General features: G+C 46.9%; 1 protein-coding gene across 1 annotated transcript; it reads left to right on the forward strand.

Moving 5' to 3' along the window:
- The first annotated feature begins 4281 nt into the window (after positions 1–4281).
- ELP5 (elongator acetyltransferase complex subunit 5) lies at positions 4282–82746 on the forward strand. The gene is made up of 9 exons (XM_086945714.1): positions 4282–4431; positions 13467–13614; positions 26965–27025; positions 43521–43601; positions 46403–46632; positions 49968–50167; positions 53989–54081; positions 59102–59202; positions 81514–82746. Exons 1-9 carry the CDS (start codon positions 4282–4284, stop codon positions 81620–81622), a joined length of 1173 nt encoding a protein of 390 aa, XP_086801840.1. The 3' UTR covers positions 81623–82746.
- Positions 82747–107798: the final 25052 nt, after the last annotated feature.

The following is a 107798-nucleotide window of genomic DNA, read 5'->3' on the forward strand; positions in this document are numbered from 1 at the left end:
TGTGGCATGTAATTATGTGGCACTGAGGGGTATTGTTTGGAGTGTATGTTGCATTGAGTGCAGTGTAGTTATGAAGCATAATTATGTGGCACTGAGTGGTATTGTGTGGAGTGTGTTGCATTCAGTAGAGTGTAATTATGTGGCGTGTAATTATGTGGCACTGAGTGGTATTTGGAGTGTATTTTGCATTGAGTGCAATGTAATTATGTGGCGTGTAATTATGTGACACAGTGGTATTTGGAGTGTATGTTGCGTTGAGTGCAGTGTAATTATGTGGCGTGTAATTATGTGGCACTGATTGGTATTTGGAGTGTATGTTGCATTGAGTGTAGTGTAATTATGTGGCTTGTAATGTGGCACAGAGTGGTATTTGGAGTGTACGTTGCATTGAGTGCAGTGTAATTATGTGGCGTGTAATTATGTGGCACTGAGTGGTATTTGGAGTGTATGTTGCGTTGAGCGCAGTGTAATTATGTAGCATATAATTATGTGGAGTGTATGTTGTATTTAGTAGAGTGTAATTGTGTGGCGTGCAATTATGTGGCACTGAGTGGTATTGTTTGGAGTGTATGTTGCATTGAGTGCAGTGTAATTATGTAGCATATAATTGTGGCACTAAGTGGTATTGTGTGGAGTGTGTGTTGCATTCAGTAGAGTGTAATTATGTGGCGTGTAATTATGTGGCACAGAGTGGTATTTGGAATGTATGTTGCATTGAGTGCAGTGTAATTATGTGACGTGTAATTATGTGGTGCGGAGTGGTATTTGGAGTGTATGTTACGTTGAGCGCAGTGGAATTACGTAGCATATAATTATGTGGAGTGTATGTTGTATTCAGTAGAGTGTAATTGTGTGGCGTGTAATTATGTGTTGGTCTGACTTGTTACAACCATGGCAAATCTAACCAGTCTTGTCTTTGGGAACTATTAGTTTTGCTACTGGGTTTTAGCCATGCTGCACAGTATGCATGGTGCTGTGTAGCATGGCTAAAGAATTTATTAAAAAAATATGATACGAATGGCAGTGTTATTTTAAAGGCACGCACACGTGCCTACAAAATTATGCCAGTGTTTTTTGTTTTTTTTAGTTACTAAAAAGGAACAAGGTATTACGCTATATTTTCAAATTCGCACTCCTTTTTGAGAAGCCTACGTTTTATTATTTAACATAAAGTGTCAAGAACGAAATATGCGCTTTTAAAAACACTAAGGGCGCCGGTGATCAAGTGCTATGTTAAATAATAAAAACAATCCAACTACTAAAGCGAATGTGTTTATAGGAAAAATCAGATTATTGGTAATCGACTGTAGCCGAGTACTCACGGCAGCGATTGTTGGCCTGCGAGGTCCATTGGATGCGGGAATCTTAGGCCGCAGGAAATGTAATGATGTAGGGTGATAATTAATGATTAATTATCAGAGGGGAATTGTACATGAGTTTTAATTTGCTAGGAAATTATTAATTTAGGTGTGCTTCAGTTAGCATAACCAGGCCGTATCGACAATCATTCATAAAATGCTGCAGAAAAGTGCATGCTTATTTTAGGTGTACAAGCTTTCCACATGCATGTGTCTTTATTTCAGAAAAGTATTTTAACTGTGCTGCAAACCATGGTTTCTGCCTCGTTGCAACAAAATAACGTTTCATTATCTTCAACAGGAGTTAATGAAATGGAACTAACTCTTTAAGGCCACTCAGCTGAGCCTCCGTTAATGTGTCAATTATGTGCAAAAGCAGCCTATTGTTTTTTCATTAACAAAATGCATGCTTTTCTCTCTCCCACAAGATGCGTGTGCACCGTTAGCCAATGTGAGTACGTTATTTTAAAATAATGTGATTGGTGCTGTGAAGGTAACATTCAGTACTGCACATTTACGTAATGTCAAGCTATGAAAAATTGAATCCTTTCTTTGTCTAAAACATTTTAAAGGATGTGCTTTTAGTGAGACAACCAACTTATACTAATTTTACTTTTAGCTACATAACAATGTACAGTTATCGATCAAGCTTTTCTTTAGAGACGGACTTGTCACTTTTTGCAGCTCTATTTACATATGTTGATTAACTATTTGTTGCTTTCTTCAAGCTCCCGAACTCAGAATACCATGTGAATGTTTGCCTTTAGAAACGGGCTCCACTTAGCCACTAATGCCGCAAAGGTTTATCATGCCGGGTGGAGGGCCGTGGGCACAACTATTGCAGAAACAGAGTGCAGATCTAACCACTGCCACTTACACCCAAGGTCAGTAAATGCTACACAGATACCTAGTAAGCGTTAGAGAACGCCACCGCGTGCCCGGGCTACCCAAATTGCGTCCCATATGACAGCTAACTAACGGGCCTGTTGTCTAAAGGAAACAGTTAACTCCAACCACACGCGGAGGCCTTGACGGGTCCAACCAGCGTTCCCTCCACGGATCCTTCATTCTGTCACGGTGTCACCCCCAAACCCCGGGTTAGCTTCCAAATTCGAAGGCGGGCAGCCCTATTCGGCTGAGACGGGCTATCATCACTCGCTTCCTGACCATACGCCTGAGGGTGCGCTCCAACTAGGAGCACCAGTTACCAGATGATAGGCGTGAACCAGATGGCGGCTCGACCAATACACGTGCAGACACCACAGCGAATCAGTACTAAGAAATTATGGGCAGCGCACTAGGATTGGCTGCAGTGATACATCCCTTGGCCCGCCCTCTCTCAGACGACTCTCCAATTACGTTTTACCTAGAGGTCGGTTGTTTGGTGACCCGGAAATTGTGTTGCTTCAGTGACCTGCTAGAGCAGGGGGTTTTGGCTGTCTATGTATCCTTACGACGCTGGAGTTAGACTGTGAAACGTTTGAACCTCTGAGCTAGTTCGTTAACCCCGCAGCTTGCAGCGTTAGTGTGAGCACCGGGGCAGGGCCACGAACTTGGTGCCACGTCAGGGCTAAAGCTGGGGCGGCGGAACACCGACATGAACCCGGCACACCACGAGCATCCGTGAGAGCAGCACAGCTGCCACAGCCGCAGCCGCAGCCATGGAAGCCCCCTACAATCTGAAAAGCCCCGGTAAGGATAAGCAAAGCCCCTCCGTCTCGCTCATTGTGAGCCTGGCAGAGGGCAGCAGCCCGTGTCACCCAACCACAGTGTGCGTGTGTGTGTGTGGGAGGGGGGGGAGGGCAGAGGGCGGCGGCGGCGTGTGTGTGCGTGTCTTTGTGTGTGCAGGGGGGTGGGGGGCGGCAGCGTGTGTATGTGTGCGCGCGCCTGTGTGTGTGTGTGTGCGCGTGCATGCAGAGGGGTGGGGGCTGGCTGTGTCTGTGTGTGTGCGCCGTTAATGCATGCGAGCGAAGCGAAAGCAGGGGCTGTGAGTTCGCCTGCGCAAGCGCGGCTCAGACGCGCGCTCCCGCGGTCAAAACTGAGACTGCAAAAGCGCGCGTCTGAGTCGTGTCCACATTCCCAAATACGGATGACAATAGTTGTCGAAGGTGACAGCAATCAATGCTTCGCATTGAATGCAGGTCGTGCTTCGACCTAATAACTGACCGCAATCTAAAGGTCACAGGTTAAATTCCTGGCAATGCCTACTCCGTCTTTCATATATAGTATCTTTCATATATAGTGTCATTGTGCTAGGCATGGTCGAGTCCACAGCTAGGATTGTCACCTTTTCCAGAGAAAAATACCAGCCATCTGTTCATGTTTTAAAGGTCTGCCGAGGCCCGGACATGATTCCTATTAACACCCAGTGCCCCTTTCCCCAGCACGCCTCCACCAATGCCGATGGGTGGGAGGGGGACAAGGGCGGCAAGGATTTGGGAAGGGGTATTAAAAAAAAAAATATATATATATATATATAGCGCGCACTAGGATGGTACAACAGTTATGTACAGGTGGTGCGAAGAGGAAAACGAACATGTGGTTTCTGTTATAGAATTGAGCAAGGACGGAATACATTTGAACGGTGAAGGGCTGAGTGAACGAGCAAAGAGGTGTCAGTAGTGGCGGAGGTCACGGACTGGGCAAAGGGGCAGGAACGAGCCTATGGGGTTGGGACTTGACAGACGGTAAGTTTACAAAAGACAGGGGGCGGAACGGCACAAGGATATGGAACTCCGCGGGAGGAGGCGGGAGGGCGCCGTAGCAAGCCTGGGCACCACTTGGGTCAGGGCTCTGGCACTAGTTTGGGTTCAATAGATACCCCACTCGGAAAAGGTACTGACAACGACCGCTTGCAAGGTTAACACCATTTCCAATTTTTTGGTCAGCCATAAAGAGGGGATTGCTCTGGACGCGTCTGAGCATGATTGGAGATGAGGGACTGTTTCACAGTGGTACACTGGAGCTAGCAGCAATCGAAGAAGGTGGACCAAGCGGGGTGGCCCCAGGACTGGAGTACCGTGGCGGCCACGATGCGCAGCAGCTGTGGGCCAGCTTTGCAGCAACAGCAAAGGCAAAGAATTGGGAAGGTTGGGAGCTGGCAATGGCTCAAATGCAATTGACCGCCCGAAGGTGTTGGACAATGCAAGGACGTGGGAGAGTGGCAAGAGGACGGTTTTCCTATTCCTTGGTCCCCAGCACACTGGCCCCTCTCTTTTGGTCCCCCTCCCACACCTTCCCCTTCTGTTTGCACCCTCGGCATCAAAGTTAGTTCTGACTTAACAATGCACAGTCAGATTAGCTCTGTTGTGTCCTCCTGCTTCTTATCCCTCCGCCTCATCCGGAAAATCTCGCGTTTTTTCACCATTGACGCACTTAAAACCATAGTCCTGGCTTTAGTCATCTCTCGACTTGACTATGGGAATGGCCTGTACGTGGGCATCCCTGCCTACGAGTCTCGACGTTTACAGGCCATTCAAAACCAAGCTGCTCGCCTCATCCTTTCCCTTCCCAAATCCTCCCACATCACTCCTGTCCTTAAATCCCTTCACTGGCTCCCCATCCGCCTCAGATCTCTCTTTAAATTAGCCTGCTTTGCCTTTCGAGCTCAATCCCGTTCTGCCCCTGCTTACATTTCCTCCCTAATCTCATCCCACGCCCCCAGCCGCACCCTCCGCTCTTCTTCTCTCTCTCTTTTGCACATTCCCCGTTTCCGTAAATCCAGAACTGGTGGTACTCGTCTCTCTGTTCTAGCCCCCCAATTCTGGAACAGTCTTCCACTTCACATCCGCTCCATTCCCATCTACACCCATTTCTGAAAGGCCCTCAAAACCTTCCTTTTCACCCAGGCTTTTCCTTCTTAGGTTCTCCAGATCCCCTCTGTGAGCCCTGACCAGGTCCCCAGCGCCAGGAAGCCGCTCGGTCTCAGTGCGCTTTATTAAATATCTTTTTCATTTCATTTCATTTCAATGGCCATACGTATGCAGCGACACGTGGGGAAAAGCGGGGTATGGAAAAGAAGGCGAGGGGGCGGGGGCGGATCTGTTTCAGGAGCCAAAAGGGCAAGGATGCCTACAGAAGACGTAACAACAAAGGCAATAATAGGGGAGGACTCACAGGCAGCAGCAATTTTGCGGGCGTTTGCGCCAAGTAGGAAAATGGGAGAGGACAAAGACCAGTCAAGTAAAGAAGGGGCAATAACAATGGAAAATGGTTCCTTAGGTGAGTTGTCGGAAGTCATTAGAAAAGTGGTCAATAATTGGCATAAGCACATTGGAAAAAACAATGGGGAGGTGGTGGTGGTTGATGAAGGGACACAGCAGGTGGGGCACGGGATGGGTCCCTAGTACAAGTCTGGGAGGGGGGAGTAGGGAACAGCCGGGCGACGTGGGGGCGGGTAGGAAAGGGTCGGCTGAGTCTATTAAAAGTAGCACTATTACACTGTGAAAAGTTTCCTTGTCAAAGGCATCCCAAGATAGTGACAAAAACACCACATCGTCGAGTAAGGTAGGGTTAGGGGGGCTGAACAGGACACGGTCAGCAGCATGGCATATCCCACTGGAGGGCAAAGAGAGAGTTTGAAAGAGGGAATTCATTGATATTTTCACTCGACTGGAGCATGTGCGGAGGGGGGTAGACACGTTACGGGTATCTGGGCCCAGCAGAGAAAGCAAGGATAGGAAGAGTATCAGGCCAGAGGAGAATATTAACAACTGGTTGGACGCCTTTGCATTATTGGCAGCCATAATATTAGAGAAGTTCCCAGAGCAAGGTCCAGCATTGAGTAGATACAACAAAGTTATCCTGGACCGGTTTAGGCGCCATGGAGGCATGGAGTGGCTGCAATACGATCTGAACTTCCGCCAACGCATGGAGGAGTCACCCTTGATGTCGTGGGATCAAAGAGAGGCGAATGAATGGATGGAACAGATGGGGTCCAAAGGGGGTTACAGGTTAGGGTTAGCGGGGGCAGGGAGTGGAGTACAGTAGTGGGTCCCACCACCATCAGCACAGGGTTGGCAGGCAAACACCATACAGGCACATTCTTTGGCGAACGCTCAACATTTACATTTACATTTACGTGGATAGGTCCCATGCAGCATCAGGCAAGTGGAGGACAAATGCTGCAACAGCAATTGGGATCAGCGGGATCACAGTTCAGACAGGTGGTGCCTAGCCAGCAGGCGGGAACGGGTTTTCAAATTTCCACCTCGCAGGTTGGGGGGCAGCGACCACAGGGCAACAATGGGCTGTCGAATGGGCAATTCAACGGGGGCAGTGATCAACAGTCCTTGACGGCGGTGGGGTTCCCAGCTGGCATGGGGCAGACAACAGCAGGGCAGCAAGGGGAACAAAGTCAGATCAGCATGGCGACAACACAATATTCCCCAGGATCAGTGCTAGGCCAGGGACAGATCATGGGGAGGCAACAGCAGCCGCTCCAGGAGCAGCAGCAGGCATTTTGAGGGCTAAAGGTGGCAGACTAATTCAAGCAGCCGCTGCAGCGTAAAACGAGGGATAATACCTGTCAACTGTTCAATGCCGGTAATTGCACCTGGGGGGTGCAATGCAGATTTCGCCAGGTGTGCTCCAAGTGTAGCGGAGACCATCCCGCTTTGGCATGCAAAGCCCTCGTTAGAATTGCACCTGGCGCCACGTTCATGGGTCAGCCATAGTCTGGGCCGGTTAACAAAAGGCCCATCCCCAATAAATTTGAATTGCTAGCAACACTTTTGAATGATTACCCAAAGGAGGAGGAGAGGGAACTACAGTTTTGGGGTTTCAAAGAAGGGTTCAAAATACCTTACTGTGGTCCTTTAACAGGCAGGACAGCTAGGAATATTCGCTCAGCGGAGGAACTTCCGGAAATAGTTGCAGAAAAGATACAAAAGGAGCTGCAGCTAGGAAGAATAGCAGGCCCATTTAACACCGCTCCTTTAAGAAACGTCATTATTTCCCCGCGAGGTATTGTTCCAAAAAAGGAGGCAGGCTAATACCGAATGATCCACCACCTCTCTTATCCCAAAGGCAACTCAGTAAATGACTGGCTACGACAGGACATTTGCAGTCTCCTATGCAACATTTGATGAGGCCATCGAGTTAGTCAGGCAGACGGGGACAGGAGCCCTCATGGCGAAAGCTGATATTGAATCAGCTTTCGGGCTGTTACTAGTGCATCCCGACAGCTTTCATTGGCTGAGGTTTCAGTTCAGAGACAAGATGTACTATGACACCTGTATGCCCACGGGTAATTCCGTTTCCTGTGCTTATTTTGAGGCATTCAGGGGTTCAGAACAAGGCAGCTGATGCTCTTTCTCGCTTGCAGTGGGAAAGATTCCAGGCAGAATGGCCAGAGGCGCAGCAAGAAATGACACCCTTCAAAGAAGAATATTGGAGACTAATGCAGTAGAAAGTCAACTCCAGAATATGGCTGAAGAGGCTTTAGCGGGTCAAAAAGTTTGTGGTGTGGGCCAGGGGAGCCACCAAATCTAGGTCATGGGTTGAAGAGCACCTATCAGCAATAGCATACCATTCAAGGTTAAAGGGTTTTGACTATCCTACTAAAGGTTTTGTTCTAAGGGCAGCCTTGAAAGGGTGGGCCAAGGGGGGGGGGGGGGGCAAAAAGCAGGATTGCAGGTCCCCAATTGATTTTAACACACAAAAAATTCTAATGGACCACCTCCCTTTGGTGTGTTACTCGGAATTTGAAAGTACGCTGTTTCGAGTAACGTTTTTCCTGGCCTTCTTGGGGGCCTTTCGCAGTAGTATAACTAGTAACCAGGGCAAAAGGGGATAAAAGCAGCAGGGCCCTGTTGGTTAAGGACATATTCCTAGGCACACACCAGGTATCCCTACGGGTGCAACACTCTAGGACAGATCAGGTGGGAAGGGGACAGTACATTACACTAAATAGGATGGAAGGGCACAGCTTGTATTGCCCAGTGACGCTTTTGGCGGGGTACATCCAGGAACGGGAAGGTGTCAGTAGTGACAACTACCTTCTCACCCACAAGGATGGGACCCTGTTAACACGTTATCAGTTTAAAAGGGTGTTAGCAGCAACGGTACAAATAGCTGGGCTCCAAGGGTGTCACTACACTACACATTCCTTCCGCATTGGGGCAGCCACCACAGCCTTTCAGGAGGGTATGTCGGCAGAGGCAATAAAACAGATAGGAAGATGGGAATTAGACAGGTTTCGGGTGTACATTCGCCCAACATTCCGACAGATAAAGGATTGGAAAAGACTGGGTTGCAGCGATTCAGTTGTAGGGGTCTTGACTACACGATGTACAGCAATTTACACGTATAAGAAAAAGCTGATGGAAGACCTATACTCAACATTTCTGTGCTTCTGTTCTACTCCACAGAATACAAAACAGTGTGGGTCATCGGGCACTCTTACGTGTCCAAGGCGGCTAACAGAGCCCACAGCATTGGGTGGAATGCAACGTTCCCGTTTCAACGGACAAGGGTGCGATGGTTTGGAAAGACAGGGTTGTACTGGAGAGAATTGGGGAGCGTCATTGAAGAATTCCGCACCTGTTCGAAGGACCAGAGTGTTTTAGTCATTCATCTAGGGGGAAATGACCTTCCAGGGATGGGGCGGGGGTACTACTTCACATGATTATTATTATTATTATCATATTCTTATATAGCGCCAGATTCGACCCCCGAAGGGGTATCTCCGCGCTTGCCTTGGGAACCCGTCCTGGCTTTTCCCTGTGAGATAGCCCCTACAGGGCATCCCCAAGGTGAAAGCCAGGCATCCCGCCGCGGGGGGCCGTTGTGGAGATTAAGCAAGCTTAATGCCCAGAGTTGCAGAGTGTGAACCCATGATTATGTCAGGCACCGAAGCGAGAATTATCGAGTCCATGGACATTTGAGCTCAAGACCCTGCCGCGTCGGGAATTGAACCCTGGTCCCGGGTCTGACCTCTGCTTAAGGGTCTGCCTGCTCTAACCAGTGAGCCACACTTCTCCATGATAAAGAAGGATCTCACCAATTTAGCCAGGAACATGGTCACCACAGAAGTTGTATGGTCCAAGATCATTCCTAGAAGGGTATGGGTTGGTGCGCGCTCCCAAAACGGCATGGAGTTGTCAAGGAAGAGGCTAAATAGCCTAATGGCAAAATTTCTGAGGGGGGCAGGTTCAATCAATCAATCAATCAGACAGATTTGTATAGCGCGCTACTCACCGTTAGGGTCTCGAGGCCCTGGGACAGGGAGGGGGGGGTTGCATCAGGCACACCCTGATTAATTTTCGGCAGCCTCACTATTACAGAGTAGCTGGGGTATACTTATCGGACACTGGGACGGATGTCCTGCTACGGAATATGCTAGCAGCATTGAATGCAAGGGGCTGTTGGTAGTTCGTAAGAATGAGGTCGCAGTAATGGCATGGTGGGCCTCACGGGCAGCGATAGCTTCCAGTGAGGCATGGCGGTACTTACAAAGCGATCCAAGAATAGTACAAACAGCAGTTTGCGAATTGGGCACGAACCGCAAACGGGGCAGTCAGGACCCAGGGGGTCACTGGCAAGCTCCCCGAACCCTCTGTGTTCAGGTGAACCGGAAGTAAACAATTACACAACAGAGGGCAGAGCCTGTGACATGGAGAAAGCTGGGGTACCGGTTACCGGGGCACCTCGCAGAGATGGGTGGGGGAACAGTCAACCAGGTTTGGCGGGCGGGAAGCGCATAGGCTTGCCCAGATAACAAGAGGGTACGCACCGGAAGGGAAGAGCCCCTTTGTTGGGGTGGGAACGAACGCTTACCTGGAAGGAAATGTATGGACCCCGGAAGTGAAAGGTCACCCGACCCGGTGGGAACTGGCTGGTTACCAGGGAGTGAGTGGGCACCGGAAGCGAAAAGGGTTATCCGGTTGGGTTGAAGCGGACGCTTACCCAAGGAGTGCGTGGCAACCGGAGGTAAAAGGTTACCCGGTCGGGCTGGAAGCAGAAGCTTGCCCGGGGGGAGAAAGGAAAAGGTGCGTCCCCAGGTGATGGATTTACCATGGCAAAGATTGCTGCACTGAATGTAGGGCACAGTGAAGAGCAAATGGGGTTAAGGACGGTGATAGGTCACCTTGGCAAAGATAGCTGCACTGAATGTAGGGCACAGTGCAGAGCGCATGGTGTAAGGACACAGGCTTGCCGGACAAAAATAATGGTGTGTAAAGGATCGCTTGTAAGTTGGAAATACCTAATAAACTGCAGCCTCAATTCTTCCATAAACAGAAACTTGTGTGGTCTGAATTTATTGGGTTTCGGGTGGTGCAACCATGTGGGGGGTGCCTCTGCTGAGTTGCCTGTATTCGTTTAACATGGCCTTTCTCTAGAGGTGGGCAAGCCACTGATAGCTGAAGCCAGAGTCGAGCCTGAAGCCTGTCCTTGGCTCAGCTGGCTCAGCTCAAGGTCATGTCGGAACCTTGAGCCCATGATGAGCCAGGCTTTCATGCGGCTTCCACAAGACGCCCTCCCTCTACCCAGGATGTAGTGTTCAGTCGCGGGTGGAAGGGTCGTGCGGGGTTCACGCGGGGAATTAATTTAAAAATAACAAAAAAAACTTACCTCACTGGGTCCCGCACCACCTCCGCTAATGGCCAGGTCCCACGTTTTCTTGCTGCTTCAGGAGAACAGGAAGCAGGCATCCTCCCTCCCCTCCCCTAAGCCAATCACAACGCTGCAGTGGCAGCATTGTGATTGGTGCGGACGGCGCTGAGCCGGGCGTCTGTAGGGAGGCCATTTTCTCCATGTAGGCTGCATGCAGCCTACATAGAGGAAATGTAGAGTGCGTATGACTGGTTTGGTCGACCCCAGAGGGCCGACCAAAAAGTCACGGCACACAACAGTGGGCAAGCCACTCCTCCCCAATCCGCCCACCCGCTCGCCCCCAACCAGGCATACCCTCCCACCTGCCCCCAACCAGGCATACCGTTCTGCCTTCTCACAGCGCAAGGAGGAGAAACATAAAAAGCAGTGGGGCGACGCTCCTCCGCCCTAATGGAGAAGCAGCCCCTGCTAGTGTTATACCCACTTTGTAACTGGAGAACAAGGTACAAATCATTGCGTTGGCTCAACATCCTGTGATTCTGGGCAAATCACCTAATCTCCCAAGCCTATAAACAACCAATGGACCTTGTGTAATGTAATTGGTGCTCATGTAAAGCGGTCCAATATCTTCGGGTCACGTTCAGGCTATATAAAAAGTGCAAAAGATTGCACAAAGAGATCAAAACAAAGCCTTAACATAAGGAAAGACACATTGATATCTATTTACTGGCTAATTTGTACAAAGTGAAACCAGAAAATCTGGATAATTTGCAGCTACCTTGCTTAAATTGCCTGATTTTAGACAATTTTATTTTACCTACAAATACTCTTTTTTTCTTCATTGTCGTGTATGCAAGCACTGTCAAATATGTGACTTCAGAATCCCAGTTGCACAAAAACCTATTGTGGTTGATTTAATTGACTATAATGTTGCTCTGTTATGATCTGGGCCATATATAGCATTTACATGGCAATTGTCTTACCTCATAGTTCACTAATGGTTTAAGTTTAAAAACTACCACTTTAAATAGGTACTTCTCAGTGCAGCACTATAGTCTGACATATTATTGTCAAAGGTTCCACATGTTAAAGAAATACACTTTTTGGAATTTTGAAGAGACTTTATCATATATTTTGTGGTTTGTTGTATGATTTACACAGCAACTATTTTAAGGGTTCAGCTTGTGCATACGCTCTCAGATCCAAGCCAGACCTTTGGCTTGGCTCAGGCTCAACTCTCCCTGGTAATTTGTTGTCTCTCCCCACCCCACCCCTACCTTTCTTTCTTTGTTTACTTTAATTATCAGTCCGGGGTCATTGGGAGGTACTTAATTTGAGCCAGTAGTTTTCGGTGCTCGGCACCAGCATTGGCACTTATGACAGTCTGGCACATGGTGGCATGGTTTGGCTAATTTACAAATGAGCAAAACACACAAGGTGATGGACGGAATGTTGCGCATTGGCAAAACATTAAAACTGACTCATAACTGCATCCTGAGCTATTCCTTATGTGGAGGGCTATGGAACTTATATGTTTTATACAAATTAAGCAGTGTAATTAAGGCAGCTGTAGAACACGTTTTAAAGTGTTTTCTTCTAACATTTACTGTTTAAAGTATATACTGATAAGGACATTTTTTGCTATTGTTGATTTTTCTACTTTTTGAACATGAAGAGCATTAAAATACCGGACATGCCAGCATTTATTCAGCCAGGTAGCAATCTATCCACAGCAGTTATTTCAAAACTTATTGTATTCTGAGAATAGTACCGTTTGTTCACATCTATTGACCTTGCAGGTTATAGAAGTTTTCTGGATGATTAATTGACGTTTACATGTTCTACATTTTGCAAAAAACAAAAATTGAACAATTACCAATATTTAAATTTTTCTTTTTTTAAGTGAAAATAATGGCAACTTTTATTGGTGAAATCACAAGTTTAAAAAGGGGAGCAAAGTTAAATGTTTACAGAAATAAAGCAAGTACACAAACGCCTGGGGAGGGTAATTTTTCTGTGTTTGTGTGTGTGCACGTGTAGAGGGCATATTGTAGAAGTGACAAGCCCTTGAAATATCTGCAAACTGTCCCATGTCTTAGATAACTGAAGACCATCTCTCACGTTTTACCCAGCATCGCTTTGCAAACGTTACTACTTCGTTATTGCACAACGTAGGTAAATGCTGCAGGGTTGCCCCCTCCCCCACTCACGACGCCTTTTGCCAGCCCGGGAAGAACAGGCTTAGCAGGTTGCTGGTATGAATGAAATACAGAATCCACAGAAGAACGTTGCCGTCCTCTGGTGGGCCTGTGGGGTATTGCACGTGCTCCAGAACCCAAGATGGCGGTTAGAGACAAAAGAAGAACGCAGAGCCCATCAAACTAAAAAGAGGAGGGGTGGTCCCTGTTTTAGAATGGAACACGTATTTGTATTCTAGTAAATGCAGTTATGGTCTATGGCTATCTTACAACCATGTGCTGTCATGTTGTAGGAGCGTCGGAACGAGTAGCTTGGGGATTTTTTTAAAGGCATAATTGCCCGTTCTCTACATAGAATCTGGCATCAGTAAGGGCGGAAGTGGTCATTGAGTGGGCGGAAGTGGTCATTGAGTGGGCGGAAGTTGTGCCTCAGTGCGAGAGCAAAGCTGAAATGGTGCTAGAGGAGCTGCTACGGGAAGGGACCGGTGTCCTGATCATATTAGGTAATAAAGTGTTGTGGTTGGGCTGGGCTGTGCTCTTTTTTTCCTTTTCATGGCTGATAGAGAGTCAGCATCGCCAAAGGAGTTTGTGAATTGCAGCTGCTGGTGTCTGCAGGAATCCTTATGAGAATAAGTGTTTGAGCAGGGACAAAGTGAGACAAATGAAGGTGCAGGGCATCACCCGCAGTCTCAAGCAATCAGAACTAGCAAAGGGCTGTATTCCCTGCTTTATTAACTCTGAAGTGCAATATGTGTCCTAGGGATTCTGGCGATTTTATTCCTGAACATCTAATGGAGTACCTAAGGCTAGAAGTACCAAACTGCTTAGAAAAGCTGTGTGTACTTGTGCACGAGCCTTGGAAACCTGAGAGCTCTGCACTTTTAGCTGCAGACGTAGATATACAGAAGCCCAGGGAGTTGTAGAGACTAAAGGGAACGTGACAGGTCACTGCCAGGTGAAGTTTGCAAGAAACTGGAGGTAAAAAGACCCAGTCATGAGTCATGCAGAGTTCATGGATGAGCTGAAAGTGTACTAAGATGCACTTACTTATTTAGATGCTAACACAAATTGTAATTTTGGGTTGAACTGTTTCAGTTGTGACATTTCAATACGTATACGAGAGGCACTTGGTCACCTTAAAGCAACTAGAACAATGCAGTTGTGTTTAAGTAACGTGATGGATATCAGAAATTACCTTTTTAGTGGACAATCATGACTTAGGCACCATCCTAAAACTCTACTAAGCTCCTGAAGTCCTCAATGCAAGGTCCTTAACCTTTCTATTTTCTAATACATGGCCCATATGTTGGTGGAATAATTTTGACCTGGACTGACTACGTATGACAGTCCCAGTCTGTCTAAAATTATCTGAACAACATCAGTCATTGACTCTGTGTTGCAGTTAGGGTTGCCACTTGGCCAATTTTTCTACCACCATGATTATTTTAATGCCCTGTCTGGTAGAAAAATTTGGAGAATCACCTAAAGCCGGTATTTTCCCCTTATCTCTTTATAATTCAATCTCTAAATATAAAAAGAAAACACTTTAGAAGATACTGTAGAGCTGCATTAATGATACCTGACTGAGAAGTAAACAAAAACAGAAAAGGCTTGTTAATAATTAAATAAAGTGAGTTTATATGTAAGTATCACGTCTGGTCCTTTGCAGACTCTTAAAACATGAAGGAATGGCTGGTAGTTTTCTTTTGGAAAGGTGGCAACCCTAGTTGCAGTTTGACAAGTGATGGCAACCAACCCTTCCCACTCTTTCAGTAGTTCATTGTCCTTGTGTTGGGAGTTCCTGTAGCTCACCAGACTTCCATAGGTGGCAAGAAAAGCGAAGGCGGTGTCTTTGTCCGTTGTTGGCAGGGAGGCTTAGTGTCTGATTTACTGTTCAGTGCTTATGAAAAATTCTCCTCTTTCTAGAGGAAGTGCTAAAAGGGGAGGAGAGTCTACTGTTGGTGTTCACTTTGCTATACTTTGCTTGTGACGGAAATTGCACCAGTGTATTAAGCTCTGTATGTTAAGTTTTGCTGAGGGATAGATCTTCTATCAACCCCATTAAAGTGTTCAACAGAGTCAGCTGAACAGAATAAAGTGACAAGTCGACGCTCAGCTGGGAGGACCAGCAAGCTGGCTTCCGCAAAGAAAGATCCTGCATAGAACGGATTGCGCCACTGCGCATCATCACAGATCAGTCAATGGAATGGAACCCTCACCGACCACCACCTTTCACCCCATGTCCACTTCACCGACTATGAGAAGGCATTCAACAACGTGGACAAAAATACCCTTAGGAAACTCCTCTGTAATTACGGTGTGCCAGATAAACTAATTAGAATCATCAGAAACTCTTACTAGGGAATAATCTGCAAGATAGTCCATGGAGGACAACTGAAGGAAGCCTTCCAAGTAGAAGAGGAGTTGGCCTAACGGCTAAGGTGCTTGACCTTGGGCCTGGGTTTCTGGGATTCTGGGTTTGAGTCTCGGTAACGACACTAAACATCCTGTGATTCTAGGCAAATCACTTAATCTCCCCTTGCCTAACAAAAAATGAATGTGTGTCCTCATGTAACGTACCTGGTGCTATGTAAAGCGCTCTGATACCCGATTCGGGTCAAGTTCGCGCTATATAAAACTCTGCAAAAAAAAAAAAATTCTGAGTCTGCCAGAGATGTTTGCTCTCAACTTTTCCCTTCCTGCTGGCCACAGACTGGATCATGAAGACATTCAGAGCAAGAAGAAATGGGTTACAGTCGACACCATGGCTGTAACCTAACAACCTGGACTTTGCAGACGACCTGGTCCTACTCTCCCATAACTATCTGCTGATGAAGACCTACTATCTGGAAGCCACATCAGCACAACTTAGCCTGGACTTGGGCGGGTCCAGTCTTTTGAGTACAGGTGTTTGTGAAATAGAGAGAAAGTTCTACATTCCATGTCACAAGGGCATCACTGTGACGATGCAGGTCGCCCTTACCACCCCTACAGCTCTTTTCCATCACACAGGGTCCCAGAGCAGCAAACGCATTGTTCACACAGAACAGGATATGTCACTGTTCTAACTCCAGTCCTAGACTAAGAGAAAGTTTAACATTCTCCAAATAGTGTAAACATGCATTTAGATGTAAACTAGCATCTTTGCGCACCCCGAGTTGCATCTGCAGCACAGCAAAAACAAACTAGGCCCTTTTGTATGCACATCCAATTATGTTGCAATGAATTTATGTTAATGATCAATCATTTCAAGTTAGTTGCCAAAGGGTTAATATGTAACAGGTTTTATTACCTTCCTCCAGTAACGGTGAACACCATAGAATAAATTATATCTGGCTGCATGAAGCAACGCCTTGGTGGTTGTCGGGAGGCTCACAATTGGATCTGTTTTTGTAAATCGCATATATTATTTTAGAGTTTCATGTGGCGTTGGCAATAGGATTTAACAGACAAGAACTACATGACGGAGAAAAAGGAAACATGTAATTGGCGGGTTCTGTGGGCAAACTTGTGCTTTTTCTTCTTGAAGCAAAAATTTGTTTTAAAAAGAGAATGAGCGAAGATGTCCACAATTGAATTGCTTCGCTGGACTGTCGCAAACATTTGCAAAATGTGGTGTGTAAATTGAATATTTGATAGATAATTGTTGTCTCTGCAGCTTTCACACAAGGGTTTTTATCTGGCTTAACCCCTTCCGTGCGGGGCTGTTTCCCCCGCTGTGCGGGGGGGAGGCTCTTACAGCACCCCGGGGCTCATGACGAGGTCAGCTCGTCATGAGCTACGGCGCTCCGGTGCTCATGATGAGCTGAGCTTGTCATGGCCACACCCGTTCCAATGGAACGCTCAGCACTGCAGGGAATCAGCCCAGCATGCAAGCGGTCATGACGACGAGCTGACCTCGTCATGAGCACTCAATGGGTTAATAATATATTTCTAAAGTCCATAGTCTCAGTACCTGACATTTTCTCTAGAAAACAAGATATGAAAATGTTTTATTTTTGCAATTGCTGTCTGAAGATTTACTTTTGAGGGTCTGTCATCAATCACAAGTTCTTACCTTGTGTCTGAATTCAGCTGCAGCAGTAGAAAACAAGATGTCCGGTGCTCCTTTGAGACACATAATGGAAAATCAATATAATTGTGCATTCCAAAGGAGTGACACCCATCTTATATACTGATCTTGAGGGGGAGCAGCCTGTGCACAAAGCAAACAACACTGGAAACCATTTAGTTTCTAAATGAGTACACTATCATTCACGACCGCAAAGCTGTGTGTAACGTCAAGTATCCGTGTATTATCACTATGGCAATACTTCCTAAACTGCTGCTGTGTGAACGCATTGTGATGCCCAAAATGCAGGGAGGTGGACGGGTCAAATTGCAAATCGGAGTGGGTTGGGCGACAGCTCACAATACTGAAAAGCAATCACTTCAGAACATTCGGTGGGGGCGGGTCAAACTGAATCAAGAGCGGGTTGGGTGACAGCTTGCAACTCAGAAAGCAAGCGTTTCAGAACCTCCGGAAAGGAGGACCAGAGATTTAAAAAAGTGTGTTGAGCGTAATAGAAAAGGACAGACGCAAACACCCGCATGTAATAGAGCCGGTCGTCATGGGAGGGAACCAAGCACCCAAAGGAGGAACAAATACAACCAATACACCACTAGAAAGCCAGCATTTATGAATGGTACATAACATAACTAATGGAAATCGATGGGCGTGAAGCCCACAGAGTAGATGCAGCATGTATCGAAGAGACAATGCATGCGCTGGCGAGGTTAAACCTACAAATTTATTTTTATTTATTTGTAAAGTTTTATATAGTGCTAGCTAGACCCTTGGGTATCAGAGCGCTTTACACAAAGGAAAAAGTTGCACTATATCGCAGAGCATGAGGATGCATAAACATATAAGCAAAGATATCACACTTATGTATACAGTGAAGGAGAGAAAAGCACAGGTGGTTGAAACAGTCAGATAACCACCATCCTTGAGAGTCGGAGTGAGAGGGGAGTTCATTAGGCTATTGATGCCTAGGTTGGTTGAATTTGTCCGAAAATTATTTGTTAAGGAGTAGGAGTTTCAGGTCCTTTTTGAAGCAAGAGAAGGAGGGGTTGCATCTGAGGTCAGTAGGGAGTGCATTTTCCTTTTCAGTTTCGGGGGTAGGAGAAGAAGTGAGTCAGTGCTTCTCAGAGTTCTTGATTTTACTGCTTTTACTAGTTTGCTGTTTAGGTAGTTGGGGGATTGGGTGTGAATGGTCTTTTGAGTGATGCAGGCCAGTTTGTAAATACATCTGCCTTCCATGGGAAGCCGTTTGAGTGCGTTGAGGGTAGGTGTGATGTGTTCAAATCTTTTTACACCAGTTATGAGCCGAGCTGCCATGTTAAGGACTGACCTTAGTGGGGCTAGGTGAGCTTTTGGTGAACCTGTTAGGATGGCGTTCCCGTAGTCCAGTTTAGAAAGGACTAGGGATTGTACAATTGTCTTGAGATCATCCTGGGGAATGAAAGGTTTAATTTTCTTGAGGTGTTTTAAAGAGTAAAGCGCACCTATTAGTATATTTAAGTGTCATCTTCGTAAAGGTGGTATTGAACCCCTGCTTGCTTCAAAATAATTGCAAGGGGTTCCATGAAGAGATTGAAGAGGGGTGGTGGGAGGATTGATCCTAGCGGGACTCCAAGTTTGACTCATGTTGGTACCGAGAGGCAGGAGTTAATTTAAATTTTTTGCGAACTGTGCAGTAGGAAGGAAGTGAACCATTCTAGTACTGTGCCATTAATGCCAGAGCGCCTCTTCAGAGTCTCAAGTAGAGCTGGATGGTTTATTGTGTCGAATGCCGCTGATAAGTCAATAAGGATGAGGAGACAGGCCTCTCCTTCATCTAAGGCTCTGTGGATATCATCTGGATATCATCTGAGCATTGCTGTTTCAGTGCTACAACCTTTCCTGAAACCCGATTGAAAGGTGTCAAGCAGGTTGAAGTCATCAATATGTTTGTTGAGTTGTTGGAGAACCCAAATGTAACTTTCATGGGATGTGATAGTCAAGCTTTCACTTTGAAGTTCCTTAGCCCCTCAATATCCTGTATGCTTATATTTTTGTTGTGAACAAGAGCGAATTCCATCTCTGAGTTTCACATTAGAAAATATGCATTCGTCTAAACTTGAACGTTTTCCAGACCTGCACAAAGCAGATTGCCTCTTATTTATACTGTTCGGAAATACAGTTGTCTGTCATTTGCATATTGATGGGTTGTGACAAACAATTTCTTCTGAGTGGCTCCATGTAGGGCCAGGATTGGACTCTGGTGTTGGCTTTCCCGCCATCTTAACCAATTGCCTGTTCTCAGGAAAGAAGTTAACCGCTTCAGTTCATACCAAACCAGAGTGTGCATTTGTCATTTAATATGCAGTTCTCTGGCTTTCTATTACGAAGGGAAAAATGGGCAACAAGGTAATAATTTGGGAGGACTTACTGACAGTTGCGCCCGCATGACTTGCGGAGGGGGGGTGCTGGGTTTCGGGGGGTCGCACTGCGGTTCGGGGGGTCCCACTGGGGTTGGGTTGTTAATTAAAAAAAACAATAAACTTACTGTCCCGTGCTGTCTCAGCTTCCGGGTGGGTCCCGTGTTTTGCTGAACAGTAGGCAGGCAGCCTCGCTCTCCTAAGCCAATCACAACGCTGCAATGGCAGCGTTGTGATTGGCTGGGACACCGATCCCACATGTGTCTATGGGGAGGCCATTTTCTCTATGTAGGCTGCATGCTGCCTACATGGAGCAAATGCAGAGTGCGTATGACTGGTTTGGACGGCCCTGGGGCCAACCAAACAGTCAGCGCACTCAGTGGGCAAGCCTCTCCTCCACTGAACTCCGGCAGACCCGCCTGCCCCCAACCAGGTATACCCTTCTGCTTTCTCACAGTGCGAGAAGCAGAAACATAAAATGGTAGTTTTACCATTTACTGAACCGGAAGCAGGCAGCCTTCCTCCCCTCACAGCCAATCACAATGGCAGCGTTGAGATTGGCTGGGCTGCCGACCCCAAAGGCGTCTAGGAGGGAAACAACCTTTACACAGCGGTTGTTACATCACGTTCCATAACAACACAGTTGTTACAATGAGCGCGTTGTTACAATGCAATGCCATTACATCGCAAATCATTAGATCAACTTGCTCTAGATGGCGCTTCAACCTAAGGAATAGTATGATTTACTATTCCAGCACCTTCCCTACTGTTGCGCAAGGTGGAGTTGGAATAGTAAATGATACTATTCTTAGTGTTGGAGCACCATCTAGTGCAAGTTGATCTAATGACTTGCGTTGTAAAGGTATCACGTTGTAACAACGTAGTCCTTGTAATGACCACGTTGTTATGGAACTCGATGTAAAAGCATGCGTTTAAGCATGCTATATTCGTCTACGGGGTGGCCATTTTCTCCATGTAGGTTGCGTGCAGCCTACATGGAGAAAATGCAGAGTGCGTATGACTGGTTTGGTCGGCCCTGGGGCCGACCAATCAATCAGCGCACTCAGAGTGGGCAAGCCACTCCTCCCCTGAAATTCAGCAGACTCGCCCACCCCCAACCAGGCATACCCTTCTTCTGCTTTCTCGCAGTGCAAGAAGCAGAAACATAAAATTGTAGTTTAACCATTTTATGTTTCTGCTTTTCGCACTGCGAGAAAGCAGTGGGACTACGCTCCTCCGCCCTAATGGGGGAGCCATCCCTGTGTTTCTGAGATACTATCCTGGTAGGGGTGCAAACTGAGAGCACTTATGGGGTGTTCAGGTGAAATAGCACCCTCTTCCGCCTGTGTTCTTAGGTATGAATATTTATTCTTTTGTGCCTCTGTGATGCCTCTGATTTTAAAGATCATTCTAGATCGGTTTAGTTCTGAATTTAGCTTTGCATAAGCAATGCTTTGGTGCTTAAGATGTTGTGCTTGTGTTATTTCCCTGTTGCTTGTGTTGTGCTTGGAAATCCGGGTGATGTTGGTGGACACTGGAGACTCCTTCTAGCCTCTTACTGTCTCTGATTTGTGCCTTAAGTGCTTCACAGCACCCGGGGTGTCACGCAACCCATGCTGTGCTTTTTAATTTATTTTTATTTGTTTACCTTCTAAGGATTTCATTGTAGTGTTGGACCCCCTACATTTACATCCATGTGTTTTAGGAGTTTTCCAAGGCCATATGTGATAGGTCAGGGTTTCAATAGTAATTTTGCTGATCGGCCTTCTGTGTGTTTTTGGGCGAAGACGTGAATTACGGTTATCTTTATTTTTGCCAGAGGGTGTACATTGAAAGAAACTAGGAAGTGATCGCACCCGCCACTGGCTGGTCACTCACAAGTGAGATTTAATGTTCTTTGATTGCCCTTGATATGACTGGAGTAAAGCAGGAAATTACAAAAGATCATTTCACTTCATGAAGGCTGTCCTCTGTTTCCCCGGTTAATATTAAAATCGCAAACGCATTTGGGACCAGATGTACAAAGCCATTTAAGTGATCGCAAACCCTGCAATTTGTAAAATCAAAGGGTTTGAGATGGCAGAATGGCTTTTAAATATGTATTAAACCCATTTTGCGAGTTGAAAAAGCCATTCCATCTTGCATATTGGGTTTAGTAACCAATGCACAATCGCACTTAGGACAGGGCATAAAAAAGGTGTTAACTCTTAATTGTGATTCGGAATAGCAAGTATCAATGGTTTGCAACCGCCGTTGCAGTAGGCAACTCTTATTCATTTACTGACACCTTAAAGAAAGTTGTAACTGATTTGCAAAGGGGAAGATGTGACTGCTGCCAGGTGATCTCTGGAGTGGGAGGGTAAAAGCTGGCTATGGTCCCGGTGAGGACTGCCTGCTCCCCTGAAGAGGTTCCCAAATCGGAAACCTTATTTAAGCAGCACCGGTTTCTTTAAAGAACACGAGCTACTTTTTTAATTAAATTTTCCAGTTGTGAATGCAAACACATGGATGCTGGCCTATAGTCCCTTGCAGGCCTTCATCTTTCATTATTAGCCAATCACAGTCGGTCGCAAATTATAGCGGTATTCCCAATTAATATTCATAAGGCAGGCCATTCTGTGACTGGAGATTTTGCTATGCGACGTATTAATTACGTAGAAAATCAGAAACGGGTTGCAAAAAGTTGGTGCGTAGTGCGCGATCACGTTTTACAACCTGTCTGTACATCTGACCCTGGGTGCGTCCTGGTTCACTGAGTGACCGCGTCAAGAGTTTTACTTTTTCTGTTGATGGACAGTAGGTAAAGCGGATGAGTAGGCAATTGTTTTGGACCAGGAGTGTATCGATTTTTCTTGAATTTTAGGTTGTTTTCATTTAAAAGTGCTAAACTGCTTTCGAGTTTATTTTGCCTGTCTGGTTAAATTATGTGTAAGCCGGAAGAAGTAGGCTATTCCGTATAAAAAACTTTGTAGTAGCACAAATGTCCAGAGGGTGGCGATGTTGCAACATGACAAACAGCGTGTCTCACTTGAAACTAATTATTGAAGAGTTTAGTTGTACCTGTGGGAGACTTGCACTGCTTTGGGTCAATATTCCTGCTGTTTATTTAACGAAATTCTACTATATTTGCTATATTTTATTTATAAATTGTTAATTCATATTCTTCATTGTATATTCTTCACACCATTTTTGTTATGTTTCCTTAAATCGCTCGCCCACTCCATGGGTCTGCGTCTACTGTTGTCTCATAAGTGTCAAATAGGAAACTTGTAAATCTGGGGCCTCTTATTACTGTTTACAATTGAAGCACTTTATAAAGTGCTCTTGTCCCGGAGTCTTGTCTGCGCTGTACAAAACAGAGAAACAAATAACTAACGAATTGTTGTGATTGAGCCAAGAGGTGGCTCATTCTGGATATCCGGCTAACCTTTCAAAATGAACTAGTCTGCCGCAAACTGTTCCCTGTCTTGAGTAGGATCAAATGTTCGGTTAACCTTCCTTAGTTCACAGATAGAATGTTGATCACTTTAAATGTGGTGAGAGAATGTGATTGGGCACACTAGCCCTTCAGTATAAAGCAACTTGCATGCGATGGGGTTCACTTTGTGGTACCAGACTAGTGCCACATGAAAAAGGGGGCACACATAATGTTGCTCAGTTTCTAGTAAGCGGTAAATTCAGTCCATTTAGGAGCGGTGGCTTTGCTGTACTTGTGGTACAAAAGGGGGTGGTGATGGACGGAGCATCTGAATCAATCAAACACTCACACCCAGTCAAAAGATCTGGGTTTAATCCATCACCGTTCTTTAGCCCATCACCACCCCCTTTTGTACCGGATTCAAAGGGCTGCATGAAAGACTGTGGCATGGTTTTGGGGGAGGAGCTACTGGAATATTTAAGTCACCAAGATAAAGGTATAGACGGGTAATAGTGGATACAGCGCCAGGGAAGATGTCAGCTAGCCCTTTGAGTAGCCAGGTGGACAGTCATTTAGATTAAAGGTGCTGTGTTGCTTGGTGAGAGTGTGGGTACGGCTTTCAAAGTTTGCAGGATTCTGGGTTATGCAGAACTGAAGACGGCATGAAGAATGTGATTGATGATCCTAAAGCTGGACAACCTACTCCAAGGATTTTGAAAAGATTTAATAAAGCCATTTCACCTGTCTTACCCTGCTAATGGCGACTTGATGCTAAAATAAAAGAAGGCATGACCTTAATTCATAAACTGTAGATATGTATATGGCTGCATGAAGTACATGTCTCATATCTGTCATGCTTTTAAGTCACAGACTTGATTACAAGACTATCTGCATGTGATACCAAAAAGGTACTGATGAAAGCCCCCATATTTCATATTAGAGGTGCTGAAACATGTCGACTCCTTTCATCAGAAGGGTGTTTTTTTCCTTCCTTTTGTCTTTAATTTGTGGTGAAGCTATATAGTGTAACTAAAGTGGATTGTAACCATATTCCAGGCGCAGTTTTAAATGAAGTGCATCTTTGGACACGAACCCGGGTTAAAAACATACTTGTTGAGACACGACTACAGAGGGCTAGCATAACTTAGAATTATTAGTATATGGCTGCATCTGTGATTTGGGGGCACCAGTTGCTGGAACAATCACAAAGGACATTGTTTGTTGGTGTACTCTTTATACCTGGACGCCATGGACTAAAATTACACCACCTGTAGGAAAACATCATAATAATTTGAATGTATTTAACCTTTCAAGGCACTGCGGATCTCCACCAGAAATCCAACTTGTATAAGCATTCAATCAAAAAGGAAAGGGGTTTACTTCGGGGAGAAACAAATGCTCGTTTTCACACAGAATATGAAAAATTCATTCTCATATTACAAAAGTATAAAACCGTTTTATGATACAAAATTCATTAAAACACTACTTAATATTAATGTTTTTCATCGGCTCCAAATGGCTTTACATAGTTTCACTTTCCAGAGTATAACTGGTTTTAAAATTGCATCACTTGTGTGTCCTTCAATTACCTCCATATTTAGTGTCCTCTATTTAAGTCCTTGAATAAACCTATAGGCGATTGGATCACAATTATTATCGCAGCCAACCACTTATACTGTTTATTTGTAGGTCATTAGATCGCAATTGATGTCACAGCCATCCAACACGTTTTGCAAAATCATTCGTTGCTTCAGAGAAATTGGATGGAAAACTTATCTCTACCCGGGAGCTAAGTGCACAAAATTGTAATTATAAATGGTCACATTATCTTTAAACTTCCATCGCACAAAGTATAAAGCTACATACTTTTGTGGTACTTTTCAGACTTATATGATATGGCGTCTAACTTCTACCCCAGTTAAAGTGAACATATTAATGATTATTGTATCATAAAACTGTTTTGTACTTTTGTAATGGGAGAATAAAATACGTGTATCTTTCATATACAATCTGAAAACTAGCAATTTTCGCTCCCAGTACTAAACCCCTTTTTTCTTTTTAGGTCGAGCCTGTAACAGCGCGCATGCGCTGTTCTGGCGAAGACTCATGTAGGGGCTTTCAGAAATCGCTTCAGATGCTCGTACACGCTGCCTGTGTGCTTTTACTTTTGCCCCAGGCTTTTGGCCTTTGCCTGCGTCTTTTTAACAAAGACAGCACGCAATTGGCCAAAGGCGGGCGCATTGCTCCACCCATAGCCTATTGGTGTCGGTTACCCGCAGGCCCGACATCTGTTTGCAATTATCGTGCACAGAGGCATGTGCGATAATAGGAAACAGATGTCTCGGTGTGGCGTGCGCGCACCACTCATTTAAAAAGTTATCTCCTACTTACTTATTTAATTCTAGATCTATGATTAAGATTTAATACAATTTTGAAATGAGTGTCGAATCACTTTAAAATGCTTTAGCATGCATGGCACTGAATTAAATATGGTGGGGGCACTTTAATGTGGCTTGAACGTGCGCAACACTTATATAATAGTCGAAAAAGAGGTGTGTGCATCGTAGGTTGATATACAGTATTTTCCAGTTCTTTCTGCCTGTAGGCCCCCAATTAAGGATGGTGGCGGCATGTTCTGCGTACAACATTGTGACGTGAAGCACAATGTCACAATTCTAGGCTGAATGTGAGGAGCTCGCATTGAATGCCATAAATACCTTGCTCAAGAGTTCAGTTCACGAGGAATGCCGCGAACCTTCGTTAGAGAGAAGTGCTTTAATTACAGTACCTTTTTCTGGCATATTTGAACACCGTTGAGAGCCCCAGGATCTTGGCAGCAATAGATGAACACTGCCTTAGGAACTCTAATAAGAACAGACCTGCAGGGAATTCTCTGACTGGTACTGGCATTAATAAAACCGGGTAAAGGAATCATACGTGGATCTCTCGCTCATCCTGCTGTGTTAACAACTTGTTGCCAATATAAATTCGGAGATCACCAGGCAAGAGTTTATTTAAGTTACAGCATACAGTAAACAGCGGGACTTATCAATACATGCTGCAACCACCACATCCCAGTGCAACAGCCTTTCTTAAGCTTCTTTATTCCCTTAACATTCCTTAACTATGTTAACATGTTCTGTTATGTTTATACTGTTTCCATTTTAAAAGCAAAAATATTGCAAATACTAGTAAACAAATAAATAAAACAGTTTCTTTTAAAGCCGCCCAGAGATGTTCTATAACGTTTCTATCTACAGTGAAGAAAGCATCATAGGGGGCCAGATCGTTATTCTCCTATATATTTTAAGTATTCTCCTGCGAGGCTGAACATCTGTAAAACTCGTTCTTTAATGAGTTTCTCCTACTGCAGGCACGACGCGCTTTCCTGCAACATTCAGTGCGTCATGCCCGCTTTCACTTTCGCATTTTACAAGAGTTTGAGCTATTGGCATTGTAAATGACAATGCCTTTTATTTATGTGTTAATTATAAAAACATAAACAAAAGGTATTATCATCTACAATGCCAATAGCTTAAACTCTGGCAAATGCGAGACCTATTGCATTGCAAATGCTTGTTAACAATGACATTTAGTTTGGTGCATAAGTTTCAGAGAGGTCTACTATTTGGATGTGAAATTATGTTTGTATTTACTAATGACCAAAGTGTTCACCTGTTAGGAGATATTGTGGGTATCGTACACATCTGTGCTGCCCCTCAGAGTTTTTTTCAGATGCGCAGGCTTTCAGTTCAACCTGTAGGGGTGGATGTGACAGTGCTGAATGTCCTGGTCTGTTCCTGGTGGATGGATAGCCTGTCATGATTTTGTGCTTGTTTGGTGTAGAGTTTTGTAGCTATCTATCCACAACGACGGTTGGGGTGGATGTAAGCCAAGTTTGAGTAATCGGTTCAGAGTGCTTTGCTTCTCCAACCCTTCTTTGATGCTCTTGTCTTTCTCTTCTGTCTTTCAGATAGCTCAGAATGCAGTGGGCGCAGTTTGCTTAAAAGCTGTGCAGTGGTCGCTGTGGAGCGGTAGGTACATCTATGCTACTCCTTAGTGTCAGGTGGATCCCTTTACACTGGTTGGTGTTTACTGGAAGAGTGCTTGCAGTGGTGCTCCATTAATACTGATTGGGTGACTCTGTCTGGAAATTTGGGACAGTGAATAATTATTTTATCCTGGAACGGTCTCCGTGGGGTTAGGTATGTCTAGATTGTGCTCATTGCTGTCACAGTGAACGTCATGTGGGGTGGACTGTAAATGTCAGGTGGCTGCAGAGATTGATGGAGAGAATACTGAATGGCATCAACTAGGGGTCAGTGGACAGTGACTGCGGGTGGAATTGCACGTGGTGCATAACTGAGGTGGACAGTGGCTGCTGATATCATCATGGGGTGGGCGTTTGGGATATACCAAGCGTTTTTGGTGAATGCCAAATAACTACATTTGAGGTGGATAATGTATTCTGTTGGGTGTCTGGGGGTGTAAGACCTGTCAGCTTTTGCCACGGTTTCCCCTTACTTTTTGCTTTTTGACCCCTCTTTTGACTCTGTGCTTAACTTCGTTTTGCTTGCTTTGGGACTTCATGCACTTTATTTTTACTGCTGACCAGTGCTAATGTGCATGTGCTCTCTGTCTAAAATGTATTGGCATTCGGTTTCTCAATGATTGGCATATTTGATTTACTTGTAAGTCCCTAGTACTGTGCCTAACGTGTGCCCAGGGACTGTAAATCAAATGTTACTAGTGGACCTGCAGCACTGATTGTGCCACCCTCATGAGTAGCCCTTCTGACATTTCTCAGGCCTGTCACTGCATAGCCTGTGTGCGCAGATTTATACTGTCATTTCGACCTGACAAAATAACCTTCTTGTCAGGCCTAAACCTTCCTTTTCATTACACATAGGTCACCCTAGAATAGGTTCTGGACAGCCCATGGGCAGGGTTCAGTCTACTTAAACGGTAGGACATGTAATTTTGAGTTTTACATGTTCAGGTAGTGAAATACTCTCACATTCATATTCGCACTACTGAAATGCCTATCTTTCCCATAAGTTAACATAGGAGCTGCCTTGTAATATTTTACAAGTGTAACTTCCAGTTGGGAAAAGGTAGAAAAAGTTAGTTTGGTGTCTCTAAACTCACAATTTAAAAATACATCTTTTAGTGAGGTTGGTTTTTAAATTGCAGGTCTGAAAATTCTACTTTTAGAAAATTGGCCTTCTCTTACTTTAACCATTCTGTGCCTTCTGCCTGTCTCGGGAATACACATCTGGGTTGGGTGACAGGTGGACTTAGTGCATTCCCTCAAGACAGTCGCATACAAAGGGAGCTGAGTTGTGCCACTCACAGCATGATGGCCCATCACCAGGCTGAGGGGTCTTCCTGAGCAAGAGTGAGAGGAGGGAGCTAACACTTGCACCTGAAAAGGGCTCTGCCTGTCCCTACACAAAGGTTTGCATACCCCCATAGTGAGTCTGGAGCCAAAGCAGGGAAGGGCAGTGTGTTGTGCACTACAAAGCCTTTCTTTCAAGTCTCCCTACTTCAAAGGCTAAAATGGGTAGGAGTACTGGACTTCTGACACTATATACTCTGAACACTTCTGGAACTGAGGACATTCTACCATGAAGAAGAGCTCTTGTGCTGCCAGGAGGTACTGCCACTTTGCTGCTAGCTTTGCTATGTTGGCCTGCTGCTTCCTGCCTGGAAGTGAGAGGGCTGTGCTTGACTCTGCATCTTGAATCTGTAAAAGGTTCTCCAAGGACTTGTTCAGTTTGAATCATGTTTCTAAACTCTCAGGGATATCAAAGACTTCACCTGCATGTTGCTGCCAGCACTTCAGCTCTTCTACTGTGAGTCTTGCTCTGCCATCTGGTGCCAAATCCAATTCTGGCCCTTGGAAGTGAGTGTTTGGTGCTGCAACCCAAGAAACCAACGCATCTACACCGAAGCGTCAATGGGAACCGGGGCATTGCTCTGTGATATAGACTCCGCGGCTGCTGCCCACACCGAAGCCATGGACACCGCTCACGACTGCATGAAGCAACGACCACGATTTACAACTCAGCACCAACTTTGCTAACGCATTGCCTCTGCGTTACAGCTGTTGCATGAGTCTTTGGCACTGCATCGCCAATGTCTGCAACACCCGTCCCTGGTTTCTGACGCATCCCCGGTCCAACGCATAACCCAGCAGTTTGAAATCGGTGCATCAAGCCGATGAACATAGCTTCTTGACATCAATGCATCTACGATGTTTCCCGACTTCAACAGCAACGCATCCCCTCCTTTGCTCAACACATTGTCCCTGAGCTTCAACACAACCAAGGTGCTGTCAGCGGGTCTGCGCGATTCCTGACATCTGGCCCGTACTCCCATCGTGGTCGGACTGAACTTTTGGATTTGCCCCAATCGAGTGCGACCAGATTTCTAAGCACTGCATTTTTGTTTAATCTTGCAAAAGTCATAACTTGGTTTGTGTATGTTGGATTTGTATAATTTTGGTCTTGTGTTACTCAGATAAATATTGGCTATTGTTAAGTCTCACCTGGGCAGCACATGCGCTGTCTCTTCGAGACATGCTGTATCAACTCTATGGACTTTCATCAGGTCCATCACTTCACCTGCGTCCGTTCGTGTTCCTTAATAAATTCCTTCCTTTTCATTGATGAAACATTGCCATTTTTCCTGCCTTTAGGTATGTTTTTCAGTTTCAGGCTACTGCCCCTGTTACATGACCCCCTACTCTCTTGCTTTTTTAATGGATTGGTCGGCGCACTCTTATTTTCTTTGAATTGCTCCTGCGCTATTTGTTCACCCATGTTCACGAAAGGAGTTCAACCATTGTCCTAGTAGGATCGAGATTTGTAATTTTGTTTCCCTTCTTATTTTGTTTTGATTGCCATGGTTTAATTGTATTTGTTACAAGTTTATTTTTATATGTTGCGATCTGCATGTTTTCTTGTAGAGCCGGCGCTGAGACTCAAACCCGGTTCCCCAGTCACAAAGTTGGCAGCTTTGTATGTTACGACACATCAAACCAACAATATACAGAGTATTTGGAGGGTCCGAGGGGAAATAGTTTATAGACAGAATAGGTACCTAGTCCCCCAACTTATATAGCGAAAAAACACAGGAGGTACTCTCAGTCTGGGTAAGAAAAATGGACCCAAGTGGTGTCCAAAGATGCATGCAGACCACACAGTTGATCTTAATAGAAGACACTATTATGTCAGAGAGATGAAATAGAGAAGATACAGAGTCTTTGAGACTAGAAAACAGTACCCATCAGCCCACTCAAAAGCGGAGTATCGTCATCTGGGTAGTGGGAGAGAAGGTGTCCTATAGGCTTACCCAGACTGAGAGTACCTCCTGTGTTTTTTTGTTACGACACATCAACTTGTTATTTACAGCGAGCACTTTTTAGATGTGCCTGCGCCTTTAACATAGACACAGGGCCCTACTCTCTGGTCCCAGAAAACCTTCCATATTAAGTCCCTGCTTTTGAACACCGAGTGGGAGATTGTACAATATAAATATTGTATCGCAAGCCCAAGATGTGTCCATGTTAAAAGTTCACCTGTCAATCACTGTATGTAATGTGACGTATTAACAGAAAGGAAAGAGAGACTCTGGACTGTCATTGGCATGCACTTCAATGCTCCCGGCTCATAGGTCAAGGCCAGAGCACACTTGTGTGTTGCCAGCAGTGTTTGAATCTGTCGGTGGTAAACTGTGCAGTGTTGGGTCACCTCATATTGTGTATAATTCATCCCTTTCCCCATGGGTCACATTACATTCAAGCTGGTAACACTGTGTACTGCTGATTAGTTTCTAAAGTGAATGTGATGACTTTTCACATTCTCTTGTGTTAATTGCACCGTAAAGATTTGTAGGCTGCATCAGTGAACTGTGAAGATTTTCTTCATTGTGAATTGTTGATGGTGTACTGTTCTTTTATTTCTTAGTTTTTAGGTGTTTGTAGCATGCAGGTGATCAGATTTTTTGAAAAACAAGTTTTGTCATTTTTGTGGTTCAATCATACTTGATTTTGTTCGTAGTCATTTTCTCTCGGCGCTATATATCAGATAATATCTTGACATACCAGAGAATAAATTGGAAGGGGTTAAAACAAAGTGTATTAAACAGGTAAACCTGGACTCCCATCTCAATGTTTTTTTGTAGAACCGAAGCCAAGACTTTAACCCGGTTCCCCAGTCCCAAAGTCGGTAGGTCTCTGTGTTACGCCACATCCCTAACTTTTTATTCCCAACAAACACTTCTTAGCAGTGCCTGCGCCTTTACCATAGACGCAGGGCCGCTCTCTCTGGTTCCAGAAAACCTTCCACATACGGTCCCTGCTTCCGGATTCAGCGTGCGAGCTGGGCCCCTCCCAGTGGTTCGTACACACGACTATCCTTAAGTTGAGTGTCTTCACAATAAACGGAACTCTGTTATTAAAATGTGTGAACAAATAAATAGTCATACTTTAAATAGTTATAAAATACCTCTCTTTATTACATTTTAAACTCCATAGAATCATTATCAATTAATACAGTACTAAACAATATTACATGTCATTACATGCAAAGAGAAACTGTTTTTTAAAAACATTATTACCAATACAAACCATGATGGTGCTTTTGTTGTTGTATTTAGCCAGAGGTCTGTGTGCTCAGACGCTGCACAATTTGAACCCTGCACACAGAGAATACAAAAGGAACATGACCTTCACGTATCCTTCTAAACTGTGAGCATGCCTGGGTATCCCTGTCTGTGCGTATATCCCAATATACCGCTGTGTGGTCTATACCCCGTGTACCGGTATATGTTCCTCTCTGGGTGTACCCCATGCCTTTGTGTGCCTCCCCTGCATTGTCTCGCCACACTGTGAATACAAATGGATGACGACCTTCAGATACCCTTGTGTACATGCCTGTGGACTTATCCCACATAGTCTTCTCAGGCATCTCTATGTCTGTCATCTGCATGTGTCTGTACTAACAATGTGTGACTCCCATCTACACGTATCACCAAAGTATACCCATGTTTGTAACTCTTTGTGTTTTTACCCGAATTAGTGTCTACACACTTCTTGCATGTATCTTGCATGTATTCAGTCTTTGCTTATCCTTCCTGTCTGCACGTCTTATCTAGCTCAGTGTGAGTGTACCCTACTTTGTGTATTCTCACCCCGGTTGTCGTTCTCTGGGACTGGGGGCAGCGTTTAGTAGTAGACACATGTTGTATGGGTGGGGGAGGAGCTTGGTTCTTGTTTACAGCAGTTGTGTGTGATGGAAATGAAAGGACATGGTTCACCTTGACATTCTCACGCTTTTGGGCATTAACCGCCCGGTACAAAGTTCAGGGTACTCCTCTCTAGTAAACATAGCTGAGCAACTGTGGACATGAGCAGACGGTTGTATACATACATTGCTCGGTACAGTCTGCCGATAACAACTCTGCTAGGTACACACTGCTTGTACGCTTTTCTGGGTACACTTTGCTTCTTAACGTTTCTGGGTGCATGTTTCCAGCTACAAACTGCTGGTACAAATAGCTGGACAAACGCCACCAGCAGCGAGTGCACTGCTTATGAGTGATTAATTTGATTTATTTCTTGTAAAGCACTGCGTTCATGCCAATGGGCATGTGCGTGTAGATTGAAAGAGTTAAATTAAACCAGGAAATAGAGATTAGTAAAATATAATGAACTTGAGTAAAAGCTCCCAAGAGAATTAACGTTCTCACCGGTTCCTAAACGCAAAAAGATGTTATTCGCAAGAGTAAGACCTAGGGAGCTGAGCTTAGTGGTTGAACTCTGCTGATTCCCCCTGGTTATGAATAAATGTTGGAAGTACCTATATAACAAGCATTTGCAATGCAATAGGTCTCGCATTAGGAAAGTTTGAGCTATTGGTCTTGTAAATTAATTTTTTTTAAATTTATGTGTTGGTTTTGAAAATAGCTAAATTAATAGCTTTGTCATTTACAAAGTCCAATAGTTATAACTTTAGCAAATGTGACACCTATAGCATTTGTAATGCAACATGTTTTGTATTTACGTGAATCTTTGGCATTCCTGGGAGCTAAAACGGTGTGATAACACCCCCCCTCTTCCACATTTCAAGTATATGCTATGAGATTAGAAACCTTCAGTCTGAAGGACTACAAGAGTTCCCTCCTGAGTGTCCCCATTGGACGCAAGCCTTTAATTGGTTGCATGTCCCCCTCCCCAAGTGCACTTTCCATGTCAAGTTGCACAATGAACAGCGCTAAACATAGCGTGCCACATGTGGCAAAGTGGCTATTAGTCCGATGAACTGGTGCTTTACTGCTTGATTTGAATGGCCTTCTTTGCTGCTCATCCTAAGTCTGTGTGTTGACCCCATAAACGTTAATGTTGAAGGGAGCCCAATCGCCTACTGTTGATGGGAGCACTGAAAGACTTCTTGAATGCAAGAAAGTTACCATAAGGGATGCATCTTTAAAACCATCCTTTTCTTCATGGCCTAAACGCTATCCGACTGCCACATCAGGGGTTAATGTGCAAAAAATGTTTATTTAACAAACTTGGTGCTAAGTGTTGGCACTTAGAGAGGTTACATGTCCACAATTGTCCATAAAGATGTTCAGAGATCCATTAGCTGCTGAAACCGATCCTTCAGATGGGATGTCAAAGGCAGAAAGCTATGCCGAAAACGACCCTTATCCAAGAACATGGTTCACAGCCTCACCTAATAGATTTTTACAATGCACATCATGCAAATGTAGTCAATTAGCTACAGCAACAGTTAGTGGCCACTTAGTTGGAGGCTCCGAGGTTTACACATTTATAAGTGAAAACTGACAGTCACGACTGCGGAACTGTAGGCACATTACCAACCTTATGCTCCATCAGGTGTATTCTCTCATTCTTAACATGAACAGAAAAAAAAAACACGAGGCCATCGTTTTTCCAGGTAGCGAGTACGTAGATTATTTTGCTACAATGCTACCACATTTACATTAAAATACTAATAGAAACCTGGGACAAGCTGTTCGTGCAAATAAGACTAGGCGTCTGAAAGCGTGGTGAAAAATACTAATGGAGCAAATAATGGAGCTACCCCGTGTCAATCTTCCAAGGGGGCAATTGTCCATGCATACCCTGAAACGGTTTTAACTTAAACTAATGTCCCCCATTTGCTATCATACGCATTTAAGACCAACATTTGGAGCCGTGTATATACACACACAGCCTTTAGAAGAAACAAATGGAATAAAAAGGCACCAACTCGCAGTGAGGTGGAGCAAGTTACGATGGGGGCAGGTGGAGTCGATTTGAGCTTAAAAAATCAAAAAAGTGCTGTTCTTACCAACACTCTTGCAAACAAGGCGGAAGAGACGCGAGACGCTAGCGGCCAGTCGCGTGCACATCTCCTGTTGTGTTGATCGCGAGAGTGCCGCCGCGCTGCCCGCGGCGACCCGGAAGCTCTTGGCCGGCCGGCCAATCCGCTCGCGGCCGACCGGAAGTCCCGCCTCCTGAGGTCCGTGAGACGGCCTGCCGGCGCATGGAGCGCCCTGCCGGTCCTGAGTAGCCCGGGTCCCCAAGAGGGGGCCGGGGAGAAGGAGGAGTGTGGCGCCTGTTGCGGGGCTCCTCTGACCTGAGGGAGCCCCGATTGAGAAGAGGAGACGCGCCGTGAGGAGCCCCGCCGGAAGAGCGCAGTCGGTGAGTGGGGCCCAGGGCTGATGTGAAGTCTGTGTATGCCTGTGGGGGAGTGGAGGGGGGGGGGGAGTGTGCGCGCGTGTGTGCGCGAGGGAATGTGTGTGCGCATGCGTGACTGTGATTGAGAGAATGCGAGGCAGGGGATAGTGTGCCGTGTGCCTGTATGTGTGCCGTGTGCCTGCGTGTGCATGCGCGCGCCTGTGTGTGTGTGTGCGTACGTGCATGCAGAGGGGTGGGGGCTGCCTGTGTCTGTGTGTGAGCAAGGGCTTTGCTCCGCGCAAGCGCAGCTCAGACGCGCGCTCCCGAGGTGAATTCTGACAATGTGGAAGCGCGCGTCTGATTGCTGTCCACTTTCCTAAATACGGGCAACATAAGTTGTCGAGCTGATGCATTCATGCTTCGCATGAATACCACATCAGCTCGACCTAAAAATATATGCCGGTAGCACATATGGGAGAGCATGCCACATAATTCCACTACACAAATCCACTCAACCCCACACAATTCCACCCCACACAATTCCACAACTAACAATTCTAATCCAACACACATAATTCTACTCCACACCACATACATCCACTCCAAACCAAAAACACATGGGTAAAACCCATAATTTAAAACGTCAGTAGCACTAACTCTAGCAAATGCGAAACCTATTGAATTGCCCATTCTTGTTCTGTCTGTGTGTGTGTGTTTGTTTGTTTGTTGTTTGTTTTGTACGCCTTGCCTCTTTAGTTCAGCCGGACTGCTCTGTGCCAAGCTACCAGAGGGTGAGCACTGGTTAATTTATGGTGTGTATCTGACTTACCCCGACTAGAGTTGTGGTTCCTGCTTGGACAGAGTGCATACCTCTGCCAACCAGAAAAACGTTTTCCAACAGTGGGCGAATGCATGTATGGATGAGAAGGACACTGAATGATGGGCGTCGAGGAACAGCATGTAGGGTCATGGTGTGTCCAGTGAATTGGTATATGAGTGAGGGACTTCATTTTTTTGGGGAAAATATGTTTTATTGGTTTTTCTTCACAAACACAACACCCATATGTATAGCACATTATTGCCAGGGACACAGTTCTTGATACATTTGCATTGGGTCTTATTCATCTTCTAGATTTTTGTTATCAGTATAGTCCCCATCACGCTATGCTTTCAGAATCTTCTACTATTAGACACCAACCTCAATAAACAGTTGTACCATAACGTCATGTATCTCCGTGTTAGCTAAGATCTGTGCCCCCCAATGTACTTGCCACTCCCCTCCCTCTGCCCGCCCTAACCCCGACCACCAGTGTGTTCCAATTTACATGAACAAAGAATTATCAGTTGCCATAAGTTTCGAGGTTTGTGTGACTCTCTTACTTTCCCAGTATGGCAGCCGGGTTTAGGACATTCGTTAATCTGCAAAACTATCCTCCAGATCAGCAAGAGCGCTGTCCATTCGGGGAGTTCCCAGAGGTACGTCCAATGACTCATTATCCAATTCTGGTTCTGGCAGCATCAGCAACGCGACCAGTGCTCCCCAAGCTTTTGCAGTTTCCAGTGCCTTTTCATTGCTTGCTCTCCTAGCTTGCTGGAGCCGAACCATACTCTCACTAGCCGCCCAAGCAGTGAACTCCACCCCCAGCGCTCTTCCTTGGGTCCCTACCTGGCTTTCCATTGTCTTGTCAGTTCCCTCTTAGCTAGCAGTAACCCTAGGTCTATAAACTTACTTGTGACCTTAGTTCGCGCCGTGTGGGGAAACCAGTGTAAAATGCATGCTCCCATATCGGGTTCTATCTGCCTATCCATCACTCCACATACTACCTCAACCACCTCCTCCCAGTACGTTCCTAACTGCGGGCAACTCCACATCATATGAAGAAAGTCTGCTGCGTCCAATTGGCATCTGGGGCACCTGGCTGTATCCACATTGAAATACTTATTTATCCGTTCTGGAGTCAAATACGCCCTATGCAATAAGTAGAGATTAATAAGTTGGAATCTAACATTATGTGTGCCCTTCCACACTCTTTCCACTATCTTAGCCCATGTCGTATCCGGGATTACTTTACCCAGGTCTGCCTCCCACCTCTCCTGTAAGTGACTCAGCGGCTGCAGTCTTTCCTCCACCATTCGCCTATATAGGTACGTTATAGCTTTAACTGTCCCTGCTGCCAGCACAACATATTGACACGTCAAAGACGTCTGTGGTTCCGATAACCCTCCTCCCCAATGCCGTTGGATCGCCGACACTAGGGCAGTATGTAGTAAGAAATCACCCCTGGGCAGGTCATACCTATCTTGCAGAACCTGGAAAGGCAAAAGGGCTCCCTCCTCGTACAGGTCCCCAACCATTTGCAAACCCCGCTCTTCCCATACTGCTAGCGTGGACCAGTCCCCCCGTGCAGAAGGACCGTGCACATGGCCAAAGAGATCTCCGGGGCATATGGGCGAGAAACTCCTCCTCTGTGCCGGCTTCAGTTCCAGCACAATCTTAGCGCCCTCTCCTCATAGGTCAACGAGCTGATATGCATGCGCTGGCAAATGGTCACAAAGGATAACACATGACGTGGGATCCGCCGGGCCGTCCGGACCCCTGAATTCCCTAGCTACCGCTTGGGTGAGCCACTGCAATTGAGCGGCCAGGTAGTACAATTCAAAGTCTGAAACCGCCCATCCCCCCGCGGCCTGGGCCGCATCATCGTGGTCCATGCTACGCGCCGTCTACCGTTCCCCCATAAAAACCCTCCCATCATGGACCGGAGCGTCCCGAACACCGAGCTTGGAATCCAGATCGGGAGCGTCCTGAAATAATACAGCAATCTAGGCAGTGCTACCATCTTCAAAAAAGCCACTCGGCCCACCACCAACAACGGCAGTGTACCCCAGAATGCCATGCTCCCTTTGATCCCTCGCACCGCTCTGCCCACATTACCCTCCAAGAGGTCCTCCTGCCCAAGATAGATACTGGTTCCCAAATAAGGCAAGCAGTGAGGTTCCCATCGTATTCCCTCCAATTGAGCAGGACTCTCCATCGCCCGATGTACCAGGAACATGCAAGTCTTCGTCCAGTTCACTCAGAGCCCTGAAACCATCCCAAACTGTTGCAGGAGCTGATAAGGTCTCTCCTGGGGCAACCAGAAACATGAGCAGATCATCAGCATAAAGCGATATATACTGCGTGTCTCCGCGCAAATCCAGGCTGACATAAGGCCTCCAAGTTCTGGCTCGTGTGGTCAATGGCTCCATCGCAAGCGCAAACAGCAGTGGAGACAGTGAGCAACCCTGCCGTGTCCCTCGCCATACAAAACAGGGTGATGATTTCACCGCCGCCATCCGCACTCGGGCCATCGCTGAGCTGTATAGGATTTTGGTCCACCCCACGAATGCCTCTCCCAGGTCTATCGTTCGCATGACCTGGAAGAGAAACGGCCATTCCAGACTATCGAATGCCTTCTCAATGTCGACCGAGACAACCATTGCAGTAGATGGCAAACCACGGTCCTCCCCCATAATACAAAGTAGTTGCCGCACATTAAGAGATGTATTTCTGTTGGGGATAAAACCTGCCTGGTCCCGATGGACCAGCTGCGACATGTAGGGTAAGAGCCGAGACGTAAGGATCCTGCTCAGTATTTTGTAGTCGGTTGTCAACATTGAGAGTGGGCGATATGCTGCCATGTCAGAGGGTTCCCTCCCCAGTTTCAGGAGAGGGACAATAATAGCCTCCTGAGTGGTCACCGGTAACTGCCCCGCCTTACGTGCTTCCCGATACACCACTTGTAGGCGTGGCGCCAAGTGATCCACATACTTGGAATAGAATTCTATTGGTAGTCCATCCACCCCAGGCGTTTTATTGCACGCCTTATGCTTAATTGCACTCCTTATTTCTCCTATCGTGATCTCCCGCCCTAGCATATCCTCCTGCTCTTAGAAGTGAGGGACTTCATGTGCAGAATGGGTTTAGTCCAGCTAATTTGAATGAAGTTGCGGCGAACAGTGTAAGATTATGGGATGCAGCAGGATGACTGTACATGGTACAAAGGAAGAGCAAATGAGAGATGGCAGTGGGGGCGGCTGCACGTGGGGTTATGAGTGTTGAGTTAAAAGCAGCGGGGGTGATTGCTGAAGGACTTTGCTCGAGCATTACATGTTCGTTAGCAGGGAATGATATGCATGCGTTATTTAATAAATATTTAGTTTATGTAGATAAAAATCTATGAAACATCCACATAAATTATGAAAGCCTTTGCAAAAAACGAATTAGTAAACTACTCATATATGAATATTTTTTGATAATTTTTTTAAAGCTGCCGCAAAGCCAAAGAACTGTCTTGAGATTTTATGCAAAGAACTAATCTCAGTGCATCATTACCAAGTTACTCTCCCATGTTTTTAAAAATGAATGTTTCAACTTGATTCACAATGATGGGCGGTGGTGAGTTGATGATTTACAAATCATGCTCCACAATAGGCGGTAGTGGGCAGTGAGATGAAGCCATGCACAACAATGGGCATTAGTGGGTCAGTGAGTTGAAGCCATGCACAACAGTGGACGGTAGTGGGTCAGTGAGTTGAAGCTATGCACAACAATGGGTGTTAAGGGGCAGTGAGTTGAAGCCATGCACAACAATGGGCGTTAAGGGGGCAGTGAGTTGAAGCCATGCACAACAATGGGTGTTAAGGGGCAGTGAGTTGAAGCCATGCACAACAATGGGCGTTAAGGGGGCAGTGAGTTGAAGCCATGCACAACAATGGGTGTTAAGGGGCAGTGAGTTGAAGCCATGCACAACAATGGGCATTAGTGGGTCAGTGAGTTGAAGCCATGCACAACAGTGGACGGTAGTGGGTCAGTGAGTTGAAGCTATGCACAACAATGGGCATTAGTGAGTCAGTGAGTAGAAGCCATGCACAACAATGGGTGTTAAGGGGCAGTGAGTTGAAGCCATGCACAACAATGGGCGTTAAGGGGGCAGTGAGTTGAAGCCATGCACAACAATGGGTGTTAAGGGGCAGTGAGTTGAAGCCATGCACAACAATGGGCGTTAAGGGGGCAGTGAGTTGAAGCCATGCACAACAATGGGCGTTAAGGGGGCAGTGAGTTGAAGCCATGCACAACAATGGGCGTTAAGGGGGCAGTGAGTTGAAGCCATGCACAACAATGGGTGTTAAGGGGCAGTGAGTTGAAGCCATGCACAACAATGGGCGTTAAGGGGGCAGTGAGTTGAAGCCATGCACAACAATGGGTGTTAAGGGGCAGTGAGTTGAAGCCATGCACAACAATGGGCGTTAAGGGGCAGTGAGTTGACGCCATGCACAACAATGGATGTTATGTAGCAATGAGTTGAAGCAATGCACTACAATGGACGTTAAGGGGGCAGTGAGTCGAAGCCATGAACAACAATGGGCGTTAGTGTGTTAGTGTGTCAGTGAGTTGAAGCCATACACAATAAGAGGCATTAGTGTGTCAGTGAGTTGAAGCCATGCATAACAATGGGTGTTTTAGGGTCAGTGAGTTGAGGCCATGCACAACAATAGGCCTTAGTGGGTCAGTGACTTGAAGCCATGCATAATAATGGGCTTTAGTGGGTCAATGAGTTAAAACCATTCACAGTGATGGGTGTTGTTTAGTCGATGAACTAAAAACAATACGACATAATGACCATTTGTAGGTCGATACGTTAAAAAAAATACAGTGATGGGTGTTGGTGGTTCAGTGGGTGAAAAACAATACAGTGATGGGTGTTGGTGGTTCAGTGGGTGAAAAACAATACAGTGATGGGTGTTGGTGGTTCAGTGGGTGAAAAACAATACAGTGATGGGTGTTGGTGGTTCAGTGGGTGAAAAACAATACAGTGATGGGTGTTGGTGGTTCAGTGGGTGAAAAACAATACAGTGAGGGGTGTTGGTGGTTCATTGGGTGAAAAACAATACAGTGATGGGTGTTGGTGGTTCAGTGGGTGAAAAACAATACAGTGATTGGTGTTGGTGGTTCAGTGGGTGAAAAACAATACAGTGATGGGTGTTGGTGGTTCAGTGGGTGAAAAACAATACAGTGATTGGTGTTGGTGGTTCAGTGGGTGAAAAACAATACAGTGATGGGTGTTGGTGGTTCAGTGGGTGAAAAACAATACAGTGATGGGTGTTGGTGGTTCAGTGGGTGAAAAACAATACAGTGATGGGTGTTGGTGGTTCAGTGGGTGAAAAACAATACAGTGATTGCTGTTGGTGGTTCAGTGGGTGAAAAACAATACAGTGATGGGTGTTGGTGGTTCAGTGGGTTAAAAACAATACAGTGATGGGTGTTGGTGGTTCAGTGGGTAAAAAACAATACAGTGATGGGTGTTGGTGGTTCAGTGGGTTAAAAACAATACAGTGATGGGTGTTGGTGGTTCAGTGGGTGAAAAACAATACAGGGATGGGTGTTGGTGGTTCACTGGGTTAAAAACAATACAGTGATGGGTGTTGGTGGTTCACTGGGATAGAAACAATACAGTGATGGGTGTTGGTGATTCAGTGGGTTAAAAACAATACAGTGATGGGTGTTGGTGGTTCAGTGGGTTAAAAACAATACAGTGGTGGGTGTTGGTGGTGCAGTGGGTTAAAAAAAATACAATGATGGGTGTTGGTGATTCAGTGGGTTAAAAACAATACAGTGACCGGTGTTGGTAGTTCAGTGGGTTTAAAACAATACAGTGATGGGTGTTGGTGGTTCAGTGGGTTAAAACAATACAGTGATGGGTGTTGGTGGTTCAGTGGGTTTAAAACAATACAGTGATGGGTGTTGGTGGTTCAGTGGGTTAAAAACAATACAGTGATTGGTGTTGGTGGTTCAGTGGGTTAAAAACAATACAGTGATGGACGTTGGTGGTTCACTGGGATAGAAACAATACAGTGATGGGTGTTGGTGGTTCAGTGGGTTAAAAACAATACAGTGATGGGTGTTGGTGGTCCAGTGGGTTAAAATCAATACAGTGATGGGTGTTGGTGATTCAGTGGGTTAAAAACAATACAGTGATGGGTGTTGGTGGTCCAGTGGGTTAAAATCAATACAGTGATGGGTGTTGGTGATTCAGTGGGTTAAAAACAATACAGTGATGGGTGTTGGTGGTTCACTGGGTTAAAAACAATACAGTGACAGGTGTTGGTGGTTCAGTTGGTTTAAAACAATACAGTGATGGGTGTTGGTGGTCCAGTGGGTTAAAAACAATACAGTGACAGGTGTTGGTGGTCCAGTGGGTTAAAATCAATACAGTGATGGGTGTTGGTGATTCAGTGGGTTAAAAACAATACAGTGATGGGTGTTGGTGGTCCAGTGGGTTAAAATCAATACAGTGATGGGTGTTGGTGATTCAGTGGGTTAAAAACAATACAGTGATGGGTGTTGGTGGTTCACTGGGTTAAAAACAATACAGTGACAGGTGTTGGTGGTTCAGTTGGTTTAAAACAATACAGTGATGGGTGTTGGTGGTTCAGTGGGTTAAAAACAATACAGTGATGGGTGTTGGTGGTCCAGTGGGTTAAAATCAATACAGTGATGGGTGTTGGTGATTCAGTGGGTTAAAAACAATACAGTGATGGGTGTTGGTGGTTCACTGGGTTAAAAACAATACAGTGACAGGTGTTGGTGATTCAGTGGGTTAAAAACAATACAGTGATGGGTGTTGGTGGTTCAGTGGATTAAAAACAATACAGTGATGGGTGTTGGTGGTGCAGTGGGTTAAAAAAAATACAATGATGGGTGTTGGTGATTCAGTGGGTTAAAAACAATACAGTGACCGGTGTTGGTAGTTCAGTGGGTTTAAAACAATACAGTGATGGGTGTTGGTGGTTCAGTGGGTTAAAACAATACAGTGATGGGTGTTGGTGGATCAGTGGGTTTAAAACAATACAGTGATGGGTGTTGGTGGTTCAGTGGGTTAAAAACAATACAGTGATTGGTGTTGGTGGTTCAGTGGGTTAAAAACAATACAGTGATGGGCGTTGGTGGTTCACTGGGATAGAAACAATACAGTGATGGGTGTTGGTGGTTCAGTGGGTTAAAAACAATACAGTGATGGGTGTTGGTGGTCCAGTGGGTCAAAATCAATACAGTGATGGGTGTTGGTGATTCAGTGGGTTAAAAACAATACAGTGATGGGTGTTGGTGGTCCAGTGGGGTAAAATCAATACAGTGATGGGTGTTGGTGATTCAGTGGGTTAAAAACAATACAGTGATGGGTGTTGGTGGTTCACTGGGTTAAAAACAATACAGTGACAGGTGTTGGTGGTTCAGTTGGTTTAAAACAATACAGTGATGGGTGTTGGTGGTTCAGTGGGTTAAAAACAATACAGTGACAGGTGTTGGTGGTTCAGTTGGTTTAAAACAATACAGTGATGGGTGTTGGTGGTTCAGTGGGTTTCTAACAATACAGTGTGGGTGTTGGTGGTTCAGTGGGTTTAAAACAATACAGTGATGGGTGTTGGTGGTGCAGTGGCTTAAAAACAATAGAGTGATAGGTGTTAGTAGGTCGACTGGTTAAAAACAATGCAGTAATGAGCGTTAGTGGGTTGATCGGTTAAAAACAATGTGGTGATATGCGTTAATACGTAGATATGTTAAAAACAATACAGTGATGGGCGTTAGTGGTTTGGTGGGTTATAAAGAATGCAATGATGGGCGTTAGTGGTTCGCTGGGTTAAAAACAATGCAGGGATGGGTGTTAGTGCGTCGATGGGCTAAGAACGATGCACAACCATGAGCGTTAATGGGTCGGTGAGTTAAAAACAATATAGTAATGGGCGTTAGTAGGTCGATACTGTCTTACATTGTTCTCAACTCTTTGTTTTCTTCCATTTAGGGGAGATTCCGTCCATGTCTTGGGTTTTGACAGCTCAGAGGAGGATTTTCGAGCTGGTTTCGCACCTGGCATTTCTTCCCGGTGAGTTTAACCTCATGGACTTGTAGAAAGTCCCTCTGTTTCATGGATCACACAGGTCCCATTCCATCTTTAAGATCAGTGTTGGGTAATCCTAGACTATGCTGACATTGGCTAGAGATGCGAAAACTAAGTAGCGTGGCGCACAGCAATTGTTTAGGTCGAGTTTCTTGTGTTAATTGTGATTTTACAAGTAGTTTTAAGGTGCTCCGGCAAGAGACGTAACCGTCCGTGTACGTCGTGGGTAAGAATTGGTTGGGTGCGTTACATGGGGAGTAAACGCATCCTTGCATATGGGCACACAATGTGGTTCGTCGGATGAAGACAGACTCCAATGTTGCTTTTAGCAGTTGATTATTTATTCATCAATCTCGCAAAAAGTTGTTTGTTCATTAATTCACAAAATTTCAAAGTTTGTATATCCCATCGCTATGATGGTATGTAGACAGGCATTTCCAAAGAGATACTCCGATGCATTTCGGGCTTGTGTTGCCCTTTGTCAAGGAGTTCTGAAAACAAAAACACGCTTTTACCTTCCGAATTATAACTGGTAAAACATATACATTTACATTGCATGAAAAAAATATAATGGCATAGTCAATAACAACAAACAGGTAGTGTACCCATTGAGTAAACCCATGTGATGGCGTGAGCGAAGTGGAAAAACAGTGGGAGTTTAAGGGGATGTAGGAAGTTTGGCGTAGTGCACTTACGTGTCACGGTCGTGTATACGCTTGGCTCTCTGGGGAGACAAGAGGTACAAGGTTAAGCGGAATGAATGACCGACGTTAAACATGGTAACGCGGGTCTCTGTTGGAGCTCCAACTTACTTGGGACTGGATGAAAAACGACAACGTCTGGTCGATTCTCGGATCGAGGGCTGAAGGGTTCGCGGAGTGGTGGCGGCGGCCGCCGGAATATGACACTACGCGGAGTTTGGTGATGAACATAAAAAAAGGACTGGGCGGATGCGAAAGTGGCGGCCATCTTAAGGTGGAGGGTGGGTGAAGGGTGGGTAACAATGTAACAATGATGAATGTGTATAATGATGGTATGTAAACAGCAGACACAAAAGTTAAATCGTGAAACACATGTACCACAAAAGGGTATTCATAGAAAGCAGCTCAGTTCTATTCGGTCGTTAAGACCGTGCTGCTTCATTGCCTGTAATCTGTATATCCAAGCGCTGAAGAAGAATTTTGTTGTTGTCTTTTCCTTCATGCTTTTGGATCATCTCAAGTACCAAGAACTTGAGTTGGGCCACGTTGTGGTGGAATTCATTGAAATGGATGGCAATGTTTGATTTTTGGTTTTTAGTACGAATGTTCGACTTGTGCTCATTTAAGCGTGTCTTTATGATCGTGATGTTACCAAAAATACATAAGAACTTGATCGACCCCCCGTTCCGACCCATTGTGTCCACACGGGGTTCTATACACGAACCAACAGGAAAATTCCTGGATCGTCATCTACAACGATGGCCGCCACTTTCGCATCCGCCCAGTCCTTTTTTTATGTTCATCACCAAACTCCGCGTAGTGTCATATTCCGGCGGCGGCCGCCGCCACTCCGCGAACCCTTCAGCCCTCGATCCGAGAATCGACCAGACGTTGTCGTTTTTCATCCAGTCCCAAGTAAGTTGGAGCTCCAACAGAGACCTGCGTTACCATGTTTAACGTCGGTCATTCATTCCGCTTAACCTTGTACCTCTTGTCTCCCCAGAGAGCCAAGCGTATACACGACCGTGACACGTAAGTGCACTACGCCAAACTTCCTACATCCCCTTAAACTCCCACTGTTTTTCCACTTAGCTCACGCCATCACATGGGTTTACTCAATGGGTACACTACCTGTTTGTTGTTATTGACTATGCCATTATGTTTTTTTCATGCAATGTAAATGTATATGTTTTACCAGTTATAATTCGGAAGGTAAAAGCGTGTTTTTGTTTTCAGAACTCCTTGACAAAGGGCAACACAAGCCCGAAATGCATCGGATTATCTCTTTGGAAATGCCTGTCTACATACCATCATAGCGATGGGATATACAAACTTTGAAATTTTGTGAATTAATGAACAAACAACTTTTTGCGAGATTGATGAATAAATAATCAACTGCTAAAAGCAACATTGGAGTCTGTCTTCATCCGACGAACCACATTGTGTGCCCATATGCAAGGATGCGTTTACTCCCCATGTAACGCACACAACCAATTCTTACCCACGACATTGGCTAGAGAACATCCACTACCTCGAGGTCTGCTAACCCCTCCTGCATTGCCGCTTTCCTTCCCTCCTCTTCAATCGCTGTTACTTCTAGTTCCTTCTCTCTACCTCTAGCACCACTTTCCAAGGTCTCTTGTTTCTTCCCTCCCAGTGATTACAAAAAGGGTTTGTTCTGTTGCTTCTTGGCCCTCTGCTTAACAAAGGTACGCTTTTTAGTAGTATTTCAGCTTTTCAGAGCTTTCATTCTTGAGGCAGAGCTCAGAAGACCATGTGTACTTTAAGTCTGTAGTGTTGCTGTTTCCTAATTATCTTCTGTCGGGGAATACTCTTCAGTTGGGCTGCCCAAAGGGTACTTCCTTCAGATAAGGGTTCGGTTGTGGTATTTACAACCTCAGACTGTTAGGATACATGTCTGGAGATCTGGGATGAGTGGTGCGATGGAAATATTGCAGGGCATTCTCAAATGGAGTCTGTGTCTGGGAAGCTCTAGTGTGTGGCTGTGAGGGAACAAGATGGCTTCAAACCCTTAGAGCATTTCCTGGCTTCTGGTTTATTTGACCTTTTCTGCTTTCCTCCTAGGTTGACCTTCCATGATGGCTTCCATGACCCCCTGGACTGGAATGGGAAAGCAGACTTGACAGCAGAGTCTTTCAGCTCCCAGCAGGTCCTGGCTCGAGTTCTCGGCTCCCCGTCAGCCGGTGGGCCAGTATCTGTGATCGTGGACTCGCTCAGCTGGGTTCTCCTCCACAGTCCCACAACACTAGTCGTGCAGGCGTTGCATCAGTTGCAGAGAGCAGCCGGCAGTGCAGGTGTGTGGTCTGTGACTGCGTCCACCAGTGCCATCTTTCAGAATGTGCCCTTTACTGATATTCAGGAGCGGGACGTAGACGTCCCTCGATCCATGATTTAATTTGGCTTCACTTCTCGGTCAGACTTTTGAGTAGAAAGGGCAGCTGTTTGTCTGGTTCTAGATGGCATTTAAAGTATTTATCGCTGTGATCCTGTTGAGCATTACTCTTGGCAACAGTTTAAAATTATGATCATGTGCAGGGATCTTTCAGCGTAGCTAGGGGCTTGCGATTACCTACAGTCCTGCAAAAACACCAGAGGAAGGGATGCACTTTAGAGTGCTTGGGTGAGTGAGTAGGGGGTTGAGTGAGCCCTGGGAATTTGCATAGAGAACCAAGGGCAGACTGGTAGTGTGAGAGACACAGAAGCTAGCTGCTGCCAGACTCATGCATTCAGCAGCTCCTCTAATCAATGCTTGCTCTTCCATTTGGTGGGGACCCCCTCAATAAAGAGGTGCAGCCGAGCTGGGCAATAGGTACATGTTCTAGTGCAATGATCATGTCTATTGCATGTTACTTAAAACTGGCCCCTACCTGCCTCAGCCCCAGGATGAGAGCAGCAGTGCAGGCTTCCCTCAGGACAGACCTGGTACAGCAGCATTAGTAGCTGTGCAAGCTTCCCTCAGGACAGACCTGGCACAGCAGCATTAGTAGCTGTGCAAGCTTCCCCCGGGACAGACCTGGTACAGAACCGTTAGTAGCTGTGCAAGCTTCCCTCGGGACAGACCTGGCACAGCAGCATTAGTAGTTGTGCAAACTTCCCTTGGGACAGACCTGGTACAGCAGCATTAGTAGCTGTGCAAGCTTCCCTCGGGACAGACCAGGTACAGAAGCATTAGTAGCTGTGCAAGCTTCCCTTGGGACAGACCTGGTACAGCAGCATTAGTAGTTGTGCAAGCTTCTCTCAGGACAGACCTGGTACAGCAGTATTAGTAGTTGTGCAAGTTTCTCTCAGGACAGACCTGGTACAGCAGCATAAGTAGCTGTGCAAGCTTCCCTTGGGACAGACCTGGTACAGCAGCATTAGTAGTTGTGCAAGCTTCCCTTGGGGCAGACCTGGTACAGCAGCATTAGTAGCTGTGCGCAAGCTTCCCTTGGGACAGACCTGGTACAGCAGCATTAGTAGTTGTGCAAGCTTCTCTCAGGACAGACCTGGTATAGCAGCATTAGTAGTTGTGCAAGCTTCTCTCAGGACAGACCTGGTACAGCAGCATTAGTAGCTGTGCAAGCTTCCCTCGGGACAGACCTGGTACAGAAGCATTAGTAGCTGTGCAAGCTTCCCCCGGGACAGACCTGGTACAGAACCGTTAGTAGCTGTGCAAGCTTCCCTCGCGACAGACCTGGCACAGCAGCATTAGTAGTTGTGCAAGCTTCCCTTGGTACAGACCTGGTACAGCAGCATTAGTAGCTGTGCAAGCTTCCCTCGGGACAGACCAGGTACAGAAGCATTAGTAGCTGTGCAAGCTTCCCTTGGGACAGACCAGGTACAGCAGCATTAGTAGTTGTGCAAGCTTCTCTCAGGACAGACCTGGTACAGCAGCATTAGTAGCTGTGCAAGCTTCCCTCGGGATAGACCTGGTACAGCAGCATAAGTAGCTGTGCAAGCTTCCCTCGGGGCAGACCTGGTACAGCAGCATTAGCAGCTGTGCAAGCTTCCCTCGGGACAGACCTGGTACAGCAGCATTAGTAGCTGTGCAAGCGTCCCTCAGGACAGACCTGGTACAGAAGCATTAGCAGCTGTGCAAGCTACTCTCAGGACAGACCTGGTACAGAAGCATTAGTAGCTGTGCAAGCTTCCCTCGGGACAGACCTGGTACCGCAGCATTAGTAGCTGTGCAAGCGTCCCTCAGGACAGACCTGGTACAGAAGCATTAGTAGCTGTGCAAGCTTCTCTCAGGACAGACCTGGTACAGAAGCATTAGTAGCTGTGCAAGCTTCCCCCGGGACATACCTGGTACAGCAGCATTAGTAGCTGTGCAAGCTTCTCTCAGGACAGACCTGATCCAGCAGCATTAGTAGATATGCAAGCTTACCTCACACACAACCAGGAAAGGTGCGAGCATCCGAGACCCATACGCACACAAGCATATGGGTTTATTTGTGCCTTTGTTATACAATGTCATTTCTAGCCTCAACATTCATAACCTTTTCATTGGAAGCACAAACCTTTTGGCTTGGTCAGTGCTTGTCATGTGATCATACTTTTTTGTGTTGTTGCAGTGAAATGATTCACAGCTCTCCCAGTGCCTCCTCAGTCAGTGAACAGATGCTGCCATCTTGTTTCTAGTATCTAGTGCAGTATTCATCTTGGCAGCAGTTGCCTGGCCGTCAGTGTGTTTACGCTGCTTTGTCGCCAACAGGGCTTGCTTTGCGATCGGTGTAAGTTGCGCATTGTGCAGTCATTGTCTGTGGGCGTTTGTTGTTCTGCCACTGGGGCGGGTTTTTAGTTCTGTCTTCTTGAAATGGGCTGTCTAATATTGGGATTATGTAGTGCTATAAACACTACAATGACATGGATTGTACTTGGACTGCACAGGGTTTGATAAACTTGCAGCATTTCTAATCTTCAATAAATGAGCGTCTCGAAGTGCACATGCTCAAGTATTTTATTTCTGTGTGCCCTAGATGTTTAATCGTCCGTGTAATTTCTCACATATTAAATCAATTTAAACTTGTTCCAATAAAACCAGCACTGGCAAAGCCAGTAGGTTTGACGCTCTCTGTAACTGGAGCATGGTCCGACTCAATCCAAATACCTGCTGCAAAACATAAAAAATGATTGCTTTGTGCAAATGATGCATGGATGAGATCAAGAAATAACTATGTTACGAAAGAGTTTACTTTTCGTATGTAAATTAGTCCCTCATGCTGTCAAGTGGAGGTGAAAGGATACACCCAAACAGCCACTCGAGCGATAATGGGACTAAAAAACCTGATCCAAGATGTGATTAACAGGGGCAGAAAGTAGCTGAACAAAAGCCCCCTAGAGGATGTCAGCTTACAATATGTATGTCATGAAAGGCACAAGCATCATTATAAAGAAAACTATAAGAATGTATTCAAAAGCAGAACTTCTAATGTCTTTCAAAATGCAGTACTGCTCCTCTCATAAAGCCTATCTTACTGTTGTAATATCTAATGTGCCCTGCAATTCTTTAGAGTTACCAGCGTCTCCGTCTTTGTCTAACATGGTCCCTTCCAGATCTCGGCCTCGCCTAAACCCCAGCACAACTCTAGACTTACCTGCTGCCTCCTTCACCTCAGTCTCTTTCAACATCTGCTTTGTCTTCCATCAGGTTCAAAATTCAGTCAAGTCATTGCCCTCGTGCACCAAGACCTTCACGAGCCTGGGACTGTGGCTAGCGCATGCCACGTGGCCAGCACAGTGGTGACAGTGATGCCTTGTCCGAGCAGCACCAGCCCAGCATGTGAGAGTGAAGCTCTAGCAACAGCAACTGTTCGGCACCGGAAGAAAACAGGAAAGGTCATCAAAAAGGTACTAGATTAATTTAGGGGTTGGGCGTGAGCATCGAGATACTGGAGGCGAGTCCAGTGTATGTCGAGGAGCTCCTGATCCATGCCAGATTTTGCGATTAAACTCTAGGTAGATTCATCCCCTTCATATTCACTGTACTCTCTTTTATTTTAAGAGGGTAGTGTGGCAGTCTGGCATTAATCTGACCCTGCAGAACACCCCTTTCATGCTGGCTTAGTTTGGTGGTGCAAGTACAGTAACATCTCTGGGAAGGGTTAGTCAAGCTCTCCACACGCAGTGTCCCTTCCCTACCAGGGTGAGAAATGCACTTGGAGCACCAAAGGCTCTGGTTAGAAGAGGTTAGGCCTGCTCCTACAGTAGCACCTGTCGGCTCGGGCTTGGCCTGCTCGTGCAGTGGCTCTTGCTGGCTCGGGCTTGGCCTGCTCCTACAGTGGCTCCTGCCGGCTCGGGCTTGGCCTGCTCCAACAATATCACCTGCCGGCTCGGGCTTGGCCTGCTCCTACAGTAGCACCTGCCGGCTCAGGCTTGGCCTGCTCCTACAGTGGCTCCTGCCGGCTCGGGCTTGGCCTGCTCCAACAGTGGCTCCTGCGGGCTCGGGCTTGGCCTGCTCCTACAGTAGCACCAGGTGGCTCGGGCTTGGCCTGCTCCTACAGTAGCACCAGCCGGCTCGGGCTTGGCCTGCTTCTACAGTAACACCTGCCGGCTCGGGCTTGGCCTGCTCCTACAGTGGCTCCTGCCGGCTCTAGCTTGGCCTGCTCCAACAATATCACCTGCCGGCTCGGGCTTGGCCTGCTCCTACAGCAGCACCTGCCGTCTCGGGCTTGGCCTGCTCCTACAGTAGCACCTGCCGGCTCGGGCTTTGCCTGCTCCTACCGTAGCAGCTGCCGGCTCGGGCTTTGCCTGCTCCTACCGTAGCACCTGCCGGCTCGGGCTTGGCCTGCTCCTACCGTAGCACCTGCCGGCTCTGGCTTGGCCTGCTCCTACCGTAGCACCTGCCGGCTCTGGCTTGGCCTGCTCCTACCGTAGCACCTGCCGGCTCGGGCTTGGCCTGCTCCTACAGTAACACCTGCCGGCTCTGGCTTGGCCTGCTTCTACAGTAGCACATATCGGCTCTGGCTTGGCCTGCTCCTACAGTAGCACCTGCCGACTCGGGCTTGCCCTGCTCCCAAAAAGCTCCTGCTGGCTCGGGCTTTGCCTGCTCCTACCGTAGCACCTGCCGACTCGGGCTTGGCCTGCTCCTACAGTAGCACCTGCTGGCTCGGGCTTGGCCTGCTCCTACAGTAGCTCCTGCTGCGTAGGGCTTGGCCTGCTCCTACAGTAACACCTGCCGGCTCTGGCTTGGCCTGCTCCTACAGTAGAACCTGCCGGCTCGGGCTTGGCCTGCTCCTACAGTAACACCTGCCGGCTCTGGCTTGGCCTGCTCCTACAGTAGCACCTATCGGCTCGGGCTTGGCCTGCTCCTACAGTAGCACCAGCCGGCTCGGTCTTGCCTGCTCCTACAGTAGCACCTGCCGGCTCGGGCTTGCCTGCTCCTACATCAGCACCTGCCGGCTCGGGCTTGGCCTGCTCCTACAGTGGCTCTTGCTGGCTCGGGCTTGGCCTGCTCCTACAGTAGCACCAGCCGGCTCGGTCTTGCCTGCTCCTACATCAGCACCTGCCGGCTCGGGCTTGGCCTGCTCCTACAGTGGCTCTTGCTGGCTCGGGCTTGGCCTGCTCCTAGAGTGCCTCCTGCCGGCTCGGGCTTGGCCTGCTCCTACAGTAGCACCTGCCGGCTTGGGCTTGGCCTGCTCCTAGAGTGCCTCCTGCCGGCTCGGGCTTGGCCTGCTCCTACAGTAGCACCTGCCGGCTCGGACTTGGCCTGCTCCTACAGTAGCACCTGCCGGCTCGGGCTTGGCCTGCTCCTACAGTAGCACCTGCCGGCTCGGGCTTGGCCTGCTCCTACAGTAACACCTGCCGGCTCGGGCTTGGTCTGTTCTTACAGTAGCACCTGCCGGCTTGGGCTTGGCCTGCTCCTAGAGTGCCTCTTGTCGGCTCCTGCTTGGCCTGCTCCTACAGTGGCTCCTGCCGGCTCGGGCGTGGCCTGCTCCTACAGTAGCTCCTGCCGGCTCGGGCTTGGCCTGCTCCTACCGTAGCACCTGTTGGCTCGGGCTTAGCCTGCTCCTACCGTAGCACCTGCCGTCTCAGGCTTGGCCTGCTCCTACAGTAACACCTGCCGGCTCGGGCTTGGTCTGTTCTTACAGTAGCACCTGTCGGCTCAGGCATGGCCTGCTCCCAAAAAGCTCCTGCCGGCTCGGGCGTGGCCTGCTCCTACAGTAGCTCCTGCCGGCTCGGGCTTGGCCTGCTCCTACAGTAGCTCCTGCTGCGTAGGGCTTGGCCTGCTCCTACAGTAACACCTGCCGACTCGGGCTTGCCCTGCTCCCAAAAAGCTCCTGCCGGCTCGGGCTTGGCCTGCTCCTACCATAGCACCTGCCGGCTCGGGCTTGCCCTGCTCCTACAGTAGCACCTGCCGACTCGGGCTTGCCTTGCTACCAAAAAGCTCCTGCCGGCTCGGGCTTGGCCTGCTCCTACAGTAGCACCTGCCGGCTCTGGCTTAGCCTGCTCCTACCGTAGCACCTGTTGGCTCGGGCTTAGCCTGCTCCTACCGTAGCACCTGCCGTCTCAGGCTTGGCCTGCTCCTGCAGTAACACCTGCCGACTTGGGCTTGGCCTGCTCCTACAGTAGCACCTGCCGACTCGGGCTTGCCCTGCTCCCAAAAAGCTCCTGCCGGCTCGGGCTTGGCCTGCTCCTACCGTAGCACCTGCCGGCTTGGGCTTGGCCTACTCCTACAGTAGCACCTGCCGGCTCGGGCTTGGCCTGCTCCTACAGTAGCTCCTGCTGGCTCGGGCTTGGCCTGCTCCTAGAGTGCCTCCTGCCGGCTCGGGCTTGGCCTGCTCCTACCGTAGCACCTGCCGGCTCTGGCTTGGCCTGCTCCTACAGTGGCTCCTGCCGGCTCAGGCTTGGCCTGCTCCTACAGTGGCTCCTGCCGGCTCGGGCTTGGCCTGCTCCAACAGTGGCTCCTGCCGGCTCGGGCTGGCCTGCTCCTACAGTAGCTCCTGCTGCGTAGGGCTTGGTCTGCTCCTACAGTAGCACCTGCCGGCTCGGGCTTGGCATGCTCCTACAGTAACACCTGCAGGCTCGGGCTTGGTCTGTTCTTACAGTAGCACATGTCGGCTCGGGCATGGCCTGCTCCCAAAAAGCTCCTGCCGGCTCGGGCTTGGCCTGCTCCTACCGTAGCACCTGCCGGCTCTGGCTTGGCCTGCTCCTACAGTAGCACCTGCCGGCTCGGGCTTGCCCTGCTCCTACAGTAGCACCTGCCGACTCGGGCTTGCCCTGCCCCCCAAAAAGCTCCTGCCGGCTCAGGCTTGGCCTGCTCCCAAAAAGCTGCCGGCTCGGGCTTGGCCTGCTCCCAAAAAGCTGCCGGCTCGGGCTTGGCCTGCCCCTACAGAAATACCTGCCAGCTCTGGCTTGGCCTGCTCCTAGAGTGCCTCTTGTCGGCTCGGGCTTGGCCTGCTCGTGAAGTGGCTCTTGCCGGCTCGGGCTTGGCCTGCTCCTGCAGTAGCTCCTGCCGGCTCGGGCTTGGCCTGCTGCTACAGTAGCACCTCCCGGCTCGGGCTTGGACGGCTGCCTGACATGTGGAACACCCTATAGTATTGGCGACTTAAGGGAACAGTTTATGTGGATGAATTGCATGGGCATTTGATGGAGAGTATGGCAGCTGAGAATACTGACAATCTATCTAAAGATGGTGAAATCATATTTTTCTTTCATTCTCTTTCTTCTAGGATCTCTCATTTGCCGTCTTGGAGGGATTCACCCTGAAAACCGAGCACTCATCGGCACCCAAACCAGCGGTAGCAGAAGACACTGACTCCAGGGTATGGCACTAAATGCATGTGAAGGAGAGTCTGTGAAAGAGGAGAGAACAAGGGTCTGAGTGCACAGGACGTCACTTCCTGTCAATGCTAGGCGTGGATTGGCACCGGAGTATAGTGGATTACCCCTAGGGTTGTGGCTGAGCTCCAGGTTTGGATTGGCACAGGCAGTGAGTGAATTACCTCTAGAGTTGGAATGGAATTCGCACAGTGCAGAAGGGTTCATTTTTGATGATAAACTGATATTCAAAAATCAAACCAGTACACTCACTTCACCCATTTTTATCATCTTAAAAATGATCAGGAAAATCTGGCCTTTCATCCCGCCCGATTCCCTGAAAACACTTGACAAAAAACATTTGCCCTGTCCAGTTTGGACTACGGATATGCTTTACACATGGGCATCCAAACGCAGTCCCTACAGAGGGTACAGCAGCTCCAAAATGGGGCAGTTAGACTACTGCTGGATAGCCCCAGGTCCCAGCCAGTCTCCCACTCTCTGAGAACCCTGCACTGGCTTCCAGTCGATAAGAGGATCACATTTAAATCCCAATGCCTAGCTTTTAAGGCATTGCACGGTGCTGGCCTTCAATTTCTGAAGAAACATCTGAACTGATATGTGCCTTCTAGGAATCTGAGATCTGCACATAGCAAACTTCTACCAACTCCCAGGTTCAACGAAGGCTGATGGGGCGAAAGAAGCTTTTTTAGGGACGGTTAAAATGTGGAACTCGGTCCCAGTCTGTATAAAGAGCAGCCCTTTGCTGTTATCCTTCAGGAAATCTCTAAAAACCTGGCTCTTCTCTAACTAACATATTCATTTGCAGCTTCGATGGTAACCGTCTCGGATTCGCTGGTGTCAGCGCCCAGACGCCCTAGGTATTAGCGAGCTATATAAATATACAAATCAAATCGGGAGAAGAGTGAATTACCTCTAGGGTGGTGGTTGAGCTCCAGGAATGGGATTGGCACAGAGTTGTGACTTAATTGTGGGGGTTTGGGTCAGGCGCAGGTCTTCGGAATCTGTCACATCTGAGTGTATGTGCTGAGGAGATTGTTGCAGGGATCTCGGACATTTCACCTCTTAGAATTGCTAAAAGGATATAAAACCTGTCACCTTTAATACAGTATTAAGCTCAAAATTGGCACAGAAACCTAGAGCCCCCTTCATCTGCAGGGCTCAGGCGATTGACACAGTGGTGCACAGCTTCCACCTTTATAGATGGAATGTATCAGAAAATTGTCCAAAGAATGCAGAGAATGTAATAGTTTGCCCTGGAAATGACAATGGGGTTCAGCCAAGGAATACAGAGCATATCACCCCATGAGCCTGGATCAGACTGGGCGGATTGGCACAGGAATAGAGCAGATCAGGCATCTCGGACTGGAAATGCTCATGGGATCGGCCCAACTTTGGTGGTAGATGGGCTCAGGGTATTAGCTCAGGAATGCAGGAGTTGGCTTCTCCATGGCTGCATGGGCTTGGGGTGAACTGGTAGAAGCAGACCAAGTCTTCCAACTCTTGTGTAGCGCCTGTCACTGATGAGGATGCCCGAGTTCGGGTCATTAGCACAGGGATGTAGTGCATGGCATCATGAGGGCTGCTTGAACTCAGGGATTTGGCACTGAGATTCAGAACCTATCCCCTGTGTGCCTTGGTAAGCTCGGGATTGCTCAGATCCTTTCACCCCAAAGGCTGCAAGGGCTCAGAGATATATATGATCTCAGTTGTAGAGCTGCATGAGCTTGGGACTGGCCCAGGCATTCGGAGTGTCTCACTTCTAGTGCAGCAATTGCTCTGGGATTGGCTCCGAGATGCAGATTATGTCCTTTACAGGGCTACAAGGGCTTGCACCTAGCACAGGCAGCTTTTCATCTCTATGGGTGGATTGGTTTAGGGTTACTCTGAGTGAATGGTCTAAAGACTTGTGAAGCAAAAGCGGTGGGGCTGGAATGCCCGAGAGCTTTTCTTTTATAGGCTTGACTGAGATCACTCCACGGGCTCAGAAATGCAGAGCCTGGTACCTCTAGGGCCACAACGCTGTGGGAACTGGTGCACACACAGCTGTTGGCTGTAGAACTGTATGATATTGAGGACAGAGCCTGGTACCTTTAGTGTAACGACAAATCAAACTAGGCAGCAAGAAGGCATCCTGGTTCAACGATGATCTTAAGAAATCCAAGAAACTCTGCCGCTCCCTTGAGAAGGCCTGGAAAAAAGACCCAACCACCAGCACCAAGGACACCTTTAAAAACGCCACCCGCATACACCACCAACTGATCCGGACCGCCAAAAAAGCCGCTTTCAAGGACAGACTAGATAACAACGCCCACAACAGTAAGGAATTATTCAACATCGTCAAGGAATTTACCAACCCCTCGGCCAACTCCAACGACATCACCCCCTCTCAAGCCCTCTGCGACTCCCTAGCCTCATTCTTCCACAACAAAATTGCAGACATCCACAACAGCTTCGACAACCGACCCGAAGACCAACCTTCCCAACCCCCTTCAGGACCCCCTCCCCCCCTGAACATCCTCAACGACTGGAAGCCTATCTCCACTGAGGACACCATCAGTCTGATGAACTCTATCCACTCAGGATCCCCCACAGACCCTTGCCCTCACCACATCTTCAACAAAGCAGACTCCATCATAGCACCGCACCTCCGAGACGTCATCAACTGCTCCTTCAACTCTGCAACCTTCCCGGAAAGCTGGAAACATGCCGAACTCAGCGCCCTCCTGAAGAAACCCACAGCTGACCCCACCGAACTCAAAAACTACCGCCCTATCTCACTCCTTCCATTCCCGGCCAAAGTCATCGAGAAAGCGGTCAACAACCAGCTCGCTGCATTCCTCGAAACCAACAAATCCCTCGACTCCTCACAATCCAGCTTCCGAGCCAAGCACAGCACTGAAACCGCCCTCATCGCAGCAACAGACGACATTCGAACTCTACTGGACAATGGAGACACAGTCGCCCTCATCCTCCTCGACCTCTCCGCAGCCTTCGACACGGTCTGTCATAGCACCCTTTTACAGCGCCTCAGAGACATCGGAATCCAAGGAAAAGCACTGGAATGGATCACCGGAAGAACCCAGAGAGTCCGCCTCCCACCATTCAAGTCAGATTCCACTGAAGTCATTTGTGGCGTGCCACAAGGATCATTTCTCAGCCCCACCCTCTTCAACGTATACATGAGCCCCCTTGCGACCATCGTTCGCCAACACAACCTCAACATCATCTCCTACGCTGATGACACTCAACTGATCCTCTCACTCACAAAAGACCCCAACACCGCCAAAACCAATTTACACGAAGGAATGAAAGAAGTAGCCGAGTGGATGAAGCACAGCCGCCTGAAACTGAACTCCAACAAAACAGAAGTCCTCATCTTAGGCACCTCCCCCTCCGCCTGGGATGACTCTTGGTGGCCAGAGGCCCTTGGAAAAGCACCCATCCCGACGGACCACGCACGGAACCTGGGAATCATCCTGGACTCCTCACTCTCAATGACCAGACAAGTCAACGCCGTTTCATCATCTTGTTTCAACATTCTTCGCATGCTCAAAAAAACATTTCGCTGGATCCCCACCGAAACTCGTAAAACGGTCACCCACGCACTGGTCACTAGCCGCCTGGACTACGGAAACACCCTCTACGCCGGTACCACCGTAAAACTCCAGAAAAAACTCCAACGCATCCAGAACGCCTCTGCCAGGCTCATACTTGACATCCCACGTAAAGAACACATCTCTGGGCACCTGAAAACCCTCCACTGGCTCCCCGTCAATAAGAGGATTACTTTCCGCCTCCTAACCCACGCACACAAAGCACTCTACGAACTTGGACCTGAATGCCTCAACACACGACTGTCCTTCTACACCCCCTCCCCGTCAGCTACGATCCTCCAACCAAGCTCTTGCCACTGTACCCCGCATCAACAAAACAACCATGGGAGGCAGATCCTTCTCCTACCTGGCAGCTAAAACTTGGAACTCACCTTCGCCTTACTCAGAACCACCTAGCATTCAGAAAGCAACTTAAAACTTGGATATTCGACAAGTAATTCCCCACCCCTCCGTAAGCGCCTTGAGACCCTATGGGTATGTAGCGCGCTATATAAATTTTGACTTGACTTGACTTGACTTGATAGCTTTGGGAACTCGTACAGACACACATTTGTTAACTGCAGGATTGTATGGTCCCAGAGACCGAGCCTGGTGCCTCTAGGGCTGCATGGCTTTGGTACACACACACACACACACGCAGTTGTTAGCTGTATGACTGCATGGTCTCAGAGACAGAGCCTGGTGCCTCTAAGGCTGCATAGCTTTTGGGATCTTGTAAGGACACACCGTTGCTAGCTGTAGAACTCTATGGTCTCAGAGACAGAGCCTGGTACCTCTAGTGGGGAATAACTTTGGTACACACACACACAGTTGTTAGCTGTAATACTGTATGTCTCCAGAAATGCAGAGCCTGGTACCTCTAGGTCCGCGTGGCTTTGGTCACTGATTCAGACACACCGTTGCTAGCTGTAGAACTCTATGGTCTCAGAGACAGAGCCTGGTACCTCTAGTGGGGAATAACTTTGGTACACACACACACACAGTTGTTAGCTGTAATACTGTATGTCTCCAGAAATGCAGAGCCTGGTACCTCTAGGTCCGCGTGGCTTTGGTCACTGATTCAGACACACAGTTGCTAGCTGTAGAACTCTATGGTCTCAGAAATACAGAACTTGTCATTTCTAGCACCTCATGGGATTGATCCAGGTCCGCAGTATTTTACCTCAGGATGGCCTTGCACTTCTATGTGGGCTGTGCAGATGTGCCTTGACTTAGGCTTCTTGATCCATTCTGATTTAAAGAGAGGTGTCTGAGCATGATTAATAGAGCCTGGCCATATGCCAAGCATCGAACAGTGCCCTGCAGCCCCCATCTCTCTGCATTCTTCCATTGCATCACCTCAAGATCTCGCTTCCGGTATACCAATATCTCTTACTTTTTCTCACAGGTGGACCCAGCGGCCAACCTGACTTTTAACCTCAACTTGTCAGACTCGGAACGCCAAGCCAAGGAAAACCTGTCATTGCCGTACATCTTCAGCGCAGAGAAGTAAGTGAAACAGGTTCCCTCTGTCCCCGTTACATCCACCATGTACATCTCCTTAGCACTCCTAATCAGTCATAGACTTTTCCTGTATTCTGAGCCTTCTCTGCTGTACAAAAGTTGCACTCCCAAGTAGTTCAAAATGTTAACTTTGTTGCAAGAGAACTGCAATGTTTGCACAGCCATCCTCGCCCATCGTTTGTTTTTCTCCGCCGCCGCTCCCTTTCCGGCGAATGCCTGACCTGAGAGCTGTGCTTAGCTGGGAAGCCTGAGCTCATACGTGGCAAAGCTTGTATCCAGGTACTTCTGACCCCCTCCCCCTGTCCATTCTTTTCATTAGCCTCCTACTCCGCTTTCCCTTTCACACTCTTTAGAAACACCACTGGTGCAGAAGCAGGCCTTCTCTTTTCCAACTAACAGTCATCCTCGCTCCTGCCTTAAACAGCCCCACACCTCTCCCACCCTTTGTCCCTTCTCCCATGCCCTACCCCACTTCATCACCAAGTCGCTTCCCCCACCACTCCACAGTACTCTTCCCCGGTATAATTTTTCCCGCCCTCAGTCCCCTAAAAAGACTGAACCTCTTCTTCTAACTCTCTCCTTTCCAGCACTTTCCCTTCTCTATCCATCTTCCATCATCAGTCCTCCCTTCTTTACATGACTAGTATGACGTCCTCAATTTTTACATATTCTGTACATACAACTCTCTCAATACCATATACCTACCTGAGCCCAACCCCCTCCACATCATCACACTACACCACAATCCATTGTGGGTCAATGCAGCCCACAACATACTGTTCGTGCCAAGCACATCACCAGGAACCTCGCCCATCCACCGAGTACCTGCCGGCCCCAGTGCCTCCATTCTTCCCACTTGCATATAGCACAGTCAACTAAAGTATCAACACCACAGGGCTCTCCATTATACGTTTTGCTTTCCTTTTTAATACCCACCACACCCTCTCTGGAGTTTACCCTCTCTTCAGTTTGGAAAGAAGGGGATCCCTATATATAAAAAATCGATACACTTGCTATACATAGGGAAACTAAACAGTTTGATAAAGGTCTATAGTCAAGTGACAACATAAATGTAATAAACCACAAAAAAAATTATAATTATCAACGTATACTGACATATAAACTCACCACTCACCAAGATATAAACCTTCTTTTGTATGTATTTATTTTATCCTAAGAATTTCTATTTTCATTTTTTTTGATTTTTTTGAAAAAATTCATTGTATACAAATGTCTTTTACATTAAATTACTAATAGTGCATAAACATTAAAAACCATTACAGACAAACATATAACAAGACTAGTAATATATGCAATATGGCAAGGTAGGTCACAACGCCCGTTTCGGCTGGCTAGCCTTCTTCAGGTGGCCTTTTATTGCACTAAATTTGATTACAGGAAAAACTACACGTCCTTTTGGGCTTGAGTATAAGATAAATGTCTTATAGAGATATTGTTCCGTCCGTACGACTTTACATGATTAATTAAGTTGATAAAATATCCTTGAAGATTGTTCTTCTTCTTTTATAAAATTCAAGCTGAATGACAGGCTTTGTTGTGGTCCCGTTTAATAGCGTATTCACTTTGATAAGTGTTCAAAAAAGGTGATCACAAAGGGCTTGGTCGGCTAGGGGGCTCGTGGGTCGTACTTCCGAGAGGCAGAGATCTTTGAACGGTAAATGGGTCTTGTGGTCGTTGCTTCGGATCTATGCGGCTGGCTATGACTCTCGTAGGCGTGGTGGGCGGAGTATCTCTCACCAAGGGAAGACGTGTGGGTTTACCCTCTCTTCACCCACTGCGCACTCTAAAGAAAGGAAACCTGAACAGATCTACAGCAATATCACAAAACTGGACCCATTTGAAAGCCAATACTTTGCGCTCTTTAAGAACAACATATCGGACCGCAGCTCTCTTCATCAAACATACACCCAAGCAAATGCCATATCCAGCCATACCCCAACACACAAGACTAGTAGGCCCCTCAACGCATCCCATATTGACATATGCTGCAGTCTCCTACTACCCTACACAACACAATTTCTTGCTAATTATATATAACTATATATAATCTCCCTAATCTGATAAACCCTCAACCAATAAGTGACCAACTTACAAATCATACAGTTCAAAATAGATGGAATTTTGAGCTGGGCTGGAATCCTTAAGCACCTCTTGTTCATTGCCTGTTGTTTCACTGTTCTACATATGACCACTTGTACTTCAGAATGACAAACCTATGAAATATAGCTCCAAACCTGAACATTGTGATGCAGAATCTGTATAAACCATAAAATACCAACTATTCTACCCAGAATATAGGGGTTGCCTGCACATGTAATTGGGCAGTGGTAAATCATAAACTGCGTAAAGAGGGGAACCGGGGGGCAAAGGATAGAACCAACCGCATTATAATCTGCTGGTGCAAACACAGGACACCAGCCTGCCTGACTAGACACCAACCCGCATGTCTGGATCCTTGCCTCCTGGACTGGAACAGGTATTGTTGCCATCACAGTACAGTAACTTGCTCCAGCACCATACAACCATTTGAAGAGTACAACACGATCTCGGTCAGGCTCGCCGCAGGAGGTCCACCTAAACCGAACATGCATCATGGTAACATTGGCTGACACAGACTTGGTGTAAGGGATGTGAGACCCAAACCACCTCTTTGAAACAAACCACAACACACGGGTTAAGTTGAAAGGCAAAAAGACCCACCCCTCCTTAAAGGACACTTATATGGGCATAACCCACACCTTCGAAACGTCCTACCTACACAAAATGAGATTCCGTACAGAATTTCTCTGAGTGGTAAACCTCTGCTGGATGAATCACACCCACTGACCAAGGTCTACATAAAGCACTAAAAGGCCACATAAATCGCCAATTCTGTGCGGTACATGTTTCCAATGGACCTGATGGGTCTGAAAAGCTCAGATCATTGTGCATGGGTGGAGCCACGTCCTCTGCACAAGCAACTAAAAGACAGTCCACAGGCTCCTCTCAGTACAAGGAAAAGCGAGGCCGCTACATTTCTAGAGTCCGACCAACCACTTGAGTGGTCCAGCAGAGTCATATCATCCTGGAATGCAGTCACAGGGGGCTAAAAGCTTTGTGGTGTTGATCTCACCAAATAATGTACAAAAGACACTACCCTTCACCAGAGGGCAACGCGGTGATCTAATTTTGTCTAAAACTAAGGTTCAAGTGGTGTATCAACCAGATTCAGTTGCACACGAGGCTCCATGACAACCGTGCCGATGCGGGGAAAGCGACCGAGCCAGCAGTGATAATGTCATTAGATGCTAGCAAAGCATTTGATTCACTTGAGTGGGCTTTGATGTTCCTAGCAGTGACGTGAAATGGGATTTGGACCGTATAAAATGTCATGGATCAAATTTCTGTGCAACGCCGGATTGGCTACATTGGGAGTAAATGACAATCCAGACTGTTCCTAGTAAATGGACGACTAGACAGGGATGACCCCTGTCTACACTGTTGTTTGCACTTCCATTAGAGCCGCTGGCAGCGTTGATCCGGGGGTGAAACTGGTGGATGAGCGAATATCACTCTGTGCCGAAGACATTCGGATGAACCTCGCTAACCTGCCAGGTCATTGTTGAGGCTAAAAAGCCTATTTGAAACTTATGGATGATACTTTGGATTCCATGTTAAAGAGGCAAAATCCCTCGTACTCCCCCTTGTGTGAGGCCCCTCCACTGAAGAGATTCCGTGGCCCATGAGAATAGAAAGAGAAAATGTTAACAATCTTGACAGAGTCCAAAACAGCGAGGGAGTATAACTCCAGCTCGGAAGGCGGGGCTCAGAGTACAGAAATCTCTCACAAGAGAAAACTCCCACGATTGATACACATACTTCAAAATTCACCACATCACCAAAGGACGTTTCTTTAAGAACCCATACACGCAAGTTAAATCGGTACTCGAGGATCACAATATCCGCTCTATAGAGGAGACCATATGATGGGGCATCACACTGCCCAACATTGAAAGGAACCACGCGACATTCCAACTGTTGGTGGTAAATGAGTGGGCCTTTGCTGTGCACGGGCAACTCGGCAATACAAATAGATCAACATGTTCTTCGAGAAAAGGGCTACATATGTGCATGACACAGAAGCAAGACAAAGGACAGTCTCCCACCAGCAACTGGACTGGTGAAAAAATGTGGCAAAATATTTTCAGAGAAAATAGGATGGGAAGGGAAGTGGACTATCTAAGCTGTTTAAACTGAAGGGTTTTTTAAAAATGAGAAGACATTGGTATATCGAAGTTAGGAGAAATTTACTTCAAGCAAAGATTAAACAATACGACAACATGCAAGACTAATACTCACTGGATGGGTCACAAACATATAAATATATATAGAGATCAGGCATACACTCAAAACCTTCATTATAAAAGAGATAGTCCTTAAATGGATTCACATTGGTACATCAGCAAGGTTGCTTTTTCTGATAATCTCCTCTCCAACTGTCATCCTGCCCAGGGTGCTGAAAAAGGTACAGAAAGACCAGGCACATGTCATCCTAGTGGCTTCGTACTGGGCGAGGTGAGTGAAGTACCCAGAACGTCTGGCCATGAGTACATGATCTCTGTCAGAAATGGGGGTCTCTAGTTGGCAGTGGTATGCACCCTGTCCAAGTAGCAACCCTTACTTCTAGTCAGGGTAAGGGAGTTACGCACTCAAGATAACCCCTGCTCACCCCCTTGGTAGCTTGGCACGAGCAGTCGGGCTTATCTCAGAGGCAGTGTGTAAAGCATTTGTACGTAAACACACAGCAACACAGTGAAAACACTACAAACGGACACCACACCAGTTTAGAAAAATAAACAATCTTTATCTAAACCAAACAAGACAAAAACGACAAAAATCCAATATACAGAACTCAACATATAACTTTATAAAGGTTTAAGCAATTCTGTCCATAGAACTCTCTGGTTGTCTTGATTTTAGCACAAAGTACCTTTGCGTCAAAATCCTAGACGAAAAACAGCCGCTAAGGAGAGAAGCGTCGTAAAACACAGCGATGCGTCGATTCTTGAGTCCTAGGGGAATGGAGGCATCGTTCTGCTGCACGCAGGGGAAGTGTTGCATCGATTCCTTACTACGAGGAGAAGCAAAGCATCAAAATTGGAAAGCGGGTCATTTCTGCAGGGCGATGGGCTCGAAACTTGGCACACGGGTTAAATGTGTGGAAATCCAGACACACTAGGGGTCGGTACAGCAGCAGCAAAAAGGTGCAGCGTCAATTCTTCCAGTTGTGGAACAGTGATGTGTTGATTCCTTCAGCCGCAGAGCAGGGCCTTGCGTTGGAGTCAGAGCAGGGTCTCAGACATCAAAGAAATGGTGCTCTGGACTCGAGCAGCTATGCCGATTTTTCAGCCGCACTGAGGTTATGCATTGCTTTTTCGACCACACGGCCAGCTTGCGGTGGGAAAAACTGCGCTGGGTGGGCGATGTGTGGATCTTAAATCTTTAAAGCAGCCAAACCACCTCCAAGAGTCCAGAACTGGAATTGGCAGCTCTTGGCAGGCCAGAACTCCCAGAAGAGGAGTTCAGGGGGGTGCAGATGACGTCTTTGATGGCCTTGAGACTTCTTAACAGGAGACAAGCACACACCAGCCCTTGGAGAATCTTCTCTAGGAGGATACCAAAGAAAAAGTCCAGTCCTTTTAGTCTCTGCAAGACAGAAGCAACCACTGCAGGCCAACCCAGTAAAGCAACACAGCAAAGGGACACTACTCCTCCTAAAAGTTATTCAGCTCTTCTCCTTAGCAAAGTCTCCTCTTGATCCAGAAGCATTCTGAAAATCTGGGGCTACAGGTCCAATCCCCCTTTCTGCCTTTGAAGTAGGCATACTTCAAAGGATAGTTTTTGTAGTGCTTTGATCCTGCCTTGACTTGTCTTGGCTCCAGACACACCACAGGGGTGTGGAGATTGCTTTGTGAGAAGACCAGCACAGCCCCATTCAGGTGTCATTGACAACTCCTCCCACCACTCTAGCTTAGGAAGGCCCATCAGCCAGGTGATGGGCAATCAGGATTTGCAGTGCACACCTCGGCTTCCTTTGTGTGACTGTCTAGAGTGAATGCACAAACAGCCCAACTGTAAGTCTAAACCAGATGCAGATTCCACAGGCAGGCAGAGTCACAGAATGGTAAAGCAAGAAAATGCCCACTTTCTAAAAGTTTTTTTTTTTTTTTATGTAACGACAGGAGTATAACCCATAAACCATGTTGAGATGTGGGTAGGTATGTGAGGAAAAGCAACAGTATCTCAACTGGTAAGATTATTGAGGACAATTAGAAATGCATGAACAACACATTGCATGAAGGGAAAAAGCGTAAGCGTGCACGATTGTGGCGGACAGACGCTGATCCCAGCGTCCCGAGACATCCCGGATTCATTCCACACCAGTAGACCTCCCCCATCGGTACCGATTCGCGTTACATAGAGGAGCACCCACAACATCTTTTATTCCCAGCCGCCGATGTTCCCTCCGTGATACGGCACAAACTTCTTACACGCTCATCCGACGTGTTAAGCTGCCAGGTTTTCTCCCCGGGAATCCGAACAGCTTCGCTCTGCTTCCGAAACCCTGCCCTCCTGGGACACGGGACCATGTCCCTATCAGCACCGGTTTTACGCAGCAACCCGGTTCTGAGGATGATCCCGAGTCATAGGTTCGAAACGTTGTCGACCCCTCAGCACAACTGATGGCGCATCACTCTCTGTGGTTCAACCAATTACTGTTTCCATCTAAAAAAAAATTGAAAATTACTGCAGTGAGCCACAAATACTCACTGTATATATCTGTTCACCAATTGCACTTTGCGCCGTTTTAGCTGTTTACACATTGTCACTTGCGTCGCCACTTTTTGTGTCACAATTGAGCACCAAGGTCAATTTGGGTTGCTTTCGCATTTTTTGCCTACTGTACCAACCTTTATTGTGTTCTTTAAATATATGATGCCAAGTGCACTTTCCCAAAAATGTACTCAGTCTCTCTTTTTCCCTTCATGCAATGTGTTGTACATGCATTTCTAATTGTCCTCAATAATCTTACCAGTTGAGATACTGTTGTTTTTCCTCACTTTATAAAAGTGGCATTTTCAAACACACAATTTAAAAACCACCTTGACCAAAATAAGTGTTTTTAAAAAAATCCTGAGTTCAGGGAACTCAAACTCCAAATTTCTATCTCTTCCCAATTGAAACGTACACGTGTAAAGTGTTACAAGGCAGCAGCTCTAATGATAACCTATGGAAGAGATAGCCCTTGCAATAGTGAAAAACAAAATTGGCAGTATTTCACTATCAGGACATGTAAACCATACCAGTACATGCCCTACCTTTCACATACTCTGCTCCCACCCGCGGGGCTACCTTGGGCCTACCTTAAGGGTGCCTTACATGTAGAAAAAGGAAAGATTTGGGCCTTGGAAGTGGGTGCACTTGACAGGTCGACATGGCAGCTTAAAACTACACTTGCAGACACTGCATTGGCAGGAATGAGACCGGTTTAAAGGCTACTCATGTGGGTGGCACAATCAGTGCTGCAGGCCCACTAGTAGCATTTGATTTACAGGCCCTGAGCACAGACAGTGCACTTGACTAGGGACCCGCCAGGAAATCAAATATGCCAATCATGGACAACCAATCATAACTACAATTTACACAGGGAACACTTGCACTTTTACATTGATCAGCAGTGGTAAAGTGCCCAGAGTTCAAACACCAGTAAAAACGAAGTCCAGCATACAGTTAAAAATACAGTAGATAGAGGCAAAAAGACAGGGGACACCACACCAAGAATGCCAGGTCTAACACTCAAATTCAGCTGCCCCTTTGGGAGGACCTCCTGTTGCTGCAGCAGGGCCACGTTTTGCACCCACGCCTGCACAACCTGTGCTTCCATGTGTGGAGATTGAGCAACTGCAATTTAGGGATTTAATTCTCCCTCCCAAAGTGGTAAGAGTCATCCTGGCAGCCAAGTGTCCAGCTACCAAATCGATTTATGCAGGACACTGGGAGATGTTTGTCATCTGGTGTTCTTCCAGTGACGTTCCACCCCTGAATGCACAGTTTAGAGGTGTTCCGTTTTGTTTGTCTTTAGCCCAGTAGAGTCATGCTGCGACTACAACTAAAGGTTACCTTTAGTCCCTTTCGTCCGAAGCTTAGTGGATCATCTATCCCTCATCAAGTCACTTGTGTTGATGCATCTTTTGAAGGGACTGACCCCTTGTTACTGCCTACAACTTTTGTGATGCCGCAGTGGAAACTTAATTTGGTTCCCACCTATCTAATATGCACACCATTTAAACTGAGGTAAATTTGTTCCTTGTCTACTACCCATCTAGACTGCATTCCTCATCACTATGGTATCAGTCAGACAAGTGAATGAACTGAGGTAATATAAATTTTATGGTCATGTTGTGTTCCCTAGCGAGTACCCCACCGACTCCATGTACGAGTTAAAAGTGCATGTAACTTCCCTCCTGTATCAGCTATGAAGACGCAAATACATTTGCGTCCAACGTCAACTTGTCCTCTTTCAGACCCACCATGAATGGGTTTGATGGTCCGTTCCTAAGTATGCTATGCCAACGTCTTTTTGAAGTGTACTCCTACGTTTTCAGCCTGGCTGAAAGTAGGCCCTGAATCTCTGCCACCGAGCCTCTTTTCTGGCTTCTGACTGCGAGGGCCCCTGCCCAAGCAGCCCCCGTACCCGTGAACTCTGACTTACTCTAGCGCGGCCCTCCGTGCTCAGCTCAGCCTGCTGCCTGCCAAGATTGACTATAACCTTCGAGTTATCTGTTTTCCTCCCCGAAGATACATTCCAGCCTGCTAGTTTCAGTAAACATCCTTCCTCAGCTGCAGGGCTAAAGGGCCGACCTGTCTCTATGCAAGTAATTCATAGCCTCTGTTGCCATGCTTCCATGGAAGGCCCCATGCCCCGACGCTTCTCATACAGACACTCAGGCGCTTATACACGCACTCACAGCAAGTATAGAATAGCTTCTGCTCTAGAGACCTTTCTGCCCAGATAGCTTAGTTCCTAAACATCAGATATCAGATATGATAGAAGCACAAGTTGATCTGACATGCCAGACTTCTGTCTCTTTCCGTCAGTGTAAATGTCAAGTCCCCTGCACCCCGTCTATTACACGTCATGCAGCTGCGCGCGCATCCAAGCTTCCGATTTCTGCTGACATTGCAACATTCTGTTAGCACCGCCCCTTGGTGCCACCCACTTGTGTCACCTATCAGTGACGTTTCTAGCACACACCTATAGTTCACGCCTAGTTTACGCCTCTTGATGATGTATTAGTACCACGTGTATACTGTTATCTTGTTTTCTCTCAGCTGTTACGCCTCTTACATTGAACATTATGATGTAAATCAAGTATATAAGCTCTGTATTGTCAATAAACGACAGCGCGCTCATCTATCCCTTCTGACACCCTGTGTGGTGGTCAGAACACGATATCCTGATTCCTTTATGAGGAATAAAACCCTTAGAAACTCTTACACCACGGACTCTGTTTTCCTTCATTTCGATTGAGTTATTATTGATTAAGTACTTACCTGCATAGAAATTAAGAGAGTAAATTAATTATTTACGTCATTTGGCGCCCGAATAGGGACCCCTCCCCCACCTCACGCGCCGGAAGGTGCGTTGCAATCCGTGTCCCCTGCCATCAGTTAGACGGACTACACGTGTACTGGCAGGATTTCCTGCATCCCCCTCTGACACACGGAGGTGACGAAGACTGCAATCAGTGCCCAGACGAGGCGGTGAGGAGTGCGGAGGATCCCGACCAGAGCCCAGCCGAAAGAAGCAAGGTCCGAGGTGTGAAGAGGCCCACCAGTTTTCCGAAGTTTTCCGAAGTTTTCCGAAGTTCCGAGTCGAGTCCAGTCGAGTTTTCCGAGGCCTTCTGTTTTCCGTGCTTCCCGGTGAGTACCATTGCTGGGTCGTATCTAGACGGGTTTGGGTACGCAAGTCCGGTCTGCACTGTTTTTAGGCAGTGTATCTATACTGTTTAGCAGTATATAAAGTATTCCGAATTTCTGCACTGGAGGCAGTGTATCTGTATCGTTGAGCGGTACATTCAGAGTAGGGGGAAGTTAGCTATGTCTTTAAATGTTTCATGTGATTAATGTCGTGGTATGAATGTGATTGTTTTTGTGCATTATTGTGTTTCCTTGTATAAATAGTTACAGTCGACATTAAGTACCAAGGATCAAGCATTTCAGTATCAAGTAGGCACAATGCCGTTTTTCAACAAGTTAAGGCAGATAGGGACTAGGAAAGGGATGTTAGAGGAAGAGATTCCAATCCCCCCTAGGGACACTCCAGGTAATTTTATGTACAATAAACATGGCATAGACGCCATCCTGTATCTAGAGTTATGGACCGATTATACCAAGCACCTAGAGGAAAGATACCGATGGCCAGTTAACGGAACATGGGATGCCGAGTGCATCATAAAGGTAGAAGAAATATTACGGAAAAAGAAAGCTAGACAGTCTCAGAAAGACGCCATAGAATTTTGGCGTAAGGAATCACGTAAGCGTGCTGATAGAGCACTCCGTAGAGAAGACAGGCTTAAAGAATCAGAAAAGGCCCAAGAAAACGAATTAGTTACTGAGGGAATTCGAGTAAAAGTAGAACAAATAGATCGTATCCAAAATGGCAAAGTGAACAACATGTATCTTTTGGCCGATGGTACCCCTGACGCCATTTCAGAAATACCGAAAAATTTGCCGTCACCATTGGTTCCAACTAAAGTAATGCACAAGACTACTAAAGACATATTCCTAAATTCATACCTCGAAGATGTAGCGCCAGCTTACACCAATCTGCCTGTTCGTGCCCTGCCTACTGACAGGGCCGGGGGTGGTACTGCTCCCCAAGATCACGCTCAGCCGACACCGAAAAAGACTAGTTCCGTTCCGCCAGCTCCGCCACTTCCCTCACCTAAAACTGATTTACCGAAACCACTTCAATCAGATCCTACTAAAAGACAAATTCAGATACTGACTACACACAGAGATAATGCCCAAGCTTCCGCTTCAGGAGGTGCGACCGCGGGTCTCCAGACCCCGCCACCGACTCACAGATTAAATCTCAGAAGTATGCAGAGTCCTCTTACGCACAGATCCCCCCGTTCTTCTAATTCATCCCGCCTTGATGCATTAAAAGAAAATATGTCAGTTTGTAGATATGATCCAGAACCTGGACAGGACGACTTAATGATATTAGCGTCATTACGGTTAAGATCTGCTACTGATAGTTTGTTATGTTATGCAGGAATGAAGGAGCGCCTAGATAGAATATATGAGTTCGTTCAAACGGGAAAGGACCCCGACAGTATTAAGGATGCCCTGGAGAAACAGAAGGTTAACATGCAAGCACTGATACTACGATTTTTCATAAATTGTCTAATAAGAGAACGAGACAGGCCCGGAACAGATCAGAGTGAATTAGATGCATTGAACAAGTGGGGTCAAAATATAGCTGATGGAAAACATGACAGACAAAATTGCATAGAGGCCATGTATAAAAAGATTAAGAAAGCAGTGATAGCCGTACACGAGAAAGAGAAAGAAAAGGCTCCCTCCGAGGAGGAAGAAGAATATGAAGAACCAGAACCGACTACAAGCACTATAGCATATGTAGGTAAGGGAACTTATCTTAGGAAGGGTATCCGTCCAGAAAGCAAGAGAGTTTTCTTCTCTGCCTTAACGAATCCGAATTCTGCTGAGCATCAGTTCCAGGAGACTGATAAAAGGCTTCGAGATCGAGTTGGGTACCATGTACTCAATTCCATGGATGAACAAGAACTAGCCCGATCAGCTGTATCATGGGCCGAGAATGCCGACATATATAATGATGATACCGTAGCACAGACATTTTTGAACCTCTCCCCCGACGAACAGAAATTAGCAGGTGTATACATGATTCAGCACCTTCTCATCAAATACAGAAAACATTATTCCGATCCAGGTCCCTTACACGAGACACTGGAAGCACTATTGATGGATAGATGGAGAGGCTTAAGCACCAAATTAGTTCAAATAATTCTAGAACAACGACGCAGATATGATACCTTTGTAAGTTCTGAATATGTTCCCGCCCCACCTCCAGAGAGGAAAATGTACCATATGCAGTGCGGGGGTGGTATTGAAAGTCAGAACCCCTTACGGGAAGTACACCCTGTTATGGGTGAGGACAAGGTTTTGAAACGCGTGTATGTACACACGCCTCTGACTAAGTTAGAACTGTTAGAAATGAAGAAATTAGTCCCGTGCCATGATAAAGACCCTGCAGGTTTTCATAGAGAACTCAAAGATATGTTACTGATGGGAGACTACACGTATGATGATATCATGAAAATGTTGAAAGTATTACTGCCTACGGGGATATTCGAGAAACTGAAAGAAAAGGAATGGGAGGTGGGAGACACAAAGATTGCCTGGGCAGAAATAGAAGATGAAGAGAAAAAACGGATTCCAGGGTTAGGCCTTGGGGACAAAACTAAAGCATTACCAGGTTTAATAGTACAGGTCCTGCCCAGATTATTGACAACTAGAAAAGAAGATTGGGACGCAATCTCGTCCTGTAAACAGAAACAAGATGAAGATACTAGCGACTTTTATTCAAGATTCGAGAAATGTTTTATTATCAATAGTGGCCTCCAGCCAAGTAGCGAGTCGTACCCACATCTTTTTGTATCAAAGTTAGTCGAGAATTCCCTACCGTTAGTTAAAAATAGAGTGTATAAGGTCGAGAGTACATGGCAAGCAAATACGCCATCCCAGATGTTACAAATGTTACAATATCACCAGAATAGAATTAGGGAAGAACAAGATCAGGAACAGAAACGTATGAAAGACACGAAAATGAAAATGTTAGTAGCTCAGACGGTCCCATCCGATAGTCACAGAAAAGGTACGACCCAGACAAGTCACACTGCAGCTCCTGTTAAAGGGACATGCAATTATTGCAAACAGCCAGGTCACTACGTACACGAATGTGCAGTTCTGAAACATAACATAGCGACAGGTAAAACTAAAGAAAGACCGCATCCGCCTAGACAAGACCATAACCAGCATCAGTCTACACAGAATACACAGCCTATGCATGCATCTGCACAGACCGCACAGACTGTAGCAGTACCACAGCCACAGCCCATTGCTGCAACTCAGCAAGTCTCACAACAGATGTACCAGTATGCCCAGTCTGCTTACCCCGAATATTCCCGATATACATGAAACAGCCTAGAGAGGGAAGGTGGCTTGCCTCTTATCGAGATTCCTGTAGATCAAGAAGGTCCTTATGTACACAGTCAAGTATTGGGGAAAGATAGAAAGTTTTTAATAGACACAGGGGCAAGTCGCACTACAATAAGTCATGACGAAGTTCCAGGGGCACCCCTCTCAGGCTCACAAAATGTTTCCCTTGGTTTTTCAGGACAGCCTATTGTAAATGAAGTATCAGAACCAGTTCCCCTGGCTGTGGGTCCATTATCACGCGTTACAGACCTGTTACTAACAAAATCATGTCCGGAAAATCTGTTAGGAATTAAAACACTGAAGGCTCTAGGAGCTATAATCTGCTGCTCCCCGGAGGGGGTTAGACTCTTTCTGCGGGATTTCAAGGGTCATTACGTCCTTCGTGAGTTTGATGTCAGATTGAAAAATGTACCTGATTACTTGTGGGCAAAAGGCCCAACTGATGTAGGATGTATGCACATTACGCCATACCGCGTTACACTCAAGGCAGGTGTTGTATTACCCAGAATCAGACAATACAAGTTACCACCCGATGCTGTAGCGGCTTTACTGAAAATCATTGAAGAGCTCATTGCCCAAGGAGTGGTCGTCGAGACCGACTCCAATATCTGTAACTCACCCATCATTCCGATTCTTAAACGTACTGATCCCAATGCACCGCCAGTATATCGGCTGGTGATTGATCTTCGAGAATTGAATAAATGCATTATCCCACAGTATCCTGTGGTCCCCGATATATCATCTCTCTTGACTGCTATTGATTCAGAAGCAACGTTCTTTACTGTAATTGATCTCAAGAACGCCTTCTTCAGCGTGCCTATTGATCCAGAGAGCCAATATCTCTTCGGATTCTGTTTAAATGGACGCAGTTTCAAATTTTCGCGCGCACCTCAAGGATTCACAGAAAGCCCCAGCATCTATAGTCAAGCACTGAAAAGACAACTAGATTGTATTCAAATGCCAGTTAACACCGCTTTACTACAATACGTCGATGATCTGCTGATCACCGCACGAAGTGAGCCCGAATGCGAAAAAGCATCACTGACAGTTTTACATTTCCTGGCTGACAAGGGACACAAGGTGTCTCCTTCGAAGCTACAATTCTGTGTTCAGCAAGTTGTGTACTTGGGTCACTTGCTGTCCAAAGTGGGGAGACAGCTCACTCCCGATCGCATTCAGTTAATTGTGAACATGCCGCAACCCAAGACACAAAAGGAAGTGCGGGCCTTCATAGGCCTCACCTCGTACTGCAGACAATGGATTCCCCAGTATGCATTTCTAGCTAAACCACTCATCCAGTTAACGACACAGGAGGCAGCGACTTCGACTGCCCTCCCTTGGACTCAGGAACATACACAAGCTTTTGAAGAATTAAAGAAAGTTTTATGCCAAGCACCAGTTTTAGCGACACCATGTTACAGCAAACCGTTTACACTTTTTGTTACAGAACGTGATGGCACAGCGTTGTCTGTCCTCACTCAAGATCAAGCAGGTTCACATAAGCCTTGTGCTTATTTTTCTAGTACATTGGATTCAGTAGCTCAAGCACTCCCTGCGTGCTTAAAGTCGGTAGCAGCAACAGCGTTAGCAATAAGACAAAGTGATTCAATTGTTTTAGGTCATCAGTTAACAGTCCAAGTACCACATTCTGTAGAGGTTTTGTTAAACAGAACCCAGACTCAACACTTAACTATAGCACGACTGACAGGTTACGAATTAACACTATTCCAGCCACACATAGAAATCAGACGTTGCAGCATCCTGAACCCAGCAACACTGTTACCTACAGTTATGACAGATCCAGCTCCGCATGATTGTATAGAAATAATTAATGCAGTAACTAAGCCTAGACGAGACTTAACAGATGTCCCATTGACAAATCCAGACCTGACACTTTATGTGGATGGTTCATGCATGAGAACAAGTACAGGAGAATTAGTGGCTGCGTATGCCGTGACCACTGAAACTGAAATTAAAGAAACACATCGTATTGACACACTGTCTGCTCAAGCAGCAGAGCTCATCGCTCTGACCCGAGCCTGTATTCTAGCCAAGAACAGAAATGTTAACATATACACAGATTCCCGCTATGCCTTCGGAGTTGTACACGACTTCGGAGTCCTCTGGCAAGAACGAGGTTTTCTGACTTCTCATGGGGCCAAGATACAACATGGCCCCCTCATTCAAGCACTGTTAGAAGCAATACATTTGCCCTCGGGCATATCGGTCATGAAGTGTAAGGCACATACTAAAGTCACAGATTCTGTTTCCCAGGGTAACGACCTGGCAGACCAGACAGCAAAACATACAGCACTGACTCACACCCAGACTACTGATGTGACAAAAACAATAGTACAGACACAGTGTATGGCAGTTAGAGATCCCGCCCTAGATGTAATTGATATCCAGACACATGCTACTCCAGAGGAGATAAAGAAATGGACTGAACTAGGAGGGATTCAGACAGATCAAGGTTGGGTGACGAAGGGAAAATCTATATGGTTTCTCCCCGACTCAATGGTTCAGGTCATGATAAATACAGCACATAGCCCGGCCCATCTAGGAGAGAAGGCGATGTTAGACAGTTTACAGAATCTCTGGTACAACAAACACTTACGAGCAGCAGCAAAACAGAAAGTGCGTACTTGCATGATCTGTTGTCAGTTCAATCCAGGTAAAAGCGTCCCTGTTGAGCAAGGTGGATTCCATCCTCCCGATCACCCTTTTGAAGTCCTCCAGATGGATTATATCCAGATGAATAGCTGTAGAGGATTTAAGTATGTCCTTGTAATTGTTTGTGCTCTGTCCCGCTGGACCGAAGCATACCCAGTCCCAGACTACACTGCTCCGACCACTGCCAGACAGTTGGTTCGTGAATTCTTCCCACGGTACGGTTTGCCCCGTGTCGTGTATTCAGATAACGGACAGCCGTTCTCGTCCGAGCTGATGAGACAAGTTTCCCTCTTGCTTGGATATCAGTGGAGGTTCCACTGTGTCCGACATCCCGAAGCAGCTGGCCTTGTAGAAAGGCATAATCAGACACTAAAAATCCGTCTTGCCAAGATCTGCCAGGAAAAAGGGGTCGACTGGATAGTCGCCCTGCCCGTGGCACTATTCTACATGAGAATGGTCGCCCACTCAAGATCAGGGCTATCCCCGTACGAAGTGGTCTTTGGCAGACCACCGAATATGTGGGGGACGCCCGTTCCGAAAAAGATCACTGATGTTGATTGTAACATGTTGACAGATTACCTTGCCTCCTTGATGTCTGCACTCCAATCATGTCGTTCACAGGTTGCCGCAGCCTTCCCTGACAATACCGATGTAAAGGCGCATGAGGTCCGTCCAGGGGACCTGGTACTCGTCCGGAATTTCGACCGGAAAAGTCCGCTGGAGCCCCGCTGGAAGTCTCCAAAGACCGTTCTGCTTACCACCAGGACCGCCGTGAAAATCGAGGGGAGAAAGGGGTGGGTCCACACGAGTCACATCAAACTATGCAATGAACTAAAAAACGGACTGAAACAGGACTCTGACTCGTCCACCCCCACCAAAGACTGTGTTGAGACGAAGGATTTTACCGTTGCCGAACGAGAAAAGACTCCCCAAGAACTCTACCGAATGAAACTCCGATCTAGCAAGTCAGACAGTTTAATTGTTTAAGTCCTCCCCTAGGTGAATCGGTTAAATAGTTTCTGACATGTATCCCCTAGATCGAGTTAGAGAGAGAGAGGAAAAGAGACGTACATACTGTAAATCACTGCATAGTCACTGTATAGTGACGTTGTTAATAATGTTTTTTCTAAGTATTCTAATTATTATTGCCAGCATTCTGCTACCTATATACTGGCCTATTTTCAGGCGTGAACAATCTGCTTACAATGTCTCTGCTGAACACACTTTTAGTGAACTTCCTGCACATGAACTCTCTTACAGACTTGCGCTGCGCAACAATACATTCATTAGTATGTTACACCATTCCCATCAGACAAACAATGCTACCGACTGTTGGATATGTGGCCGACTCCCTCCCTACCAGAATTACAAGGGAGCTCTGCCCCTCTTTCCGTACCCATTCACTCACAATGGCTCCTGTGGAGCATGGTTTAAAATAATTAATTCTTTAGATCCTGATATTGCTGTTTTCGATGGGGGCTGGGTTTGGGGAAACTTGAACTTAGTCCTGCTCAACGTCTGTTATCCTGATAAAGAGGGACTTCCCACTCGAATAGGAACTGATCTAGAAAACGAAGTATATGGATTAGGTAATTACACAATTAGCCTTATGATCCTTACTGTTGAATCTGAAGCTGCTCCAGTTTTGCCCCATATGTTAGTATTACCAGTCACAGGTGAATTATGTGTTAGCAAGAAAGGCTCAGTACACGTAGGTCATAGTAAATGCACTACTGTGGTCGAGTTCAGTGACCATGGTAAATCGTCCTTTAAAGCTACGAGTCATTCTTACTTTGTTTGTGGTCATACCGCATACATTAGCCTACCTCCAGACTGGGATGGTACCTGTTACATTGCATTCCTTCTGCCACCTGTTTTCCTAGCTCCCCCTGATTACCATAGAAATACGAATCTAGCACCGAATAGACCCAAAAGAGATATTCCCCTTGTCGACTACACAGAAACGGCATGGGAACAGTATACTGATTTTAATAAAGGATTCTTTTTCTTCCTAGGACCTGTCCAAAACAGTAAATTAATACGCAGATTAACGAGAACACTTGAAGCAGTAGTGAACGAAACTGCCTCCGCTCTAGGTAACTTAACAGAGGAGCAGTCTGCTATACGGACTGTTGTCCTTCAAAATCGTCTCGTGATTGACGTCATCTTGGCAGATAGAGGTGGAGCCTGTAAGGTCATCGGGTCAAGTTGCTGTGTTTTCATTCCACAAAATGCACCATCTGTCTATCAAGCTATCACCCGTTTACATAAAATTGCAAATCAGATACATCAGAATCCAGGCACCTGGACTTGGTCCGGTTGGTTCTGGACTACGTTAACAGCTTGGGGATGGAAGATCTTATCCTTCCTAGGCATTGGCCTTGTTATAGTATTCAGTTGTTGCCTGTGCCTGCAGTGTGGGCCAGCGATATGTGGACTGTGTGCCACATCCTGCATTGAGCATTCCAGTTGCCTCTCAAACAGTCAAAGAAAGAAAGACGAACATATAATGTTACAAGAACAAACCGATCGATTTATGAGGATCGATATATCATGAAGGGTCCGTAGGGAACAAGGAGGGAATGAGGTAATATAAATTTTATGGTCATGTTGTGTTCCCTAGCGAGTACCCCACCGACTCCATGTACGAGTTAAAAGTGCATGTAACTTCCCTCCTGTATCAGCTATGAAGACGCAAATACATTTGCGTCCAACGTCAACTTGTCCTCTTTCAGACCCACCATGAATGGGTTTGATGGTCCGTTCCTAAGTATGCTATGCCAACGTCTTTTTGAAGTGTACTCCTACGTTTTCAGCCTGGCTGAAAGTAGGCCCTGAATCTCTGCCACCGAGCCTCTTTTCTGGCTTCTGACTGCGAGGGCCCCTGCCCAAGCAGCCCCCGTACCCGTGAACTCTGACTTACTCTAGCGCGGCCCTCCGTGCTCAGCTCAGCCTGCTGCCTGCCAAGATTGACTATAACCTTCGAGTTATCTGTTTTCCTCCCCGAAGATACATTCCAGCCTGCTAGTTTCAGTAAACATCCTTCCTCAGCTGCAGGGCTAAAGGGCCGACCTGTCTCTATGCAAGTAATTCATAGCCTCTGTTGCCATGCTTCCATGGAAGGCCCCATGCCCCCACGCTTCTCATACAGACACTCAGGCGCTTATACACGCACTCACAGCAAGTATAGAATAGCTTCTGCTCTAGAGACCTTTCTGCCCAGATAGCTTAGTTCCTAAACATCAGATATCAGATATGATAGAAGCACAAGTTGATCTGACATGCCAGACTTCTGTCTCTTTCCGTCAGTGTAAATGTCAAGTCCCCTGCACCCCGTCTATTACACGTCATGCAGCTGCGCGCGCATCCAAGCTTCCGATTTCTGCTGACATTGCAACATTCTGTTAGCACCGCCCCTTGGTGCCACCCACTTGTGTCACCTATCAGTGACGTTTCTAGCACACACCTATAGTTCACGCCTAGTTTACGCCTCTTGATGATGTATTAGTACCACGTGTATACTGTTATCTTGTTTTCTCTCAGCTGTTACGCCTCTTACATTGAACATTATGATGTAAATCAAGTATATAAGCTCTGTATTGTCAATAAACGACAGCGCGCTCATCTATCCCTTCTGACACCCTGTGTGGTGGTCAGAACACGATATCCTGATTCCTTTATGAGGAATAAAACCCTTAGAAACTCTTACACCACGGACTCTGTTTTCCTTCATTTCGATTGAGTTATTATTGATTAAGTACTTACCTGCATAGAAATTAAGAGAGTAAATTAATTATTTACGTCAGAACTCCAGACATTGTCAGTGGGACAACCGCACACTTTTTTCCTGTCCAAACATTTCCTCGGACGAATGTGGCATTTCTACCTGAGGTAGTTGTGCCCTTTCACATAGGGCAATGCATCATCTTGCCAGCTTTATATGCACCTTTTCACCCCTCTAGAGGAAGAACTGCAAAGCTCCCTTGATCCTAAGAGAGTGCTCAGCTTTTAAAAGGATCAGACAAGGGATTAGTGACAGCATGATCAACTTTTTGTCAATTTTTCCGGGGCAAAAAAGGGCAAAGAAACGCAAAAGAGAACCATCTCAAGATGTATTGTGTTTGCAACAAGTTCTGCTGTGGCCTAGCCAAGAGGCAGCCTCAAGAAGGTTTATGCGCGCATAACACCAGAGTTAAGGCGGCTATTATGGCGCTGGCCATTCTGGACATATGCCAGGCAGGTACCTGGGTATCCCTCCGCACTTTCATCAAGCGCAACTGTCTGAACAGCCAGTTCGGGAGAGATGGGCACTTCGCCTGATCTGTCCTGCAGGATTTCCTGGTCTGAAGCATTCCACAGATCCTCCATCTGGGGGGGTGCTTTTGTATCTATTCACAAGGTGAGGGGTCTGTGATTTGAAGTCTCTATCAGAAGAACAAGTTACTTATTTTCAGTAACACCTTTTCTGGTAGAGACTATATAACCACAGATTCCTCACTGACCCAACTCCTCCCTGATACATGGAATGGACTTATGCAGCCCATTAATAAAATCCCAATTTTGAAGTCTGCACACTGCCACAATCAATGGATACGTGTCCTTCCACATGGGCAGAGAAACCAACATCTGTGCTTCGAGGTGATGAATATTTAAGGGCCCGATGTCCCATCCGGGGTGGGACAGACCCAAAGTGGAGCTACAAAAGTTTCCGGCTCCAGTCTAACTCCTAAGGAAATTCACATGGTGAGGAATCTGCGGTTAGATAATGTCCCTACCAGAAAAGGCGTTGTCGGTGGTAAGTAACTTTTTCATTTGAGCCTGCCTTACTTTACAATGACAGTAAGACATCACAGCACTGGACTCTCTACCGAATTCTGCTTCACCAACAAAAGGTATTCCAGAACATTCCTTTGCCTGATGTCTGATTGGGTTTTGCACTCCAGAACGTCCATTTGCATGATTGTCTTTGACTGGGGTCTCTGCCTTACTGCGATGTTATGCACTGCATGGGATCTTTACGTTCAGAATTTCTGTCTATAAAATATTGTAGAGCTTTTCTGATACTTATCTGGGGACCTTATTTCACTGATCATTTCAGCTGTCATTAGCAAGAAGCAAATTTAGAAACTGCTTTGGGCCTGGTCATGACAAATGTGAATGTGACAAGCTAAGACATCAGTGCTAGTGAGACTGAAAATATATAATGCAGTGGCTAAGAGCATCCATTCGTGTATCCAAAACAATTTTTAATTGTGGTTTTTCCTTGCTTGCCACTTAGTCTCAACACTGTGAAAGTTCAATTCAGGATATAACAAACTTATCGTACTTTGTTGTGTATCCCATGGCACTTGTCTGTCCCATGAATCAAAAGTGTGAGCCAGATCAAGACTGGCAGCACAAAAGTGGTCATAACTGACCGTGCCATGTTCCTCATTGAGGTTTTTAATGCCAGGCGGCGGTTAGTTGTATGCTTCGATCCAATATCATCATCCATTTGTAGTCCTTTTGTTTGGATCTCCCCAAAGTATAATAGTGTGCTAGCACGGTGATAAAACATAACAAACACAAGAACATTGATCCAAATAGGTTCGTGAAGCATAAATCTTTTTTCACCTCTTACCACTGCCTTGGTGAAGCTAATATAAGAATATACAGAAGAATCTTATTCATTATATCAGGTGTGGTCAAGTGTTTGCTCTGACAGTTGTTGCCATCTGCCTTGCCAGTCTGAATATTTTAAGGCAAGGTCATATTCCCTCTTCTCAGCACCTTCTTTGTGTGTAGAGGTTCTGAGAGAAACCTAATATCCCCCTTCGTCAGCTCTGATCGGTTGTGTTGTTGCATATGATCAGGCGCCAGGACGCCCCTTCGCTGGGGCAGCTGTTGCGCCTAATAAATGTTATTAACATAACATAACATAACATAACCTTCACCTGAAAAGATGTGGTCAGTAGCATATACCATGTCATGAAAAGTCTGCATTATTATATAGTGGTCATTCTTCTTTCTAGAATTATAGACAGTCCTTTACTTATCATCAATTGATCTCAGTAGTGGCATTCCCCATCAAATGGATTGTATTTGTTTACAAGTAGAGATCTGTTGGTTGCAAGAACTATGTATTGAGCATCAATGAAACAAGCTGTCCATTATCCATCCAGGCACGATGCACACTTTTGATTCTTCGAGGTCATTATACAAGGCCAGCCTGCTAAAACAGTGAACCTAATGAGGCTTTCTTGCAAGGTTTTGTATTTCTGATATGTTCAATAATTGTACATCTGTTTCCCCCAACAGGAAGTCCTCTCTGCTTCAATCTCGAGGCAGCGGTGGAAAGATCTATTACGAACCAGAGGCTGTGGATGACGTGGACGATGAGGATCCAGATGATGATTTAGACGTCTGATTGAAGAGAGATCCAACCGAACCCTGTCCATCAACGGCACATGATGGGGGGGAATTAAAAAACGACGGGGCTGTACCAAGGAGGGTATAGACTCACCTAGAGAGTGGAGAGGATGATGGGGAGATTCAATGGAGAAACTATGACCACATTGGAATACAGAAAGGGTTGTGCACTGTTGGAGAGGACCTTCCCATTTCTAGGGGGTGCATGGTTCACCTGAGTACATAGGAAAGGTCATAGTGCTGACCGGAGGCAGCTACATGTTCCTGAATATGTGAAGAGCTTGGTTGGGGTGGCACCAAGGGTTTACCTTGGGTTGCAGAAAGAATGCTATACCTTACAGGAAGGAGGGTGTGATGAGACTGGGGACAAGGCTTTTGCTGTACCTAAGGGTGCAAAAAGTGTGATACAGCTGACAGTGAGAATGTAGCCGTACATCAAGGTGCAGAAAAGATGGTGTTACTGACGGGTTTGAATTCAGTCTGAAGAAAGGGGATAGAATTAAGGGAGTGAGCTGACCCCGAGTTAGCAGGTTGGGAAGTAGGACTGCAAGGGAAGGGGCTGACTTTCCAAGTATGTCTAAAGGAGGATTTCATTGGCATGAAAAATCAGTCAAGTTAAGGTGTAAAAGAAATGTCAGGAAGAGAGCTGGTCTTTTGTGAGTGTGTGGGACAAATCATCTGGGCCTTCCTGAGGGTTCAGACAGACAGACCTGTAATGGAGGGCCATAGATATATCTGGAGGTGCTTACAATGGTTTAGAAATGCTGCTCTACTGTCATAAGTGGTGTTTTATTTCAACTCCTGGTTTGCCAGGTGCTTGTACCCTGCCTGTAAGGGCTGGTATTGCCACTAGCTGCAGCCTGTCTTGATTAGATTGTCTTGATTCTGTTTGGGAGCAATTTGTTCTGCCTCAGTGGCAGAGATGGGTTTGACCTTTTTTGAGATGGTGCTAGGCTTACCTTTGTATTAGTCTGAGATGTCAAGTAAAATGGAGCTCTTTTCCTCCATGTCTGTAACTGAGTTGTTAAATGTTGATCAATCTCGATTTCTCATTTTTACTTTTATTGGTGTCCCTTTTTGTAATAAAAAGCATTCCCATAATAAAATCTGTTACTCAAAGTATGCTAGTACTCTTTCATTTGGGTCAGTTTGTGGTAGGTGTGGTTGAGAGAAGCATATTCTGTTTATGGGCAGGAGGGTGTTCTTGTCTGCTGTCTACACCTTGCACTTGTACAACCGTGCAGAGGACGACCACAGACATGGCAAACAACCACCAGCCAGAGGTAAGATCAGGAAAAGTATTACAAATGCATAACCCTTAGGACACATTCTATCTAAAAGAGACACGTTAGTGATAGATTCCTTACCTTAAAATTACCCCCAGGCGTCAGACTGGATCCGGATAGTTTTTGTCAGCAGTACCCCTGTGCGTCGGAAGGTGGCGTTGTGTGGCTCCGTGTCCATCGTAGGCGTCGTGATCGCCGGGAGGATGTTGCAGCATCTACTTAGACACCGCCCTTGCGCACTGATGTCAGTTCTTTCTTTTTCCGGGCCAGCAAGCTCAGATCAGAGAGAGCGGTACCCCCAGTCAATTTTTGACTGAGTTTTTTTAGACTTTTGTCTCTGTTCTTTTTGAGGCTTTGACTCCTGGTGTATAGGGATGCCCGGTTTTAAGTCTTGCGAGGTTTGTCCCCGCATGATGTCGGTGACGGACCCGCACCGTGAGTGTCTCTACTGCCTGGGGCGCAACCACAACCCCACGTCATTCCCCGACTGCCGGACCATGGCTCCGAAAACTTTGCGGGAGCTGTCCCGAAAGTTGCTGAGGCCAGGGAGTTGGCTCCGTGCCAATCAAGGTCCTGGTCCCGGTCCCGCAGGAGGTCGAGGGACCGGTCGCGGAGCTGCCACTATCGTTCTCCGAAGTCTTCGCACTCTGGGTCAGATAAGACAAAGCACCAGAAGTCGAAGACGCGATGTCGCTCTTCGACTAGCCTGTCGTGCGACACGGCTCAGGGTGCGGGTGTTGCCTCCCCACGCCTTCGGCAGAGCCTACGCAGTCGCCGTCTGCATACCCGCCCTTCCCGGGTCCGTCGGTGACTCCAGCCCAGCTGTATGGAATTTCTTTCAGCCATGGCTCGCCTCTTTGGCCCGTCAGCCCCGCCAGCGCACCTTCGGGCCCGCGGTCCGGCTGGGAGTCCTTGCCCTTCGTCGGCGGCTCCAGTCCCGTCGGCGGCGGCAGCTCCCGTCTCGGCGCCGCAAGACCCCCATGGATCCATGCATGGATCCCAGCCGATGTCGGTTGACCTCGTACGACCTCCACCGACATCAACATTTACGGCACCGCCGCCGGCTGGCTCCCCGGCCGATGTCGTCCCCGGCTTCCACCCCGACATGGAGACGGTGCCAGACTGGTGTCGATTGATGCCGATTCTGACGCCGATGGGGAATTTTTATCCCTTTCTCCATTCTCCTCCATCTTTCCCACCTGCCCAGCAGGTTATGGAGAACGGGGAGGACTGTGAGGGGGTCTGAAGACCCTCTTGCAGCCCACTGCGAGTTAGACCGGACTGGGCAGAGGAATTGGGGGACGCCGGTGATCTGGATTTCTCACCAGAACCTGGTGCACTGTCTCCTTCTACTGTGGCTACGGAGGAGGGTGGTACTTATTCAGTGGTGTGGCGTAGGGCATCAGAAGCTCTCCACCCTGAGCTCCATACAGTGGCCGTCAGGACTAACCTCCTTACAGAAGTGCTTCGGCCGGCTGCTTCCTCTGTTGAGCCGCTGCTGCCCTTTATTGATGCACTTTCATTTACATGTGCCGAATAAAGCTTCATGAATTGAATTGCATTGGTGCACTTTCAGACGTCCTTTTGGGCACCTGGTCCAGGCCCAAAACAGGGGCTCCTGTGGATAGGAACGTGGCCTGACGCCATCGCCAGGCCCCGGGCGACCCCATTTTCCTCTCCCAACACCCTACCCTTGAGAGCTTGGTTATCCAAGCCTCTGTGTCCCCAAGCGCATTCCCGTCCACACCTCCCAACAAGGAATCCAAGAAACTGGAGCAGTTTGGGAAGAAGATTTTCTCTTCCGCCAGTTCAGAGCTACGGTCTGTGAACACCGCATGCCTCTTGGGCCGTTATTTCCACTCTGTGTGGGATACGGTAGGTGCTGCCTCAGTGTCCGGAGGAGGCCCGGACGGTGCTCTCCCAAGCTATTGCTGAGCGAAAGATGTAGCCAAGTTCACGATTCATTGTAGCCTTGACACCGCCGACTCGCTGGGCAGATCGATTTCCACGACAGTGGCGCTACGCCGTCACGCCTGGCTCAGGACCACTGGCTTTTCAGGGGATGACCAGAACACTCTGATGGACATGTCTTTTGATGGCACTCGCCTTTTTGGCAACAAGGCAGATAGTGCGTTGGAGCGCTTTAAGGACTCGGCGGCCACGGCCAAGTCCTTGGGCCTTTCGGCCACGTGCACTCCTTCGGCGTCTGCTTTTCATCCTTTCGTGGCCAAGGAAGGGGCGCCCAAACACATTTGTTTCAAAGCCACAGGCCTGCGCAGCAACAGTCTCAGCACCGCCGCGGACGTGGGACCCGCCGAGGTGGGTCACGGGGCCAGTGGGCGGGTCAGTCCACCACCTCCCCTGCCACCACTACCTCCAAACCTTCCTAGTCCAGTGTTTCAGGCCAATCATACGCCAGTGGGCGGCGGGCTTCGCCATCACCTCCCCCACTGGTGCACCATCACTTCGGACAGATGGGTTTTGCAGATAGTCTGAAGGGGTTACTCCCTCCCCTTTGAGACTACCCCTCCAGCCACGCCACCTCAGTACCACCGTATGTCGGGGATCACTTGGCACTTCTCCAGCAGGATGTTGCGGTCCTCTTGGCCAAGGGGGCAATCAAGCACGTTCCGACGCCAGAAGTAGGTTGTGGTTGTTACTCCCACTACTTCCTGGTTCCAAAGAAGGACAAGGGCCTGCGTCCAATTTTAGATCTTCAGAAGGAGAAGTTCAAGATGCTCACACTTGCTCAGGTCTTGTCTACTCTAGACTCGCAAGACTGGATAGTAGCGTTGAACTTGCAATACGCTTACTTCGATATCCCCGCCTTGCCGGCCCACAGTTCTCCCTTTTGGCCTTACCAGTGCCCCTCGGGTGTTCACGAAAGTGATGGCGGTGGTCGCAGCTCATCTACGCAGATCAGGGTTTTCAGTCTTCCCCTATCTCGATGACTGGTTGTTGAAGGCGGGCTCGCCCCAGGCAGTCCTCTCCCACCTCCAGACTACGGCCGACCTCCTGCATGTGCTGGGGTTCTCCATCTCCATCAACGTGCCAAAATCACACCTGATCCCCTCTCAGAAGTTCCTCTTCATCGGAGTGGTTCTGGACACTGCACAGTTTCGGGTCTATCCTCCCGAGCAGCGAGTCCGGGACATTCAGGCTATGATTCCGATCTTTCGGCCCTTTTCCTGGGTTTCGGTCAGGATGACCTTGAGGCTGCTGGGCCTCATGGCCTCCTGCATGCTGCTAATCAATAATGCCAGATGGCATATCAGGCTCTGCAGTGGGACTTGAAGTTCTAGTGGGCGCAGCATATGGGAACATGTCCGACTACGATCAGATCTCGGTGGCACTGCACAACAGTTGCAGTGGTGGCTCACGAACCAGAGTTGGGTCAGCGGCAGATCCCTCTCCCTTCCCCAACCGGAGCACACAGTGGTGACGGATGCCTCTCTCCTGGGATGGGGGGCCACATGGGAGAGGCGGAGATCAGAGGCCTCTGGTCTCCGGCGGAGTCCAGGCTCCATATCAACCTTCTGGAGCTTTGGGCGATCCTACTTGCACTGAAGGCATGTCTTCCCTGCCTCAAATGGAGGGTAGTGCAGGTGTTCACAGACAACACCACCACCATGTGATACTACAACAAGCAAGGCGGGGTGGGGTCGTGGGCCCTATGTCAGGAGGCTCTGCATCTCTGGGCATGGCTGGAACGTCAAGGCATTTCCCTAATGGTTTAACACTTGGCGGGTTGCTTGAATGCCAGGCCTGACAAACTCATCCACAGGTGCATGATGGATCACGAATGGCGTTTTCACTCGGAGGTGATGCAAGGTCTCTTTCAACAGTGGGGAGAGACTTGATTAGATCTATTCGCCACCGAAGAGAACGCGCAATGTCAGCAGTTCTGCGCGTTGGAATTGCCAAGGCGGCACTCGGCTGGCGGCGCTTTTCGTCACAAGTGGAGTTGAGTGCTGAAGAAGATCAAGCGCGACCGGGCCCAAGTCATTCTTGTGGCTCCGGACTGGGCTCGAAGAATTTGATATCCCGAGCTACTCAGTATGAGTGGGGATCCCTCGATCTGACTGCCTCTTTGGGAGGATCTTTTGTCGCAGAAGCAGGGGACGGTCCTCCACCTAAACCTGTCCGGCCTCCACCTTTTTGCTTGGAGATTGAGCGGTGACAATTGATTGCATTTGACTTGCCTCCTGAAGTCTGTGATGTCATTCTGGCAGCAAAGCATCCATCCACTAAATTGGTATACGCCTGCAGGTGGAACAAATTTGTGGCATGGTGCACAGCGAGGGCGGTGGATCACCTTTCTGCCCCTCTTTCAGATGTCCTTTTGTTCCTTCTTTCTTTAGCCTGGCAGAGCTCTGCTCTGGGCACTATTAAGGGCTACCGTTCTGCAATTTCAGCCTTTCTCAGGCTACCTGATCAGCCCTCTCTTTTTAAGCCCCCTGTTATAAATAGATTTCTCAAAGGCATTACTATTCTTACTTATTTGAAGTGCGCTCCCTTTGTTCGATTACTGACTCTAAAGACTGATTTCCTGGTTGTCATCACCTCTGCTATGCGCGAGTGAGCTCCAGGCTCTTTCCTGTAAACCTCCTTTTCTGTCTGTTCATCCGGACAAGGTTGTGCTTCGCACTCGTCCTTCCTTCTTTCCAAAGGTTGTTACTGCATTCCACATTGGGCAAACTATCACCCTGACCACTTTCTTTATGCCTCCGCACCCTTCCAGATAGGAAGAGCGGCTCCACCGTCTGGACCCAAAACGTGCGCTCTCATTTTACCTCAATCGCACACAATAGGTCCGGGTGAATGACCAGCTCTTTGTTGGCTACATGAGCGCCAAGAAAGGCCGGGCTGTGCACAAGCGGACTATCTCCCGCTGGGTCGTCTTGTGTATAAAAGCCTGTATTCTCTGGCTAAAAAGGAACCTACGGTGGGGTTGCGCGCCCATTCTACCAGGGCGACAGCAGCTACTACTGCATTGGGACGTGGTGTCCCCCTGCAAGATGTCTTTCAAGCAGCCACGTGGGCCTCGCTACACACTTTTACTAAGCATTATTGCCTTGACAGCCAAGTCCAGAGAGATGGCTTATTTGTGACGTTCTGGTGTGATCTTGGTTTACAGACCCACCACCGGGGTTGGTATTGCTGGGGTATCTATTCTAAGGTAAGGAATCCATCACTAACATGTCTCTTTCAGATGCACAAGTTATTTACCTTCGGTGACAATATATCTGTAAGAGAAATTAGTTAGTGATAGGAAGGCTCGCCGGACCGCTGGCGGTCCGCGGGCCGTGCTATGAGTTCCACGTTACCTAAACAGTCCTTACTAAAAGGTGGCCCTCCCTGGCCTGAGTATAAACATATCAAACTCGTAGTTCCTGTCGGGTTCCTAGGCCCGGATAGGGTGATAGAGAGTAATCCTAAACAAAACAAGCTATACAAATGTAAGTATTAGTTATCCTTATTCCCACAGTCATTTATATACATGGAGCATTCGCGCTTTGGCACTGATTAGCAGTGGCAAAGCGCCCAGAACATCTACATCCAGCCAACATACAAGACAGGAAGAGTAGTAGGGGAAGGGATACCTATGCCAATGATGACAGGTCTAACAGTTGTCCTGCCCCAAGATTCAAAAATACAGGCGGGCCTGGCCAAGGTGATAACAAAGGTGGTGGGTGCCCAGGTCCCGTGGAGGAGAGATGGCATATCCTGGGAGTGGCGGGCGAGATAGTGTGCCGCAAATGGGCCAAGATCTGGCTCGCCTTGGCAGGAGTGGCTAAAAGAAACATTGTCCTAGTATGGGGTGCAGGGGAGGCCCCAACCGTGGAGTCCTGGAGTCAATATATCAAAGCAGGGGCTCCACACGCAAATGGTAAAAGATATGGGGGGCCTGGGCGAAATATAGGAACTAATTGGGCAGTAGTATGAGGGACGGCTCAAAGATAATAAAGGAGTCACACAAGTTAACTGTACCCTTGACTATGCTAGCTGCAAAGGCGGGCTACTGGGAGCGCCGAAATGTTGAAATTATTGTACAACTGTATATGCCAAACCACCCAACATGTACATTGGATTGTTTCTATTTGAATCATATGTTTAATAAAAAGAATTTGTAAAACATTTTTTAGTTCTCAAATGTGGGTGGTCAACAACTGCGGCACTGCAATTCCAAACACAAGCGGTAGTGTTTTGAATGCATGCAACCAGAAATCAATTTGCGTAGACATTTTACCCAACTGGATCGTTAGGGTAATTTCTTCGGTGCAAGATGCAGTTCATGTAATTATGCGTAATTTTGTATAATTTTTCATTAATTTTGTGAGATTACGCTCCCCAAAACTACGCAAGTTACGCCTACCCTAGGTTTAACATTACATACTTTTACATTACAATGCAATAGCATTTTTGCTCCTTGCTTTCTATCTGTTCTGTGTTTCTCTGCTCCACCATGAGTGTTATCAAAAGTAATATTGCTGTGTTGTTTGAGTGGTTGGTGTGGCAATTCAACCATATTGGAGTAGAGGCGGAGCAGTGAAGTGCCTTGCACATGGTGAAGCATTGTACAGTTTTGGAGGTGTGTGGGTGGCCGGATCCGAGTCTTATGTTGATATGATTCTCTGCGTCCCTGTTAGTTTTTGAGAATGTTGCTATCTTTAGATGGTACGTTATGGTTCCAGAGTCTTGTGCAATTACACCTTTGTCGGGATCCTTTTTTTTTTTATTTCCAAAGGAGGGAGATGATTTGCATCTTGCTTTCCAGGTGTTGTATTTGTTCCTGCTTCATTGCCAGTAGGATGGTGAATAGACTGTTGTTCTGTCACTTGGAGTGTCATGGACTTGGATGTTGATAAGACCAGTTGAATAATGAAAGGAACAACAACTCCACCCAGTAGCCACAGTGCACATAATAGTATACATGAAAGGTGATAAGTGTCTTTTTAAACGAGTCAGAGTTGGGAGGAAATCCTGACCAATGGGAAAAATTCCACAGCAAGCATGTAGGTCATGATCGAAGATGATGATGATTGATACCAAATAAATCACCAAGTCGCCGCCCTCCCTCCTCTGACATGAGGAAGGGCAAAAGAGCCCTGCAAGAATTCAAGAACGCAACAAAAAATAAGGAAACAAATGCGTTGCGATGCATCTTCCTCTCGGGATTGCCTCTTTTAAATTTGATTCAACCAGGAACTGATGTCACAGAAAAATGCTGTACTTCATCTTAGATTTGGAACATTAACATTAAGGCTCCGTTTTCCGTTTTTACTGATTTTTACAGATCAATACAGACTGAAAACATTTATTTTTCTTGACTGTATTTATTTTTAAATGTGGATAAAAACGGAAATTGGGTTGCTTTTTGAGTAATTTTAAATACTGTCTATCATGACTGCCAGGCCAATAGATGTGTGGAGTGATAGTTAAGGGGCTAAAAAAGAAGACAGGAATGTTAGGAAAGAGGCTTTAACAGCAGTAGATATGCACAAGGTTGATACTGACATTTGCATATTTTCTTGTAAGTGCATTGATTTTTCTTATGTGGGTGTTTACAGCACTGAAACCTGGTAGGCATTCAAGCATGAGTGCAAATTTACTGGGTAAATAAATGTGGAATTATACTAATTTCAGCTTTATTTTTCCAGAAAACCCAAAGTAAATATGGATAAATACAGATAAAATTTGCAAAAAATAAATATGGATAAATACAGACGGAAATGTAAAAAAAAAAAATACCATAAAACCGGGAGCCCTAATTAACATTCTGTTGACAGGTCACCATCATGGGAACGGCTAGCTATAAGGCTAATCCATGAGAATCTTCAGAAAGCTGTGCCGTTCTTTGGTAAATGGATAAGAAGCTCAAGAGCGTCATTTGTCATTCTACATTGGATACCTGAGTCCCGCTGGGTGGCAGAGTGGCTCAGGCGGGCAACACAGATGCTCAGCAATACTCTGTTCAGGAAGACACTGGTAAGTTCTTGACACTACTCTGGGCAGACATGTAACATGCTGTGTTAATCTTGCAATTAAACCAGTTAGAACCAGAGCATGAGTAGGAAAGGGCCCTACTCCTGTACATACACACTCGTAGCTTAAAAATTAACCTGATTTTTCCTAAACCCATCCTGAAGTGCTAATGTAGTAAATACCTGTTTGTACAGCGTGAGTCTAGACTAGTTGCTACCAACAAGCCATAGTGCTACACATATCCTTGCAGTTTGGGATGATGGTGATTAACAAATCCTGGGTTACAACCCATGTCTACAGGTTGCAATGATTGCAACTTGGCCCTTGCGCTCTTGAAATATCGATGCTATGCCTTGGGTGGCAATGACATTTAAAACTACACAGTCATTCACTAAAGATCAGGAAACAGCTTCACAGCTGAATATTATGGCAACTGCATTGGCAATGGGAAATGTATGATCACATCAGTGGCAAAGAGGAGATTAATGTAGAGTGTTGTAGAATGGTCTAGGTGGGAAGACGAAGAGCTGTGACGCAGACTGGCCGATGCTTCTTTTACTGGACAGATAGTTCAGATCTTTACATGAAAGAGGAAAGCTGCAGAGGAGTTGGAACCGAATGGAACTGTAGCAAGAAATTAAATAAGGAAACTTTAAGGTGATCTCATGCAAATGTGCTGCTGGCCCAGGTATGAGGTGATCAGTGAGCTAACGGGTTCTTGGTGTCCATGTAATCTGTACAAAAACGTGGGGGCATATTCTCAAGAACATGTGATAATCATTGCAAAAGTTACTTAACGCAACTTCAAACATCTCCGTCTATCGCGGGAAAATGATGCCATGTTAACCAAGCATTCTCAACACGGCGGCATCATGCGATAGTCGCCAGATAGCGCGTCAACTGACTGCGTTTAAATCAATGCCACTCAGCAAAAATGCGAACCGCGAACGCAAAAAAAGCTGCCATGAGGCCAATCGCGATACCAACTACAGGCCTGCAATTCAGATGTGTCATGGGGAAAAAATCACCATAAAAGTAGAGAAAACCCGACAGACACATATTTTACTTCTGTTTACTTCGTCAGTTTATTCAGATAATAGCTCCCTAAATATTGCCAGGTGTTCCCCGTCGCCCGAATTTAAAATATCAATTTCTGCGTCTTTAAGTTGAGTCTCTAGAGTGTGGAGCCGCTGTCTAATGGACTTTAAATAGCCCGGACTACTTAGCAATACAGCAGCCATGTATGACCACCTTACATTCTTCCCAAAGTGTTCCCGCCGATTGAGCTGATCCCTCATTATCAGAGAAGTAGTCACTTATGTCCTGCCTGATCTCCTCTAGGAAGACCTGGTCTAGTGGGACCATGGAGGGAAGTCTCCAGGTGAAGGAACGCGGATACGGCACAGCGAAGTCTACCTGCAATAAGCATGGGGCGTGATTGGCGAGAGACCACGGCAGAAGGGAGACCCCCAACGTCCAGGCCGCCACATCGCGAGAGACCACCTAAAAGTCCAACCTTGACCAAGCGTTGTGTTGCCTTGTAACGCAGGACCCGTCCCTCCTATCTGGATAGCGGTGCCTCCAAATATCTACCAGGTCATTATTATGAAGAAGGTCATTCAAGGTGGCACTGGCACGCGGGGGAAGTCTACGAGTCGAACCTCTTCTATCTAGCGAGTCATTAAGAATAGCATTAAAATCTCCCCCACAAATGACCGTATTGCAACTCAGTCTTGCAATATGTGCCCATATTGAATGAAAAAACTCAGGGTCGTCCATATTGGGACCACAGATAGCAGCAAGAACTACTTCCGTTTCGCAAAGTAACCCTCTCAGTATAACAAATCTCCCCTCAGTGTCTACGTGTGTATGCGTGGGCTGCCAGTTTAACCCTTTGCACAGTAGAATAGCCACCCCTCGAGCATAGTTAGAGTACCCTGTAGAGTATACCTCACCCCAATGGCCATGCCGCAACTTAGAGGCCGAGGAGACAGACAGGTGAGTTTCCTGTAAAAAACAGCAGTCACTCCTGTGCCGAATAAGAAATGCTTGGATTAGTCTGGATTTCCTGTGATCGCCCAGTCCTCTAATATTCCACGTTAAGAATCTCAAAGTTGCTATTTTATGGCAGCACAACGCTACAAGGGCGTGTAAGAAAAAAAGTGCGAATCCCTGTCCGTCATTCCAGGATGAAACAACAATCTCTATGACTGCTTTACATGCAATGTGCCAGGACAATGTTGTACCCTGCTGTATTGTACTTATAGCCCCCTCACTTCCACCCACACCAACTCCCCATTGAGAAATAGTGACCCCCCCCCCACAACCAATCCCTCCCAACACTAACATTCAAAAAAGCTAATGAGAGATCTCCCTGGGGGCGTGGTGTCTCCGGTGTACTCCCTGGTCAATGACCAGGTGGCCGGGCATGTTAATGGGAGTGCAGTATTAACAGAATAAACCATCATAACATATATAACAGACCTTACAGCGTATGTTGAGCCCAGAATTGTACTGCCATTTTTAACATAGGCCGCCCTAACAGCTTCGCCTGGAGCGCATACCTAGGCCTAGTAAGCTGACCTTGCCATACAGGCAGCCTGATCAATCATTGTCTCTTAAAATAAAAATTGTAAATTGATACTTGTATAGCGCACTACTCGCCCGCAAGGGTCTCAAGGCACTTGTACGAATACCGCTGTGGAACCCATCCTGGCTTTCCCTGTGAGGCGTCCACTCCTGGGCACCCCCATGGTGGAGGCCAGGCATCCTTAGCATTGTGGGGGCCGTTGTGGAGATTAAGCAAGCTATTGCCCAGAGTTGCAGAGTGGGACTCCATGATTGGAATAGGCACCGAGGCGAGAATTATCAGGTCCGTGGAATTTTGAGCCCAAGACCCGCCGAGGTGGGGAATTGAACCCTGGTCCCGGGCTAGACCTCTGCATCAGGGTCTGCCGCTCTAACCATTGAGCCACACTTCTCCTTAGTTTTTCTTTGGTGTGCCCTGGAGCTTTGGACTGTCGTTTACTCCCAGATGCTTGTTTAGCCTATATTAGGGCCGATTTAGTGTCCGTAAAAAAGTGGCAATTGCCTTCATGCTACACTTTAAGGTTCACCGGGTATATCAAAGCATAAGTGATGCCAGCCTGACGGAGAACACGCTTGACAGGAGAAAATTCTCTTCTCACAGCCTGAACCGCCGGTGTAAAGTCAGGGAAGAAGGAGATCTGGTTGCTCTGGTGGGTTATCTGGCCCATGTCCCTTGCCGCCCTGAGGATTGCGTCTCTGTCCCAATAGTTCAAGATCCGGGTTAGATAAGGTCACGGAGTGCCCCCGATAGGGGGTCCTGGGCCGGAGATCTATGGGCTCTCTCCATGATGAACAAGTTAGAAAGGGACGTACTGAAAATATCATGAATAAGTGTCTCAACAAAGTCCTCAACCCCACCCCTGGCTGTGGTTTCCGGAATGCCATTAATATGTATGGCAATTATTATGGCAGGACCTGGCTTCCAGGTCTTCATTTTTGGCCTTGATTACATCCAGAACTTTCACTGTGTTCAGTAGCTGCTCGCTCTACTCTGTCTGAAATGTATGTGCATCGGAGACCCTGTTTTCCAGTTTGTCAATGTGTATTTCGTGGGTGTCGACTTGTTTTTTGACCTGGTCCAATCGATCAGTTAGTTTATCAATTTTATATTCAATTGTTTTGAGGCTTGATTGCACATCCAGCAAGACAGACCATAAATCGTCATTGCCTCCCGTTGCACCATCCCTATGTTCCATCTCAGGGTCAGTCTCCAATTCCGCCTGTCTGGTCTGTCTCTTATTTATGAACAGCAGTTTAGTTTGTTTAGCATCAGTCTTCCCCAATTTTTCACTGTGCTGTCTTTGTAACAGAAAACACAAGTAGAAATGTGGGGGGTTCTACCAAGGCGTTCCAAGACTGATGCTGTACTGGGTGGCGACAGAACCAAAAAATGACACCCAACTACACTCTTTCTGAGGACAGTCTCTGTAATCAGTACACCACTTAGGACCAGGTCTCCTCAGGCTTATACAGAACCCTACCTCTATATTGCTTCTTCAATAGTATGAGGCAGTCTCCTGATCTCCCCTCAAGGCACAGCTCACCACACGCGGAGTACAACAGCAACTACCTGACCAAGGGAGGGATCCAGAGACCACTCTCCTGATAGTGCGGGCACAAGTACAGGGAGTTATCCACCAATGTTAAGAAGTCCAGTGCAGTTAAGCAACTTGTGCAATATTGTTGCTCTACATGAGAGGATGCCAACTTGCATACACACCTCAGTACAATTGCAACATCACTCTGCACGTCACAGCCCGCCACACAACGGATTAATCACCGCCCTCCCCTCTTTAACAGCGGGCCCCCTAGAACAGTATGGGCGATCACCTACCCAAAGGAGTCTCTACAGTCCGGGTAGCGAGCCACAGCAGCCGGACAGGCTGGTACGTGCCTCAACTGCGCCAGCCCGCCTCAAGCTTCAGGCTTGCCTCCAATGTCTGTCCTGGGGGCAGCACCTATCAAAGGAGACTCCTTTCAGCGCCACAGCGTAGGCCATAATCAGGAGAATGTATTTTCCCATTGAAGAAGAGGCAATTTCAGGCGGGAGACAGCTAAAATAAAACCATCTTGAACGTGAAAAATCGGGAGACTCCCGCCTGAATCGGGTCTATTGACATGTATGCCTTAGTCCCTATTGTCGTCTCCATATACATTACGGCCCACCATGATAGCTTTTCTTTAGAGTCTTTGTTATTTCAGGAAGTGTTGTTGGTCGGAGGGTGCTTACAGCACGCAAATGCTGGGTGGGCCTACCTTTCCACTACCTGTTTTTAGGTCGAGCCTAGCATTGCAGCGCATGAGCTGCTCGCTCTGTGAGGCATATTGTAGTAGGGTTAGATGTTGAAATGCTGTGGAAGCCCTGCCCATATATTTAATTGGCTGGTGGCATTGTCTTTGGTAAACGCTGGCTTTCGACTCAATATGAGGCTTCTTAGTCCCTCCTTGTTACCGTCCTGTCTCCTTTTGTGATCGCCCATCCGGACTGGATCTTTTACTTGTGGCGTTACACAGGCTTCTTCATAAGTCTGTAAGCACTATGTTTTTTCGGTCTGTCGGCTCTGGCAATAGCGGCTGAATGTTTATTTTTGCATTGCGCTTTCACTTTATCAATAGCTGGCCCCCACCCCGCGGGTGCTGTGGGGCGGCAGCTATTGTTAAACTGAAAGTGCGATGCAAATATAAACAAGCGGTTGCCTTTGCGCAAAGCCTACAGCTGGTTCTATGTCTGATTCACCTGCTATCTTTATCTCAGTGGCATTCTTTTGATCGATCTTTTTTTCAATATCTCTGTGTCTGCACTTTCTTTGTCTCTCTCAGTTTTTCCCGCCCTCATTCACTTCACAGATGTATGGTGATCTGTCTCAGCAGCACTTTCTTTTTCTTTTTCGTTCTACTTTCTCTGTCTGTCTCTTTCTTTCTCCCCCTCGCTTCTTCATTACCTCCTGACTATCTGTCTCTTTCTCTCTCCGCATGACTCTGCGAGAATCTCCTTTCTCTTCATCTCTCCCGTTGCCTCTCTTTCTGTGTGGCTGACTGTCACACTTGCTCTGTCTTTGTCCTGTACTTGCCTTTCTGTGTCCCCCTCACCATCTCTTCTCTGACCTGCTCTCCCTTCTCCATTGGTTGATCTTTTTTGATCCTCTAGGTTTCTTTTTTTTACACTACTCCTCTCTCTTTCGTTGCCATCCACTCTCCTTGCCTTGTTTTTTCTCTCTCTATGCTGTTCTGTTTCTGGGCACCGCCTTCTTTTCCCCCAAGTTACTACTTTTAATGGACTGTCTCTCGTGCCTCCTCCGTGTCTCACTGATGGCCGGACTGACATCTCACTTCAGGGGGAGAACAGCGCGCTGCCCTGCGAGAGCTCTTTAATGCTTGTCACTCGGGCCAGGCTGGGCCCGTCCCGCGCCAGGGGTGCACAGGGCCCCCTGGGGTTCAAGCAGGACTCACAAGAACCTATGCCCCTGGATGGATGAAAGCCAAGTCCTGACTTATTTGTGATGTTCATGGGAACCTTACCTTATGACCCGAAGCAAGAGGAAAAGAAAGCACAAAACTTTATTTATTGTATATTAAATTGAAATAATATTGCTGGGTGGAATAAATTCATGGGAAAGTGAATTATGGGCGGGAACATTGATCCATGTTATTGAATGAAAATGATCTCATACTGGTATGGTGTGATGTGATGACCTCTCCTCGCCTTTCTGGCCAATCAAATCAAGGGAATATACAAATTTGCAACACTGGGGGGTGGTACATTGCCCTGGAAAATGGTATAACTAAGGTAGGCTTAGCTAGTTATATTGTTCAACTTGTCACAGTCCTGTCACTGACCCAACATATGCTGAAGGAGATCGAGAGCAGAGGTGCTGGTCGAGCACTCAGAAGAATCAATGACCCAGTCTGGGTCCGAGTGTTAGCCGCAGACAGAGAGGGATGTGACACTTGGTCCTGATCTGAATCTGCACCTGTCCTGTCCCATTGGCACCGGATTAGTCGGGAGCCCTGTCTTTGCCCCAGCCTGTGGCCAGGGTTGATCTTCACACCATTCTAGGTAAATATAATCTGTGTGGTATGTCATTGTACTGTTTCCCGTTCTTTCCCATCCCAGGTATCAATGGTTAAAAGAAATATCATAATACTTTTACAGATTATTGCTTTGATCATTGTTTTCCCACTTGAAAAGACTTTAACAGCACTTGTATGGACTCTTGTTTATAAGACTTTGCATAGATAAAGGGTTTACATTTTCCTGAGTTTGTGGTTATTTATGAAAGTAAATGTTATATTTTACTTATTATTCTAACACCCTTGATCCCTTAGGACTTTAGGTACAGGGGACAAGGATTGGTAAGTCAAGCTGTACAGGTATAAGTCCTAAAGCAGGATTACCAGTTCATGTTGCAGATGTTTATGGGCCCAGGTGAGTATGGTAAACTGAGCTGGTAATCCCGCGCGCTATCACGTGTCATATTTTTGTGCCAACCATAGTGCCTCCAAAGAAAAGCAACCTGATTGTGTGCCATGTTCGTGGTTAAATGGCAACGCACTCTATCCGAGCAGGGTGAAAACACAGAAAACAGGTCCACAACTTTCAAACACAGGGATAACATGCACACTTGAGGCACATATCTTCACATACTTTTCTCATCCACACTCTCAAAATCCTAGTGACTCACTTGTTCGTGCACTGAGGAGATCTCTCCCCACCAAGTCCTGTCTCGGGCAGGGGCACCCTGACTGACCCTGAGCAGCAGTGATGTTTCTGATCCTAGAAGTGTCAAACGCTTACTTTAGGCAGTGAGCTATGGTGAAAATGCAACTTGTCAAGTGATAGAGTCAAGGAATAATATCCCCTGAATTTCTAGCCCTGAAGAAGGCCCCAGATCTGTGAGGGCTCTAGTTGATGGCCGAAACATGTTAGCAGTTTGATGTGGGTAAATCTGAACCAATAGCGTTCAAAAGGAAAACCCCCTTTTTGTATTACGTTTTTATCTAGTACCCCAGGTACCCTAGGAATAAACTCACTGTTTGGGTATACCTGGAGGTATTTTTAACTTCACTCATCTGGTTCCCTGCATAGCCAGTTAATATTTTATATAAGAACTCCCATAACATCTTTTGGTTGAGTCCGCCCAGTTAGTACCATCTTACCTGGGTGTGGAAAGACGCCTATGATGAAGCATGTCACAATAAGGGAGTGAGGCGTTTTCTCCAATATCTCAAGATACCCCAGTACCTGAAAATAGTTAGAGGTTTAACAAGTGACCACAGTGGGATCTTTTCACACTCTTCCTGTTTATTTCATATGTGCTTAGTTTTGTCTGATCATCCTATATGGTATACAGACAGCAGCAGTTGCCTTGTGTGAAGCGATTGTCTTTGGGAGATTGCAACTGAATAGCTTCTGTCACTCTCTCTTGTGAATAACAGCTTTACTCCATGGCAGAGAGCCTCAGTGACTCTGCCCCCAAGTGGCTCAACAAATCCTCCTACTTGACTGTCCAGCCCTCGGGTGCCCAGATGGTCAGTGGTGTGAGCAATAGCACAGAGAATGTGCTCTCTTAGGGAGAGAGGTGGATTATTTCCTCCCCCGAGAAGCCGTGACTAGCCTTGAGTTTGAACAGTTTGCCAAGCTGCTGTAGCAGTTCTCATGGAGCGGGAGGTGAATCCTCTATAGACGATGGCTCAAGCCAAGAATAGGATTCACAATGACTTAAGCAGAGCCAGCTAAGAACGGCAATATTTGTTGGTCTGAATTGACAAAATGGCATCTGGAATCCCTAAAAGTACTCAGACCAGGAGTACCACCACCACTCCTTCCCCTGCAGCTTCAGGAAATATCCTGTCACAGGGCGGTGGAGGGAATCAAATTGGGAGTGAGAGATTCAATTGTACTACAGGAATTACTCCATTGAAGAAATACTCACCCTTTCTCTTCTTAGCTGGCCCATGAGCATTTATGACTGGTCAAGTCAAGTCTCTTTTATTGTATTGTAATATTACAAGGGACGTAGGTCTGGGCTTCCACTCTGAGTCCCAATCAACATCCTTGTCTTCGGAACCATAACTTGTTTCTGAAGGATTTTAAAACAACACTTAGTGAGTGTCACGTTACACAGGATGCACTGCTCATATATTAACCATTACACAAGACCTGTGAGATTTGGCTTCATGTATCAGTCTGTTTCAAGAGTTGTTGGCTTAGGTAGCTTAGATTGGCGAGGGACTGACTGCTGCCATCAACCATGAACTTCGAGGAAAAATAAAAGCTTCCCTGGCTCTGGAGATAAATTGGACTAAATCCTTGAATGAATTGTTTTAGTGCTGCAGATTGTCACAACAGAAAAGATATCACTTGGAGAAACGAAGAGAATCACATTTTTTTAAGACTAATGCCAGAGTCTAGTGCCATTTTTCCCTCTGAGGCATCTGAGGAGGAACCCAGCCAGATTGGCAATATGAAAAAATCTCTGACTTCTGACAAGAGACAGAGAAGAGTACAAGAATGGCTGTGTCTCTATTGTGGAGGAAAAGGGCACCTTTTACACAGCTTCGCAAAGAAAGGTGGAAACTACTATGCTCAATCCTGAATGGTAAACCCAGGTCGATCCATAATATACCATTGAGCTGGAGAGGGATACAGAGGCTCTCACAATGTGACACAAAGACCTCAAACAGGGTGCAGAGTTAATCCTACAAGACCTGCATACAAACATACAGAAAGTGGACTGGGTTTTGAGGTCTGGTAAATAAGGCGATGGGTTCCCTTAGTAGTCTTTATTTGAAACAAGTATTCAATTTTTCTTAAACCGCAACGCAAAACTGGCCAACACATGTTTCACAACACAAGTCGCTTCCTCAGGGCCAAAGCCAGTACCGAATGCTATACCGGTATACTTTACTAGACCATGCACTATTAGACCACAGCGGTCATCATGCCATTATGAATTGACAAGAATCCTTTTAACATTCACGAACATTACCTTTCTCTCATTAATACGATTTTGTTATTTAAAGCACTAATACATTTGCTATTTTTGTTAATATCCGGTCATTCACCTACTTATAAAATTGGATGTTGATTATCTTATAAATAGGAATTTGCATTAACATTCGGCACTGATACTAGCCCTAAGGAAACGACTTGTGTGTTGGCCAGTTTTACGTTATGGTTTAAGAAAAATAAATTTCTTGTTTTACAAAAAAGACCCCTAATGTAAACCAATGCCTTATTGCCAGACCTCAAAGCCCAGTCCACTTCGATCCATAATAAACAAGTATTTTCAATGCAATAGGTCTCACATTACTGAAAGTTTAAACTCGCCCCAGCTCCGGACCACCACCTCCTCCCAGGCCTTCAAAACTGACCTCAAAGTTCTCCTCCTTCAAAGACACTTCCAAACTTAATTCACGCCCTCTTTTTTACCCGAAGGAAGACCTCCCATTATAGAAAATTCTTCTTTCCATGACTATGGAAGTGCCTTCCCAGTGTGTTCTTGTGGTGTGAGAGTCTGCAATTTATTGCAGTATTATCCTTCTACCTTTGTTTGGCACTCGTTTATAACATGCACACGTCACTTTTCTCTTGTATCACACCGTTTGCTACCTCTTACATTTTGTTTGCTTTCAATTCTTGCACAAGTGCCACCATTGCCTACGTAATGTTTGTTTTTGTGTTTGAGTGTCCTCCATTTATTGACGCTTTTGTAACCTGCACACATGTCACTTTTTATTTTTCTCTCCTGTAATGCACCGTTTGCTACCTTTGTATTTTGTTGGCTCACGATTGTCACTTTTGCCTCATGTAATGTAACGTTCGCTTTTGTAATTTGCTCACTTGTAATGTTCTCATGTATCAGTTCTGTTCCTATTGTGAAGCGCTCTGACACCTTCGGGTAAAGTCTGCACTATATAAAAATGCATAAATAAATAAATAAAAATTATTATTTGCAACGCCAATAGCTCAAACTTTCAGTAATGCGAGACCTATTACATTGCAAATGAGTGTTCTCTCCTGGTCAACTTCAAAAGTTATGACTGAGAAAAGGACAGCAGGAGCTATAGATAACGAGGGGAGACTAACGTACCTGCCGCCACCGCTGAGAGTCATTTCCTAGCACTTACCTGAACCTACCTGCGCTGACATTCCAGCCGCCACCGCCGAGAGTCATTCCTGGGCATTTACAACGTACCTGAGCTGACGCCCTAGCCGCCACCGCCGAGAGTCATTCCTGGGCATTCGAATCCGCGCCGCCGCTCCGGGGGACTACAACTCCCGGCAGGCCTTGCGGCGGCGCGTGGAGGTGACGCGACACGCGCCAGCGAGTGCTCCCAGGCAGCATAAAGGGTGAAGGAGCCTGGCAGAGCGGGGGAGACTAGCGTACCTGCCGCCACCGCTGAGAGTCATTTCCTAGCACTTACCTGTACCTACCTGCGCTGACATTCCAGCCGCCACCGCCGAGAGTCATTCCTGGGCATTTACAACTTACCTGAGCTGACGCCCTAGCCGCCACCGCCGAGAGTCATTCCTGGGCATTCGAATCCACGCCGCCGCTCCGGGGGACTACAACTCCCGGCAGGCCTCGCGGCGGCGTGTGGAGGTGACGCGACACGCCCCAGCGAGCGCTCCTAGGCAGCATAAAGGGTGAAGGAGCCCCGCGTCGCGGGACGCGAGCGGGACGCTTGGGGCGAAGCCCGGGCAAAGGGCGGGCCGTCTGAGGCCGGCCGAGGTCGGCCAAGGTTGGGTTGGGCCAGGGACTCTGCCCTACATTTCCTATGCCCACAAACTGACACAGTGTTCCTGAACCATCGAACACCAGGTAAACAAACACCTTTTGTTTCTTGTGAGCCAAGATCTTGCACCAAGTTCTCAATCCATCTGTATAAATGCCTGGAAAAAAGTTAATCCCAGTTACAAACACCATGGAGAACTATCTTGTCCAAGTTGTGGCGAAAATAAATAGTGAGAGAAGGTCTTCATTGGGACTAGACTCACCTACACAATCTCCACTGGCAGACAAAGAGACAGAGGATTCATTTGCTCTACTAAACAGCAGCCTCTCTGGTGTGGCACATGATTCTCTCCAGGACACAGTTACTATCCAGCCCAGTGGCATAGTAGCTAGTACTGAAGAAAACAGTGACAATGAAGTAGTGACTGTGACCCCTACAAACAGTGAGTCCATCATCCCTACTGTTGTCCCTATTCCTGCACCGAGGGTTACAGGGGGCAAAAGAAAAGCTACACAAAAACGGGGGGGACTAAGGTCAGCTAAAAATAAAGTTGCAACGCCACCAAGGAAAATTCTTGATGAGGAGGAGGACGATTTGACTGGGGAAACTTATGTGACCTTTTCTAACGCCCAATTTCAAAAATTTTGCAGCTTGATGGACACAAAAATCAAAGGGATAGTCAAACCTCTGATAAGTAAAATTGATAAATTATCTGCCGAGGTCAGCAAACTGGAAGGTTTACTTGGAAAAACCCTGGGGGAGGTAGGAAAACTCCCAGAAGTCATCACGTCCAGTGTTCAGCCATTGGTGAGTGAAATTCAATCGAGCAAATCCAACGGACTGATTCCTGCTGTTGTACCAAACCTTCCAATGGCTTCACTGATAAATCCACCTGATAACACCTTTGGTGCGGTACCCTCTGCCCCTCTTAATGGTGAACCTAATGCTTCGAAAGGGTCATTCGAGCTTGTAGTGGAAGCCTCGCCACTAGTTCTAGTACTAGCAAATGTACCCCCTCTAGCTTCTGGCGAAGCTGAATCAACATCATCACTTCTAAATAAATCCTTATCATGGCTAACTAACAACATGGTCATATCTCCTTGGGACAAGCAGCAATTATCTGAAGAACTGGTAAATGCTAGAAGGGTTTAGTGGATTGGGAACAGGGAAAAAAAGTTCAAGGGAGATTGCGTCGTGCTCAATTTTTCTGACCCTGAGGTTTTACCAAACATCTTGCCTAATATCTTCCCTCCACAGAGACGATCTACTTCTATTGTTCCACTGACTTTTTCTATCCCCGGAAAGGCAGAGGCCCCAATTCAAGCACCTTAAGAACAAAATGGAACGTTGTAACCAAAGGGGGCAGTAAGAATTTTGGCACCGCTGAGTGGGGTCTAGGACTGGAAAACAGATTTTCTGCCCTCTCCAACCTAGATGCTTGTGACTGATAAACAATTAAACGCATGCCTCTGTTGCAAATCCCTCCGGCTGCTTGTATAATAGGGGAGAACAGTCGTTCTACAGGTACACAAAACGAGACACGTAATCCTGATGCCACAGTAGGACTATTTTCTGCAAATGTAAATGATAATGTTAATGATGATGCAATGTTGAATGGGTCTGATCACAGTTCTGAATCAATTACGGTATATGCCACCGGGAACCTATTGTCTTGGAATGTTGCTGGGCTTTGTTCCAAAATGGACTGTGGAGAATGGTTTGGGTTTGTCAGCCAGTATGATGTCTGTATTTTTCAAGAAACATGGGCCTGTGATCCCGTTTTTGCTCTGGGGTTTTTGAATTTTTATGTTCCGGCTACTAAGGGCCCCAAAGGGCGTCCGATGGGGGGCTCACCATATGGGTCCGCCAGTCCCTAAAGATCGTAGTGAAAAATCTGGAGATCCATCAAAAAGACATTCAGCTCATTAGACTTACGAGGGACTTATCCACCTCCATTGACATTTATAATATATACGCTAGAGGTGGAAGCGCAGGAAAATCAGTGGTCCTTTCGTCTCTGTATAATTTCCTAGACATTCACTCTTCTGGGAATAACATTATACTAGCAGGCGACCTAAACCGCACTTTTGAACCGCTAGACACTGGTGAGGCTTTTTTATGTGCGGAGGAAGATAAGATTTGGGACATCCCCGCACTCGATACAACCCCAATAACTCGCTGGACCGAGGATATTCTAGGTTTAAATGCTATGTGCCTTGAACATGGGTTAAGGGCTTTGAATGGTCGGACTAAGTCAGACAGAGTACCAGCCATGACTTTTAACAATGGGAGAAATAAGAGCCGCATTGACTATGTCATATGTAGTATGCCCCTATGGTCATCTGTTACTGATATGGTTGTTATGGAAAGGCTTGAGAGTGATCACAATCCTCTATGTGTTCTCCATAAATGGTGGCTGTCTGATGCTATTGCTCCTAGTATTTGTGCTGAATCCTTACCCCCGTTGATTATACCAACTAATGACTTACGCAGGTTGAGGTGGACAAGCGTTAGAACAGATCCGCTGGTTTTAGAAAAAATAAGCATGGCAACTGATAAGGCTATAATGGCCCTTGAGGGTGAGGCTGGGCATCCTCCTAGCCAAAACATTATTACCAAGGTCCATGAAGATCTCTTTAATGAAATCAAATGCCACTTTTTAAAACCGGTAAATAAAAAGAGGATCTGTGCCTACAGAGCCGCTAGATGGTACAATCACGACTGTAGGGTGGCAAGAACCTCCTTGGGAGATGCAATTAAGAATAAAAACCTGGAGGCTATTAGATCAGCCAGGAAGCAATATAAGCAGTGCATAGCTAAAGCGAAAAAAGATTGGGATGAAGCCCACTGGAACAAGCTAAAAAGTGCAAGCGACCAAAATCATTCGAGGTTATTCTGGCATATAGTCAAATGGGGACATGATAGGCTAGAAGAGGCTAGTACTAACAATGTCCCCCAGGACGCCTGGGTTAAATTCTTTAGTGAACAGTACGCTTCCAGAGATCAGACAGTAGACAGTAGATGCTTGCCTTTTTCACTAGCAGACAATGACATTTTCATGCAGAGCGAAATACTGACTGCCCTTAAAACTGTTCAAAGTGGTCGCGCCCCTGGCATTGACGGGGTTCCAGCAGATGTTTTTATTTTTTATTTTTTTTTATTTTTTGAAAACCTTTATTAGTGCATCCAGAAAAGTACAAATAGTGGCCCACAACCCTCAGGCCGGCCACGAATACTGTTGAGCACGGGTGCAAGCAATACGGTGACGCAACAGCACAGCAATATCAATTAGCAAGCAGTCAGCCGTTACACTGTAGATCACGTGCTATCACGCCTCAGGAGCAATGAAGGTTAATTTTAAAGTTTCCATAGCAGCTAGTAAAGTCCAACTATTTCGTTTTAATAGAAAATAGAAATATAAACTAAAAGAAAGGAACAGGGTCCATGTAGACGTGATAGAGCGGTAGCGACAGAGTCACCCACAGCCCAGCAACTCAAATGACAAATCCCCCCAGGCGGCATGGCAGCCAGAAAGTATGCAGCAAGGATATTAGACCCAAGGCCCTAGCAGTTATCTACCGCCACCCGCCTGCCAGCAACATCGACACGGACCCAAAATAGAAAGAAAGAAGAAATAAATTAAAGAGGAAAAACAAGGCACCATAGAAACAGAAAAGAAACGAAAACCCATCCCCTAACCCCCACCCTACACGCATGCGAAGGCTACGGCCTACCCCCCCCCAGCAGCGCGTCTGTCGCCCCATAAACCCGAAATATAGAATAGGAAGTAAGAGAAAGGAAGAAAGAAAAAAATATATAATGACACCTAAGATATAGGGAGCAAGAAAAGAGAAACCTAATCTAAAACTCCCATGAAATACCTAACCCCGGAGGAGGGCCATAATTTCTGAGTCCCGGACTCCACTACCCGCACAAGACCTACAACACATCAACTATGTCAGAGAGAATACAAAAGTCATTGCCACTAACGAGGAGGGATATCCCAAATAGAGCCCCTGCGTATATCAAGATAGTGTTCCAACCCGAGTCCCCCCCAGCCGAACAGAAACAAGGTTCGAGATCACCAACAGCAACAATTATCCCCGGACCCCCAGCCCGCAAATACATCCACCCCGTTAGAAGGGACAGAAATACGATACATCAAGTGAAACCCGAAATGAAAAAGACCATGGCAAGTAATAGCAATTGCATTCTGAAATAGGGAATAACACATATGCAACACAACCAATATATCGGCAAGTGTTCTAGTCCGGGTCACAGCCAGTCGATCAGGCAAAACCAGCGAGAGAAACAACATCAGCCCTGGCCTGAACGTTGAAACCCTTCCAAGCATGGCCCCCGCTGCGAGCGCACTGCAGGCAGAACAAAGGAGCAAGATGGCCGCTCTCGACATAGAAGAAGCAGAGGAAGAGGAAATGAGTGTTCCCAATCACCGACCATCTCCATGTCCAAGATGACGAACGTTCTTTTTACCACAGGACGGCACACACTCCAGCAATGTATAAAAGACCATGGCAGCACTTGCAGAGGCAAAGTCTCAGTTTTCAGAGTGGAAGGAGACTTTGTAACTGCAGCTTCATCAATAAGGGAACACTCGACACTGTAGCCAGGGACAGAACGTTCCACAGTATTCTCATGTCGCAACATTGTATCCACCGCGGGAGGAATGAGAGGTAGTAGGGGGCCAGCCAGCCGCAGTCGTTCCTTGTAAGGTACAGCTCCCTCAATCTTTCGCTCCAGCTCTCGGGCGTTTTGTCGCCATGTCGCCCTTAGGTCTACAAGGGCCATCAGGATGTCGCCATAATTCAGGTCTTTCCCCAGCATCGGCCGGGTAGCACTGCGCAGCGACGCCATCAGAGCATCCTCCAGCTCGAGAATAGGCAGGGCAGCAAGTACTGGGGATAGAGGAGCATCCGCTTTTTCGGTCCGGTAGGCAGGCGCCATTACCACCCCTTCAGTTAGCCCACAACGGAGTGGGGGGGGCGACTCCATAGCCAGGAGAAACAGCAGTTAGAGCCACCAAAGGAAACGTGGCTCGTAATACGGGGCCTGCACGGTGTGAGAGCCCCCTCGCTTCTGTCGATGCGGGTGGTACACGGCGGAGGAGGCGCTCTAAGATGGAGTCCGCTCAGACTGCTGGCCGCACAACAAAGGAAGCGTCGCTTGCACAGCCCCAGTCTCGCAAGTACCCACTCCGTCGTTGAAGGGAGTATCGCCAGTCCGCTTACCTCTGCAGTCGGCCACGTTCCATTAAACTCCGGCCCTGCCCCGGCTTGTCCTACCGACCATGACCAGCGGCGTTCGGCGGCGGCGATCGGGGCAGAGTCCGGGGGCAGAGTCGGAAATCGGCAAACGTTACAAATCCTCAACCAAAACAGCCGGCGGGGACCTTGGAGGAACGCGGTTAGCACCAACGCGTTTGTGGCTCCATTTGCACACGTTGTAGGCGAGGATAAATGTCAGGATTTCGTGAAAACAGCAGACGGTTTGCGGAGCCGGGAGCTCACACGTCCGTTCCGTCCGCCATCTTGGCTCCTCCTCCAGCAGATGTTT

This window comes from Lissotriton vulgaris, chromosome 12, assembly GCF_964263255.1.
Source record: "Lissotriton vulgaris chromosome 12, aLisVul1.2, whole genome shotgun sequence".
Classification (NCBI taxonomy): Eukaryota; Metazoa; Chordata; class Amphibia; order Caudata; family Salamandridae; genus Lissotriton; species Lissotriton vulgaris.

Excerpts from the sequence above, each read along its gene's own strand:
- ELP5 (XM_086945714.1), top strand. The coding sequence starts at position 4,282 with ATGATTGGAGATGAGGGACTGTTTCACAGTGGTACACTGGAGCTAGCA. Across the intron at positions 43,602-46,402 it reads GCACCTGGCATTTCTTCCCG|GTTGACCTTCCATGATGGCT; the intron begins GTGAGTTTAACC and ends CTTTCCTCCTAG. Across the intron at positions 50,168-53,988 it reads CAGGAAAGGTCATCAAAAAG|GATCTCTCATTTGCCGTCTT; the intron begins GTACTAGATTAA and ends TCTTTCTTCTAG.